Below are 144,179 nucleotides of genomic sequence, written 5' to 3'. Positions count from 1 at the left end.
TCGTCCCCGGTAATAAAGTATCTCAATTTGTTAATTAAAATTGTCCAAAACATATGGATTTTAAAGAGGGATGTAATTAAGTGCTCGTTTGAAAGTAAATAAGGGCATTTCTTTGTAATTTTACGATAAAAAATGTAAGCAGTTTTCGTTAGCAGCTACTACACTTTTCTTTGACCTAGGAAGTACAACAGTGCCAAATAGCATCCACAAAAAAAACGAACAAGATCAAGCATTTTATCAGGTGAGCGTGGCTGTGTATGTGCGTGCTGCTACATATCCTACTTGTAGACCTGTACTATGTACAAGTGTGAGTGTATTAGTAAAGCTATCAGCGTTTCTTGTAGGAACATGCCATAGTTCAATTATGTACAGGAAGTCTCATCTCATCAGCTGATTTTATTTATGTCATTGCATGGTCGAAGGGATTGTCAAAAGGAGATGGCAAACTCAAAATGAAACCAACACATTGGCAACATTTTACTTACACATACAAAAACTGCTAAGTTTTATGTTTCCATTCCATACAATTCGCACCAACACCAATACACAGATTTTGACAATTTGAACAGACATATTTTGTTGCTTTACAGATGAGCCAACCTGTATATAGTTGAACCATGGAACATGCGGACATGCGTGAGCGAACAAAGGAACATACATAAATTTGAGTATCAATGTCCCTACAAGACGGAGGTAACTAGTTCACCCACACATTCAAAGCTTTTTTCGCTCTCCACTAACACATCGACGTTTCATGCTGTCATCGAAATGACAGTTCATTAATTATTCCGGGAAACTTTGAAACGGAGCAAAAATAGCATTGTTTACAACGAAAAATATCTTGTCATTCTTCGTGTGACATTTGCAGACAGCGGACTGATTTTTTAAATACGGATATAGTGTGAAAACTGTTGCCGACGCCATCTTATAAAGGAAAAATTTTTCTAAATTAAGATAAGTTTCAGACTTTTTTGATTTTTTGTTGTCTTTTGTGTGTCCAGAAGTGGATTATAAATGTGTATGCATTTAATTGTCAATTTTTACTGTTCCTTGTTATTAATATCTATCTTGGTGAGTAAAAATTAATTGATTTAATTTTGTAATTCAAACTGGAGGACGCTTCGGCGTCGGATGATGTTGGTGTAGGAGATGTGGAGGGTGGAGATCCTGGTGGTGGTGAGGTTAGGATTTTGGGTGAGGGAAATGAACTTATGGATGTTAGGGCTACTGCTGGATCTCGGTTTGACGATTTCAATTTAATGGAGGAGTTGTTATGTAGTCCTTCTAGGAATGAGGTTGGTAGTAGAAAGATGAAAAGGAAAAAAATTAAGGCTGAAGTTAGAAGAAATGTTAAAAGGGCTGCAAAAAGTAGTAATATGCCTGCTCTTCAAGGCATGCTGGTACGGAAGGGTATGTTTCTATGGAATAAAAATGATGAAAACAACACTAATTGTTTTTCTGGTGGTCAGGGTGTTTCAACACACATAACCTCAAATCCATTTTCTGATGATAAAATGAAGTCTATGGAAAATCGTAGCGTAAATATAAATCGTGAAAGTTTTTTGGCTAAGGAAGGTAAAAAGCATATTGAAAATGAATTAATGAACATAACCTCAAAAGAAAAAATGGAAAATGGAGTATTGAATAATGATGGTGATAGTGGTGAAAATTGTTTGAATGTTGCCTTGAATTCAAATGGTGGAAATACGTAAACGTGAGGTAAGTTACTTTCCCTTAAATTATAATGGTTTGCCTGCTGTTTTGATTGATACTGCTAAGTCAAGTCTTTTTAAAAATATTAATGTAAAAATTGACTTTATTTTTGGAATAAAATTAAGACTTTTGATATTGGTGGGGTAAAGGAGGTTATTGTTACGGGAAGAACGCTTGACAAAATTGTTTTTGAAAATGTAGAAATGGCCAATGCTTGTTTAGATAACAAGGGTTTGCGGGAGGATAATATAATGGCATTTATCTCTAAGTCCTTTTTGCAGACATGTGGTGTTGTAAGAAATATTCCGGAGGAGTTAACTGATGAGGAAATTTTCAAAAATATTGGTTCAGATATTAATCTAATTGGTGTTTCAAGGATTAACAGAAGAGATAGGGATGATAAAGCTAAATTTTTGCCAACAGAAACAATTAAGATTTTCTTTGAAGGGTGTAAACTTCCTTCTGAAATTACAATTTTCTATACTAATTTCAAAGTTCTACATTACTTTCCCCAGCAAAGCAATGTTTTAACTGTGGTAGACTTGGCCATACTAAGTTAAGTTTTAGGGCTAAAATTCGTTGCATATTATGTGGAATTGAGGGTAAGTGTGCTGAGAAATGTACAAATCCCAAGTGTATTCTCTGTGGTGATGGGAATCATGTATCTATCAACAGGAATTTATGTCGTAGGTGGCAAAAAGAGAAGGAGGTAATTGAGGTCATGACTATTAAAAAAATTAGTAAGAAAGAGGCTTTTAATACATATGCTCAATTAAACAATTCAAATAGGTTTCAGTTGTTAGAGGACTTTGATGCTAATTTTCCAGAGTTACCGAGTTCTGAACGAAAGGTTCTGAATAATGATAATGAAATTAATAACAGATTGGTGAAGAAAAAGTATAGTAAAGTGGCTAAAATGCCTGTGCAAGTTGGGAAAGCGATTGAGGTCAAGAAAAGTTTTCCAAAAAGTTCGTTTGTTCCTTGTTATGAAAGGGCTGGTTGGACTAAGGTTTCAGATATAGATATGATAATAAATGCTTTATGTGAAAGATTCCAATTTAAAAGAGATGATCCTCTTATTTCGGTTATTGCTAATTTAAAATACAATGAGGGAGTTGAGTCACTGAAGAATAGAATGGAAAGGTTTAAAAATAATCATAATGGTAAGAGTCCTTCAATATAATTGTCAAAGTTTCAAAAAGAATAAATCAAATATTGATATGTTTTTAAATCAAAATAATGTAGTTTTGCAGGAGATTTTCTCCCATGATGAAAATGTAGTTGGACACAAATTAACTAATTTTAAATTAATTAAAAAACTAGACCGGATGGTTATGGTGGTGTTGCGATTGCTTTTAAGAAAAATTTTAAGTTTTGTAGAGTTAAATATAATACTGATTGTGATATCATTATTGCAAAAACAACAAATCTTACTTCTAACTTGATGATTTGTTGCGTTTATCTTCAGCTTAATATCCCTAGTGCAGTTTTTGATTCTGAAATATCAAAATTGATTGCCTGTTTAATTTCTACATATCTAAGCTGCCTTCACCACCGGAAGGAGTCACAATCGTTTCCTACGCCGATGACTGCACAATAATGGCCACAGGCCCAGGCCCAAAGATCGATGAGCTATGCAATAAAATAAACGGCTATCTTCCTGATCTCTCCAGTTTTTTCGCCTCGCGAAACCTGGCATTGTCACCGACTAAATCTTCCGCGACCTTGTTTACAACATGGACGCCCCAAATGTCGACCATATTGAACATCCACGTCGATGGCACTACGCTACCGACTGTCCTACACCCCAAAATCTTGGGTGTGACGTTTGATCAGGATCTACATTTTGGTGCGCACGCAACCGCAATTGTTCCAAGAATTCAGAGCCGTAATAAAATCCTCAAATCCCTTGCTGGCAGTACCTGGGGAAAAGATAAAGAAACGCTCTTGACCACATACAAAGCAATTAGCCAGCCGATTACGTGCTACGCGTCACCCATATGGTCGCCAAGCCTAAAAACCACCCATTGGAAGAAACTACAGGCCTGCCAAAATACTGCTCTCAGAATCGCCACGGGCTGTCTTCTTATGTCCCCAGAACACCATCTGCATAATGAGGCGAGAATACTCCCCATCAGGGAGAGAAATGAGATGCTGACCAAACAGTTTCTGTTGAATACCCAGAAACCTGGGCATCCCAACAGACATCTGATTGACGAACCAGCACCGCCTAGGGGCCTAAGGAGTCATCTCCGTAAGCATTTTGAGGAAATACGGCACCTGAGAACCCAGCCGTATGAAGCGGAAAAACACAAGCAGGTCCTTGGTGAACTCCATAGACAGGCGTCGGACCTTTATGTCGGGAATTGCCCGGTGAATCCAGTTCTTGAAGAAAAATATCCAGAACTCGCAGAGGAGGAACGCATACTCCCCAGGGAAACGCGTGTCACTCTTGCTCAACTTCGTTCTGGATACTGTAACAGGTTAAACTCTTACCTATCCAGAATCAACCCCGACATACAAAATGTATGCCCTGCTTGCAACGTGTCCCCACATGACACCAACCATCTTTTTAATTGTAATGTGGAACCAACGCCTCTAACACCCCTTTCCTTATGGTCCACCCCTGTTGAAACGGCAAGTTTCCTTGGACTCCCGTTACAGGATATTGATGACAATTTGTGATCGGTCGCGGCTATTAGGTGGGGCGAGCATTGCTACAACAACAACAACATTGCCTTTTTAAACTCCCAATCTAATGTCTTATAGAAAGCATAAATCCACAACGGTATGTCTTAATGAATGCCTTCAGGTTATTGGTATTGAAAAAAATAACAAAAAAAAAGGTTTTTGTATGCAGCTTAGATTTATCGAATGCATATAACTGTGTAGATATAGTGAAGTTGATCGAAATACTTAATAACTGTGGTGTTGATCGTAAAGTTTTTAGCTGGATATATAATTTTCTTCACAGAAGAACATTAATATTAGGAAAAAATCAAATAGACATTGAAAATGGTTTGCCACAGGGTAGTATTTTATCGCGTATTCTTTCTAATTTATATACTGCAAAATTACATCTTCTAAGTGATGATAGTACTCATATTTTTCAATTTGCAGATGATTTTCTTATTGTCTCGGTTGGTAGGTCTCAAGATAGGGCTTTTGAAAATTTGCAGGCAAAGGTTTTAGATTTTCAACAATCTTGTAATCAGTTGTGTTTAGATATTAATGTTACTAAGACAAAGTTTATGTATATGGCTAAAAGTAACAGAAATTCCTTTGCATTAAGGGTTGGAGAGAGTCAAATTGAACAAGTAGGTCAAATTAAATTTCTTGGCAGAGTTTTAATTTCGAGTGGTTCTTTAAATGATCAAGTTATTAAGTTTAAGAGAGAGATAGTACAGGCAAATAATCTTGTTAAACGTTTAACTTCTATAAAAGCTGGTCTTTCTCCTAAAGTTGCTATAAATATTTATAGGGCCTTTGTTAGATCAAAACTAGAGTATGGATGTACTACATGGGCAAATGCTCCAAGTGCTTACAATCTAAGGTTGTCTATAGATGTTAGTGATACCTTGAGAAGGTGCATAGGTGTGCCACCAAGTGCGCCGGTTCATAGTAGATTTGTGATTGCAGGTGAGCTGCCACCCTTATTTAGATCTAAATGGTCAACTGGTAAAGAGTTGGTTCAGCAGTGGATGAAAAATTCTGATCTAAGGGAATTGGTTGCTAATGGACCACAAATTAATACCAGTTACAGCATAACTTATTATAAGTTGAAAAATATTTTTGATAGAATTATTACCACTGTAGGTTTCAATAAACATCCTAATTTTGTTTTTAAAAAACATATGCCCCTATTACCGTTTACAACTCAACTCTGGTTGGGTTGAAATTTCGCAATTTGGTATTACAGATTACAACTCAACCTGTCAAAAAAAATGTTAGTTGAGTTGTCTCGTCTAACAACTTTTTGTGGCATTACCGTTTACAACGTTGTGTTAGTGTAGTTGTCAAACGCGTCAAAATCTTACAACTGATTACTAGCAGTTGTCTCATACAATTTTGCAGTTGTTTTGAAAAAATGCAACGTTTTAGAAGACGGTTCATCACCTAATTTTTAACAAAAATTTTCAAAGTTGGTATCAAAAGACGCGTTTCTACCTCCGATTTAAGAATCCGAAAACAAAAATTAAAAATTTAATTTCTATCATATCATTTCGGTTCAAATTTTCATGTGGATGTATTGTGCCAGATTTTTTGTACACACTAATGCAGAAAGGCATTGGACCTACCCAGGGTTATTTTTACAAATCGCGGCCAAAGGCCGCCAACACAGGAAGATCTTCGGTGTAAAAAAACCGTGGATCGGGCCTCATATTTCGGACCCTCGGACCATTTTGTGGGTTTTTGTAAATATTTTGCGACAGAAATAAAATTTTTAATTTCCGCTTTCGAATCCTAAAAACGGAGGCAAAAGTCTAGTTGAGGGGTCGACTGCTAATACGCTATCAAAAATTACGAGAGAGGTGTCCAAAGACGCGTATTGACCTCGAGAAGAATAATCCGAAGGCGGAAAAGAAACATATTAGCAGTATTAGTAGTCAACCCCTCAACTAGACTTACCAAAACGGAGATCGAAACGCGTCTTTTGATCCACCTTTGATGAGAGTTAGATGGTGCACGGGCTCATAACACGTTACAAAAAAAAAAAAACAAAAAATTTAAAACCGGTAGTTAAACATTTTTTAATCAAACAATAATCAACAATTTTGTGCACATTTATAGAAAAAACAACGTTTAAACGAAGGATTACATTGAATATATTCCGAAGTTGGACGAGGCTGGCCGCAATTGGGATGCAGCCAAAATAGGTGAAATTATGCGAACGTGAGTTCCATTGTTAGTAATCACTACTCCTGGGCATCCTGTTTTAGAGTAAAATACAATGTTTGGGTTTTAATCCACTTCGCTGAAATATGCTTCTCAATAATATCTAAAACCATTCCAACACCAAAATCATTTCCACAGCATTTTTGATAGCAGCCATCAGCAAGGAATCTGAATGTGACGCATAATTTTATAATAGGGGTTCAGCCTTCCCTCGAAAGCGTTTGTGGAATTGGTCCTTAATTTTGTTTAGTAATGAGTAAAATGTGAAGCTCATCATTTGTCACTTAAACATTTTCTTACTTGGTGCTTGGTAGTTCCAAGGGATTGGAATGATCACGCGAATGTTTTCTGCATTCGCGACATGTTAATCACCAACATTTTCGCCATTATAAAATAGATTTCATATCATATAATATCTCGTAATAACAAAATTACTTTTGCAAATGCTTAAATTTTTGCCACAAATTGATCAGCTGTTCATTTATCTGTCAAATCAACACTTTCTTAGGTTGGCAACACCAATTCAAGTTCAACTGAAATAAGTTGTAATTCGTAATACCAAACAGGAGTTGAGTTGTCTGAAGGTTGAGTTGTTTTAATTACAACCCAACTAAAGCCCGAGTCATTGGTGCCATATGTCGTATCGCTGTATCCGTATCCTTAACGTAATCAGCTGTTTATCGTTACGACGGTAAACCAAAACCCAATTGGTTGGCTACGATACGGTTACGACCTTAGCGGCACCAATAATCGATTCCATTGATTCTAATAAGGTTGGTCGAATCAGTTGTTAAAAGGTTACCGATACGGTTACCGATAAAGCGACATTGGTGCTTCCATCTTAAGTTGAGTTTAATAGGGGCAATAGTCTTGTTGGGTCAAAAAAAAATTATTCGAATGTCCAGGTAAAGATGATGTATAATGAAATGAAAAACACGTTGATTGGGAATGGTTTTTATATATTTTCTACGGATGCTTCTTGCTCTAGTGACTGTGTTGGGTGTGGTGTATATGATTTACAGAACAATGTGCCTTTTTTGTATAAATTAAATGAACAATTTTCATCTATTACTGGGGAGCTTATAGCGATTAAGCAGGCTATAAAATTGATTGCTAGGCAGAAGAGAGAAAAAGCTATTGTTTTTTCTGATAGCTTATCAGCGTTGGAGGTGTTAGATAAGGTGTATACTGACAATTTTATTGTAGCTGAAATTCATAACCTACTGTATCAGTTGCGTGAAAATTTAGTTACAGTTCATTTTATTTGGGTATCAGGTCATATGGGCATTGAATTTAAAGAGGAAGCTGATATTGCTGCTAAAACTGCTGTGTTAGCGGGTCAGAATTTGGTTATTGGGCTTACTCCATATGAAGCGCTTTTGAGGATTAATGATGAAATTTGGAATGATTGGAATAGTGATTTCAGAAATTTAAGTCTTTCTGTAGGTAATCGTTTTGCCGAGGTTTTTAATGATGTTATCAAAATTCCGTGGTATAGAGACAAAAAGATTAATTTTAGTAGGATTGAGATTAAGCTTATTAATAGATTAATGATGGGTCATACTTATTGTAATTATTACCTTAGTAAGTTCAACACCAGGGTCTCCAGTCACTGTCTTTCCTGCAATTTTCCAGAAACGGCAGATCATATAATTTTGATTGTTGTTTGTTTCAATCAAATCGAATTAACTATAATATTTTTAATAAATTTAACAGTCTCACTGAGTTATTGAGATCAAGGAATATAGGTTATTATAAAGAGTTAATAGACTTTCTTAAAACTATTAACAAGTTTGAACATTTATGATAATAACTTTTGTATAAATGCATATACATGTTGTTGTTGTTGTAGCGATTAGGTTACTCCCCGAAGGCTTTGGGGAGTGTTATCGATGTGATGGTCCTTTGTCGGATACAGATCCGATACGCTCCGGTAACACAGCACCATTAAGGTGCTGGCCCGACGATCTCGGGAACGATTTATATGGCCACATTGAACCTTCAGGCCATCCCTCTCTCCCCACCACCAAGTTCCATGAGGAGCTTGGGGTCGCCAGAGCCTCGTCTGTTAGTGAAACGGGATTCGCCGCTCGAAGGTGAGGTTGACAATTGGGTTGGAGAAGCTATATGTTGCGCTACACAACTCCTTGAATCCCATATACATCTTATTGTTGTTTAAAAAAAAAAAAAATGTTTGAAATCTTGATAGTTTGTTAAACCTCATCTTGAGGAATGGCTAGGTGACAGTTGGATGCACTGTATACTTTGCCAGTATGGCATTTGCGGTGTTCAATGTCATGAAATGACATTAGCTTGCTGTCATTTGGCGGAATCGCAAACTGAGGGATGATCACACACACATATTTATGGATTGGAGATAAGAAACATCTAATTTGGATTACACGAAGTGAATTAATTGAAAGAAAACCTGGGAATTTTCAAATATATATTAATAATTTTGTGACTGGCGTGGTGCCAAAGGAAAAAACCAAAAAAATTAACTTTATATAAATAACAAAATTGAAAGATAACCTGGCAGTATAAGGGCTCTGCAAAGCACCTTGCCAACCGACGCTTGCGTATGCGGTGTCAATTAAAACCAAAAAGTTGTGACATGTGACGGAAATTAAAAATTTTGTTGCAGAGAACACCTTTTTGCGTTGGCGGCCTTCGCCCAAAATAATATTAAGTTAATTTTAGTTGTGACATGTGACGGAAATTAAAAATTTTGTTGCAGAGACCATCTTTTTGCGTTGGCGGCCTTCGCCCACAATAATATTAAGGGTAACGTTTTACAAGACGGTGCACCACCTAATTTAAAAATATCAAGTAATAATAAGGTAATAGTCTAGTTGAGGGGTCGACTGCTAATACGCTACAAAAAAAATCGAGAGTGGTGTCAAACGACGCGTCTTGCCATCAGTATTAACAATCCGAAGGCTGAAAATAAAAAATTTAACGCGTTCAAAAGATATTAACGAAAAACAGAAAAGAGACCCGCGGGTCCCTCCGAAACCGGGGGTGGGATCCATAGTATTTTTGCGCAGAACACCTTTTTGCGTTGGCGGCCTTCGGCCGCGCTTATTAAAAATAACCCTGGGCTACGCCATGCCAAGTCCGGGTGTGTGGTATGGGTCGTGCACAATTTTTTTTTGTGGCTACAACACAACAACAACCACATTAAATCGCCAAATTCAACTGCAAATATCTCCGGACAGAGATACAATTTTTCTTTTCCGCCTTCGGATTATTGTTCTCGAGATTAATACACGTCGTTTGATATATCACTCGAAAATCTCGGCCCAACTTTAGGGTGGGTACCGTAAACTGCACTACTACCTTTACTTTCTGATTTTCACTCATACGTATGTGCATTTTTAAATAATAAAAAAAAATATCTTATTCTAATAGATAGCATCCCCGCCGGGTTGTGATGCAGCTCAGAATATGCCAAAATCAGAGGAAATCTACAATTAAATGCAGATTCACGTGTCATTTGCCAAGGATACAAGGTACTTTACAACCAACATGCTTTGGAATATGGTACCAAACTGGTTCTATGTATTTCCCTAAAAAAGGGGGGAACTACGCATCTTGGTTTGCCAGTATTTGCTTCGGTAATTTATATTGATTTGTATTGATTAAAAATTGCAATAGTAAATAATGTAATGTGAATTAAAATTGAATAGGTAGCCAGAGCAAAAAAGGCAACTGATCGGCATGCAACTGTTATTTATGTGGCGCCACCGGGAGCTGCTGCTGCTATCCTAGAAGCATTAGAAGCAGAAATGTCTGATTGTTTACATCACCAAAGGTGTGCCATAACATGCTATGGTTCGCGTTAAGCACGCTCTCTTAAGGCAAAAAAATCGCGCCTAGTCAGGCCCGATTGTCCAGGAATCATCGCACCAGAAATGGTAAGTAAATTGGCTACCATATTAAATAATTTGTCATGCTTTTGTTGATAATCAACTGAAGAATGCAAATACGACAGAGTTCGAAGTTCATGTGAAAACCAATTAATTTTTTTAATTAGCGTTTGGAGAGAAAAATACATATGTATGTATGCATAGAAGGGGAGGAATTAATTAATTATTATCAGTAGATTTACAAGATTTTTGTCATTTTCCCAGCGTCGCAGTTCTCATTATATTGCGTTAACAGAGGACATCAACACCTTACTACCCACAGCCAGTTAAAATTTTAGTAAATTTTGCTCTTTTCATCACTGTTTCAAAACGTGGAAAGTTATATATCGAGCATTCCATGGAGAATGGTACATTTTATCAGACTTTCGCATTGCGGTCATTATTAATATTCAATCCCTAGAAGGTTTAATGTAGTCATGTCAATAGTTCCCGAGATGGTGGGGCTAGTACCACAATGGTGCTTGTTACCGGAACGTGGATAGATAGATAATTTATTGAGGATTGCACAGTGATTTGCACATCTCCTTCACAGCACCTCATCCTAGCCGACTTCCTTGATGAACCCCAGCAGTGTTCTTGGCTTGAGGGATTAAATGTGGGAATGCTCTGGCCATGGTGAGCCCATAAACTTAGCCCTACGTCTTGAAAATGCGCCGCAATCTAGAAGGATATGGTCCACCGTCTGCTGATCCATCACAAAATTGGTATGTGTTGTTCGATATTATACCCAGATTTTGCATGTGACTGTTCAGTCTACAGTGTCTTGTAAGAATAGCCGTTAGCATTCTTAGGTTATCTTTTTGAGAAGCCTATTAATGCCCTATATCTAGTTGTGCTGTAACCCCCTAACAGTAACTTAGATTGACTCAGGCCTGGCATATTGCGCCAGTGTTCTCTCTTTTCCCTCCCTTCTACTATTAGGGGCATTTATTGAGTGAGCCAACTGCCAGGAACGGCTCGGGATCGATGGGTCATGCAGTTGCTGCCTCTCTTTCCGGGTTGTTTGCCTGCTGTTGTTGTTATAGCAGTGCTTCGTCCCATCCAATAGGTGCGACCGATCACAAATTGTCATCAATGTCTTCTAACGGGAGTCCAAGGAAACTTTTCGTTTCAACAGGGTTGGACCATAATGAGAGGAGTGTTAGAGGCGTTGGTTCCACAATACAGTTAAAGAGATGGTTGGTGTCATGTGGGGACACATTACAAGCAGGACAATGTTTTGTATGTAGGGGATGATTCTGGATAGGTAAGAGTTTAACCTGTTACGTTATCCAGCTCGAAGTTGAGCTAGAGTGACTACTCTCGTTTCCTTAGGGAGAGTGCGTTCCTCCTCTGCTAGTTTTGTTCTTTGAGTACAGGAATCACCGGCATAGAGGTCCGACGCCTGTTTGTGGAGTTCACTGAAGACATGTTTGTGTTTTTTAGCTTAATACGGCTGTGTTCTCAGGTGCCGTATTTCCTCATAATGTAATGAGGCCGTGAGCAACAAGAGCTACAAAAGATTTATAAAAGTTACGAGGACGCTGGATTTTGGAATCTAGCCCAGAGCAACCTGTCCGATGAACCATCCCTTGCACGTGAAACACTGACAAGAGTATTTATTTTTTAAATTTAATTTATTTATTATTACGGCTGTTTAGGCCTAAAACTTAAACTACTAAGTACAATTCATTGTTATAATCACTTATTTCTATCGAAAATGCTGTTGGAATGCCATGTGATTCCGATCAGCATATTTACTAGCGTGACAAAGGGACGAGTCTGGGAGCCACTCATTTAAGGATGGTTGGAAAGGACGCGCTTCCAATCCTCCAGTGCTCCCAGCTTAAGGCAACAAAATTTGGAACTTATATTTTTCAATTATATGCGTATTTTAAGCTGTCGGAACGTATTAGTCTCAGATCAACACAGCTAAACATGTCTTTGGATGTTGGAAATTGAAAATAACGTGTATCCAATCACCCCTCAACTTTGTTTAGTAAAGACGCTGTCGGAATGCATGAAGATTCCGATTAGCACAGCTCAACATATAATGGGAGGTTGAAAAGGACGTGTTTCCAATCCCCCCTGCTCCAACTTTTGTTTGGCCTTATTTTCGTTATTTTTGTTACACATTATATAATTTTATTGTTATATTAATGCTGTCGGAATGCGAGTGATTCCGATCAGCAACAGTAAATATCAGCTGGAAATACCGAATTCCAGCGAAATTAGTTGTTGGAACTGTCTTGAGTTACAGGTGGCGACCGATTTTATTTTCCTTAGGGCCGGATGCATTGTATTTTGCTGCTTCCAATATTACCATTCCCTTTTCGCGCTCCAGTATCGGATATATCATGTAAAAAATAAGAGGAGAAAAACTTTATCTTATTGGAAGGGTTTTACAATGCTCCAATAAACTTTTTTTAAAAGTATTGAAGTTATTACTACTTTTTATGTGATTAGGAAGTTCATTGAAATATTTCAGGCCCTTATATATATGACCGTCCTAAAAAGATTCTTTTCCGGCAAACGCAGTAAACTCATTTCTCAGAACCGGGGTGAGGAGAAGGGCCCGGATTGGGGTCGATACCTTCCCGGAAGAGGAGAGTATGGCGCAGACCCGCTGCAAGGATCTGCTGGGAGGATGACAATTTGTGGGAGGGACGCAATAAATTAAACACTGAGTCCGCCTGCTCATTACCCTCTACTCCCCTGTGGCCTAGGACCCAGTACTACGTTGTGTGCTCCTAATTGATTTAGCTTTTCTACGCACTGAAGGACCAGTGCTGACTTTATCGCGAACGCCGCAAATGCCTTTAGTGGGGCCTGACTGAGTATGGCAATTGTTTCATTGGAGTATCAGCGCTGAAGGTTCAGCTTAGCGCACTAACTTATGGCGAATACTTCCGCTTGAAAATGCTCCGATGTGCTTTTAGAGTTACTGATATTTTGGTTCTGGGTCCGAAAACTCTGGCTTCAATCCCCTCTGGCGTCTTCGAGCCATCTATGTACCATACGATCTTGAGCAGACTAGTAATACATTGCACCCGCCCATACATATACAGCCATACCAAGAGACTGAGCAGCCCATTACATTTTGGCACAACCGGAGCACTGCTGGACATCCAATCTATATGAAAGCTATGCATTCAAAAGTGTTTGTACCAGTGGCTGGTGCACACCGAACTGGACCAATGTATGCTATATTGATGCCTGCACAAATACCAAGCTATGTTTATGTGAATAATGTTACTGCTTATGTCCATTTGCACGGTTGAGCACATACAGTACCTACGTTTATACAAGGTGGAACACCACACTATCTACATGGCGATGTAGCCACCGATCTCGTTGTTGTAAGAGATTAATTAAAATATGTTATTCATAAACACTGATTCTTATATTTTCATTATCATTAAACTGTAGACTGTAGACTCATGATGGGTATTCTTACTGGGCACTGCCTTCTGGCGTCACATGCCTTTAAATTAGGCTTGGTCAGTGATAGCAGATGTAGGAAGTGCGGGTTGGAGGAGGAAGCGATCGATTACGTTCTGTGCTCGTGCCCTGCGCTTGCCAGGCTAAGACTCCAGCTGACAGCTGTCAGATCTAGAAGCAGCAAGTGGCTTAAGTTCTAGGAAGCTTCTGGTATTTGTCGAGAGGACGGAGTTATTTTATAACATGTCCTGGTTGTTGATAGGGTTTTTAGCTTGGTCGTTAAAACAAACTTCTGGTAACACTACGGACTCATTCAGTCTATGTGAGGTCGTCATGAACCCGCCAGTTCAACCTAACCTATATTTTGTTTTGGTTTTTACCGGCGGCCACCGTGGTGTGATGGTAGCGTGTTCCGCCTATCACACCGTATGCCCTGGGTTCAACTCCCGGGCAAAGCAACATCAAAATTTTAGAAATAAGATTTTTCAATTAGAAGAAAATTTTTCTAAGCGGGGTCGCCCCTCGGCAGTGTCTGGCAAGTGCTCCGATTGTATTTCTGCCATGAAAAGCTCTCAGTGAAAACTCACCTGCCTTGCAGATGCCGTTCGGAGTCGGCATAAAACATGTAAGTCCCGTCCGGCCAATTTGTAGGGAAAAATCAAGAGGAGCACGACGCAAATTGGAAGAGAAGCTCGGCCTTAGATCTCTTCGGAGGTTATCGCGCCTTACATTTTTTTTTTTTTTACTTTAGAATCAACCGTTTAAGTAAGCGATGTCAGCTAACTAAGCGCCTTCAAATGTAGATCCATAAGGTACATGGGGTCGCCAGAGCCCCGGCTGTTAAAGAAACATGATTCGCCACGGGTAGGTGAGGTTCACAATTGGGTTGGAGAAGCTAATATTGCGCTGGCAACCCATTGAACGGGTTCCGCTACACAACCCCCCGAACCAATTTGGTATTTTAATCGCCTCTTACGCAGGCATGCCTACCCCGGGTATACTCTAAGCCCCCTAACCCGCTGGAGCCATGAGAAGCGTTAGTGACCTTGGGTGTCCCAAGGAAAGTTCCGTCGTGTCTTGTGTTGTTGGGTGAGCGGCCAGGCAGCAGCGTGCAACAAATGCACTGTTGATCACCCTGTGCCGTTCCGCCATGAGTAACAGCACGCATGAACATACATCATAAACTTTCCTATTGTCAAAAATACGACTGGTCATCAGCGCGCAATTTTACTAACGATTTGAGAGCAGACGCGAGCGCACGTAAAACACAAGTGTAAAACGACAAGTGTAAACGACAAGTGTAAACGACAACGTTTCTGACAACATTTTCCATTAAACCGACAAGTTATTTTACAATCAATTCAACCAATTTATGATACAATTTATATAACCAACGACAATTTAACCAACAATCAATTTATGTAACATTTAATCGGCAATTCAACCAACATTTTGTGAAATAAAACGACCATATTGTGCGATCACATTTTACAATACAAACCGACGATATTTGGAGACGATATGTGAATAACATTTTTAAACATTCTACAATTAAACATTGCACCAAATTGAAGTCAATACAATATTCGCAACCAAGAGGACACCAAGTTACATCATCGATCAGAGGTTCCACATACAATTACAATCTGCGCTATAAATCACATTGTCTAGATGAAAAGCAATCAAATATAATTGTAACAAGTAATTCATTTATTAAATACTTTATTAAAATACATCGTATATTTATTCCATTGTTCGGACGGCCAAATCGTAAGTCACAAATAAGTTTAATCAGTCTTTAACATGCACCATTCAGGAGGATACCCTTGCTGAGCCCAGAAAATCTGGGAAAGTTGGATGTACTGGTCGGATGCAGCAAACGAGTATATTCTGTAATAGCATATGATCAACTTGGAGATAACCAAACGTTTATTTTCCTGTCCAACAGGGAACTGGTTCTAGACCCTGCTGCTAAAGAAGGATATTCGTAGTCACATCAATTCGTTCCCGGGTTACTCGGAGAAATCAGTGTTAGCAGTACTTTGCACTTTTCATACTGCACGTCCATACAAGTACTTCGGATAATGAATTAAACAGTTGTTTTTTTTTTTGTTGTTATTGAATTAAACAGTCATCTGCATTTGTTTGTTTTTGTAGCACGTCTAATTTTCTTCGTAACATCAATCAATTATCCCTTGTTATAATGTTGTGTTCTCTATGAATGCAACAGCGAAGTATCTTCGGGTACCCCTGATTCTAGTTATCTGAAATCTCGTTGAGTCCCTTGTGCCTTTGGCCTCTCAGAAAAGAGCTAATTGTGGAGCCCTATTTATAGAATACTTTTCGGGTTAAATATATTAAAAACTTTAATCTATCCTTACTGATATTGGTTTCTTTCTCATCCTAGGTAATTTGATTTTGACGATGTGCGCATAGCAATATTCCAGCTGTAGCTGAAGGAAGAACATAAATTTGCTCAAATTATAAAAAAAAACTGCGACAACTATCCCCCCGCCTTTTTAGTACCACAGATAAGGCGCTAACAAGCATACTATGGGAAAGGGTGAAGACCAAAGGATCAATATCACCTGTAAATCGACTTTAATAGCACGAATTGGGGCTTCCGGTATTATCCCTACAAAACTCATATGGCTCTGCAAACTGATGTTGAACAACACCACCAGCGCAGGAATAATTGGGCATCATCACTGAGCTTCGAAAGTTTCAGAAAGGGCACAGCTATTATTAGACGTTATTGTACTTAATTAGCTTGTACATATCAATATACACATATGTAAAGTTCACTAGAGTAATAAGGGAATAATTTAAATTATAAAAAAACATTGTATATATGAATTATTTATAACTAAATATTATCTGAACATAAAGGACGCGTTTCATTCATGGAAAAAGCGATTTGACAGAAGGTAACCGATACGGGTAACCGATAGGCCAGTGTTGCGGCCGGGGTAGGCTTGAAATTAACAGGCTTTTGAACTTGTATTATTGAGCTAATATGCTCTGAATATGCTCTGAATATGCTCTGTTTTATTTCCTAAATAATTATAATGTTACAACATATGTATAAAATACAAGTACTGAAAATAAACTTACGTTTTGGTTTTTCGCCTCCCGTCTAGCTCGCCGCTCAAATTCGTTTTAATCGGTTGCAATGAAAATGCAAAACTATGACAAATGCGAAGGGAGTTGCCAGATGGGCCAAATTTATAAGTTTGTTTCCATTAGTACAAAGTGTAGAGAACAGGGTAATACAAATATGAAAACAGGTAATACTAACATAAAGAACAGAATAATGCAAACATAAGTAACGACTAAACTACTTTAACGATTCTCGCCAACATCCCGACCACCGTGAATCTGGTCAGATTCACCAACCTCTAGCCCGCTGGTCGCCGGAATAACCCAACTGTGGTCTGCACCTCCGCTGCTCGGACTTGGTTGTCCTTCCCTGGGAACACGCGAACTATTCTTCCCAACGGCCACTTGGAGCGATGTATATTACTGTCGCACAACAGGACCAAATCTCCTGGTCGCAATGGCTCGACCGGTTGGTACCACTTAGTGCGTCGACACAGATCTGGCAGATATTCCTGAACCCATATTTTCCAGAAGCGATGCTGTGCTTGTTGCACCTTCCTCCATTGCTTCCTAGACACCGTGTGATCTTCTTCTCGCGGATGAGGGGTCTGTTCTGAGTTGGCAGTACCTATAGGAAAATGGTTAGGTGTTAAAGGTTCGTCGGTGGGTGTTTCTAATGGAATGTGCGTTAACGGTCGGCTATTCACAAGGTTTTCCGCTTCGCACATAAGACTGTATAAACTTTGCTCGGGTAGACTCTCATTGTGTAGAGCATGCCCCATGGCCCGCTTGACGCTGCGCACAAGTCGCTCCCAGCATCCACCTACATGCGGATTCAACGGGCAATTAAACACCCACTCGATGCCCTCAGTTGCTAGTGCGTCGGCTAACCTCCCATTCGCGAAGTCCGAACGTTGCCGCTGTATTTCTTTATTAGCGCCGGTGAAGTTAGTAGCGTTATCCGACCGTATGCGAACCGGGGTGCCTCGCCTGCACATGAAGTTGCGAATGCATAGTAAACAAGTATCGGTACTGAGGTCCTTGGCAATCTCCAAATGTATGGCACGCGTCGTCAGGCAGGTAAACAAGGCTATCCAACGCTTCTCCTTCCGTCGACCTATGGTTACGAGGAACGGTCCCATGTAATCTAACCCGACATAGGAAAATGGCCTCAAAAACGGCGTTAGCCTATCCTCTGGCAGCTGGCCCATTATCGGTGGTCGCGGTTGCGCACGATCCTTCTTACAACTTTGGCATTCCTTAGCGGTGCGTAGAACGGCTGCTCGAATATGGGGTACCCAAAACTTTCGGCGGATTTCGGCTATTATAGTTCCTTCATTCTGGTGCTTCGCTTTAAAATGATAGTACATGACGATTATATTTGTGACGTGGTGCTCCTTCGGAAGGATGATTGGCCTGCGACTCTGGAGCGGTATTACTTCAGCGGCATCAATGCGACCCTTTATACGCATGACTCCTTTCTCATCGATGTAAGGTGTCAGCTTCCACAAATTGCTATTTCGCCGCAGTTGTTTCCCTAACACGCAGAGCCTCATACTCTTCAGGATACGCGTCCATCTGTACCGCTCGACAAAATAAGTGCTCCGATGCTTCCAGCTCCGCTACGGTTAAATACCCGTACTCCCTTAGTATTCTGTGCTTCTTCCGAGCGTTGTTGCAAAACCGCAACATCCACGCTATAACTCTTTTCATACGAATGAAACAAGAGAATCTTTTAAACGTATCGCCTCCATAACTGAAGTGAAATAGGAGCTTAGTGCGAAGTTCTTCGCTGGTTTGCGTCTGGGCCACGACTGCCGGCCACTCTGATTCGTCCTTATACAGGAAGTTTGGTCCTGTCGCCCAGAATGATTCACGTTTCCCGCTTGGTAGGCGCGTTGCAAAATCGGCTGGGTTGTCGATACTGGGCAACCATCTCCAGTCTGTTGCTATACTGCCTGCCAGCACTTCGTTCACTCGGTGTGCCACATATGGCTTATACCGGCGGTGATCCGAGGTTATCCACGCCAACGTTGTCTTAGAATCGCTCCACATGATTGTTTTTACAGGTGTAAGGTCATGGTTTTGAAGTACTGCTGTACGAAGTCGCGTGGCTAAAACGGCCGCTTGCAGCTCCAGACGTGGCACCGTTGTCAACTTTAAAGGGGCACATTTTGCTTTGCCCATCACGAACGCCAAACGTATTATACCACACCCGCTGCTGATTCTCCAATACGCCACTGCTCCATAAGCTGATTCGCTGGCATCGGCAAACACATGTAGTTCTACCGACGATTTAAAGAAGTTTCCATCATAACATCGCGGCATTCGTAAGGTTTCGATGTCCTTTAGCATGTTCAGCCACTTTCTCCACATCGCGAAAGCTTCATCCGGTATACCATCATCCCATCCGACCTTCTCTTGCCACACTTTCTGCAAAATCAATTTAGCCACTATCGAGTATTCTGCTGCCAAGCCAAATGGATCGAAAACTGACATGGTTATCCGCAATGCTTCTCGCTTAGTGGGCCTTGTTGCGCCTGTCATTAACCTACCATCGATTTTGTTGAATGATAAGGCGAATTTTAGCTCATCCTTCACGTTATCCCAAACCATGCCAAGCACTCTCTGGAACTGTCCATCGGCAGATCTATCGAGATTCACCATGGTCAGTGCATTTCCTCCGCTATTAAAAACATCTGATACTTGCTTGCAATGGTGCCTGAACTCCTGTCTCTCTTTAAATACGCAAAAATGCTTCCAAATAGTTTATTCAAAATCAACTAACAATTTCTCTACAAAATACAGTATATCTAACTGTGAACTTCAATGTGTTGACGAGATTAAAGACCTGGGTGTCGTTTTTGACAAAAGGTTTTCCTTCATTAATCACATTAACTACGTAACGTCGAAAGCATATTCTATGCTCGGATTTGTACGGCGCAATGCTTCAAAATTCTCAGACCCCTATACCTTTAAGCTGCTCTACACGTCATACGTTAGATCTCACATTGAATATGCTGTATTCATTTGGAGACCAAGCAACCAAACGGCCATTTGTAGAATTGAGAGAATTCAAAAAATTTTCCTTAAATATGCCCTTCGCCCGTTAAACTTTTCGGAGCCGATTCCTTCCTACTCTGCACGTCTTTTACTTTTAAGCCTCAAGTCTTTGGAAAATCGTAGATCTATACTGTGCTTGTCATTCATGTATAATGTTATTAATGGCTACATTGATTGCCCTTATTTGCTGGAAAGGATTCGATTTAATGTTCCCCAAAGATCTCTCAGAAATTCCTTTCCATTTTATTACGATTATTTCAGAACGAATTACGCTGGTAATGCTCCCATTACGCGTGCTATTCGGGAGCTTAACTCAATAAGTAATTCCGTTGCTCTTGATTTTTCTATACAAAGAGCTGAATTTATGAATATTTTGAAGTCTGCTTTCTAAGTAAACCGATTACTTTTAGGCATAAGTATTTTTTAAATTTTCCTTGTATCATAGTCTGTAAGGATTAAAATTCATAGACTTAAACAAATAAATAAATAAATAAAATAAATAAATTAGACACGAAACGTTTCAGCTCAAAACCACCCTGTTTGTGTACCCAGACTACTTCCTTGGTCACGCGCACAGCTCTTCTTCAGTGGTAAAACAATGCACATAATCGTCAACATAATGATTATGGATAATCGCAACTGCTGCTTCAGGGAATACTGTCTGGAACTCTCTGGCGTTTTTGTTCTTCACGAACTGCGCGGAGCATGGTGAGAATGTCATCACCGTCATAACGTAATCCTCCAATGGCGCTTCAGGTTCGATCCTCCATAGAAATCGTTGCGCCTCTTGGTCTTCGCGCCGTATCTCCACCTGATGAAACATCTCTACGACATCTGCGCAAACCCCAACTAATCTCTGCCTGAATTTCATTAATATGGTCTCTAGCGGCTGACCCAAGTCCGGCCCGCTTAGCAGAACTGAATTAAGTGAAACGCCATTAACTTCTGCTGCAGCGTCAAATACCACTCGTAGCTTTTCCGGCTTGTTAACGTTGCGCACTCCGAAATGTGGCAAGTACCACGTCCTTTTACCACGCTGCTGTGCTTCCGCTTCGTTCAGACGCCTTACGTAACCTTTTCGAATGTATTCACCCATGATATGCGTATACTGCTCTCGGAGGCCAGAGTCTTTAGACAACTTTCGCTCCAGTGCCATTAATCTCCTTTCTGCCATGCCTCTACTATCAGGGAGTTCCACCTGATCGTTCTTCCACAGGAGTCCCGTTTCGTATCGTTGCCCCTTTCGAACTGTCGTTGTGTTAAGTAAATGTTTGGCTTTCTCATCCGCTGCGCTCTCACATGCGCATGTGCACCACTGGCTTCCATCGCATCGTTCACTATGAAATTTTCAACCAATTGCTCGAGCTTCGACTCACCGCTCTTATGCACAAACAGGGAATGGTTACTTCCAGACGGTTGATGCACATGACTTGGTCCGTAAAGTACCCATCCAAGCTTTGTCAACACAACCGTTGGTCCCCGCCTTCCGTCAGCTATTACACGTTTCGCCACGCCCAAGTGCGCATTATCTAGACCGATTAATAATTCTGGTATCGCCGCGTCGTACTCGGCGATTGGCAGCTGCTTAGAGAACCGATGCTTCCACTGTAGTTCTGACTTGTTCAGCGTTTGCTTTGGCAACTGCAAGTCTTCGACGACCTTAACGTTTTTCATACAAAATCTCCTCGCGTTTGCATCGAGCCCTGATATTTGAATATTCCTATTAAAAACCGTTTGAGTTACAGCATTGTTTCCGAACCATTGTAATGTCAACTTCTCTTTATTACCTATCAGAGCAAGCTGATTTGCTAATCTCCTATTCATTAACGACACTGCCGAACCCTCGTCAATAAAGGCATAACAAACTACCTCCCGCCCATTCGCATACAATTTGACGGGTAGAATTTTGAACAAAATATTTAAGTTTTCTTGTCTTGCGACCGCGTTAGTAAAAACTGGTTGCCTTGTTGTGTCTTGACTCTGAACTGCACCAGGGATTCGTTGTTCATCTGCATGCAGCAGCACGTGCACTTTCTTCGCGCAGTTTGGTGCAGAACATTGGTGCTCTTTTCCACACTTGTTGCTTCTGTGCCCACGCCTTAGACAACTAAAACACAACCTTCTCTTTCGCACAACCTTCCATCTCGATTCGACGTCCATTGTCTTAAACTGACTGCATTCTTCTATGTGATGTGCCTCTGTACACAATTCGCAGCTGACCGCTTGCTTCCCGTTTGTACCAACGTGAAAGAATTCCATCCGCCCTTCATTACTACTTTGGACCGGTCGCGTTTCCTGGGATGAATTGAGGCAGGTGATGTTCACCACGCGCGCCAGCTCCTGTATCCACTCACTGAAATGGCAGATTGTCGCTCTGGGTGTAATGTTTATGGCATGGCGAGCCCACTCTAATCTTCGCGATGTTGGCAGCTTAAACAGCAACTCTTCCATAAGGATAGGATTGGCTAGGTGGTGTTCACAACCAGCAGCTTGGAGAAACGTCGTTAAATTTTGCACCTTTGTAGCAAACGGCACCAGCATGTCCAAACGATTTTCCGGTATTGGCGCACAACTTCGAACGCGCGCAATCTGACTCTTGACTAGTTGCTCTGGTCTACCAAAACGCTCAGCTAACACATCGATAACTCTTGGTACATTGTTGCTATGAATGAGCAGACATTCAACTACTTCGCGCGCCTTTCCTTTAATGGCCTTCTGAAGTCTTATCATATTTTGCCGCTCATTATACCCGTACTCCTGAGTCGTCATAATGAACGATTCGCGAAACATTGGCCAGTCCTCAGGTTTTCCGTCAAATTCTGGCAAATCATATAATTTCTTGACGGCACCTTGACCGGAGGAACTACTCAAAACGCGATTCAAGCTGGCCAACGTTTCTGCAATCGACTCATTTTCCCTTACTATGTCATTTCCCCCAGTTGGTGAGTTGCCTTCACCCAAACGCAAACCAGTCGCCGCATTATTTGACATACTCGCAAGCTGCGCCACTGTGTTTTGTAATTCAGCCATTTGCTTTACCATGGCGCTAATTTGTAACTCAAGTGGTGATTGTTGTTGTTGTTCAATTACATTTTGTTCTTGAACAGTGGTATTTAGATCGTCACTACCACCATCGTCATCTACATGACCGCTATTTGACCCTGAACGCGTTAGTGGCATGTTATACCGATACCCTTGCGCTTTGTTGTTGCAAATAAAATTTTCCGACCACCGTTATCCCTAACCGCACCGACTTACCCACTAACTACGCTAACCAAATTCGGGTACTCACCCCTTCTTCTCCAATGTTTCACAATGTCCTTGTCCAGCTATTGGCTGTGTTCTTGCATGCTGCACGTTCAAATTACTGAAAACTCCAAATTTGTCCCATTTGGTTATGTATATATAAAATTGTCGGTGGCCAATGAAAAAATTGGCACATGGAAACGTTGTCAAATATAATAAAATGGCGCACGAAAAAGTATGCAAATGAATTTAGGTTCAGCAAAACGAAATAAAAGATGTTGCGGCCGGGGTAGACTTGAAATTAACAGGCTTTTGAACTTGTATTATTGAGCTAATATGCTCTGAATATGCTCTGTTTTATTTCCTAAATAATTATAATGTTACAACATATGTATAAAATACAAGTACTGAAAATAAACTTACGTTTTGGTTTTTCGCCTCCCGTCTAGCTCGCCGCTCAAATTCGTTTTAATCGGTTGCAATGAAAATGCAAAACTTTGACAAAGGCGAAGGGAGTTGCCAGATGGGCCAAATTTATAAGTTTGTTTCCATTAGTACAAAGTGTAGAGAACAGGGTAATACAAATATGAAAACAGGTAATACTAACATAAAGAACAGAATAATGCAAACATAAGTAACGACTAAACTACTTTAACGATTCTCGCCAACAGCCAGTTACCCGTGTTGTTGTTGTTGCATATGTTTTGGTTAGCGATAACGAAAACATAACTGATGAAGTAACTTAAAAATGTAAATAACATCGAGCGAGAAGGAATGTCGAAAACACAATAGGTAAGAGCGAGAAAGCGAGTCACACGTACACTATTTTGAGAGAGCACATGCTCATTGACATTATTTTGACAATTTGAACAGACATATTTTGTTGCTTTACAGATGAGCCAACCTGTATATAGTTGAACCATCTCCTTTTGACAATCCCTTCGACCATGCAATGACATAAATAAAATCAGCTGATGAGATGAGCCAACCTGTACATAATTGAACTATGGCGCATGCGTTACCTTTTTATAAGCTTTTATTTAGTTTCGCTTTTGTTGTCTGTAATGGAATCTTGCAAGTTAAATTTGATACACTTCCCGGTGTCCGATTGAGCTGAAATTTTGCACACATGTATAACTCCGATGACAATGCAATATTACTTTGTTAGAATTCGATAAATTAATCGATAACACAGTTATCGGTAAAGATTTGTATTTACTTTGGCATAACAGCCTAAGTCCCATACAAACCCGCCGGTACCTATCCGTGGATTGTGATATTTGGACGTGGTGAATCACGCGTGTCACGCTTGCGAAAAGCCGAGACACAACCCTCTGTTGTATTTCTGTGTATAACCAACAAGGCTGTTTAACTCTGTAATCTTTTCTGTAATTTATTTTGCTTTTGGAAAAATTACGTATTTGAAAAAAACTGGCAGAAAAATATTGGCATAACAGCTTAAGTTAAATCAAGAATGGAAGAACTTGGAAAATTTGAGCAGATGTGGCAATTACGCGTGCCCGTTGAACGAAATATTGACAATCTATTGATAATCGCTAGGAAATTAGCGACATTCCATCAACTTAGCAGCACTTTAGCAATACTACTGTTATTATTTGGCCGCTCAAACACACCCATATTAATTGTGCATTAAATTTAAAATATACAACTCAAAAGCTGAACTACCAGCGCTACCGCCATCAGCTCTTTGTCATCATTGCCAGTAGCGCCAATAACACCAAACTCGTGCCTGACACACAAAAGTCGTTTCTCTCAATAGCGCAAGTGAAATGTACTACGCACTCACTACTAAGTAACGTCAAATATTCGATTGGAGTAATTTCGTCAATGAGCTACCATTGAGCTGGCACCGCATTGGCGCTGGCGCCATGCAACTTACATCACTAAAATTGCACGAATGTCCAGGCTCATGACTTTGTTAATCCAGATGGTGAAAACGATGACTCAAAGGAATGCAACCTTGCAAACAACAGCCGTCATTTTCAAAGTGTAAAAATTCTGTGATACAACGAACGCTAACGCCGTTAAAGCCTTCCGCGAGTTACAACCAGATTGACTGAATTTTTGTATGTGTGCGTGTCGGGTATTTGACGCTTGCCCCGCGACTATCAAATAAAAAGCCATCAATCAACATTTGCATTGAGAAACCGTAGCGTTCGGACGTGAATATTCCGTCATCGGATGATGAATTTATTTACTTGCAACTACAGCAGTTTTATTAAATAATAAAAAAATTTATAAAAATTTTATTAAATAATAATAAAAGCTTTACATTCCATAAAGCTGCTAAACATTGATAATTTTCAATAAATTTTAATATGAATTGCTGTTCTTCCGCGCACTTGTTCATTTTGAATGTCGACACAAACTAAATACAACACTGCGTTTTGTCAATAACACCCCGCGACTATCAAATAAGCTGGCGTCAAATGAAAAAATCAAAAATTTTTGATTTTCATCAACGTGTAGCCGACAACAAATACGTGTGTCACGAAGCCACCCGACTGCACTAACACACACAAAATTCAGTCAATCTGGTTGTAAATCGCGGAAGGCTTTTAGGCTGTTATCGGTAAGTGTTGCATACTTTTCTGCGCACTTGATTTTGTTTTACAGATTTTTGGCGATGGAATTTTAGCGAAGCGAAAGTAGAATTTTATTTTAAAACTGATTTAACCCACAGATGAGAGATCTGCAATAAGTAGTTGTAAACTGAACGCGCCATAGGCAAAGTTAAGTTATTTAACACTGTTTGACATAATTTTATATGTGCTCTCTGTCAAAAATGCTTCAACTAACTTAGTCACATTTTATTTCGATTATGAATATGCCCCAATATATTCGGATTATGATATAATAAAATTAAAGAAAAAAATAAAATTAAAGAAAAAAAACTTTTTTAAAAATAAGCTCTTATTATTGGCTAATAAAATTAACTAAAAAGTAAGTTGATGCATTAAAAGAAATGGATAGAATGAGAAACGTTACAAATAACTAAGTAAAGATTACGTAACTAATTTAAACAATATTTTACCCTACTAAAAATTTAAAAAAATTCCTATTTAACTTAAATTTAAGAAAAAGGCTTTTCTAAGAACAAGCTTCTATTACTTGTTAATAAAACGAACTAAAAAGTAAAAAATAAAATTAAAGAAAAAAAAAACTTTTTTAAAAATAAGCTTTTATTATTGGTTAATAAAATTAACTAAAAAGTAAACAATAAATTGACTCTAAAGAAATATAACACTTTATAAGTTCATTGTAAGCTTTAACGATAATTAGGCTTTTTCGTCTGCGACAAAAGAATTCTATATTGTACATAATTATATATTTTTAACATTAAAACTTTACGCCTAAATTATTAAACCTTACAGTTTATATCACAGTCCTAATTGTTCTAATAAAAGCGTGTTACATTGCGATAGCAAGAAAAGGAGATCCTAAATGTTCTTAATTATACCATCAAAATTCAACACGTTTTTTATTAGAACAATTAGAACTGTGATATAAACTGTAAGGTTTAATAATTTAGGTGTAAAGTTTTAATGTTAAAAATATATATTTATGTACAATATAGAATTCTTTTGTCGCAGACGAAAAAGCCTAATTATCGTTAAAGCTTACAATGAACTTATAAAGTGTTATATTTCTTTAGAGTCAATTTATTGTTTACTTTTTAGTTAATTTTATTAACCAATAATAAAAGCTTATTTTTAAAAAAGTTTTTTTTTCTTTAATTTTATTCACGACAGCAATGTAAAAGTCATTAAGACGATAATTGGTGAACAAGTTATTGGTGACGATTAAGTAATCGATTAGGTAACGGGTACCTGTCTTGTAGGGGTTTACTTCATCGCAGGATCAGCATTGCCAATTACAAGTGTGAGTGTACTAGTAAAACTATCAGCGTTTCTTGTAGGGATGTAGGAGTTCAATTAACACAATTATATTTTTTCTTCGTTTTAAAATGTTTTCCCGGAATAATTAATAAATTTTCATTAAAGATGACACCTGGTTCACATTGGTTTTCCACACAAATCACAACAGAAGATTGCGCATTCACGAGTTCAAAATTGCTTCGTTTTGCGCATATACGACACACTTGACTGCTTGATCAAAATGAATGAAAGAAAGAGAGAAAAAAACAAGAGCAGAAAAATTACGTAAAAATTGCCCATAAAAACAGCTGATCTTTTGTTTACATGCGCAATGCGCAATCTTGCGAGTGTGATTTGTGGGTGTTGCATGTGCATGTTAAATATTGTAACGAATTTACTGTAACTCCGCTTATTTTCAACTTGCTTCTTACGTTCGTATCGCTAAATTGTCGAATAAATAATTCAAATATTTAATAATGCAAAACGGTCTTTATTAGACTACTTTGAATAACACTTATACTTCACAACTGGTATCGTGTTTAAATCAAACTCCAGTCAGACTACTCCGCTTTTGCCGCTTTTATACTCTTTTCTGCATCGTTGGGATATTCCAGATGTTTCTCCCAGTAATGTTCTACTTGTTTACCCTAGTAATTGAGCTACATATATGTATACCTATTTGTAGTTTATAGACTCTCCCATAGGCATATGCGTGTATACATGTGAGTAATCCCAACAAACACTGAAAACAAAAATCTCAAATGTTTGAGAAAAACATTGATTCTCAGTTTGATATTCAACATTATTTATCATTTGAAACAACATATTTTCTCGACTTTTTCTCAAACATCGATCTTCAACTTGAGAATAATTTGAGACATACTTGACAATTTTTTTTCTCTCAACTGTTTGAGAAAACATTAATTCTCAGTTTGATATTCAACATTATTAATCATTCGAAACTAAATATTCTCCCAACTTTTTCTCAAACGTTGTTTTTCAAATTGAGAATGGTTTTAGATATGCTTTCATTTCATTCCATTCCTGAAATGTCAACATAGCAAAGATATCGAAATCTATCGAATCGGTGGATATTCGTCGATCTCTAATTTGCATAGTTTAGCTGGAAATGTAAACAAGCTATTTTATTGAGTGAAGTTGGACATAAAGTGAAAAAATAAGCAAGTATATATACATTTTGATAATATTAAGGGCAGCGATTTAGTTTAGCACCCCCCGAGTTCGGGGTTAAACTTGGTATCAAATGAAAGAGGGAGTTTTCGCGATCACAAATATATATAACTTAAAGTGCGCAGACTTATAGTTTACGAGTTATTTGATGTTAAAGTTTGCAAATTTAGCAAATTTCTATAGCACTTTCAGTTACAATTTACACATCTTTCAAAACCTTTATGCACATAAATATCTATATAAATTGGCAACGATACACTTAAATTTCATTTTAGTATATTTCACATATAATTCTTGCATTGTTTTTACTTTATTTAAATGTTTTTATTAAATAAATCGCGCTTTTGTAGCAACATTCACATTTATGTATGTATATATTTTATCGATGACATTACAAAGCTGTGCTGCCACATCAACAAAGAAAAAACAAATATAAATATTAACGTGCCACCTTTCAGTTAATAAAGAAAAAGGAAAATATATATTTTTACTACTATGCGGAAGGACATCACCGTGGCGGTAGCCACGGTTATACCACGCACCCGGACTTGGGATGGCGTAGCCCAGGGTTATTTTAAATAAGCGCGGCAGAAGGCCGCCTACGCGAAAAGGTGTTCTACGCAGAATTACTGTGCATGGCGCAGCCGGTGTTGGATCGGATAACATAACAATAAACATAAGAGTTATAAGGTTATATGCGGAAGGACATCACCGTGGCGGTAGCCACGGTTATACCACGCACCCGGACTTGGCATGGCGTAGCCCAGGGTTATTTTAAATAAGCGCGGCCGAAGGCCGCCTACGCGGAAAGGTGTTCTACGCAGAATTACTGTGCATGGCGCAGCCGGTGTTGGATCGGATAACATAACAATAAACATAAGAGTTATAAGGTAATATGCGGAAGGACATCACCGTGGCGGTAGCCACGGTTATACCACACACCCGGACTTGGCATGGCGTAGCCCAGGGTTATTTTAAATAAGCGCGGCCGACGGCCGCCTACGCGGAAAGGTGTTCTACGCAGAATTACTGTGCATGGCGCAGCCGGTGTTGGATCGGCTAACATAACAATAAACATAAGAGTTATAAGGTAATATGCGGAAGGACATCACCGTGGCGGTAGCCACGGTTATACCACACACCCGGACTTGGCATGGCGTAGCCCAGGGTTATTTTAAATAAGCGCGGCCGAAGGCCGCCTACGCGGAAAGGTGTTCTACGCAGAACTACTGTGCATGGCGCAGCCGGTGTTGGATCGGCTAACATAACAATAAACATAAGAGTTATAAGGTAATATGCGGAAGGACATCACCGTGGCGGTAGCCACGGTTATACCACACACCCGGACTTGGTATGGCGTAGCCCAGGGTTATTTTAAATAAGCGCGGCCGAAGGCCGCCTATGCGGAAAGGTGTTCTACGCAGAATTACTGTGCTTGGCGCAGCCGTTGTTGGATCGGCTAACATAACAATAAACATAAGAGTTATAAGGTAATATCAGCTCGTTCACGAATGCAAAAAAGAGCTTTTTCAAATTTTTGGTAAATAAAGACTAGAAAAGTTAAAGATATATATACATCAGATGAAATATATTTTTATAAGTTATTTTTCGATTCTGCACTTGTTCCGTTTTTTAGATGTGGCAGCACAGTTTTGTAATGTCATCAATAAAATATATATATACATAAATGTGAATGTTGCTACAAAAGCGCGATTGATTTAATAAAAACTTTTATATTAAGTAAAAACAATGCAAGAATTATATGTGAAATATACTAAAATGAAATTTGAGTGTATCGTTGCCAATTTATATAGATATTTATGTGCATAAAGGTTTTGAAAGATGTGTAAATTGTAACTGAAAGTGCTATAGAAATTTGCTAAATTTGCAAACTTTAACATCAAATAACTCGTAAACTGTAAGTCTGCGCACTTAAAGTTATATATATTTGTGATCGGGAGAACTCCCTCTTTCATTTGATACCAAGTTTAACCCCGAACTCGGGGGGTGCTATTCTAAAATTTTCCCATATTAAGTGATATTTTACTACATTATGCATAAATCTAAACGAGTTAAAAGTGAAGTGAGGCAAATAATAAATTTGCTTACCGAAAGTGGCACAACAGTAGCACCGGGAATAATAGAAAGTTCAGGAGTAGGCGCCACCTTAGGCGAAGGCGCTTCTATTTCCAATAGTGTTATTTATGATCGAAGTGATTCAGAAAGTGTGGATTGCGACTATTCGGAATCTGACATTGATGCAGAAAGTGAAATGGGAAGTGTTATTCGAGAAGAGCTTGCTGTATGGGCCGTCCATTTTAATATTTCCACTGATGCAACTAATGGTTTGTTAAGAATACTTCGGAAATATATTACTGGCATTCCTAAAGATGGCAGGACATTAAAATGTACTCCGAAGGTACCGCCAGTGGAAAAAATGGGGTCAGGAGGATATTTCCACTACGGTGTTGAAGATTCCCTTACAGATTTTTTAATGAGAAAATCGTTCATATCTTCTGAAATCCACCTCAACATAAATATTGACGGTCTTCCACTAGCAAAAAGTTCCAATTTGCAGGCATGGCCCATTTTAATAAACGTGAATGGCGACCCGGTTGTTATGGTCGTAGGTGCTTATTGCGGAAATAGCAAGCCACTGTGCCCAAATATATACTTGCAACGTTTTGTAGATGAAATGTTGCACTTAATGAAACAAGGTTTAGGTTTCAATGGCAGGCATTATTCAATTCAATGTCGCTCTTTTGTTTGTGATGCTCCAGCAAGATCGTATATATTGGGTGTTAAGGGACATACGGGTTATTTTTGTTGCGTAAAGTGTACGCAGAAAGGGGATAGTAAAGGCCATAGAATAATTTTTCACCATGAATTGAATAGTAGTAGTAGAACAGACTCATATTTCCGCCTAAGGTCTGATATAAATCATCACAGAATAATAGAACAAACCGCCATTGAGAAATTGCCAATTGATGTTGTAAAATCCTTCCCATATGACTACATGCATGTGGTATGCCTTGGTGTGATGAAAACTTTGCTTGTAGGTTGGGTTAAACAAAGAAATGAGCCGTATTCATTAAAATCTGCACAGATTGATGCATTAAATTCTAAAATATTATTTTTGAGTAATAAGGTACCTAGAGAGTTCGCTCGACGTCCACGTACCTTAAAGGAAATTGAAAGATTTAAGGCCACAGAATTGAGGCAATTTCTATTATATACTGGATTTTTTTTACTTGCCGATATCTTAGACGCCGAACGGTACCACCATTTCTTGTTACTTAGTTTGGGTATTCGAATTTTACTTGATAAAAAATCATGTTCGGAAAATAATGAATGTGCGAAAATTCTTTTAAATGAATTCGTTAAAAATGTCTCTAGGCTTTATGATGATTCTTTTTTAACATTTAATTTTCATTGCCTTACTCATTTACACAGTGATGCATTAAACTTTGGCGATTTAGAATCGGTAAGCGCATTTAAATTTGAAAACTTTTTGTCTAAATTAAAACGAAAATGTAGAAAAAAAACCATATTGCTGCACAGATTTATAATCGTTTAGTAGAAGAAAGCTTGTTCTGTAATGAAAGTGTCACGGAAAAAATTGAAAAGGAAAAATTACGAAATGGGCCAGTAAACTCAATTAATACAAATTTATTTTATTTATCCATAAAAAATCCTGACAACTTTTATAGCGCAAACAAAAAAATATTCAAGATAATAAGTATTATTTATGAAAATTTTGTTCCAAAGGTAATATCTTTGGAGGTCAAAAATTTAAATGATCTTTTTATTACACCAATAAAGTCATCAAACTTTAATATTTATTGTTGCGCCACTTTAGACTTTTCCAGTGATCGATTTGAGCATTCTGTAGATGAAATATCAAAAAAAGTAATTTTATTTCATAACTTTGAAAATACCGAATTCGTATTTTTACCACTTCTTCACTCATAGATGGATTTTAACAGAACATTTTTGTCTACTGGAAATAACCAAGTTACCAAACAAGGTAAGGTTTTTGACTATTCATTGTTTGTTTGAAATTGTTTATACTAATAGCCTATTACCGTTCATTTTTCAGATTTGGATAATTTGAATAGGAAAATAGACCAATGGAGAACAAATTTATCAAAGGGTAATATTTGTTTATTTATTTATTAAAATTTTTTGAATTAGTGTGCGAATGTTCAACTTGAATACCTTTTATATTTTTAGTCAGGTTTTTCATAACATTTTCGAGTATGCAATTTTTAGTATAACTTTAGTATACAAAATTTAAATTTTGTCCTGACTTTGTATGGAAAAAATGGAATACTCGAAAATATTGTTAAAAATTTGATTGAACAGTTAAAAAAATTTTGTAATGAAGAATACTGTCCTTACTCAAAATCAGCCAAACCGTGTATATATAATGATAATCCTCCTTGAAAGTACTTTAGTTGGTATACGACTTAAAATACCTTTCATTTGATACCCCTAATGGCATATCTTGCTTATTACTTATATAAAAAAATCACATTGGTGGCAACAGCCCAGTAGACAATCTTGAAACGAGGCGTAGTTTCCATATATATAATTATTTCATTCAAGGTTCGATTCGAGCTCAAGGCCAGAACAATAATTTTTTTCTAATGATAATTATTGTTATTTTTTAATTTTTCTAAATTTGAAAAATTGTATTTTGTTTTTGGAATAGTAAGTAGAAAATTTTTCAGACAACCTGCCATAGCTGCGCAAATATTTTTCTAATATTCATACATATCTATAAATTCAATAATTTCAGAAAATCAATCAACACAAAAGTTGTTAAAGAGGGTATTGGAAGAAGTTAAATTAGGCGCAAGTTCTGCAACTGTAAAAAGGAAGAAGATTTTACCGCAAAAACCTTTTTCAGAAGTGCATGCATTTTCCGAATTTGAAGCAAAAATTCAAAGCTCTGAGAATAAATATAACGATTTGGTGAATATCCTAACAATTTAGCTATTCAATTAAAATGCAGCCATTTTATACATGTTTATTTTTTCCAAGTGGCCGAACTGCAGACCATCATCTGTGCAAGTACAACTAAATTCATAAAAATGGCTTGGCGCAAAATAATAACTGACAATGTTGCGCAATCGTATTCCTGGCAAGGAACTAAAACGAAGACACCAGCTAGGGCGCTAAGTGTAACAGGAGCACTGAAACGTAATTACGCGTATGATCATATGTTGTGGCTTTAGTTATTTTGTTTATTATATTTAGAAGCCTTTTGTCTCAAATTTCCTAATGTGGCCAACGACAGTGATTTTAAACGAGCGACAATCAACTTCTTCCAATACGCTAGTACTAGGCTAAATAAAAAGGTTGAATACGAAAAACAGAAGAATACCAGCTTGCAATTGATTATAATCTATATATAATAATTTTTAGATGCATTTTATTTATTTACTTATTTATTATTTAATGTTTCCTTTTTCTTAAAAACGCAGGATATTTCTGTTGTATTTTTGAACTACAAAAATTTTATTTGAATTTTTGTATTAAATTCTTTTCACTTCTTCAACTAAATTGAAAGAACATTTTTATGTGTAACCCGTAGGAGTTTTTCTAGCTATATGCATTTTTTGTAACCTTTTATGTAAATTTTTTTTTTATTTATAATAGGCCTGTTCATTTACAAAAAAATTGTTACTGGAATTTACTAATTGTTGATGTTTTGTATGAGCAATGACAGAAATTCCTAACTTCCAGTAATAATTTTTTTGTAGATGAACACATCTAATATGTTAGGCTTGTATCTATGTCACTAATGGGAACTTTTGTACCTCATTTGCACTTTTCTTTGCAACCTTAAATTTTTGTGCCTAAGTTTTTTGTTTACCTATATGTGTACTTAATCAACATGAAATAATATTTTAATGTATTCACCATGTATATATAACTAGTTGGAGTTTCTCTACATCCTATGCTGTTTTGTAACATTGAACTTAATGCTTAGTTTTTTGATTTTCATGAAATAATAATTTTTTTATAATATAATTTTAATTTTTTTATTCATTTATCTATCAACATTAAACAATATAAAATGTATACATATTTGTTACAGAATATTTTAATAAAATAGAAAGATGGTTGAAAAACTGGTATGTAACTAATTTTTTGCTTTGATATACTTTTTTGAATTAACTGAATAAAGAAAATTTAAAAAATTTGTCAAACTCATAAAAAAGAACTCTTATTATTAAAACTGGGTATTTCTTTTACAGCGTAGGTAACACTGAATAAACAATTAAATTAGAGTAATTGGATTCCATTTCGTTCCGCTTTATTTTCGTTTGAGAAAAAGTTGAGAATCCAAAAATTCTCAATTTGAAAATAAAGAAAAATCCCATATTAAAAATGAGCCTTTTAGCTTGAGAACGCTATCAACGGTTATTTTAAATGCATTTGAAAACTAACGTTTGAAATTTGAGAAATGGACTGATTCTCAAATGTATCTCAAACTGAGATTTGACAAAAATGTTTATTGGGATAATTTGACTGTTGACTAACTATGTACATCTGTGTGTGAATCCGAAAGCGGAAAATAACTTTTTTTACCCGTTTAAAAGTTATGCGCGAAAAACTGGTTCGTCTTGTACATATGTTCCCGCACATTTACAATATTTTAAGCGCACAAATCACATCCTTTTTTGTTTTTCGATAGATTAATAAAATTTGATATTCACGAATTAGTGAAAAAAAAATTTCTAATTTCTCTAATTAATATGCAATTAGGTAATAAAAATACAGAAAATACACTCTAATCTGATTCGTTGTTGAGGAAAAACACCTGATGGTGAAGAGTGCTGCCAGATGAGCAATACTAGAAATTAACTGAACAAGAAATTACCCTTGCTTTTCTCAAGTCAGAATAATGGAAGGTGATAAAAGAGATAAACAATTACGCTTTATGTATTTTGTTTTTGTAATTGTCTGAACGGTTAGCAGTTCAAAGCTTAACTAAACATGTACAGTAATTCTGCGTAGAACACCCTTAGCCGATCCAACACCGGCCGCGCCATGCACAGTAATTCTGCGTAGAACACATTTCTGTATAGGCGGCCTTCGGCCGCGATTATAAAAAATAACCCTGGGCTACGCCATGCCAAGTCCGGGTGTGTGGTATAACCGTGGCTGCCGCCACGGTGATGTCCTTCTACGCAGAAGAGTGTACTACGCAGTTATACCACGCACCCGGACTTGGTATGGCGTAGCCCAGGGTTATTTTTTATAAGCGCTCACTTTTATTCACTTTCACTTTAACTTTAACTTTATTTTTAACTTTAACTTTAACTTCAACTTTAACTTTAACCTTAACTTTAACTTTCACTTTAACTTTATTTTTAACTTTAACTTTCGCTTTAACTTTAACTTTATGATCCGGGGTGGGCGTGAGCTTAGCACCTGCTAACAAGCCAACCTAATATAAATGCACGCAAGTCATTCTCTGTCAAAAATGTCTCATGCACATACAACTTGTATGAGAGCAACTCAAATTGAATTTGCTGCGCGAAAACTCAACTCGATTTCCAATTTTTGTTCTGCGTGACGTTTAGATTTGACGTTTGCACACATGCTTTACATTGTCGCAACGCATGCTTATTTGGGTTAGGGCAAAAAACGCCGGTTGTTTGCGTGCGTTAAAAAACGCAGTGCGGTTTTATTAGGTTGGCTTATAAGCGACCATATATGTATACGATAAGCGATAGCACAATGGCTACTTCGTGAAAATCATCGACAGCCCTTTTAGTTTGATTTCGATGGTTGTACGGTGAGGAAGTGTCGCACGCGCGCTTAAAACAGAGTACCAAAGAGTGCGTGTGACACGTGTCCACCGTTCAAGTATTGAAATCAAACTAAATAAATAATTGATTTTGCTTTCGTGCTCGCTAGGCGTTCGTGTTTACTAACACATTCTCAATTTGGTAACCGTGTAAATGTAGTGGTGCCCACCGCTGTTTATGATAGAGATCCAATTTTATGTATTTGGCCTGTTGCTAACACCGAACCTTAACGAACCTTTTCGAACCTTTTCGAGCCTTTTGGGATCTTTTTTGACAAATATCCGTTACGGTATTTTTTTTTGATTTAGTCGCCAATTGCAACAACGACCGACGGGTTTTCCCCGAATAACTTTTAAACGAGATAAAAAATGTAGTTTCTGCTTTCGGATTCTGAATCTTGACGCAAGTACGCGTATTTTGATACCGCTATCGACATGTGCGACCCGAATTTTAAGTGCAGGACTGTAGTTGAAATTTTACTAAATTTGTAAATTAAAAAGCTTATCTAATCTCATATATCTAATCTAATATCTAATCTAATATATATTATAAATGGGAAAGTTTGGATGTGAAGATGTTTGGATGTTTGGATGTTTGGATGTTTGGATGTTTGTCCAGACGTTTGTCTTTGTGACTCAATCACGCAAGAACGGCTGGACCGATGTGGATGAAATTTTGCACACATATAGCCAATAGTCTAGAAGGATCTACTAACTATATATTTTTGAAAAGGGGCGTGGTCCCCGCCCCCTAGGAACAGTTATAATTTAATTATTATATTTTTTCGTCTTTGCGACTGAATCACGCCAGAATGGCTACACGGATTTTGATGAAATTTGGGACACAGACAGTAGTCTACTAGCGAAATTTTTTTCGAACATGGAAAGAGGGGTGGGGGTCCCACGACCCCTTCGAGAAATTATTTTTCAATAATTTTTACACATTATAACTTTACGTATACTGGCCTTCACCAATATCACAGACTCAAGGGGTCAAATAAGTCGAGGGCTTACAAAGTAAGCAGTGACACCCTCCGCCCGCCCACCCCCCCTTTATAACCCCCTCTGGTGTAAAATCTATAAATTGTTATAACTCAATATAAATTTTCTCCTAAATCAATAGTTTTTGGTATCTGGTACATACAGAACGAGATCTAAACAATTTTGGAGGAACGATCAGTGGTCCTCTCCTCTACTCCCGCCATCCGCCCTCCATCAATTGTTTTTATTAGCACGCTTTTATTAGCTTTACCTGTATGTTTCTATGTAACTTTTTATTCGCTCCAATGCGCCTGCTGCCTTATTAACATGGTTTTATAATTAGCTTCACCTTATTTGTAATCCCGTAAGGGTCATATCGAGACCCTCCGGGATCATTTCTGGATGGTTTTCGGGATCGGTCCGGGATTACGCCGGGGTAATTTCGGGACTTTTTCGGGACTATTTCGGGATCATTTTGGGACCCTTCCGGGATCATTTCTGTATAGTTTTCGGGATCCGTCCGGGATCCCGTCGGGGTTATTTTGGGACATTTTCGGGACTATTCCGGAATCATTTCGGGACTATTTCGCGATCATTTGGGGACCCTTCCGGCATCATTTCTGGATGGTTTTCGGGATCCGTCCGGGATCCCGTCGGGGTACTTTCGGGATCATTTGCGTACCTTCGAGAGATAAATTCTTGATGGTTTCCGGGATCATTACGGGACTTTTTCGGGGTCAGTTTGGGTCCTTTCCGTAATCATTCCTGGATGGTTTTAGGGATCCGTCCGGGATCCCGTCGGCGTCATTTTGGGACTTTTGCGGGATCATTTGGGGTCTCTTCCGGCATCATTTCTGGATGTTTTACGGGATCCGTCCGGGATCCCGTCGGCGTCATTTTGGGATCATTTGCGGTCTCTTCCGGCATCATTTCTGGATGGTTTACGGGATCCGTCCGGGATCCTGTCGGGGTCATTTTGGGACTTTTGCGGGATCATTTGGGGTCTCTTCCGGCATCATTTCTGGATGGTTTATGGGATCCGTCCGGGATCCCGTCGGCGTCATTTTGGGACTTTTGCGGGATCATTTGGGGTCTCTTCCGGCATCATTTCTGGATGGTTTACGGGATCCGTCCGGGATCCTGTCGGGGTCATTTTGGGTCTTTTGCGGGATCATTTGGGGTCTCTTCGGGCATCATTTCTGGATGGTTTACGGGCTCCGTCCGGGACCCTGTCGGGGTAATTTTGGGACTTTAGCGGGATCATTTGGGGTCTCCTCCGGCATCATTTCTGGATGGTTTACGGGATCTGTCCGGGATCCTGTCGGGGTCATTTTGGGACTTTTGCGGGATCATTTGGGGTCTCTTCCAGCATCATTTCTGGATGATTTTCGGGATCCGTCCGGGATCCTGTCGGGGTCATTTTGAGACTTTTGCGGGATCATTTGGGGTCTCCTCCGGCATCATTTCTGGATGGTTTACGGGATCCGTTCAGGATCCTGTCGGGGTCATTTTGGGATTTTTGCGGGATCATTTGGGGTCTCTTCCGGCATCATTTCTGGATGGTTTACGGGATCCGTCCGGGATCCTGTCGGGGTCATTTTGGGACTTTTGCGGGATCATTTGGGGTCTCTTCCGGCATCATTTCTGGATGGTTTACGGGATCCGTCCGGGACCCTGTCGGGGTCATTTTGGGACTTTAGCGGGACCATTTGGGGTCTCCTCCGGCATCATTTCTGGATGGTTTACGGGATCCGTCCGGGATCCTGTCGGGGTCATTTTGGGACTTTTGCGGGATCATTTGGGGTCTCTCCCAGCATCATTTCTGGATGGTTTTCGGGATCCGTCCGGGATCCTGTCGGGGTCATTTTGGGACTTTTGCGGGATCATTTGGGGTCTCTTCCGACATCATTTCTGGATGGCTTACGGGATCCGTCCGGGATCCTGTCGGGGTCATTTTGGGACTTTTGCGGGATCATTTGGGGTCTCTTCCGGCATCATTTCTGGATGGTTTACGGGATCCGTCCGGGACCCTGTCGGGGTCATTTTGGGTCTTTAGCGGGATCATTTGGGGTTTCCTCCGGCATCATTTCTGGATGGTTTTCGGGATCTGTCCGGGATCCCGTCGATGTCATTTCGGGACTATTTCGGCATCATTTGGGGTACCTTCCGGTATCAATTCTAGATGGTTTTCGGGATCCGTCCGGGATCCCGTCGGAGTCATTTCGGAATTTTTTCTCGACTAATACAGGATCATTTGGGGACCTTATCGGCATCATTTCTGGATGGTTTTCGGAATCCGTCCGCGATCCCGTCAGGGTCATTTCGGGACTATTTCGGTATAATTTGGGGTACCTGCCGGCATCATTTCTGGATGGTTTTCGGTATCCGTCCGGGATCCCGTCGGTGTCATTTCGGGACCATTTGGGGTCCATTCCGGCATCATTTCTGGATGGTTTTCGGGATCCGTCTGGGATCCTATCGGGGTCATTTTGGGACTTTTGCGGGATCATTTGGGGTCTCTTCCGGCATCATTTCTGGATGGTTTTCGGGATCCGTCCGGGATCCTGTGGGGTCATTTTGGGACTTTTGCGGGATCATTTGGGGTCTCTTCCGGCATCATTTCTGGATGGTTTACAGGATCCGTCCGGGATCCTGTCGGGGTCATTTTGAGACTTTTGCGGGATCATTTGGGGTCTCTTCCGGCATCATTTCTGTATGGTTTTCGGGATCCGTCCGGGATCCTGTCGGGGTCATTTTGGGACTTTTGCGGGTTCATTTGGGGTCTCTTCCGGCATCATTTCTGGATGGTTTACGGGATCCGTCCGGGATCCTGTCGGGGTCATTTTGGGCCTTTTGCGGGATCATTTGGGTTCTCTTCCGGCATCATTTCTGTATGGTTTACGGGATCCGTCCGGGATCCTGTCGGGGTCATTTTGGGACTTTTGCGGGATAATTTGGGGTCTCTCCCGGTATCATTTCTGTATGGTTTTCGGGATCCGTCCGGGATCCTGTCGGGGTCATTTTGGGACTTTTGCGGGATCATTTGGGGTCTCTTCCGGCATCATTTCTGGATGGTTTACGAGATCCGTCCGGGATCCTGTCGGGGTCATTTTGGGACTTTTGCGAGATCTTTTGGGGTCTCTTCCGGCATCATTTCTGGATGGTTTACGGGATCCGTCCGGGACCCTGTCGGGGTCATTTTGGGACCTTTGCGGGATCATTTGGGGTCTCTTCCGGCATCATTTCTAGATGATTTTCGGGATCCATACGGGATCCCGTCGGAGTCATTTCGGAACTTTTTCTCGACTAATACAGGATCATTGGGGACCCTTTCGGCATCATTTCTGGATAGTTTTAGGGATCCGTTCGGGATCCCAACGGGGTCATATCGGGACCATTTGGGGTACCTACCGGCATCATTTCTGGATGGTTTACGGGATCCGTCCGGGACCCTGTCGGGGTCATTTTGGGACTTTAGTGGGATCATTTGGGGTCTCCTCCGGCATCATTTCTGGATGGTTTTCGGGATCCGTCCGGGATCCTGTCGGGGTCATTTTGGGACCTTTGCGGGATCATTTGGGGTCTCTTCCGGCATCATTTCTAGATGATTTTCGGGATCCATACGGGATCCCGTCGGAGTCATTTCGGAACTTTTTCTCGACTAATACAGGATCATTGGGGACCCTTTCGGCATCATTTCTGGATAGTTTTAGGGATCCGTTCGGGATCCCAACGGGGTCATATCGGGACCATTTGGGGTACCTACCGGCATCATTTCTGGATGGTTTACGGGATCCGTCCGGGACCCTGTCGGGGTCATTTTGGGACTTTAGTGGGATCATTTGGGGTCTCCTCCGGCATCATTTCTGGATGGTTTCCGGATCCGTCCGGGATTCCGTCGGCGTAATTTCAGGACTATTAGGGGGTTATTTGGGGACCTTTCCGGCATCATTTCTGGATAGTTTTAGGGATCCGTGCGGGATCCCGACGGGGTCATATCGGGACCATTTGGGGTACCTACCGGCATCATTTCTGGATGGTTTACGGGATCCGTCCAGGATCCTGTCGGGGTCATTTTGGGATTTTTGCGGGATCATTTGGGGTCTCTTCCGGCATCATTTCTGGATGGTTTACGGGATCCGTCCGGGATCCTGTCGGGGTCATTTTGGGACTTTTGCGGGATCATTTGGGGTCTCTTCCGGCATCATTTCTGGATGGTTTACGGGATCCGTCCGGGACCCTGTCGGGGTCATTTTGGGACTTTAGCGGGACCATTTGGGGTCTCCTCCGGCATCATTTCTGGATGGTTTACGGGATCCGTCCGGGATCCTGTCGGGGTCATTTTGGGACTTTTGCGGGATCATTTGGGGTCTCTCCCGGCATCATTTCTGGATGGTTTTCGGGATCCGTCCGGGATCCTGTCGGGGTCATTTTGGGACTTTTGCGGGATCATTTGGGGTCTCTTCCGACATCATTTCTGGATGGTTTACGGGATCCGTCCGGGATCCTGTCGGGGTCATTTTGGGACTTTTGCGGGATCATTTGGGGTCTCTTCCGGCATCATTTCTGGATGGTTTACGGGATCCGTCCGGGACCCTGTCGGGGTCATTTTGGGTCTTTAGCGGGATCATTTGGGGTTTCCTCCGGCATCATATCTGGATGGTTTTCGGGATCTGTCCGGGATCCCGTCGATGTCATTTCGGGACTATTTCGGCATCATTTGGGGTACCTTCCGGTATCAATTCTAGATGGTTTTCGGGATCCGTCCGGGATCCCGTCGGAGTCATTTCGGAATTTTTTCTCGACTAATACAGGATCATTTGGGGACCTTATCGGCATCATTTCTGGATGGTTTTCGGAATCCGTCCGCGATCCCGTCAGGGTCATTTCGGGACTATTTCGGTATAATTTGGGGGTACCTGCCGGCATCATTTCTGGATGGTTTTCGGTATCCGTCCGGGATCCCGTCGGTGTCATTTCGGTACCATTTGGGGTCCATTCCGGCATCATTTCTGGATGGTTTTCGGGATCCGTCTGGGATCCTATCGGGGTCATTTTGGGACTTTTGCGGGATCATTTGGGGTCTCTTCCGGCATCATTTCTGGATGGTTTTCGGGATCCGTCCGGGATCCTGTGGGGTCATTTTGGGACTTTTGCGGCATCATTTGGGGTCTCTTCCGGCTTCATTTCTGGATGGTTTACAGGATCATCCGGGATCCTGTCGGGGTCATTTTGAGACTTTTGCGGGATCATTTGGGGTCTCTTCTGGCATCATTTCTGTATGGTTTTCGGGATCCGTCCGGGATCCTGTCGGGGTCATTTTGGGACTTTTGCGGGTTCATTTGGGGTCTCTTCCGGCATCATTTCTGGATGGTTTACGGGATCCGTCCGGGATCCTGTCGGGGTCATTTTGGGCCTTTTTGCGGGATCATTGGGGTTCTCTTCCGGCATCATTTCTGGATGGTTTACGGGATCCGTCCGGGATCCTGTCGGGGTCATTTTGAGACTTTTGCGGGATCATTTGGGGTCTCTTCCGGCATCATTTCTGTATGGTTTTCGGGATCCGTCCGGGATCCTGTCGGGGTCATTTTGGGACTTTTGCGGGATAATTTGGGGTCTCTCCCGGCATCATTTCTGTATGGTTTTCGGATCCGTCCGGGATCCTGTCGGGGTCATTTTGGGACTTTTGCGGGATCATTTGGGGTCTCTTCCGGCATCATTTCTGGATGGTTTACGAGATCCGTCCGGGATCCTGTCGGGGTCATTTTGGGACTTTTGCGAGATCATTTGGGGTCTCTTCCGGCATCATTTCTGGATAGTTTACGGGATCCGTCCGGACGCTGTCGGGGTCATTTTGGGACTTTAGCGGGATCATTTGGGGTCTCCTCCGGCATCATTTCTGGATGGTTTTCGGGATCCGTCCGGGATCCTGTCGGGGTCATTTTGGGACCTTTGCGGGATCATTTGGGGGTCTCTTCCGGCATCATTTCTAGATGGTTTTCGGGATCCATCCGGGATCCCGTTGGAGTCATTTCGGAACTTTTTCTCGACTAATACAGGATCATTGGGGGACCCTTTCGGCATCATTTCTGGATAGTTTTAGGGATCCGTTCGGGATCCCAACGGGGTCATATCGGGACCATTTGGCGGTACCTACCGGCATCATTTCTGGATGGTTTCCGGGATCCGTCGGAATCCCGTCAGGATCATTTCGGAACTATAAGGGGATCATTTCATTTTTCATCTTTCTTTAAGGGGATCATTTCACCTTCCAGCATCATTTCTGTATACTTTTGGGGATCCGTCCGGGATCCCGACGGGGTCATTTCTGGCCTATTTCGGGATCATTTTGGGGTACCAACCGGCATCATTTCTGGATGGTCCGGGATCCGTCCGGGATCCCATCGGGGGAATTTCGGGAATTTTTCGGGATCATTTGGGGTCCCTTCCGGCATCATTTCTGGATCGTTTTCGGGATCCGTCCGAGATCCCGTCGGGTTTATTTTTTTACTTTTTCGGGAAAATGTCAGGGAGTTTCGAGACTGTTCTTGGATCATTTGGGGATCCTTCAGGGATAATTTCTGGATGGTTTTCGGATCCCGTCGGGGTAATTTCGGAACTTTTTCACGACTATTTTCGGATCAGTTGCCCCTTAAAGATCATTTCCTGGGTGGTTTTCGGGATCCGTCCGGGATCCCCGGTCAGGGTTATTTCGCGCCTTTTCGGGGACTATTTCGGGATCATTTTGGGACCCTTCGGGATAATTTCTCTATGATTTTCGGGATCTGTTCGGGATCCCTTCGTAGTTTTTTCGCAACTTTATCTGGGATAAATTGCGGACCCTTTAGAGATCAATTCTGGATGGTTTTCGGTATCGGTCTGGGATCCCCTCAAGGTCATTTCGGGACTTTTTCGGGACTATTTCGGAATCATTTTTGGGACCCCTCCGGCATAATTTCTGGGTGATTTTCGGGATCTGTCCCGGGATCCCGACGGAGTTTTTTCCGGACTTTTTCCGGACTATTTCTGAATTATTTGGGGACGTTTCAGAGCTCAGTTCTGAGTGATTTTCGGGATCTGTCCGGGATCCCGTCAGAGTTATTTCGGGGTAATTTTGGGACCCTTCCAGGATAATTTCTTCATGATTTTCGAGATGGGTCTGAGTTTTTCGTGACTTTCGGGACTATTTCGGGATCATTTGCGGAACCTTCAGAGATCAATTCTGGATGGTTTGTGGACTTTTCCGGGATCATTTGGGGATCCCTCCAGAGTCATTTCTGGATGGTTTTCGGGATCCCGTCAGGGTCATTTCGGGCCTTTTTCGTGACTACTATTTCGGAATCATTTTGGGACTCCTCCGGGATAATTTCTGGGCGATTTTCGGGATTTGTCCGGGATCCCGTCAGAGTTTTTTCGGGACTTTTTCGGACTATATCGGGATCATTTGCGGACCGTTCAGGAATCAAATCTGGATGGTTTTCGGGATCCGTCCGGAATCCCGTCAGGGTCATTTCGGGACTTTTCGTGACTACTTCGGATTATTTTGGGACCCTTCCGGCATCATTTCTGGGATTAGTTTTCGAGATTTGTCCAGGATCCCGTCGGCATCATTTCGTGACTATTTGGTGTCATTTAGGGACACTTCCGGGATCATTTTAGGTCTCTTCGAAACCGGTAATTCAGCACACATGGCCGTGGATTTACGGCAAATTATTCGTAATTAAAATTCGGTATGTTTTATCTTTAATATATCACAGCTTTTTCGTTCTATTTTTAAATGAATCCTGTAACGAACTATTACAACTATAATTAAAATTTATGTAATATTTTAACCAACTAAATACCCGAAAAAGCAACACTGCTTTCATTTAAAAACTTCTTTTTGGTTTTAGCTAATTGTAGTTTCACTCCTTTGTTCTATGAGTAGTAATTCTTTCACCCCTGTCATATCAATTAATTTAACTTAGAAACAAAATGTATTTTTTTTAATTCGAAAAAGTGTATTGTACTATTCATGTAAGCGTGCCCATCAGCTCAGTTAGTTCTTTTTTTTACTGTATTAAAAAATAAATACATTGACAGAAAACATTTTTAAACAGACATCTTGATAAGCAGGCTAACGTGAATAGCACATATATTTTATTTTCTCCTTGCGGACGGGGCCGCGGGTAAAGGCTAGTATATTATAAATGGGAAAGTTTGGATGTGAAGATGTTTGGATGTTTGGATGTTTGGATGTTTGGATGTTTGGATGTTTGGATGTTTGGATGTTTGTCCAGACGTTTTGTCTTTGTGACTCAATCACGCAAGAACGGCTGGACCGATGTGGATGAAATTTTGCACACATATAGCCAATAGTCTAGAAGGATCTACTAACTATATATTTTTGAAAAGGGGCGTGGTCCCCGCCCCCTAGGAACAGTTATAATTTAATTATTATATTTTTTCGTCTTTGCGACTGAATCACGCCAGAATGGCTACACGGATTTTGATGAAATTTGGGACACAGACAGTAGTCTACTAGCGAAATTTTTTTCGAACATGGAAAGAGGGGTGGGGGTCCCACGACCCCTTCGAGAAATTATTTCTCAATAATTTTTACACATTATAACTTTACGTATACTGGCCTTCACCAATATCACAGACTCAAGGGGTCAAATAAGTCGAGGGCTTACAAAGTAAGCAGTGACACCCTCCGCCCGCCCACCCCCCCCTTTATAACCCCCTCTGGTGTAAAATCAATAAATTGTTATAACTCAATATAAATTTTCTCCTAAATCAATAGTTTTTGGTATCTGGTACATACAGAACGAGATCTAAACAATTTTGGAGGAACGATCAGTGGTCCTCTCCTCTACTCCCGCCATCCGCCCTCCATCAATTGTTTTTATTAGCACGCTTTTATTAGCTTTACCTGTATGTTTCTATGTAACTTTTTTATTCGCTCCAATGCGCCTGCTGCCTTATTAACATGGTTTTATAATTAGCTTCACCTTATTTGTAATCCCGTAAGGGTCATATCGAGACCCTCCGGGATCATTTCTGGATGGTTTTCGGGATCGGTCCGGATTACGCGGGGGTAATTTCGGGACTTTTTCGGGGACTATTTCGGGATCATTTTGGGACCCTTCCGGGATCATTTCTGTATAGTTTTCGGGATCCGTCCGGGATCCCGTCGGGGTTATTTTGGGACATTTTCGGGACTATTCCGAATCATTTCGGGACTATTTCGCGATCATTTGGGGACCCTTCCGGCATCATTTCTGGATGGTTTCGGGATCCGTCCGGGATCCCGTCGGGGTACTTTCGGGATCATTTGCGTACCTTCGAGAGATAAATTCTTGATGGTTTCCGGGATCATTACGGGACTTTTTCGGGGTCAGTTTGGGTCCTTTCCGTAATCATTCCTGGATGGTTTTAGGGATCCGTCCGGGATCCCGTCGGCGTCATTTGGGACTTTTGCGGGATCATTTGGGGTCTCTTCCGGCATCATTTCTGGATGTTTTACGGGATCCGTCCCGGGATCCCGTCGGCGTCATTTTGGGACTTTTGCGGGATCATTTGCGGTCTCTTCCGGCATCATTTCTGGATGGTTTACGGGATCCGTCCGGGATCCTGTCGGGGTCATTTTGGGACTTTTGCGGGATCATTTGGGGTCTCTTCCGGCATCATTTCTGGATGGTTTATGGGATCCGTCCGGGATCCCGTCGGCGTCATTTTGGGACTTTTGCGGGATCATTTGGGGTCTCTTCCGGCATCATTTCTGGATGGTTTACGGGATATCCTGTCGGGGTCATTTTGGGTCTTTTGCGGGATCATTTGGGGTCTCTTCCGGCATCATTTCTGGATGGTTTACGGGCTCCGTCCGGGACCCTGTCGGGGTAATTTTGGGACTTTAGCGGGATCATTTGGGGTCTCCTCCGGCATCATTTCTGGATGGTTTACGGGATCTGTCCGGGATCCTGTCGGGGTCATTTTGGGACTTTTGCGGGATCATTTGGGGTCTCTTCCAGCATCATTTCTGGATGATTTTCGGGATCCGTCCGGGATCCTGTCGGGGTCATTTTGAGACTTTTGCGGGATCATTTGGGGTCTCCTCCGGCATCATTTCTGGATGGTTTACGGGATCCGTTCAGGATCCTGTGGGGGTCATTTTGGGATTTTTGCGGGATCACTTGGGGTCTCTTCCGGCATCATTTCTGGATGGTTTACGGGATCCGTCCGGGATCCTGTCGGGGTCATTTTGGACTTTTGCGGGATCATTTGGGGTCTCTTCCGGCATCATTTCTGAATGGTTTACGGGATCCGTCCGGGACCCTGTCGGGGTCATTTTGGGACTTTAGTGGGATCATTTGGGGTCTCCTCCGGCATCATTTCTGGATGGTTTCCGGATCCGTCCGGGATTCCGTCGGCGTAATTTCAGGACTATTAGGGGGTTATTTGGGGACCTTTCCGGCATCATTTCTGGATAGTTTTAGGGATCCGTGCGGGATCCCGACGGGGTCATATCGGGACCATTTGGGGTACCTACCGGCATCATTTCTGGATGGTTTACGGGATCCGTCCAGGATCCTGTCGGGGTCATTTTGGGATTTTTGCGGGATCATTTGGGGTCTCTTCCGGCATCATTTCTGGATGGTTTACGGGATCCGTCCGGGATCCTGTCGGGGTCATTTTGGGACTTTTGCGGGATCATTTGGGGTCTCTTCCGGCATCATTTCTGGATGGTTTACGGGATCCGTCCGGGACCCTGTCGGGGTCATTTTGGGACTTTAGCGGGACCATTTGGGGTCTCCTCCGGCATCATTTCTGGATGGTTTACGGGATCCGTCCGGGATCCTGTCGGGGTCATTTTGGGACTTTTGCGGGATCATTTGGGGTCTCTCCCGGCATCATTTCTGGATGGTTTTCGGGATCCGTCCGGGATCCTGTCGGGATCATTTTGGGACTTTTGCGGGATCATTTGGGGTCTCTTCCGACATCATTTCTGGATGGTTTACGGGATCCGTCCGGGATCCTGTCGGGGTCATTTTGGGACTTTTGCGGGATCATTTGGGGTCTCTTCCGGCATCATTTCTGAATGGTTTACGGGATCCGTCCGGGACCCTGTCGGGGTCATTTTGGGTCTTTAGCGGGATCATTTGGGGTTTCCTCCGGCATCATTTCTGGATGGTTTTCGGGATCTGTCCGGGATCCCGTCGATGTCATTTCGGGACTATTTCGGCATCATTTGGGGTACCTTCCGGTATCAATTCTAGATGGTTTTCGGGATCCGTCCGGGATCCCGTCGGAGTCATTTCGGAATTTTTTCTCGACTAATACAGGATCATTTGGGGACCTTATCGGCATCATTTCTGGATGGTTTTCGGAATCCGTCCGCGATCCCGTCAGGGTCATTTCGGGACTATTTCGGTATAATTTGGGGTACCTGCCGGCATCATTTCTGGATGGTTTTCGGTATCCGTCCGGGATCCCGTCCGTGTCATTTCGGGACCATTTGGGGTCCATTCCGGCATCATTTCTGGATGGTTTTCGGGATCCGTCTGGGATCCTATCGGGGTCATTTTGGGACTTTTGCGGGATCATTTGGGGTCTCTTCCGGCATCATTTCTGGATGGTTTTCGGGATCCGTCCGGAATCCTGTGGGGTCATTTTGGGACTTTTGCGGCATCATTTGGGGTCTCTTCCGCCTTCATTTCTGGATGGTTTACAGGATCCGTCCGGGATCCTGTCGGGGTCATTTTGAGACTTTTGCGGGATCATTTGGGGTCTCTTCTGGCATCATTTCTGTATGGTTTTCGGGATCCGTCCGGGATCCTGTCGGGGTCATTTTGGGACTTTTGCGGGTTCATTTGGGGTCTCTTCCGGCATCATTTCTGGATGGTTTACGGGATCCGTCCGGGATCCTGTCGGGGTCATTTTGGGCCTTTTGCGGGATCATTTGGGTTCTCTTCCGGCATCATTTCTGGATGGTTTACGGGATCCGTCCGGGATCCTGTCGGGGTCATTTTGAGACTTTTGCGGGATCATTTGGGGTCTCTTCCGGCATCATTTCTGTATGGTTTTCGGGATCCGTCCGGGATCCTGTCGGGGTCATTTTGGGACTTTTGCGGGATAATTTGGGGTCTCTCCCGGCATCATTTCTGTATGGTTTTCGGGATCCGTCCGGGATCCTGTCGGGGTCATTTTGGGACTTTTGCGGGATCATTTGGGGTCTCTTCCGGCATCATTTCTGGATGGTTTACGAGATCCGTCCGGGATCCTGTCGGGGTCATTTTGGGACTTTTCCGAGATCATTTGGGGTCTCTTCCGGCATCATTTCTGGATAGTTTACGGGATCCGTCCGGGACGCTGTCGGGGTCATTTTGGGACTTTAGCGGGATCATTTGGGGTCTCCTCCGGCATCATTTCTGGATGGTTTTCGGGATCCGTCCGGGATCCTGTCGGGGTCATTTTGGGACCTTTGCGGGATCATTTGGGGTCTCTTCCGGCATCATTTCTAGATGGTTTTCGGGATCCATCCGGGATCCCGTTGGAGTCATTTCGGAACTTTTTCTCGACTAATACAGGATCATTGGGGACCCTTTCGGCATCATTTCTGGATAGTTTTAGGGATCCGTTCGGGATCCCAACGGGGTCATATCGGGACCATTTGGGGTACCTACCGGCATCATTTCTGGATGGTTTCCGGGATCCGTCGGGAATCCCGTCAGGATCATTTCGGAACTATAAGGGGATCATTTCATTTTTCATCTTTCTTTAAGGGGATCATTTCACCTTCCAGCATCATTTCTGTATACTTTTGGGGATCCGTCCGGGATCCCGACGGGGTCATTTCTGGCCTATTTCGGGATCATTTTGGGGTACCAACCGGCATCATTTCTGGATGGTCCGGGATCCGTCCGGGATCCCATCGGGGGAATTTCGGGAATTTTTCGGGATCATTTGGGGTCCCTTCCGGCATCATTTCTGGATCGTTTTCGGGATCCGTCCGAGATCCCGTCGGGTTTATTTTTTTACTTTTTCGGGAAAATGTCAGGGAGTTTCGAGACTGTTCTTGGATCATTTGGGGATCCTTCAGGGATAATTTCTGGATGGTTTTCGCGATCCCGTCGGGGTAATTTCGGAACTTTTTCACGACTATTTCGGGATCAGTTGCCCTTAAATATCATTTCTGGGTGGTTTTCGGGATCCGTCCGGGATCCCGTCAGGGTTATTTCGCGCCTTTTCGGGACTATTTCGGGATCATTTTGGGACCCTTCCGGGATAATTTCTCTATGATTTTCGGGATCTGTTCGGGATCCCTTCGTAGTTTTTTCGCAACTTTATCTGGGATAAATTGCGGACCCTTTAGAGATCAATTCTGGATGGTTTTCGGTATCGGTCTGGGATCCCCTCAAGGTCATTTCGGGACTTTTTCGGGACTATTTCGGAATCATTTTGGGACCCCTCCGGCATAATTTCTGGGTGATTTTCGGGATCTGTCCGGGATCCCGACGGAGTTTTTTCGGGACTTTTTCCGGACTATTTCTGAATTATTTGGGGACGTTTCAGAGCTCAGTTCTGAGTGATTTTCGGGATCTGTCCGGGATCCCGTCAGAGTTATTTCGGGGTAATTTTGGGACCCTTCCAGGATAATTTCTTCATGATTTTCGAGATGGGTCTGAGTTTTTCGTGACTTTCGGGACTATTTCGGGATCATTTGCGGAACCTTCAGAGATCAATTCTGGATGGTTTGTGGACTTTTCCGGGATCATTTGGGGATCCCTCCAGAGTCATTTCTGGATGGTTTTCGGGATCCCGTCAGGGTCATTTCGGGCCTTTTTCGTGACTACTATTTCGGAATCATTTTGGGACTCCTCCGGGATAATTTCTGGGCGATTTTCGGGATTTGTCCGGGATCCCGTCAGAGTTTTTTCGGGACTTTTTCGGACTATATCGGGATCATTTGCGGACCGTTCAGGAATCAAATCTGGATGGTTTTCGGGATCCGTCCGGAATCCCGTCAGGGTCATTTCGGGACTTTTCGTGACTACTTCGGGATTATTTTGGGACCCTTCCGGCATCATTTCTGGATAGTTTTCGAGATTTGTCCAGGATCCCGTCGGCATCATTTCGTGACTATTTGGTGTCATTTAGGGACACTTCCGGGATCATTTTAGGTCTCTTCGAAACCGGTAATTCAGCACACATGGCCGTGGATTTACGGCAAATTATTCGTAATTAAAATTCGGTATGTTTTATCTTTAATATATCACAGCTTTTTCGTTCTATTTTTAAATGAATCCTGTAACGAACTATTACAACTATAATTAAAATTTATGTAATATTTTAACCAACTAAATACCCGAAAAAGCAACACTGCTTTCATTTAAAAACTTCTTTTTGGTTTTAGCTAATTGTAGTTTCACTCCTTTGTTCTATGAGTAGTAATTCTTTCACCCCTGTCATATCAATTAATTTAACTTAGAAACAAAATGTATTTTTTTTAATTCGAAAAAAGTGTATTGTACTATTCATGTAAGCGTGCCCATCAGCTCAGTTAGTTCTTTTTTTTACTGTATTAAAAAATAAAATACATTGACAGAAAAAATTTTTAAACAGACATCTTGATAAGCAGGCTAACGTGAATAGCACATATATTTTATTTTCTCCTTGCGGACGGGGCCGCGGGTAAAGGCTAGTATATATTATAAATGGCAAAGTTTGGATGTTTAGATGTTTGGATGTTTGGATGTTTGGATGTTTGTCCAGACGTTTGTCTTTGTGACTCAATCACGCAAGAACGGCTGGACCGATTTGGATGAAATTTTGCACACATATAGCCAATAGTCTAGAAGGATCTACTAGCTATATATTTTTCAAAAGGGGCGTGGACTCCGCCCCCTAGGAACAGTTATAATTTAATTATTATATTTTTTCGTCTTTGCGACTAAATCACGCCAGAATGGCTACACGGATTTTGATGAAATTTGGGACACAGACAGTAGTCTACTAGCGAAATTTTGTTCGAACATGGAAAGAGGGGTGGGGTCCCACGACCCCTTCGAGAAATTATTTTTCAAAAATTTTTACACATTATAACTTTACGTATACTGCCCTTCACCAATATCACAGACTCAAGGGGTCAAATAAGTCGAGGGCTTACAAAGTAAGCAGTGACACCCTCCGCTCGCCCCCTTTATCCCCCCTCTGGTGTAAAATCTATAAATTGTTATAACTCAATATAAATTTTCTCCTATATCAATAGTTTTTGATATCTGGTACATACAGAACGAGATCTAGACAATTTTGGAGGAACGATCAGTGGTCCTCTCCTCTACTCCCGCCATCCGCCCTCCATCAATTGTTTTTATTAGCACGCTTTTATTAGCTTTACCTGTATGTTTCTATGTAACTTTTTATTCGCTCCAATGCGCCTGCTGCCTTATTAACATGGTTTTATAATTAGCTTCACCTTATTTGTAATCCCGTAAGGGTCATATCCAGACCCTTCCGGGATGATTTCTGTATGGTTTTCGGGATCGGTCCGGGATTACGCCGGGGTCATTTGGGGACTTTTTCGGGATCATTTGGGGGCTCTTCCGGCATCATTTCTGGATGGTTTTCGGGATCCGTCCGGGATCTCGTCGGGGTCATTTGGGGACTTTTTCGGGATCATTTGGGGGCTCTTCCGGCATCATTTCTGGATGGTTTTCGGGATCCGTCCAGGATCTCGTCGGGTCATTTGGGGACTTTTTCGGGATCATTTGGGGGCTCTTCCGGCATCATTTCTGGATGGTTTTCGGGATCCGTCCGGGATCTCGCCGGGGTCATTTGGGGACTTTTTCGGGATCATTTGGGGGCTCTTCCGGCACCATTTCTGGATGGTTTTCGGGATCCGTCCGGGATCTCGTCGGGGTCATTTGGGGACTTTTTCGGGATCATTTGGGGGCTCTTCCGGCATCATTTCTGGATGGTTTTCGGGATCCGTACGGGATTCCGTCGGGGTCATTTCGGGACTTTTTCGCGACTAATACGGGATCATTTGGGAACCCTTTCGGCATTATTTCTGGATGGTTTTCGGGATACGTCCGGGATCCCGTCGGGGTCATTTGGGGACTTTTTCGGGATCATTTTGGGGCTCTTCCGGCATCATTTCTGGATGGTTTTCGGGATCCGTACGGGATTCCGTCGGGGTCATTTCGGGACTTTTTCGCGACTAATACGGGATCATTTGGGAACCCTTTCGGCATCATTTCTGGATGGTTTTCGGGATACGTCCGGGATCCCGTCGGGGTCATTTCGGGAATTTTTCGCGACTAATACGGGATCATTTGGGAACCCTTTCGGCATCATTTCTGAATGGTTTTCGGGATCCGTCCGGGATCCCATCAGGGTAATTACGGGACTATTAGGGGATCATTTGGGAACCTTTCCGGCATCATTTCTGGATAATTTTCGGGATCCGTCCGGGATGCCGACGAGGTCATTTCGGGACTATTTCGGGGCTAATACGGGATCATTTGAGGATCCTCTAAGGGTCGTTTCGTGACTTTTTCTGTTTTATTTCGGGATCATTTGGGGACCCTTCCGGCATAATTTCTTGATGGTTTGCCGGATGTTGTTGTTGTTGTTGTTGTTGAAGAGATTTACAAGGTTTGCCGGATCCATCAGGGTCATTTCGGGACCATTTTGGGATCATTTGGGGACCCTTCCGAGATCATTTCTGGATCCGTCCGGGATGCCGTGGGAGCCATTTCGGGATTTTTTGTTACTTTTCCGGGATAGTTTTTAGATCCTTCCGAAATCATTTCTGTATGGTTTTCGCGATCCGTCGTTGATTCCCTCGGAGCCATTTCGGAACTTTTTCTGGAGTATGTCGGGGTCATTTGGGGACCTTTTCGGGATCATTTGGGGGCTCTTCCGGCATCATTTCTGTATTGTTTTCGGGATCCTTCCGGGATCCCGTCGGGGTCATTTCGGGACTTTTTCTCGACTAATACGGGATCATTTGGGGACCCTTTCGACATCATTTCTGGATAGTTTTCGGTATCCGTCCGGGATCCGGACGGGGTCATTTCGGGACTATTTCGGGATCATTTGGGGTACCTACCGGCATAATTTCTGGATGGTTTTCGGTATCCGTCCGGGATCTCGTCGGGGTCATTTGGGGACCTTTTCGGGACATTTGGGGCTCTTCCGGTATCATTTCTGGATGGCTTTCGGGATCCGTCCAGGATGCCGTCGGGGTAATTTGGGGACTTTTTCGGGATCATTTTGGGGCTCTTCCGCCATCATTTCTGGATGGTTTTCGGGATCCGTCCGGGATCCCGTCGGGGTCATTTCGGGACTTTTTCGCGACTAATACGGGATCAATTGGGAACCCTTTCGGCATCATTTCTGGATGGTTTTCGGGATCCGTCCGGGATCCCGTCGGGGTCATTTCGGGACTTTTTCGCGACTAATACGGAATCATTTGGGAACCCTTTCGGCATCATTTCTGGATGGTTTTCGAGATCCTTTCGGGATCCCGTCAGGGCCATTTTGGGACTTTTTCGGGATCATTTAAGGATGGCTTTCAGGATTCGTCCGGGAACCCGTCAGGGTAATTTCTGGACTTTTCCGAGACTATTTCGGGATCATTTTGGGACCTTTCCGGCATCATTTCTGGATAATTTTCGGGATCCGTCCGGGATGCCGACGAGGTCATTTCGGGACTATTTCGGGATCATTTGGGATACCTACCGGCATCATTTCTGGATGGTTTTTGGGATACGTCCGGGATCCCGTCATGGTCATTTCGGGACTTTTTCTCAACAAATACGGGATCATTTGCGGACCCTTTCGGCATAATTTCTGGATAGTTGTCGGGATCCCGTCACGGTCATTTCGGGACTATTAGGGGATCATTTGAGGACCTTTCCGGCATCATTTCTGGATTGTTTTCGGAATCCTTTCGGGATCCCGTCAGGGTCATTTTGGGACTTTTTCGGGATCATTTAAGGATGGCTTTCAGGATTCGTCCGGGAACCCGTCAGGGTAATTTCTGGACTTTTCCGAGACTATTTCGGGATCATTTTGGGACCTTCCCAAGATCATTTCTGGATGGATTTCGGGATCGGTCCGGGATGCCGTCAGGGTCATTTTGGGACTATTAGGTGATCATTTGAGGACCTTTCCGGAATCACTTCTGGATGGTTTTCGGTATCCGTTCAGGATCCCGTCGGAATCATTGCGGGACTTTTTCGGAATCATTTGGGGTCCCTCCCAAGATCATTTCTGGATGGATTTCGGGATCTGTTCGGGGTCCCGTCAGGGTTTTTTAGGGATTCGTTCGAGATCCCGTCAGGGTCATTTCGGGACTTCTTCGGGAGTATATCGCGATCATTTCTGGATGGTTTACGAGGTCCGTCCCGGATCCCTTAAGGGTCATTTCGGGACTATTGTGTGATTATTTGAGGACCTTTCCGGCATCACTTCTGTATGATTTTCGGTATCCGTTCGGGATCCCGTCGGAATCATTGCGGGACATTTTCGGAATCATTTGGGATCCCTTCCGGCATTATTTCTGTATGGTTTTCGGGATTTGTCCGGAATCCCGTCGGGATTATTTCGGGACCTTTTCGGGGCTAATACGGGATCAGTTGGGGATCCTCTAGGGGTCGTTTCGTGACTTTTTTTTTGTTACTTTTCCGGGATAGTTTTTGGACCCTTCCGGGATCATTTCTGGATCTGTGCGGGATCCCATCTGGGTCATTTCCGGACTATTTCGGGATTATTTTGGGATCCTTCCGGAATCATTTCTGTATGGTTTTCGCGATCCGTCGTTGATTCCCTCGGAGCCATTTCGGAACTTTTTCTGGGGTATGCCGGGGTCATTTGGAGAACGGCAGATCGAGCGATTTGGGTGTCAACCGCCAAGACAAAGTAGTCACCTTCCAGCTTTTGATGCAAGCAAAGCATAAGAAGAAGAATTGCACATTTGCTTTGGCGAAGGATGCTTTCACTCTTTGCAATGAAACTATTTTTCCCACTCGTTGGTACTTTTCTAACACGTTTCACAGTTAAAAATTTCAATTTACCAAATGAATAGGATACAAAATGAGTTAGTAAGTATTTTTCTTCTATAGTGAGAATGTTTCTAACAGAGCTTCCCGAAATTGTGAATAGCACATATATTTTATTTTCTCCTTGCGGACGGGGCCGCGGGTAAAGGCTAGTATATTATAAATGGCAAAGTTTGGATGTTTGTATGTTTGGACGTTTGTCTTTGTGACTCAATCACGCAAGAACGGCTGGGCCGATTTGGATTAAATTTTACACACATATAGCCAATAGTCTAGAAGGATCTACTAGCTATATATTTTTCAAAAGGAGCGTGGTCCCCGCCCCCTAGAAACAGTTATAATTTAATTATTATATTTTTTCGTCTTTGCGACTGAATCACGCCAGAATGGCTACACGGATTTTGATGAAATTTGGGACACAGACAATAGTCTACTAGCGACATTTTTTTCGAACATGGAAAGAGGGGTGGGAGTCCCACGACCCCTTCGAGCAATTACTTTTTAATAATTTTTACACATTATAACTTTACGTATACTGGCCTTCACCAATATTACAGACTCAAGGGGTCAAATAAGTCGAGGGCTTACAAAGTAAGCAGTGACACCCCCCCTCCCCTTTATCTACACTTCTGGTGTAAAATCTATAAATTGTTATAACTCAATATAAATTTTCTCCTAAATCAATAGTTTTTGGTATCTGGCACATACAGATCGAGATCTAGACAATTTTGGAGGAACGATCAGTGGTCCTCTCCTTCTACTCCCGCCATCCGCCCTCCTTCAATTGTTTTTATGTAGCGGCAGCCTGCGGGTCAATGCAACATTGCAAAAGTCCGAACACCGCCGTATCTGTGTGTTAACAGCAACGGAGTTACGCTTATGAGTGTTAGTAACGTGATTTGGATGTATGAATATGTATCTGTTAGTGTGGGTGAAATTAGTATCGTGAAAGTTTATGTCTGTTGTTTCCCGCCAAAATAGGATGGTATGTATTGGTGTCTTTCGTTCTTGAGTGAAAGTGGTGAGAAAGAAACGCTTTCGATCTATGGGGTACGATCGCCAAACGATGACAGGGCATGTCTCAAATGTAAAGTACATTCAAGTGAGTGCGGAAGCTGCTAAAGTCGTGGTAAATGCAAAGTTAGTCTTTTGTGAAAAAAAAAAATAAGTTTCGGTTTACGGTTGTTGCTAACCGCATTATTGGCCCGTTAAGCACCGGCACATAGGAAAAAAACAACTCGGTGTCCTGGATCCTATTCAGGTGAGTCAGTGAAATCCCCGGCCCCAGTCCCTGGTGCGTGTGGACTATTCCTGAACATAAATAAAATTGTTAAAAATGTAAATTAAATAAAATAAAATTAAATACCGAAAATTCATAAAATTGAATGAATAAATAAATATAAGTAAATACAAAGATAATGTGAAGTAATAAAGTTAAATAAAATAATGAAAGTTAAAAGTAAAATTAAATTAAAAATACATTAACTAAAATTATAAAATAAAATAAAATAAAACTAATTAAAATAAAATAACATACATAAATACATAAAGTCCAACATTTGAGTAAAATCTAATACCTAGATAACATTAAATATACAGATGAAATTAAGTAAAATAAATAAAATCAAATGAATAAATAAAATGACATAAATAGGTATAATGGAATAATTAAATAAAAGCAAATAAATAAATAAAATAACCCAACTCAATGAAAGTCAATAAATATAATAGGTCCACATGCACCCTAATGTATCTTTCTCGTCCGCCATGACCCTAGTCCCTAATATTCTTCCCTCTGCACATTTAGATTGCTGCGCAAAGATTTGTAGTTGCCACCATCACGAGCCACAAACACTAAAATAAGGAGGGGTAGTATTAAAATTAAAGAAACTTGTCATACCAGGCACCAATACAGTCCTAAATACACAAAATCAAAAGTTGAGCAAAGGAGTGCGGACACCTTTACCCGTTTATGTAGAAAGCGTTGAAAAGAAACGGTCCGTAAGGAATACCGGTCGCCGAAGGAACCAGAGTACAATACATAGAACTGCAGCTTTCTAGGAAACCGCCAGACATACCGCAAAGGCCTCAAAAACGCCACTACATAAATTTGCACACTGCATATACTCAAATATTTTGGGGTAGCAAACCAACGAGGAGTAAAGGGGAAGCATAATCTTCGGTGCTAGGCTCCACGTACAAAGTCAGCCAGAGTACCTCTGAACGCTCCTGCCACAGCAACCATCACATATCATCATACCTAAATAGTCACCAGAACTAGCCCAGAAGAACGAGAAGATATAGAAGAAAGGAGTCATCGCTACTGCTTACAATCTTTACCTTTCATTTGAATTAAATATTTTTAGACATTTGTTTTTCCTTGCTTCGATAGTTAAATTTTCTTTGCCCTTTTTTTGTTTGCATCTCAATAATCCGAGTTTTTTTTGTTTCTTCGTAGTACTCTTTAATTTTCTTAGTTCATAAGTTAGTTATTTTCTTACTCGTTTTAAATGTCGATCTGCCCTAACATTAATTTTAGACTAAGTCATCCCCTTTTCATTAACTTAGTTTCTCCTTTTCCTTAGTTATTTTCAATCCCTCATATTTTTCCAATTATTTTTTTTTTGCTTTTTTTGTGCTTAGCTCCTTTTTCTTTCTATAATCTTCCCAAACTCGATTTTCGTGATTTTGCTTTTTGTTCGGATTTTTTTACCATAGTTATTTTTGTGTTTTCTTCAGTTTCATTTAACAAAATTTTTTTTATTCAATAGATTTGTTTTTATGAAAATTGGGAAAGACAATTTTTTTGTAAACACTTCTTGTTATCTTACCTCAAAGTAAGTTTTTTTTTGTCTCTTTATTTCGCACCCGATCCCCTTTCTTTTTACTTAATAGAAATTGTTTTTGTTTCCTAAATTCGGGTTGTTTCGTTTTAAAGATTAAATTTTATTTTAGCCGTATTCCTGTCTAGCCTTTAGTATTCCCCTTTCCACCTCCCTTTACATTTCATCTTTTCCCTTGATCACCTCCCCCCTTTCCGTTGCATCACGCTTCGTTTTCTTCACCAGCAAAAGGTTAAACACTTTTAGCTTCATCTTCTTATTTCGCGTTTTTCTTGTTTTTATTTCCATTTCTTTTTGGTGAACTTAAATTATTAGTCTTCAATTTATTGGCCCCATTGATTTCTTTATTTTTTTGTTGCCGCAAGACAGTCATTTTTTCTTATAATTTAGGGCACATTACTTTCCTTTGATTCGGACGGCACCCGCGCATCCGAATAACTTCCAACCTAGTTTTGGTTAGCTCTCCCACCTTCTAGTGGGCATTGGAACAACTTCCAGCATTTAGATATGCATATGTATGTGCGTTGTTTTTTTTTTTTGTTTTCAGCAACCCTCTCTCCGCGACGCAGGCGCCTCTGTCACAGGAAAGATCGGTGAGTACTAGATGATAAGGTATATTTACCAAAACAAAAATTGCTTGCCTACGTATATAAACATTGAAATTATTGGAAGCTGAGTGCGGTAAAGAAGCTATCGGCGCACGAGGGTCGTCCGATATACCACGGTTTTATCACTTGTCATAAATTTTTTTTGCTTTTTTTATTATTTTTAATCGAGTAAATTTTACTTTTGCATTTTAGTTTATAAATTGTTTATATTGCATTGCGCTTTAGTCCTTTTTTTTCATCTTTGCACATTTTTTTTATTTGTCGTTTTAGTTTTCTTTCCTTCATTTATTCCCCATTGGTTTTATTTTTATTTTGCATCAAAATTTCGTAGTCCACTTTAATTATTTTTTGATTTCATTGAATTCCTTTTGTTGAATTTTTGATATCATTGCTTTATTTGGGTTCCTATTAGTTTAGTTATTTAAGAGATTTTATCAAACTTTAGAGCGGTAAGATTTGTTGAAGTTATACCTACCTGAAGGTAGATTAACTTTTTGAATTCGTATATTTAAGTTTAGGTGTTTAAGTTAGATTAGATTTTTGATTTTTTTCTTTCCCCCTTCATCACGTTTTTTTTCTTTTTCATTTTTTTTATATAATATTATTGTCTAAAATAAATTAAGCTTGAGAAGTTTTATAACGAAACCCTCCTCACCTTGTTTACTTATCTTTTTGGTTTTTTTATGGGGTGAGAGATTAAAGCCATGCCCGGCTAGTTAAGCAACAGATTGGTGTGGGTGTTGCACTGGTACATTAGAGGGGGGGGGGGGGGGGGGGGATGTGGGGCGACTAGGACAGACAGAACCGGATAGGAACATGGGACGATAACGGACAACAGACAAATGTCAGGCTAAGGGGGCGTTGCTAAAGTTCCGGAGTCAGTGCAACGCCCAAGGCTGTGTCAAGGTTTCACGCAGAAGGGGAGGGATGACTCCACCTGACACGGACAGACCTTTTCTTCCAGCTTTCCTTTCGCAGATTTCAGGCATGAACCCCTCTTTTTGTTTGTATAATTGTAGGTAAGGCGAGTGAGCAAAAACTCACCCCTCCCGACGAGCTAGCAGGGGCTTGCCAGCATGCCAAATGCCACCGCCGCCTTACCCCAATAGTCAGTTATGCAAAAATGGCGCCCAACGATATAGCCCAATTTTTAATTTCAATTTTTTTTTTTTTGGTTTTTCTCTCAATTTCAGTTTCATCTTTATTTTGTTTTTTTTTTGCATCCCTTAAATCTTTTTTGTCCAAAATAAAATTTGTTTTTCTCTTCATAACTTTTCCTTTCTTTCCTATGCCTTTTTTTTTCATAACTCTTTTCTTAACGATATCGTTTGTTTGCCTTTATAACTTTAGCAGTCCAGCACTGCGTGCACGTGAGGTTTGCAGTCAGCCTACACGAAGGCGATTGGAAGCAGTGTGGCAATCAAGCTTGAGGCCTGGGCTTGTAGGCTTGTAGTGCTACACTGAATACACGGACGTATATTGACAAATAGATGTTGTAGCGTGTAGGCGACTGTTTAAGCTACCGTGAACGCAGTCCAGCACTGCGTGCACGTGAGGTTTGCAGTCAGCCTACACGAAGGCGATTGGAAGCAGTGTGGCAATCAAGCTTGAGGCCTGGGCTTGTAGGCTTGTAGTGCTACACTGAATACACGGGCGTATTGGGGTGACTTAGTTGACTAGGACTTAGACTAGTGACAAACGGACCACTCACTCACATTCACTAGGACCTCACTGAGGTGTAACACCAACACACACCAATAACATTTATAATTATTTCTATAAACAAAAATTGAAGCAACAACAAAAAAATACCTGAAAAACAAAAGCGTATACAGATATATTATAATTAACTCTATGTATCTACCACCACGTGTATTTTAATAACACACGTATATTCCTGTTTTTTTTTTTGGTTGAAAAGATACATATATCCTTTTTATTCCTTTTTGCTAAATTTAACTTTTATTGGCTATATTGGATCTTCTTCTTCATTTTTTCCCAATTGTTACTTTTTTTCTAAACTACATTCTGAGGTCAATGTTCCTTAAATTTAAGTTTAACTTACATAACAGATGAAGTTTAACACGTGCTGCATTGAGTTTACAATATTTTGTTTGTTTTTTTTTTTCTACTTATTAAATTTTCCTTTATAATTCCTTCTTTTTTTGGTGATACTTGGAATTTGTTTTTCTTCTTATTTTTTTTTTTTTTTTTTTAAATGGTTCTGGGTTTTGACCTTTATAATTTTTTTTGTTTAATAACATATATATATCTTTTTTTGTCGCCTTGTATTGGATTTTAGCTTAGGCTTGGAATTAAGTCGAATTTAGGTTTGTATTTAAGCTTTTTTTTTTGTTTTTTTTTTTACCCACTTTTTCATTAAGTATCATTCTTTTTGGAATTTCGGTTACTTATATTTTTTTTTATTTTTACTAGTTTTTGGACATAGTTCATAAGTTTTGAACATTTAAAATTTCTGAATTTTTGATTAACCCGTTCGTGAGCTAGGTTTAAAATTCATATATATAAAGTTTTTTCCTTGCTTAAATTCCTATATGAAGTTTTTTTTTCTTTCTTACTCATCATATTATTACTTTTTTGAATTTTCGTTTAAATTGCTTTACTATTTAGGAACATTTGGATTGGTGGAATTTTTTGATTCCAAATAGGTTTCCTATTATATTGTTTTTATTACTTTTCAATCCCTTTTCTATTATTACCTACGTTTTAAGATTGTTCTCTGTTGAATTTCTAAAATTTTCCTATATTTTTTTTACAACTACTACAACTACTATCTCCGGTGCCGTGACCTATAATAGTTTTTTTCCCCTCTTGTACATTTTTTTTTATAGTATATTTTTTCATTTTGGTTATAAATCATTTCAGTTTTGAATTCGTTTTGAAATTTTTGTATAGTTTTTTTTTTCCTGCCCTTGGCCGATCCTTCGATTTTTTTGGTTTATTTGTTTTGGGTTTCTAGCTGGAGACCTTGGTTCCTTTACTTGTGGCCCTTAACTCTTATACCCACTTTCAGTGCCTGCATCGTTTGGCGAGTCAGACCTCGTAATAGTGGAGAAAGTACCTTGTATGGAAGAGGGGGACGCACAGGAAGAAGTTGTTGGTGGACTGGGGTTGAACACGGATCGAATAGTGACTCGAAGTATCACCAGGGCGTTGCGGAACGAGGTCATCGGATCCATTTTTACCCAAATCGATACGGGCATACCTCATTCCGAGTGCTTACCAACGGACCTAATTAACAGGTGCGCTTCGCAGGTTTTTAGGTCATCGGGGGAAGAGATAGTCCAATCAGTCCGTCCGTCTAGTTTTAGAGTAACCGAAACGTTTTCATTTTCTGGGGGCAAGGTAGTTTTTCAAGGAAAATCGACGAACTTTTCAATATGTCCGACACGGAGCAGGAGGGAGCAGCTGGTGGAGTAGTTGGCGGATCAGGACCCGGGGCTATCCCTAGACGCAAGGAGCCATCAAAGGACCAGGGTGCTGATGTGACGGAACAGCGGCAAGGCAGACCAACTTCAACGGCCATCAACATAAACCAGCTGAGCCATATGATGGCAATGATGGCGCAACAAAATGAGGTGATGGTGCAGTATATGGACGAGGTCCGCAATATCCGCGACAACATTGCAAACCTCAGTAACCGAGTTGCTGTGATGGAAACCTCGGCGCAAGGGATAGGTAGCCGGCCTGGTCAGTCATCGACTCCAGAGAGGAACGGTAGGGATGAAGCAGCCAACCAGCGTGTCGATTCAAATGCTACGTTGGGGGGTTCAGGTTCATCGAAGAACACCCAGGACCCACCGAAATGGAAGAAGTTGGACCTGGACAAGTGGCACGTGAAGTTTGACGGTACGAGTAAAGGAATAACGGTGGAGAGCTTTCTGTTTAGAATTGAGAAGCTGCGACAGCAACATAATATTTCACACTTCCAGCTCTTCACCGACTTCCACTGTCTCGTAATGGGCTATGCCTTGAAGTGGTACTGGCAGGTCTTAGAGGACCACTCGGATGAACCCGAGTTTGGGTACTCCGAGCTAAGGGCCGAGCTGCTAGCCCACTTCAAGACAGCGGAGTCCGATTATGAGATAATCCGCGAGATAATGGAACGCAAACAACAGCCACTGGAAGGGTTCGACGACTTCTACGGTGAGGTCCATAATTTGACGTTCCGGCTCCGGAAAAGTATCCCAGAGAAGGAGCTGGTAGGGATAATTAGGGGGAACCTGAAGCCCTACTTGGCAAATTTAACGTTTGCGTCGAAAATCGACACGCTGGCTGAGTTAAAGGCTGAGTGTAGGCGAGCGGAACGGCTCATAAAAGAAAATAAAAGTAGGGCCAAAGCCGTTAGTGAGTTAGTGTATCCCGAAGCGGCACCTGCGGATGAGGAAGTAAAGCAGGCTCCCGTAGACGCAATCACAAACAATAATTTCCAGCGTAGAACGCCATTCCAGCAACAAACGACTACAACAATCCAAGGAAATTCGGCACAGCCGAAGGCAACGTTTAGCCCTAATCCCACCACCAATGCTTTTTGTGCGTCCCCTTACCATTTAATGTTGTGTTATGCGTGTGGTAAGCCCGTCGACTTGTTTGTAAAGAATCCGTCCGAGCTAAAGAAAGAACACCATTGTAAGTCCCCGTTCCATAATATGATCTGTTTTGCGTGTGGTAAGGATACGTCTTTTTGTGTATTTAAGAAGGGAAACTCCCAACTGGCGGAGATTGCCGGGAGCTCTCGCCAGGAGACAGACTACCCGGAGCCCAACCCAGCGTCAAAATTTTAAAGAGGGAAAGCGGGGTGAAGGATAGTGAAACTGCAGCAGAAGGGAAGAAAGCCGAGCCAAAAGGTCTACACCAGAGGAAAATAGACTATGAGGAAGCTAGGCATCGTATTTTTTTTTGAAGAAATTTCTATAAAGAAGAGGAGTTACGATAAAATTAAGAAAATGCGCGAAAAGCGGAAAATGATGAAAAGAATCCACCATAAGATTGTGTCAACTATCGTAACCCTCAAAGGAGATAATCGCTTCTTTGCGAAAACTAAGATTGGAGGCAAGGATGTCCTAGCTTTGTTAGATTCGGGGGCTGGCGCGAATTGTCTAGGAAAAATTTTGAAAATTTGATAGAAGGCAGAGAGGATAGCATCATTAAGTTAGTTAATCAAAATATTCGTACAGCAAACGGCGGTGAAACCCCGGTAGTAGGTGCTATCACTCTGTCTGTCTTATGGGAAGGAGAAGTTAAGAATTTGGAATTCCTAATCGTGCCAGGCCTCCAACAGGAAGTTTATTTAGGGGTGGACTTTTGGCAGGCTTTCGACCTGGATGTTGTTAGTCGAGGAAAGATGGTGCTTTCAACCCGCACTGTCGTTGCGGAATTGGTATCCGCTGAGGGCGATTTGTCGTTTGATGCCGTGCAACATGTCCTCACGAAAGAGCAAAGTATTGCCTTAGAAGGGGTCAAGGCGCATTTGCCATCCTTTGCCGTATTGAGGTTGGGAAAAACCAACTTGGAGGAACACGTGATCGAGGTCTCGGATGAGAATCTCCCCGTAAAACAGAGGCACTATCCGATATCACCAGCCATACAAAAACTTGTTTTTGCAGAGCTAGACCGCATGCTGGGTCTAGGGGTGATTGAGGAGAGTAATAGCAGTTGGAGCTCTCCCGTATCGCTGGTGATAAAGGGTGAAAAGAAGCGTCTCTGTCTCGATGTGAAGAAGGTGAGTGAGCGAACTATAAAGGACGCTTATCCCCTTCCAAACATTGGTGGGATTCTCAGCCGACTCCAAAATACCAGATTCATTTCGGCCATCGACCTAAAAGATGCCTTTTGGCAAATACCATTGGAGAAGAAGTCCCGAGAGAAGACTGCATTTACAGTACCAGGGCGTCCCCTTTACCAGTACACAGTCATGCCGTTTGGACTGTATAATGCAGCACAAAGAATGTGTAGACTAATGGACAAGGTTATACCCGCTTCTTTACGTGATTGTGTTTTTGTGTATTTAGACGATTTGTTAGTTTGTTCTGTAGATTTTTCGTCTCATTTAGGTTTGTTGGAAAAGGTCTCTAAGTATTTACGAGAAGCCAACCTTACCATAAATGTCGAGAAAAGCAAGTTTTGTTTCAGGGAAGTTAGGTGCCTAGGTTATGTAGTGGGCGATGGATGCATCCGTACCGATGCGAACAAGGTTGCTGCTGTGAGGGATTTCCCCGAACCGAAAACACCAAAGCAGCTCCTATGGTTTCTAGGGATGTCAGGCTGGTACCGTCGTTTTATCCAAGACTACGCGACCATTGCAGCGCCACTGCACGACTGTCTCACTAAAGATAAAATCAAGAAATTTACGATGACAGACGAAGCGAGGAAGTCGTTCGATCGGCTAAAGCAGAGCCTTATTTCTGCTCCCGTACTGGTACATCCTGATTTTGACAGACGTTTTTACATCCAGTGCGATGCTTCTACAGACGGAGTGGGCGGGGTACTCTTTCAGTTAGACGACGAGAACAACGAACGACCCATAGCTTACATTTCCGCCAAACTAAACAAAGCGCAGCGTAATTATAGTATCACCGAGTTTGAGTGCTACGCTGCGTGTGAAAAGATTTAGGCCATACGTCGAAGGTTTACCCTTCACTATCATAACCGACCACGCGAGTCTTAAATGGTTGATGAACCAAAAGGACCTGCCAGGAAGACTCGCGCGGTGGAGTTTAAAACTTCAGGCATATGACTTTCAAATCGAGCACAGAAAAGGAGCACTCAATGTTGTACCCGATACGCTATCGCGAGCGCACATGGAGGAAATGCAGCTATCAGACAGACTAATAGACGTTGACTTGGACTCGGACTACTTTAGAACTGAAGAGTATGACGAACTTAGAAAAAATGTGACAGAAAACCAGGACAAACTTCCAGAACTATGCGTATCGGACGGTTACGTATATAAACGGACTCAGTTTTACCGGGGAGACGATCTTCAGCAGGACCAAGCCTGGAAACTCTGGGTACCGTCGGAGTTGCGCGCAGGGTTGGTGGAAGCCTCCCACAGCTCACCTTCTGCCGGACACGGGGCATCCACAAAACATTAGCCCGAATACGCGAAAAGTACTATTGGCCTGGTATGGTAACCGATGTACAAACCTTCCTAAAAGAGTGTGAAGTATGCAAGGGAAATAAAACTCAAAACGTTTTTCATAAACCGCCCATGGGAAAGCAACACGTAACCGAAAGACCGTCCCAACCTTTGTTTATCGACTTTATGGGTCCATACCCACGTACTAGTGATGGTAATGTTTATGTGTTTGTGTGTCTTGACCATTTTTCCAAGTTTGTCTTTTTAAAACCGATGCGTAAAGCCACGTCTATAGATGTTTGTAGATTCTTAGAAAAAGAAGTATTTCACATTTTTGGGGTTCCGGAGTACATTCACTCCGATAACGGAAAACAATTTGTCTCCGACATGTTTAGCAAATTTTTAGAAAAGTATGGAGCGAAACACATTCGAACCGCTTTTTATTCCCCTCAAGGGAATGCAGCGGAGAGGGTTAACCGCTCTGTGCTCCAAATAGTGCGGTCCTTCATTAAGGATAATCAAAAGAACTGGGATAGGTGTATCAGCGATGCGGCTTTTGCCCTTCGCAGTGCGGTACACACGTCGGTTGACTGCTCCCCATACTACGCCACGTTTGGCATGCCCATGATGCAACATGGGGCATCATACGAAATATGCCGCAAATTGGGTACAGTTAAAGACGTGGATTTAGAGATAAATGCTAGAGCTGATAGGCTACAAAATATTAGGGACTCTATAATGAAAGAGCTGAAGCTAGCACATGAGCGAAGTCAGAAAGTTTATAACACCCGATCCAGAGATGTGAAATTCCAAACCGGACAAGTGGTATACCGCCGAAATTTCAAGCAGAGTTCGAAGATTGAAAACTACAAGGCTAAACTTGCCCCAAAGCAAGTTAAGTGTGTAGTCCTGAAAGCTATTGGAAATTCAATGTACGAACTCGGCGATACCAGTGGCAAGAGAATCGGCGTATACCACGCTAAAGACATTTTTGTTGCTTAAATCTGTGTTGCATGTAGTTTGTTATATGCTGCATGTGGTTTGTGTAGAAGTGTTGCATTTTTTATGTTGTCAAGTCTTGACGGTGCATAAACATGTTGACAATTATTTATACCCCTTAGTTTCACCCCTGTAATTATATTTGTATTTATATATTTTTTGTATTATATTTTTATTTATTAATCATTTAATTATCTTTTTGTAATTATTTATTATTTTATTTGCCCATCTATTGACTAATTCATTTACGTATTTATTTATTGACACCCTTTTTATTAACCTGCAAAAATGTGATATAGATATAGATTCTCACCTGTGATGTAGGCTTAGATACATACCTGTGATATAGCTTTAAGTTTAACCTGCATGCTATTCTAGGCCTTTAGATAGTAAACTGTGATATAGATTTTAGTAGACATCAGACAAAATAATTCTGAGTACTGTCCATAAAATAAATGAGCGTTAGCTTAACGAAATATTGAATAGGTAAGGAGATAGCCCGGCTTTGGGTCGTGGGTCGAAGCCACACGTTGGGCACACCAAACTAAGATAGTACAGACTGCGCTTTGAATCTTTTTACGGACACGCTCCATGTTGCATGCAACATCGGCGGCATCCGAGCCTGTAGCGGCAGCCTGCGGGTCAATGCAACATTGCAAAAGTCCGAACACCGCCGTATCTGTGTGTTAACAGCAACGGAGTTACCCTTATGAGTGTTAGTAACGTGATTTGGATGTATGAATATGTATCTGTTAGTGTGGGTGAAATTAGTATCGTGAAAGTTTATGTCTGTTGTTTCCCGCCAAAATAGGATGGTATGTATTGGTGTCTTTCGTTCTTGAGTGAAAGTGGTGAGAAAGAAATGCTTTCGATCTATGGGGTACGATCGCCAAACGATGACAGGGCATGTCCCAAATGTAAAATACATTCAAGTGAGTGCGGAAGCTACTAAAGTCGTGGTAAATGCAAAGTTAGTCTTTTGTGAAAAAAAAAAATAAGTTTCGGTTTACGGTTGTTGCTAACCGCGTTATTGGCCCGTTAAGCACCGGCACATAGGAAAAAGACAACTCGGTGTCCTGGATCCTATTCAGGTGAGTCAGTGAAATCCCCAGCCCCAGTCCCTGGTGCGTGTGGACTATTCCTGAACATAAATAAAATTGTTAAAAATGTAAATTAAATTAAATAAAATTAAATACCGAAAATTCATAAAATTGAATAAATAAATATAAGTAAATACAAAGATAATGTGAAGTAATAAAGTTAAATAAAATAATGAAAGTTAAAAGTAAAATTAAATTAAAAATACATTAACTAAAATTATAAAATAAAATAAAATAAAACTAATTAAAATAAAATAACATACATAAATACATAAAGTCCAACATTTGAGTAAAATCTAATACATAGATAACATTAAATATACAGATGAAATTAAGTAAAATAAATAAAATCAAATGAATAAATAAAATGACATAAATAGGTATAATGGAATAATTAAATAAAAGCAAATAAATAAATAAAATAACCCAACTCGATGAAAGTCAATAAATATAATAAGTCCACATGCACCCTAATGTATCTTTCTCGTCCGCCATGACCCTAGTCCCTAATATTCTTCCCTCTGCACATTTAGATTGCTGCGCAAAGATTTGAAGTTGCCACCATCACGAGCCACAAACACTAAAATAAGGCGGGGTAGTATTAAAATTAAAGGAACTTGCCATACCAGGCACCAATACAGTCCTAAATACACAAAATCAAAAGTTGAGCAAAGGAGTGCGGACACCTTTACCCGTTTATGTAGAAAGCGTTGAAAAGAAACGGTCCGTAAGGAATACCGGTCGTCGAAGGAACCAGAGTACAGTGCACAGAACTGCAGCTTTCTAGGAAACCGCCAGACATACCGCAAAGGCCTCAAAAACGCCACTACATAAATTTGCACACTGCATATACTCAAATATTTTGGGGTAGCAAACTAACGAGGAGTAATGGGGTAATCTTCGGTGCTAGGCTCCACGTACAAAGTCAGCCAGAGTGCCTCTGAACGCTCCTGCCACAGCAACCATCACATATCATCATACCTAAATAGTCACCAGAACTAGCCCAGAAGAACGAGAAGATATAGAAGAAAGGAGTATCGCTGCTGCTTACAATCTTTACCTTTCATTTGAATTAAATAATTTTAGCCATTTGTTTTTCCTTGCTTCGATAGTTAAATTTTCTTTGCCCTTTTTTTGTTTGCATCTCAATAATCCGAGTTTTTTTGTTTCTTCGTAGTACTCTTTAATTTTCTTAGTTCATAAGTTAGTTATTTTCTTACTCGTTTTAAATTTCGATCTGCCCTAACATTAATTTTAGACTAAGTCATCGCCCTTTTCATTAACTTAGTTTCTCCTTTTCCTTAGTTATTTTCAATCCCTCATATTTTTCCAATTATTTTTTTTTTGCTTTTTTTGTGCTTAGCTCCTTTTTCTTTCTATAATCTTCCCAAACTCGATTTTCGTGCTTTTCCTTTTTGTTCGGATTTTTTTACCATAGTTATTTTTGTGTTTTCTTCAGTTTCATTTAACTAAATTTTTTTTATTCAATAGATTTGTTTTTATGAAAATTGGGAAAAACAATTTTTTTTGTAAACACTTCTTGTTATCTTACCTCAAAGTAAGTTTTTTTTTTTGTCTCTTTATTTCGCACCCCATTCCCTTTCTTTTTACTTAATAGAAATTTTTTTTGTTTCCTAAATTCGGGTTGTTTCGTTTTAAAGATTAAATTTTATTTTAGCCGTATTCCTGTCTAGCCTTTTGTATTCCCCTTTCCACCTCCCGTTACATTTCATCTTTTCCCTTGATCACCTCCCCCCCTTCCTGTTGCATCACACTTCGTTTTCTTCACCATCAAAAGGTTAAACACTTTTAGCTTCATCTTCTTATTTCGCGTTTTTCTTGTTTTTATTTCCATTTCTTTTTGGTGAACTTAAATTATTAGTCTTCACTTTATTGGCCCCATTGATTTCTTTATTTTTTTGTTGCCGCAAGACAGTCATTTTTTCTTATAATTTAGGGCACATTATTTTCCTTTGATTCGGATGGCACCCGCGCATCCGAATAACTTCCAACCTAGTTTTGGTTAGCTCTCCCACCTTCTAGTGGGCATTGGAACAACTTCCAGCATTTAGATGTGCATATGTATGCGCGTTGTTTTTTTTTTTTTTTTTTTTTTCAGCAACCCTCTCTCCGCGACGCAGGCGCCTCTGTCACAGGAAAGATCGGTGAGTACTAGATGATAAGGTATATTTACCAAACCAAAATTGCTTGCCTACGTATGTATATAAACATTGAAAGTATTGGAAGCTGAGTGCGGTAGAGAAGCTATCGGCGCACGAGGGTCATCCGATATACCACGGTTTTATCACTTGTCATAAATTTTTTTTGCTTTTTTTATTATTTTTAATCGAGTAAATTTTACTTTTGCATTTTAGTTTATAAATTGATTTTATATTGCATTGCGCTTTAGTCCTTTTTTTCATCTTTGCACATTTTTTTTATTTGTCGTTTTAGTTTTCTTTCCTTCATTTATTCCCCATTGTTTTTATTTTTATTTTGCATCAAAATTTCGCAGTCCACTTTAATTATTTTTTGATTTCATTGAATTCCTTTTGTTGAATTTTTGATATCATTGCTTTATTTGGGTTCCTATTAGTTTAGTTATTTAAGAGATTTTATCAAACTTTAGAGCGGTAAGATTTGTTGAAGTTATACCTACCTTAAGGTAGATTACCTTTTTGAATTCGTATATTTAAGTTTAGGTGTTTAAGTTAGATTAGACCTTGATTTTTTTCTTTCCTCCTTCATCACGTTTTTTTTCTTTTTCATTTTTTTATAAGCTTGAGAAATTTTTTAACGAAACCCTCCTCACCTTGTTTACTTATCTTTTTGGTTTTTTTTATGGGGTGAGAGATTAAAGCCATGTCCGGCTAGTTAAGCAACAGATTGGTGTGGGTGTAGCACTGGTACATTAGTGTGGGGGGGGGGGGGGGGGGGGGGGGTGTGTGAATGTGGGGCGACTAGGACAGACAGAACCGGATAGGAACATGGGACGATAACGGACAACAGACAAATGTCAGGCTAAGGGGGCGTTGCTAAAGTTCCGGAGTCAGTGCAACGCCCAAGGCTGCGTCAAGGTTTCACGCAGAAGGGGAGGGATGACTCCACCTGTCACGGACAGACCTTTTCTTCCAGCTTTCCTTTCGTAGATTTCAGGCATGAACCCCTCTTTTTGTTTGTATAACTGTAGGTAAGGCGAGTGAGCAAAAACTCACCCCTCCCGACGAGCTAGCAGGGGCTTGCCAGCATGCCAAATGCCACCGCCGCCTTACCCCAATAGTCAGTTATGCAACATTTATTAGCACGCTTTTATTAGCTTTACCTGTATGTTTCTTTGTAACTCTTCATTCGCCTCAACGCGCTTGCTGCCTTATTAACATGGTTTTATAATTAGCTTCAAGTTATTTGTACTCCCGTTAGGGTCATATCGAGACTCTTCCGCGATCATTTCTGGATGGTTTTCGGGATCCGTCCGGGATCCCGCCGGTGTCATTTCGGGACTTTTTCGGGACTACTTCGGGATCATTTTGGGACCCTTCCGGGATCATTTCTGTATATTTTTCGGGATCCGTCTGGGATTCCGTCGGGGTTATTTTGGGATATTTTCGGGACTATTTCGGGATAATTTCGGGACTATTTCGCGATCATTTGGGGACGCTTCCGGCATCATATCTGGATGGGTTTCGGAATCCGTCCGGCATCCCGTCGGGGTAATTTCGGGATCATTTGCGTACTATTGAGAGATAAAATCTTTATGGTTTCCGGGATAATTACGGGACTTTTTCGGGGTCATTTTGGGTCCCTTCCGGCATCATTTCTGAATGATTTTCAGGATCCGTCCGGGATCCCGTTGGGGCCATTTCGGGGCTATTTTGGGATCATTTGGGGAATCTTCCGGCATCATTTCTTGATGGTTTTCGAGATCCGTCCGGAATGCCGTTAGGGTCATTTCGTGACTATTAGGGGATCATTTGAGGACCCTTCCCGCATCATCTCTGGATAGCTTGCGGGATCCGTCCGGGATCCGCATGGGGTAATTTCGGGACTATTTCGGGATCATTAGGGGGACCTACCGGCATCATTTCTGGATGGTTTTGGTATCCTTCCGGGATCCCGTCGGGGTTGTTTCGGGACTTTTTCGGGATCATTTCAGGTCCCTTCCGGCATCATTTCTGGATGGTTTAGGGATCCGTCCGGGATCCCGTCAGGGCCATTTCGGACCTATTAGGGGATCAATTGAGGACCTTTCATCCATCATTTCTGGATAGTTTTCGGTATCCCGACGGGGTAATTTAGGGACTATTTCGAGATCATTTGGGGTACCTAACGGAATCATTTCTGAATGGTTTTCGGGATCCGTCCGGAATGCCGTTAGGGTAATTTCGGGACTATTAGGGGATCATTTCAGGACCCTTCCGGCATCATCTCTGGATAGCTTTCGGGATCCGTCCGGGATCCGGATGGGGTCATTTCGGGACTATTTCGGGATCATTAGGGGGACCTACCGGCATCATTTCTGGATGGTTTTCGGTATCCTTCCGGGATCCCGTCGGGGTTGTTTCGGAATTTTTTCGGGATCATTTCAGGTCCCTTCCGGCATCATTTCTGGATGGTTTTAGGGATCCGTCATGGATCCCTTCGGGGTCATTTCTGGACTTTTTCGGGATAATTTGGGGTCCCTTCCGGCATCATTTCTGGATGGTTTTCTGGATCCGTCCGGGATCCCGTGGGGGTAATTTCAAAACTTTTTCGGGGTCATTTGGGGTACCTTCCGCCATCATTTCTAGATGGTTTACGGGATCCTTCCGGGATCCCGTCGGGGAATTTCGGGACTTTTTCGCAACTAATACGGGATCATTTGGGGACCCCCTCGCCATCATTTCTAGATGGTTTTCGGGATTCCGGGAGCCTTTCAGGGTCATTCCGGGACTATTTGGGGATCATTTGAGAACCTTTCCGGCATCATTTCTAGAGAGTTTCCGTGATCCGTCGGGATCCCGTCAGGGTCATGTTGGGACTATTAGGGGATCATTTGGGGGTCTTTCTGACATAATTTCTGGATGGTTTTAGGGATCCGTCCGTGATCCCGTCGTGGTCATTTCGGGACCTTTTTGGGATCCTTTGGGGTCCCTTCGGGCCTCATTTCTGGGTGGTTTTCGGGATCCGTCCGGGATCCCGTCGGGATCATTTCAGGATATTTTCGGGATCATTTTGGGTCCCATCTAGCATCATTTCTGGATGGTTTTCGGGATCCTGGAAGGCCGTCAGGGTGATTCTGGGACTATTAGGGACCCTTTCCATTCTGGATTGTTTCCGGGATCCGTCGGGGATCCCGTCAGGGTAATTTCGGGACCATTAGGGTATCATTTCGGGACCTTCCCTACATAATTTCTGGATGGTTTTAGGGATCCGTCCGGGATCCTGTCGGGTTCATTTCGGGACTTTTTTGGGATCATCTGAGGTCCCTTCCGGCCTCATTTCTGGGTGGTTTCTGGGATCCGTCCGGGATCCCGTCGGGATCATTTCAGAATATTTTCGGCATCATTTTGGGTCCCTTCCGGCATCATTTCTGGGAGGTTTTCGGCATTCGACCGGGATCGCGTCGGGGTCATTTCGGGACTTTTTCTCGACTAATACGGGATCAGTAGGGCACCCTTTCGGTATCATTTCTGGATGATTTTGGGGATCCGTCCGGGATCCCGTCAATGTCATTTCGGGACTATTAGGGGATTATTTGGTGTACCTTCCGGCATCATTCTGCCTCCTTTCCATTCTGGATTGTTCCCGGGATCCGTCGGGGATCCCGTCAGGGTCATTTCGGGACTATTAGGGGATATTTTGAGGACCTTTCCGGCATCATTTCTGGATGGTTTTCGGGATCCGTCCGGGATCCTGTCGAGGTCATTTCAGGGATCATTTGGGGTACCTTCCGGTATAATTCCTAGATGGTTTTGGGGATCCGTCCGGGTTCCGTTCGGGGTTATTTCCGGACTTTTTCGCGACTAATACGGGATCTTTTGGGGACCCTTTTGGCATCATTTCTGGATGCTTTTCGAGATCCGTCCGAGATTCCGTCAGCGTCATTTCGAGACTATTAGGTGATCATTTGAGGACCTTTCCGGCATCATTTCTGGATGGTTTTCGGTATCCGTTCAGGATCCCATCGGGGTCATTTCAGGACTTTTTCGGGATCATTTGGGGTTCATTTCGGCATCATTGCTGGATGGTTTTCGGGATTCGCCCGAGATCCCGTCGGGGTCACTCCAGGACTATTAGAGGATCATTTGGGGTACCTTCCGGCATCATTTCTGGATAGCGGTCTGGATCCGTCCCGGATCCCGTAGGGGTCATTTCGGGATCTTTGGGGTACCTTCCGGCATTATTTCTAGATGGTTTTCGGGATCCCGTCGGGGTCATTTCGGGACTATTTCGAGATCATTTGGGGTACCTTCCTGCATAATTTCTAGATGGTTTTGGGGATTCGTGCGAGATCCCGTCGGGGTCATTTCGGAACTTTTTCCCGACTAATACAGGATCATTTGGGGACCCTTTCGGCATCATTTCTGGATGGTTTCTGCGAACCGTCCGGCATTCCGTTAGGGTCATTTCGGGACTATTGGGGGGATCATTTGAGGACCTTTCCGGTATCATTTCTGGATAGTTTTCGGTATCTGTACAGGAACCCATCGAGGTAATTTCGGGACTTTTTCGGGCCTATTTCGGGATCATTTGGGGTACCTACCGGCATCATTTCTGGTTGGTTTTCGGGATCCGGCCGGGATCCCGTTGGGTTCATTTCGGGACTATTAGGGGATTATTTGGGGACATTTCCGACATCATTTCTGGATGGTTTTCGGTATCCGTTCAGTATCCCATCGGGGTCATTTCAGGACTTTTTCGGGATCATTTGGCGTCCATTTCAGGACTTTTTCGGGATCATTTGGGGTCCATTTCGGCATCATTTCTGGATGGTTTTCGGTATACGACCGGGATCCCGTTGGGTTCATTTCGGGACTATTAGGGGATTATTTGGGGACATTTCCGACATCATTTCTGGATAGCTGTCCGGATCCGTCCGGGATCCCGTCGGGGTTATTTCGGGACTATTTTGGGATCTGTTGGGGTACCTTCCGGCATCATTTCTAGATGGTATCCGTTCGGCATCCCGTCTGGGTTTTTTCGGGACTTTTTTGGGACTAATACGGGATGATTTAGGGACCGTTCCGGCATCACTTCAGGATGGATTTCGGGATCTGTACGGGAACCCATTAGCGTAATTTCGGGACTTTTTCGGGACTATTTCGGGATCATTTGTATACCCTTTAGGGGTCATTTCATGACTTTTTCTGTATTATTTCGGGATCATTTGGGGACTCTTCCGGCATCAATTCTTGATGGCTTGCCGGATCCATCAGGGTCATTTCGGGACAATTTTGGGATCATTTGGGGAAGCTTCCGAGGTCATTTCTGGATTCGTCCGGGATGCCATAGGAGTAATTTCGAGATTTTTTTGTTACTTTTTCGGGATAGTTTTGGACCCTTCCGGGATCAATTCTGGATCCCATCGGGGTCATTTCCGGACTATTTTGGGACCCTTCCGGAATCATTTCTGTTTGTGGTTTTCGCGATACGTCGTGGATCCCCTCGGGGTCATTTCGGAACTTTTTCTGGACTATGTCGGGATAATTTAGGAACGCTTCCTGGATATTTTCTGGATGGTGTTTGGGATCCGTCCGGGAGCCCGTCAGGGTCATTTCGGAGCTTTTTGGGGAGTATTTCGGGATCATTTTTGTACCATTCAGTGATCATTTCTGTTTAGTTCTCTGGAAAAGTCTAGAATCGTGTCGTTGTCATTTCGGGGTTTTTTGGTCTATTCCGGTAACTTTTTGAGACTCTTCCTGGGCATTTCTGGATGGGTTTAGGGATCCGTCCGCGATAGCGTCGGGTTCATTTCGTGGCTTTTTATAGATAATTTATGAATCATTTGGGGATCCTATCAGGTTATCAGCTCATTTAGTCCTTTTTTTACTCAATTACAAATATAGAATGCATTAGACGGAAACAAATTTTTAAACAGATAACTTGATAAGTAGGCTAACGTGAATAGCCCATATGTTTTTTTCTCCTTGCGGACGGGGCCGCGGGTAAAGGCTAGTATTTCATAAACTAAGAGTTTCCTAGAGTTGCGGATGATAATTTTGTGATTTTTAGGACCCCCTCTACCCCTAACAATCAGCAAAAGTTTGAAAATCGTGGCACCTTATATAAAAGCCAACCCCCACAAACAATATTAATTAAAACAGAACTATATTTTTCAATGCATTACATTTCTAGGACTGGCCTACGTCTTCCACAGATCAAAATTTGGAGACATTGTGTTGCACACAAACCTCTTTGGCCAGCATTATGTTGTTAATTGAAATAAACTTCAATGTATATATTGTGCAGTTTAAGCTGCAGACATTGGTGCTTTATCGGTAACCTTATAACCGCCCTACAAGACAGGTACCCGTTACCTAATAGATTACTTAATCGTTACCAATAACTTGGTCACCAATTATCGTCTTAATGACTTTTACATTGCTGTCGTGAAAAAGGTAACACATGCGCTCTCTCAAAATAGTGTACGTGTGACTCGCTTTCTCGCTCTTACCTATTGGGACCCTTCCGGAATCATTTCTGTTTGTGGTTTTCGCGATACGTCGTGGATCCCCTCGGGGTCATTTCGGAACTTTTTCTGGACTATGTCGGGATAATTTAGGAACGCTTCCTGGATATTTTCTGGATGGTGTTTGGGATCCGTCCGGGAGCCCGTCAGGGTCATTTCGGAGCTTTTTGGGGAGTATTTCGGGATCATTTTTGTACCATTCAGTGATCATTTCTGTTTAGTTCTCTGGAAAAGTCTAGAATCGTGTCGTTGTCATTTCGGGGTTTTTTGGTCTATTCCGGTAACTTTTTGAGACTCTTCCTGGGCATTTCTGGATGGGTTTAGGGATCCGTCCGCGATAGCGTCGGGTTCATTTCGTGGCTTTTTATAGATAATTTATGAATCATTTGGGGATCCTATCAGGTTATCAGCTCATTTAGTCCTTTTTTTACTCAATTACAAATATAGAATGCATTAGACGGAAACAAATTTTTAAACAGATAACTTGATAAGTAGGCTAACGTGAATAGCCCATATGTTTTTTTCTCCTTGCGGACGGGGCCGCGGGTAAAGGCTAGTATTTCATAAACTAAGAGTTTCCTAGAGTTGCGGATGATAATTTTGTGATTTTTAGGACCCCCTCTACCCCTAACAATCAGCAAAAGTTTGAAAATCGTGGCACCTTATATAAAAGCCAACCCCCACAAACAATATTAATTAAAACAGAACTATATTTTTCAATGCATTACATTTCTAGGACTGGCCTACGTCTTCCACAGATCAAAATTTGGAGACATTGTGTTGCACACAAACCTCTTTGGCCAGCATTATGTTGTTAATTGAAATAAACTTCAATGTATATATTGTGCAGTTTAAGCTGCAGACATTGGTGCTTTATCGGTAACCTTATAACCGCCCTACAAGACAGGTACCCGTTACCTAATAGATTACTTAATCGTTACCAATAACTTGGTCACCAATTATCGTCTTAATGACTTTTACATTGCTGTCGTGAAAAAGGTAACACATGCGCTCTCTCAAAATAGTGTACGTGTGACTCGCTTTCTCGCTCTTACCTATTGTGTTTTCGACATTCCTTCTCGCTCGATGTTATATACATTTTTAAGTTACTTCATTAGGTATGTTTTCGTTATCGCTAACCAAAACATATGCAACAACAACAACAACACGGGTAACTGGCCTATCGGTTACCCGTACCGGTTACCTTCTGACAAATCGCTTTTTCCATGAATGAAACGCGTCCTTTATGTTCAGATAATATTTAATTATAAATAATTCATATATACAATGTTTTCTTTACAATTTAAATTATTCCCTTATTACTCTAGTGAACTTTACATATGTGAATTTTTATATTTATAAACTATATAAATACATTAACGTCTATTCATAGTCGTGCCCTTTCCGAAACCTTGTTTTGAAGTTCTTATTTTTCCTGCGCTGGTAGTGTTGCTCATCAGTTTGTAGAGTCATATTAGTTTGGTATGTATAGTAAGATCAGACGTAGCGAAATTAGGAAGCATGTCAGGAGTATCACCAGAATCCAAAGAAGCATGGTGATTCATTTTGTCACCTCCGTTTTCTTCCATATCCGGATTCATTCCATACTAGTCATTATAAATAGCTTGTAGATGCCACATAGGTGTAACCATACCCCCAAGATCTTTCCGTTCAAATCTTGTGGTGTACAATGAGCAAACTTTTCATAAACATGTACACGTAAACTTGTACTTTTTCTAAATTGTTCACCACATTCTAAACATAGAAAAGATGTTCTTTCATCCACTGATTTCTCATGTTCCTGTATTAAGTGTTTGCGTAAATACCATTGTGATTACAATATGGACAAACAGTCAATTCTAAACTTTTCGTTGTTACATCAATTGTTTCAGCGTGTTGTACACGTAAATGAGAATTCATACTTGAATGTATTTTCGTCTTCCAATTGCATAATTTACATTTTAAATAATGACTATTGGGCATATGAGAAATCACATGGTCCAATAATTTGTTGAAGCTTGGTGAAGCTGCTTGAATATCACAAAATTTACATTGTAAATGTTCTGGTTTCTCTACACGATGCATAAAGTTTAGATGCTTTTTCCAACAATGTGCTAAATTTAATTGAAATACATACATTGTGCATTGTCTCATGATAAATTTTCCATAAATATACTAAATCTCTTTATGTAGGCTCTTTTCTTAACATCTAATTCTGGTCGTACCGGATATGACAGTTTTGCTTCAGGTTATAATCCACACTCATACTATTTTCAGATTCTGTTTCATAATTTTCATCATTTTCAACATTGGACTTTGCATCAACATCATTATCATCATCGTCATTTTTTGATAACTCTGTTGTAAGCTTCATATTTATCAAAGGTTCATCTTCCTTAGTATTAGAATTAGAAACATCGTCATCTTCGGTTAAGTTTTTATCAAGTTTAGCTTTTTTCCTAGGTTTAAATTCTTCACTATCCGTACTAGAATTAATACCATCATCAACATTTTTCGTGGTCGATTGTTGTTGTTGTTGCTGGCTGATGATGTGGTGTTAACGTTTGTTGTACAATTTATTCGGGTGATTGCATATATTGTTGGTGTTATGGTGTTGGAAAACCTTCCGATATTGAAAGTCCTTCATTAGTGTAATCCCCACGTAGTGAACGACTCCTGTGACCGCGTCCGCGGTAACTATTACATCTGAAGGCGCTTAAGTTACAGGCATAGCTGACATCGCTTATATAACAGGTTGACTCTAAAGTAAAAACCAAAACAAAATATTAGAATCCGTGTTTATGAATAACATATTTAAAATAAGATCTTACAACAACGTGATCGGTGGCTACATCCCCGTAAAAGTAGTGTGGTGTTCCTCCTTGTATAAACGTAGGTACTGGATGTGCCCAACCGTGCAGTTTTCTTCTAATTTGAGCAAATGTATGTTCTTACAGCCACAGCTGGAATATTTGGGATATTTCTATCCTCACATCGTCAAAATCAAATTACCTAGAATGAAAAAGAAACTCATATCAGTAAGAATAGATTAAAAGTTTTTAATATAAGCCGAAAAGTGTTCCATAAATAGGGCTCCACACATAGCTCTTTTCTGAGAGGCAAAAGGCACAAGAGAAATTTCAGATAACTAGAATCAGGACCTGGTAAAGTAACTTCAAATGAACCTCCACCATGCCTATGCATCTTCCGTTGGCAGGGGTACCCAAAGATACTTTGCTGTTGCATTCATAGAGAACATAAAATTATAACAAGGGACAATTGATTTATGTTACGAAGTAAATTAATTAGACGTGCTACAATAATAAATAAATACAGATGACTGTTTAATCTATTATGCGAAGTTCTTGAATGGATGTTCAAATTGAAAAGGACAAATTAATGCTAAAATTGCTGTCCCCGACTAACCCGGGAACGAATTGATATGACTACGCCTATCCTTCTTTAGCAGCACCGCCGTGGACACAGAGCAGTTCTGTTTTGGACAGGAAAATAAACGTTCGGTTGTCTCCAAGTTGATCATATGATACAGAATATACTCGTTTGCTACATCTTATTTTCCCCTGAAAGGTGCATTTGTTGCACCCTGCTGTCTGGCCGCTCACCCAACAACACCAGGCACGACGGAACTTGTCTTTTTTTATTGGACGTTGTGGTAGCGCACTACCCTCAAGTGGCCCAATGAAACCAGGTTAATCCAGTTCATGTGTCCGCACCCCGTGGGACCGCCGTTAGGCATAACGTTACGAGGGGGGAAAGGCGATTTAGTCGCCACTACTTCGTATGCGCATTTCTCTGCGCTCCCTTTCGGCATGCATCAATTTCGTCATTACTATAAAGGCCATCTCAGGGATGCACCTTAACGTTAAGCTAATCGTTTATCAAAAAATTTCCACCGTTTCCGTTGAAACACTTCGAAATATTATCGATAAAGAAATTATCAAGATAAATTGTATCTCGTTTTTATCCGAAACGAAAAGCTTTCGTTAACGTTAAAAACGTTAACAAAAACGTGATACTTTATGTTTGAATTGTGCTGGCAATGCTATAGCCATGGTGAAGCCGTAAGGTGGTAACAACGAGCGCACATACACACACAAACTCCATATAATTTGTTTGTGTAATTCGTTGGTGGTAATGTCAAAAACACTCTGAGAAATGTTCGTACTGTCAAAATTCATGAGAAAAGTTGCAATCAGCTTGGCTATTGCTTTCACCTTTAATGACTCCGCCATCAATCAGCTTTGCCAGCATAGTTTGAAATTAATAATGAACATAAACGATTTGATTCCGTTTTGATATGGCAGAAAACGAAACGAAATCATTTCGTTAATTTGACGTTTTTAACGTTAATAAACGAAACGAAATGACTTTGTTTCGTTTATTAACGTTAATTATCGTAACGAAATGATATCGGTTCGTTGGTTAAGCATGCCTGGGCCATCTTGCTCACAGCAATCCAACAATCTATTTGTCCGTAAATTCGTGGAACTAAATTCCTAATGGAAGGTTCCTCTCCAAAAACTCTGTTTACAGACAGTCTTTCGCCGTGAAAACGAGGGCAGTGAAACATGGTGCTCTACCCCACGCTTATGTAGATATGCCTTGAAGCCACCGTGCCCGCTCAATATCTGTGTGAGATGGTAATTTAGTTCGCCTTGTTTTTGCTTGTACCATTACGCTATATTCCGGACTAGCATGAAGGTCCAGCGCTCTTTTCTCGAATCTTCCCACCGTTCTTGCCACCTAACTATTGTTCGTGACCTTGCGCTTTTCTTAGCATCTTCAGATGGTCGGCTGAATCCAATGCCATACAGATCGGCCATTTCACCTGAGAGTAGATCTACTGGGATTTTCCTGGATAAAACATGGATCGCGTCGTGGGAACAGCACATGCTATTCGTATAGCAGTAATGCGGTAGGCTGCTAGTATAACTTTTTGGTGGACCATTTTAGATCTGTGCCATACTGGTGCTGCATATAATATTATAGAGCTGGTTACGTTGGATAATAGCTGACGGGTAGCTTCGCTTGGGCCGCCGATGTTGGGCATTATTCGCGTTAGGGTTCCACTAACTCTAGAAACTTTCTCACCCACCGCGCTCTGAAGTGCTCCCTAAAAGTTAGTTTTGAGTCAATGATTACTTCCTAGATATTTCAAGGAGGGCTTTGAATTTATTTGATAATCTCCTATGGTTAGGACCAACTCATTCACAGTCCGCTTTGAGCTCATCAGAACCACTTCTGTCTTATTGCTAGCCATCTCCAGCCCCGTGTTCAACCATTCGTTTATTCTTCCCACGGCGTCATTACATAATGCTTGGAGCAGATCAAGTTTCTTGGCCACTGCTACTACGACAATATCATCTGCATAGCCGACAATTTCCGTGCCTCCGGGAAGGTCGATTTGTAGCACCCCGCCATACATCGCATTCCAAAGAGTTGGACCTAGAACAGATCCCTGAGGGACACCGCCCGTGGTGTTGTGCTTTCTTAGTCCCTCATCTGTATCAAAAGGGAGTACTTTTTCGCTTAGATAGCTACAAATTATTCGGAGCAGGTACGGAACTTGTCTTGGGACACCCAAAGTGCACTCACGCTTCTAATGGGTCCAGTGGGTTAGCGGCTTCCTAGAACTTAAGCCACTTGCTGCTTCTAGATCTGACAGCTGGCAGCTGGAGTCTTAGCCCGGCAAGTGCAGGGCATGGGCACAGAACGTAATCGATCGTTTCCTCCTCCAACCCGCACTTCCTACATCTGCTATCACTGAACAAGCCTAATTTAAAGGCATGTGACGCCAGAAGGCAGTGTCCAGTAAGAATACCCGTCATGAGTCTAGTCTACAGTTTAATGATAATGAAAATATAAGAATCAGTGTTTATGAATAACATATTTTAATTAATCTCTTACAACAACCTGATCGGTGGCTACATCGCCATGTAGGTAGTGTGGTGTTCCACCTTGTATAAACGTAGGTACTGTATGTGCTCAACCGTGCAAATTGACATTAGCAGTACCATTATTTACATAAACATAGCTTGGTATTTGTGCAGGCCTCAATATAGCATACATTGGTCCAGTTCGGTGTGCACCAGCCCCTGGTACAAACACTTTTGAATGCATAGCTTTCATATAGGATGGATGTCCAGCAGTGCTCCGGTTGTGCCAATATGTATTGGGCTGCTTGGTCTCTTGGTACGTCTGTATAGGTATAGGCGGGTGCAATGTATTACTAGTCTGCTCAAGATCGTATGGTACATAGGTGGCTCGAAGACGCCAGAGGGGATTGGGGCCAGAGTTTTCGGACCCAGATCCCAATTATCAGTACCTCCAAAAGCACATCCGAGCATTTTCCAAGCGGAAGTATTCGCCATAAGTTAGTGCGCTAAGCTGAACCTTCAGCGCTGATACCCCAATGAAACAATTGCCATACTCAGTCAGACAGTCAGTCCCCACTAAAGGCATTTGCGGCGTTCGAAATAAAGTCAGCACTGGTCCTTCAGTGCGTAGAAAAGCTGACTCAATAGGAGCACACAACGTAGTACTGTTGCCCTGGGTCCTAGGCCACAGGGGAGTGGAGGGTAATGAGCAGGCGGACTCTCCCCCAGCGGGTAAGGAGGTCAGAATATACCCGCGGTAGGTATGCCTGTCGTAAAAGGCGACTAAAATACCAGTTTCAAGGGGTATTTAGCGCAACCCTTCAGGTTGCCAGCGCAATATATAGCTTCTCCAAACCCAATTGTCAACCTAACTTATCCGCGGCGAATCCTGTTTCACTATCAGACGAGGCTCTGGCGACCCCAAGTTCCTCAAGGAACTTGGGGGTGGGAGGGAGGCGATGGCCTGAAGGTTTAATGTGGCCACATAAATCGTTCCCGAGATGGTCGGGCTAGCACCTCAATGGTGCTGTGGTACCGGAGCGTACCGGATCTGTATCCGGCAAAGGACGATCACATCGATAACACTCCCCAAAGCCTTCGGGGAGCAACCTTATCGCTACAACAACAACAACAACAGCAGGCGGACTCAATGTTTAATTTGTTGCGTCTCTCCCACAAATTGTCAACCTCCCAGCAGATCCTTGCAGCGGGTCTGCGCCATACTCTCCCCTTCCGGGAAGGTATCGACCCCAATCCGGGTCCTTCTCCTGACCACAGTACTGAGAAATGGGTTTGCTGCGTTTGCCGGAAAAGAATCTTTTTAGGGCCTGAAATATTTCAATGAACTTCCTAATCACATAAAAAGTAGTAATAACTTCAATACTTTTAAAAAAAGTTAATTGGAGCATTGTAAAACCCTTCCAATAAGATAAAGTTTTTTTTCTTTTATTTTTTTACATGATATACCGATACTGGAGCGCGAAAAGGGAATGGTAATATTGGTAGCAGCAAAATGCAATGCACCCGGCTCTAAGGAAAAGAAAATCAGTCGCCACCTGTATTTTCAGCCTATATTTACTGTTGCTGATCGGAATCACTCGCATTCCGACAGCATTAATATAACAATAAAATTTTATGATGTGTAACCAAAATAGGGTCAAACAAAAGTTGGAGCAGGGGGGATTGGAAACACGTCCTTTTCAACCTCCCATTATATTTTGAGCTGTGCTGATCGGAATCTTCATGCATTCCGACAGCGTCTTTACTAAACAAAGTGGAAGGGTGATTGGGTACACGTTATTTTCAATTTCGAACATCCAAAGACAGGTTTAGCTGCGTTGATCGGAGACCAATACATTCTGACAGCTTAAAATACAAATATGTTTAAAAAATATAAGTTCCAAATTTTGTTGCCTTAAGCTGGGAGCACTGGAGGATTGGAAACGCGCCCTTTCCAACCATCCTTAAATGAGTGGCTCCCAGACTCGTCCCTTTGTCACGCTAGTAAATATGCTGATCGGAATCACATGGCATTCCAACAGCATATTCAATAGAAATAAGTGATATAATAATGAATTGTACTTAGTAGTTTAAGTTTTAGGCCTAAACAGCCGTAATAATAAATAAATTAAATTAAATTAAATTAATTATTTTTTACATGATATATCCGAGACTGGAGCGCGAAAAGGAAATGGTAATATTGGAAGCAGCAAAATACAATGCATCCGGCCCTATGGAAAAGAAAATCGGTCGCCACCTGTAACTCCAAACAGTTCCAAAAACTAATTTCGCTGGAATTCGGTATTTTCAGCCGATATTTACTGTTGCTGATCGGAATCACTCGCATTACATTATGAGGAAATACAACACCTGAGAACACAGCCGTATGAAGCTAAAAAACAAAAGCATGTCTTCAGTGAACTCCACAAACAGGCGTCGGACCTCTATGCCGGTGATTCCTGTACTCAAAGAACAAAACTAGCAGAGGAGGAACGGACTCTCCCTAGGGAAACGCGAGTAGTCACTCTCAACTTCGATCTGGATACCGTAACAGGTTAAACTCTTACCTATCCAGAATCAAACCCGACATACAAAACATTGTCCTGCTTGTAATGTGTCCCCACATGACACCAACCATCTCTTTAACTGTATTGTGGAACAAACGCCTCTAACACTCCTCTCATTATGGTCCACCCCTGTTGAAACAGAAAGTTTCTTTGGACTCCCGTTAGAGGACATTGATGACAATTTGTGATCGGTCGCAGGCGGACAACACGGAAAGAGAGGCAGCAACTGCATGACCCATCGATCCCGAGCCGTTCCTGCCAGTTGGCCCACAGGGGCATTTATTAGCAGAAGGGATGGAAAAAAAAGAACATTGGCGCAATATGCCAGGCCTGAGTCAATCTAACTTACTGGTAGGGGGTTACAGCACAACTCGATATAGGGCATTAATAGGCCTCTCAAAAAGATAACCTAAGAACCCTAACGGCTATTCTTACTAGACACTGTAGACTGAACAGTCACATGCAAAAGCTGGATATAGTTTATGGGCTCACCATGGCCAGAGCATTCCCACATTTAATCCCTCAAGCCAAGAACACTGCTGGGGTTCATCAAGGAAGTCGGCTAGGATGAGGTGCTGTGAAGGAGATGTGCAAGTCACTGTGCAATCCTCAATAAATTATCTATCTATCTACGTTCCGGTCTTTAGTTCTTAGTCTGATTAATTGTAAAATTTTTAGACTAATAAATAAATAAACAAGCACCATTGTGGTACTAGCCCCACCATCTCGGGAACTATTGATATGACTACATTAAACCTTCTAGGGATTGAATATTAATAATGACCATGGAATGCTCGATATATAACTTTCCACGTTTTGAAACAGTGATGAAAAGAGCAAAATTTACTAAAATTTTAACTGGCTGTGGGTAGTAAGGTGTTGATGTCCTCTCTTCACCCAATGTAATGACAACTGCGATGCAGGGAAAATGACAAAAATCTTGCAAATCTACTGATAATAACTATTTAATTCCTCCCCTTCTATGCATACAAGTATGTATATATGTATTTTTCTCTCCAAACGCTAATTAAAAAAATTAATTGGTTTTCACATGAACTTCGAACTCTGTCGTATTTGCATTCTTCAGTTGATTATCAACAAAAGCATGACAAATTATCACTAAAAAATTCATACATGTTGCTTATATATTTAATATGGTAGCCAATTTACTTACCCTTTCTGGCGCGATGATTCCTGGACAATCGGGCCTGACTAGACGCGATTTTTTTTCCCCTTAAGAGAGCGTGCTTAACGCGAACCATATCATGTTATGACACACCTTTGGAATTGCAAAAATCAAATACATTTCTGCTTCTAGGATAGCAGCAGCAGCTCCCGGTGGCGGCACATAAATAACAGTTGCATACCGATCAGTTGCCTTTTTTGCTCCGGGTACCTATTCAATTTTAATTCACATTACATTATCTACTATCGCAATTTTTAATCAATACAGATCAATATAAATTACCGAAGCAAATACTGGCCAACCAAGATGCGTAGTTCCACCCTTTTTTAGGGAAATACATCCAACCAGTTTGGTCCGTATTCCAAAGCATTTTGCTTGTAAAGTACCTTGTATCCTTGGCAAATGACACGTGGATCGCCATTTAATTGATTTTGGCGTATTTTGAGCTGATTCGCAACCCGGCGGAGATGCTATCTATTAGAATAATATAACATTTTTTTTATTATTTAAAAATGCACATACGTATGAATGAAAATCAGAAAGTAAATAATGTTGTTGTTGTTGTAGCGATAAGGACACTCCCCGTTATCGACTTTGTTGGTCCTTTGCCGGGTGCAGATCGGGTACGTTCCGGGAACCATTAAGGTACTAGGCCGACCATATCGGGAGCGATTTAGTATGACATGAAACCTTGTAGGCCATCCCGCCGATTCTATACAACTTAATATGGTAACGATTTAAAAGACGGTGCACCACCTAATTTTTATCAAAAATTATCCAACGTGGAATCAAAAGACGCGCCTCGAGCTCCGTTTTTATTATTATTTGATATTTTTAAATTAGGTGGTGCACCGTCTTTGTCAGGGGTGGGTGTTCCCCGCGTTGGGCTGACAGGACGGTTTCTTCCCCGCAAAAGCTGATGGACCGCTCGTAGGTGTGCCCACACAGTACAAATCTTGTATTCAAAAAATTAATTTCACATAGTAAATGGGTATAGCAAAACGAATACCAGCAGTCACTTTGCTTGAAGTAACACCAATCGCTTCACCATCTAAATGAACGAGTGGCCCTCCAGAGCTAGCCAAATGTGATGGCATCATCGGTTTGTATATAACGTATATCTCGAATTTTTTCAAATCCAATTCGGGGGAAGCATGCTGTGTTGAACTGACTATATCAGCCGTGACTGTATTACTTAAAGCCAGTGAGCCGCCTAACGCCACAACCCATTAATAAGTAGTTCCAGCGCTTCCTGTCTTGAGCGTGGTGTCAAATAGTTGAGATAAGCGAATATGCCACACATTGCTGCTAAAGGTAACTTTAAAAATTATTAATTTTCGTACGTACTTAGCCTGTTTTATAATCGTTACCACACTTATGTATCTTGTATAAACAAGTTTGGACTGCCACGTACACTAAAAGGCGTATTCACTTTCTCCTGTTAAGATATTGTCGTCAACGTCAGCATATATCGTTCTGCACTCGCAGTTTGTGATAACTAGATTTGCTCCCTTTGAGTCACTACCGCGCTGGAACTATTTGCAAATAATGTTGATGTTTATTTGCTGTAACTGCGCTTTTTCATTTCAGTAGTTTTTCTTTTTTTGTTTAAACAAAGTTGCTGCTACTACTTTTTGCTAATTTTGCTTATTTGTTTTGTTTTTGGTTTATTTTGATCTGCGTTTTCTTTTATGGTGAGCTGTCACAAATGTCAAAACTCGAGTGACATCAAAACGAACAGGACTCAACGAAAGGTAGAGCTTTTGGTAGAAGGTTGCCGTATGCCAATTCTTATATCGTAAGGCCGTGATTACAGCAACAATAAATATGCTAGGTCATAATCCACAGGCGATTAGCGGATAGAGTGTAATAACGATTAACGTTATACGAATAGGAACAGATAAAAGGGCTGAACATAGGGGCAGAGCATATTAGTATCAAAGTGATTGTCACCGCATAAGACCGCGCTAAAGTGGTGGAAAGTATTTTAATTGTGTAGTCTGTGACTCTGTGACGTGAGTTTTACCACACACAGTTAGTAATTGTCTGTATTGATATTCTTTTGTACTTTATTATATACTTTGTAAATTGTCGATATCCGTTATTCGTTTATAAAAAGACAAAGAGACTTTGCCGCTAAGGCCAGTTACATTTTAATACCACATTTTGTCGTGTCATTTTTTAAGCCGTGAACAACAATCGTGAGATTTCTTTGCCTTCCAAGAAATTTTGTGTCTGTAAAATTCGTGTAGAGTAAAATGTGTTCATTTCCGCGTCAAATTGTTTGTTTTCCGCCATTTGCTCGTACAATTTAAAGGGCCAATATTTCTTAATATGCTAACTAGAGCACGAAGTAGAACTGGCAGCGAAGAAGTGGAGAATCTACGGGAGCGTGCATGTTCCGATTCCAGCAGTATGGGAAATGCATCAAATCAACCACCTATTGTGCCAGTAACTACGTCATCACTTGCCACGCCGCCAATATCGCGGATAACATTTGCCAATAATATATCATCATGGCCGCCAGCAGCTACAGTTGCTACAGAAGGCAACATGTCACCAACTAACGCCCAGAGATTGCCACTTCCACCATCAACATCAGCAGCGCTTGTACAAAGAGAAACAGCGCAAGTATCGACGTCAGCAGCCGTGCCATCGGCTACAGAAGCGCAATGGCGTGCTCAGTCAGGTCTAGATGGTTTATCAGCTAGCGGATCATATGCTTCTTCTGCACCACATTTTTTATTACAACAGCCGCAAGTATCAGCACATGCTTTGCCAGAAGCATCATTGCACGCCACTGCAAATGCGTTGAACTAGCCAGTATTTATGTCACAGCAGCCGCATGGTTATATGCGGGTACAGCCAACACCGCCTGCGCCATATAATATTGAGTCAGGAGTTTTGCACAGAGCAAAGTTGTACCCACTGCCGGAGTTTGACGGCAATCCCGAGGATTGGCCGCTGTTTTACTCCAGTTTCGCCGACACAACACGCGAGTTCAACTATAGTGATCGCCAAAATTTAATGCGCCTACAAAAGGCGTTAAAAGGTGATGCGAAGCGGGCAGTCACATCACTGCTTATCTTCCCAGAAAATGTGCCAAACATATTAGAAGAGCTGAGATTTAACTTCGGTCGGCCAGAACTGCTGATTCGTGCGCAGTTACGTAAGGTACAATCATTTCCAAATATAACAGAGGACCGTATGGAACAGGTGCTGGACCTCTCCAATCAGGTACGCAATATAACTGCATTCTTTAAGTCAGCAAGGTGTGAGCAGCACTTAGTAAATCCGACGTTGCTTGAGCATCTTATTTCAAAGCTCCCAGCCTCGAAACAGTTCGAGTGGAGTAAACACGCATCTACGGTGACACCATTTGCCACAGTGGAAACATTTGCCGAATGGGTCGGTAACCTAGCCAAAATAATAGCTATTATGCCAAAAGTTGCTGATAAGGCAACACATTCAACATCATTTAGAGCTCCTCGTCGATCGGATCAGAGACCGGTCATAGCAAGTCGCTTTCTACACAGTAGTCAGGGTAATATAAATCAACAATGGATGTGCATTGCATGCAATCAGTCACACTCATTGGAGGACTGTCCCCAATTTAAAACACGTAACATAGAAAATCGATGGGCCCTAGTCAAACGTCAACGTCTTTGTTTTGCATGCCTGCAAGGAGGACACAATTTGCAAAGCTGTCAAAAGAAAAAGCGGTGTAATATACAAGAATGTCAACGTGTACATCATCGCTTACTGCACGCGTCATCGAATACGCATACGGTCACATCAGCTACCACAAATAATGCGGAAGTCGTCCTCAGTTGCCAAGGTGAGTGTCGTTCCATTCTATTTAAAGTTATACCCGTCACATTATTTGGGCCGAAGGGTCACATGGAGACACACGCCATGTTCGACGAAGACTCTTCTATTTCTTTGCTAGAAGAAGACGTCGCTAATCAGCTGGGTTTGAATGGTCAATCATCATCACTAACACTACAATGGTATGGCGAGAACACAGCAACAGAGAAATCTCGCATAGTGTCGTTGGAGGTACAGGGTAATCAAGGTGGCGCACCATTTCCACTGAAGAACGCTCCCACAGTCAAAAGCTTGAATCTGCCTAGTCAATCGTTTCAAAACTATCGCCATTTTGGTAACTTACCAGTCGCCAGCTACAACAACGTAAAGCCGACGTTGCTCTTGGGTTTAGACAACAGCTTTCTCGGTATTGCCACCGAAACAGTTACGAACGGGCCGAGCCAATTAATTGCCGCCAAGACAAAATTAGGATGGCTGGCTTACGGGCCAACTGATAAGATGGATTCGACTAGTCCACGGGTACTTATGATCAGAGACCCGCCTCTGTCGAAAAAGATATGCAACATGGTCGAAGAATATTTTACATTAGAAAACTTGGGAGTGAAAGCAGCTGTTATCGAGGGAGAAGACGATATGCGTGCAAAAGCTATTTTGAAATCGACAGCAATTAAGATCGGCGACAGGTACGAGATTGGTTTGTTGTGGAAGCAAGACGACATTGTATTTCCACCTAGCTACGATATGGCGAAGAGACGGTAGCTTAGTATTGAGAACAAAATGAAGAGAAGCACAGTTTTTGCTGAGAGTTACACCAAAGGCATGGCGCGCTACATAGAGAAGGGCTATGCCAGAGAGCTATCTGCAGCTGAAGTCAACAACCAAAGTGGGAAGGTATGGTATCTCCCACATTTCGGTGTAATGAGCCCTCATAAACCCGGTAAGCTGCGCATAGTCTTCGACGCAGCCGCAATGGTCACCAACACATCGCTCAACCCAGAACTGCTTAAGGGTCCGGAGCAAGCACAATCGCTCTTTGCTATTTTACATCGGTTTCGCCAAGGGTCGGTGGCAGTTGCGGGTGATATTGAAGAGATGTTCTCCCAGGTAAAAATCAAACCAGATGATCAGCACGCACAGAGGTTCCTGTGGAGAAACGACAGCAACTCTGATATACGGGTCTACGTAATGACCTCTATGATTTTTGGAGCAGCCTGCTCTCCCTGTTGCGCTGAATATGTTAAAAATAAAAACGCGCTACAATTTTCGTCAACAATGCCAAGGGGAGCAGATGCGGTAGTAAGAAGCATGTACGTTGATGACTTGGTCATTAGCTTTCACTCGGAGAAGGAAGCCGAAATCATTACAAATGAAGCAATCGACATAAATGCAGCTGGTGGGTTCAATTTAAGAAACTTTGCCTCCAACAACAAAAGACTCCAAAGTCTTCTAAACGGTGACAATAAGCCAAATGCGATCGTTAATATGGAGAAGCAATCAAGCGTTGACAAAATATTGGGAATGCACTGGAACTCGGAAAAAGATAAGTTTGAATTTCATTTTCAATTTTTCAAAATTTCTCCCGATATCTTACAGTGTAAGCGTCCACCCACCAAACGAGAGTTACTAGCCATAGTGATGTCGATTTATGATCCCTTCGGGTTTCTCACATGTATAACAATTGCAGGAAAGTTACTGATACAAGCCTTGTGGAAGCGGAAGATCCAATGGGACGAGCATCTACCTAATGATCTCGGAAGGGTATGGTCGACATGGTGGTCCATGTTCCAAAATATCAAAACACTGTCAATACCGCGCTGCTATGGAAATGTATTGCCAATCGCTGACGAAATCGAGGTCCATATATTCGTTGATGCAAGTTCAACAGCATATGCAGCTGTAGCCTATCTGCGAATGCGTAAAGGTCATCAAATTCACATCGCATTCATCTGTGCCAAATCTCGATGCGCACCTGTAAAAGGAATGACGATTCCTCGCCTGGAGCTCCAAGCAGCTGTGTTAGGATGCCGCCTAAAAACATTCATTCAGCAGAGCCATGATTTCCAGATTCATCGCTTTGCGTTCTGGTCCGACTCACAAACGGTGGTTATGTGGATACGCTCAAGGGAGCGAAAGTATAAACCCTTCGTCGAGCACCGTATCGCCGAAATTTTGACATCAACAGATAGTGACATGTGGCGATGGTTACCCTCAGAAGCCAACGTAGCCGTTATGTCAAACAGGTGACTTAATCAAATACACTAAAATTCTTGTTTTTTAAAGATAGTCAGAATTGTCGCTTGGATACTACGCTTTGTGGGTAATAGCCGCAGTAAGAGTCATTTACGAGGAGAGCTAACAGCTGCCGAAGTCACTGAAGCAGAAAAGTATATTTGTCGCCAAATACAACAAGAATGTTTTCGAGCTGAAGTTGCAACATTGAAAGCCAAGCAACAACTTCCGAAGAGTAGTTGTCTCCACAAACTTACGCCTTTCATCGATGAAGACAACATTATCAGAGTACATGGACGCATCGATTCAGCCTTTTGTCTACCATTGTCAGCCAGACAGCCGATAATATTGCCACAAAACCACTATGTCACGCGCCTGATCATGCAACAATTCCACGCAAGAAGACATCATCAAAATGATCTTTTAGTTATCAACGAAATGCGTTAGAAATATTGGGTGCCATCTGCCAAAAGGTTACTGAGGTCGATCAAACTAGCTTGTCCAATCTGCATCCGCTGGACTGCCAAACCCGTTGTGCCGCTAATGGGACAACTACCATCAGATCGCTTGACGCCCTTTGTTCGTCCGTTTTCATATGCGGGCGTTGATCTCTGCGGACCATTTCTGGTTACGATTGGTCGCAGAACAGAGAAGCGTTGGGTGGTATTATTTACATGCATGACGACAAGAGCCATTCATCTCGAGGTAGCCGAAGATCTCTCCACCGACGCCTTCATCATTTGCTTAAGGAACTTCGTCAATCGACGCGGAGTCCCAGTGCAAATCAGAAGCGACAATGGCACAAATTTTGTTGGTGCCCAGCGTGAGTTGAAGTCCGAAGACCGACTGTTTGATTTCGGGCGCATCGAGCAAGAAATTACGAAGCAGAATATTGAATGGCGTTTCAACTGCCCCGCCAATCCCAGCGCAGGTGGCTGCTGGGAACGATTGATACAGTGTGTTAAGAAGCTATTGCACCGCGTACTAAAGGAAGATGCGCCTCGAATCGAAACCTTCCGAAGTGTCCTGATAGAGGCAGAGAACATTGTTAACAGTCGCCCGCTGACAGATATCCCAGTTAGTCCAGAGGAAATGGAGCCACTTACTCCTAATCATTTCCTGGTCGGATGCATGAACTCCACGCAGACACCCAGCCTGGATGAAGCCCACATCTGTCCGCGAAAGCAATGGAAGATTGCGCAAAATCTAAAAGATAGAATTTGGAAGCGGTGGATGGTGGAATACCTGCCACAACTGTTGTGTCGACCCAAATGGAGGGAGGAATCCGCTCCTCTAAAGCTAGACCAGCTGGTGATTGTCTGCGATCCTGCGCTGCCAAGAAGCCACTGGCAGATGGGTAAGGTGGTGGAAGTATTTCCAGGTAAGGATGGTCGAATTCGAAGCGCGGCCATAAAGACATCTCACGGAATCCTGCGTCGTCCAGCCAGCAAGCTAGCCGCTTTAAAGTATCGTGAATCCACCGAAGATTCACTGGTCGGTGGGATGTTGGAATAAGCCACCAACGAAAGACATTGGGGCAAAAATACAAAATCTCACACACACACGTTCCACACGTCATACACCAAAAGAGCATCTACGCCGACAAGTCTGTCAACACATTTGGCCCTAAATCGACGGCAGCACTGGCATGCACTTACCACACACACTTGTCAAATAAATATAGATACTTTGTATTAGTAATTGTCTGTATTGATATTCTTTTGTACTTATTATATACTTTGTAATTTGTCGATATCCGTTATTCGTTTATAAAAAGACAAAGAGACTTTGCCGCTAAGGCCAGTTACATTTTAATACCACATTTTGTCGTGTCATTTTTTAAGCCGTGGACAACAATATGTAATATATGTAATATATGTACATGTGGGCGCACGTATGCACATATCTGTCTGTAGGAATGAAATAAAATAGTCCGAAAGCGTAATTATAATATTTTGTGTCGTAGGGAGTACAGATACGTGGGATTCTAACCTACATACGAGTAAATGGAAGTGGCTGATCTTTGATTTCTATATATTGATAGCTACGGCGAAGTGTAAGTCCGAAAATCGCATATTTTTTTTTTGTTATTAGATTCTGATAAAAAAAAAAAAAATCGTTATAGTGTGTCCCGGATCTTTTCAGCGCGGGAGGTATAGATGGCACAACTCGCCGTAAGTCTTAATTTCTAAGCTATTGTCGTACATATATGTATAGATAACCTTATACCGAGGCGTTAATTTTAAACGGCGGTAAAAAGCACATTTCCAATATTTTTATACATATATATTTTCACACGAAGTACGGAAATGTGATTTTGAATACATATAAAGTCGCCCAGTTACCCGGAAAAAACCCGTTGTGAACACCGTTATTTTTTTGAACATATGCCTTTTTGCGACGTAGCCTGAACACCGCTACCAAACAAACATAGATCTGGTTTCATCCGCCGCCCTCAGGACGTATACCCAAGGATTACGACTTTAATTAACTTTTTTGTAGTGAGGTTTAATTTGTTTCTTTAAGCTGTTATTTTGTTGGTGTAAATTTTTTTTGTGAGATTAACATATGCGCACACGCGAACCATCCTTTAAGTGCATATAATCCAAGTTTAAACATTTAAAGTTTTTTTTGATAGCAAGTAAAAATAATTTTATCTTAGAGCACCCTATTGTACTCCATAGAGTAGAAGCAAAAGCTTCTGACAAAGCTTTATATTTGTACCGCCAGGTCGTGGGACATACAAAATTTATATTTTCATAACTTGTTGCGTGTGAGCATGATGATAATGCAGTCACAGTAGACTGGTTCAATTTTAATTTATTTTTTCTGTTTGATTGCATATGACTGATCCTTTTTGGTATATGGAATTTCATGTCAGGTCAAATTTGTATACATGTTTTGATTCTTTTGTGTGGCTTCTGTACAAAGCGAGTCTGCCCAAAGCAATTATTTGAATGTTCGCATATATTTTTATGAGATGCATATACATATAAATACTTAGATACATACATACATACATTGGTAGGGATATAATTGCCTTATAGAGCTCTAGTAGGTAGGATCCCCTAACCGTATTGAGATTTTTTTAATGCACTATTGGTTTATACATATAGGCTAGGCGGCAGGGCGGTTTGTCTAATTCCGTTAATATATAAAATCATTCATATGTAAAAGACGTTAGTGTGTAAGATGTTTTATTGTATTAATTTTTATTATTTGAATATATTTTGATATTATTAGTTCCGACATGATAAGATAAATACCTTTTTTTGGGCGGGTGTGAGGATGGCAGGATGAAGAGGTAAGTGGAGGTGATGGCACTAGGGTGACCGCAGAGTAGGTTGCGTGATGCGAGCGGTCCAAGGCAGGGCGGGCTTCTTGGGGTTTGAAGGTGTGTGGGTATAAACGAACGAAGAAGATATATGAGTATGTGTCCGTCCGGCTCTTTGGGATAGGGTTAAGAACAACTACCCATTGTTACACTGAGCTAGTGAAGGGTGCCCCAAAGAGCCAAATGTAGGTGTACGTGACAATAATTATATGGCGCCCAAACTAAAACGAAAACTTCGCTAGTGTACTGCTGAGTATCACTTAGCTTTTTAGAAATAAAATCAGGGCTGAAAGGGTTAAATTGGCGCCCATGAACAAAGCAATAATAATCCTAAGCAGTATGCCTTAGGTATATAAACACATTTTTTAAAATTATTACTCCTTGCTTTTCAAACAAATTTTATTTAAACCTTTTTATCCAAATCGTTCATTGCAATGGGGTGGATGGAAGCTGTCATCCTGTCGAGTAAGGTGACTTGCTTAAGCGTTTTTTTTTTTTAATTTCAATTGCCCTAGTGCGTCGGGGTCAACTCATCTGTCCCCCCTACAATAGTCAATCGGTGACATAGGTATCTACCGGCACATTTACCTATTTGCACCGCCATAACACCATACATATTTAGATTTCAAATTTTTTTATCATAGTTGGATGATTTGATTCTGCAGTTTAGTCTTTGTGTATGGAGACCGAAATTGGAAATTAAATTTGTGATGCTTCATACATAAGTACATACAAAGTTGTTTAGTGACCACAACCATGCGGTAACATGCAGAGGATGTGATGCCTAAAGTTTTTTTTTGATAAATAGCCACACACTACATAACCCAGGAACGTTAATCTATGCTCCAAACCCTCCGATTGGAAAACCTTTTCGGGTGTCATGCTATCCAAACTCCCGCAAATTAGCACATCATTATAGATTTGAATTTATGATAAAGATTAGTCCTACTTATATTTGAGTTTTTCTTTGAAAATATTTGAGAACAAGGCGTGCAGTTTAGCACATATAGACGGCCATAGATATTCTAGTTTTTTATACAAATGTTATCTAAAATATAGGGGTCCATAGTCAGTAAATTTTCTATTATTCTGTTTTGGGATACACGGCAAATAATTTCTTTTATATGAGCAATACACCACCTGCACATAATACTCGAGCCAAAACAAAGATTGCAGCCATGGCATCTAATGACCCAAACGCGAACGCCGCGGTTGAAGAGGATGCCTCATTCATAGATTTGTCAGATCGTTTTGGAGGGGCGAAGAGTAGTGGGGATAAAACGAGAGAGAAAAGGGAAAAAGAGGAAACCAGCAGCGCGACACCTATGACAGGCAGTATAACCGAGACGATGCCCACGCAGAATACCGGAGCATAGGTAACTCAATCCGTGCTCGTACGGCCACCCGTATTATCTTTCCCGCGCCCGCCACCTTTCCATAATTTTTCGAATCATGCCACAGCCCAGCGACCTAAAACCCAGCACATACGTGACGAAGTAGCACCTATGATTAAAGAAATGATGGGGGAAGCGAAAGAGGCCCTTTTAGGGGAAATGAAAACCAACATGCAGGAGATAATGAATAGTTTGCGAAACTCAAACGGTGGGATGGGAGCTGTTGGGGGGGGGGGGGGGGGAATAGAGCGCGTGTTCCATACAAGCGAAGGATACACAACATTAGCAGTGAGTCCATGGAGTCGAGGCGGTCGATTCCTCGAAATGGAATTGCCGATGAAAATGTCAATAGCAATGGCAATAGAAATAATAGAGATACCCTTAACCATGTAAGGCCTGCGGTGGGTCCCTTGCCGGCGTTCACAGCGCAAATACATCATCGTCAGATCCAAGCAGCACAACCAGCTAGGCATAATTCGTTCTCGGAAAGCGTCCCAATCGAAAATCAAGTTAGAACGGCAGTTAGTAGATCTGAAGTTAACATAGAAAAGTGGGGAATTAGTTTTCAAGGATTCCGGGATTCCATGACTATTGAGGATTTTCTATTTAGATTGGAATATTTAAAGGAAAAATATGGGTGTTCATGGGGCGATATTTTGCGTGATTTCCATCGTCTGCTGGGTGGCGAAGCACGAGAATGGTATTGGTTGTACATTCGTACGAACCGAAACGTAGACTGACCAACTTTGCAATTTGCGTTACAGCGACAATTCGCCTCCCAGCTCACAGATTTTGAACTAATGAGGGAAATCAATGAAAGGAAACAGAAGCCCGGAGAAACAATTGACGAATATTTTCATGCTATAGGGGTACTTCGTTCTCGGCTAAGGAACCAAATACCCGAATACGAAATGGTACGTCTGGTCAAGGGGAATTTACGGGAATCGTTGGCGAAATGGTTTACCCCATCGCGGTGTACTCCGTTGAGCAGTTGCGGATGGAATGCAAGGAGGTGGAGAGGTGTTTCCCCCGTCGCGAACGTATGCCGCAAGGCGGATACGTGCCCCGATCTTATCAGGTAAACGAGGTTACACCAACACAGAGTGATGATCAGGAAGCTGACAGAGATGAGGGTCAAGTCTCTGTGGAGGAAGTCCGATACCAGCGCGTTACGAAACACGCTCCAGCGCGCGACCAGACCAGCCGTAAAATAGTATGTTGGAATTGTGGAATTGAGGGTCATTTGTTCACTGAGTGCATGTTCCTACAGCGACGTATATTTTGCTTTAAATGCGGAAAGTCTGATGTTATAACACCTAAATGTCCCGTATGTAATGGGACGGGAAACGCGAAACGGAACGCGAAGACGACGGGGGTGTCGCGCTCCACACAATCCCCGCAAGAATAGATAAGTCAACCAACACACCCACAGATTTTGAAGATGCCATAGGTGAAAATGAACAGGTCGCAGAAAACTTTAAAATTAATAAAAACCCTGATAGACAGAAAAATGGAAACAACAAAAATACCCTTAATCGTCCAGTTACGCTTTCGCTTGAGGAGCGTTGGCGAAGGTATCGAGAAGCTCGCCAACGAATTTTTGCCGACAGCGTGTTGCTGGGTCGGCGGATGGTATCGCGCAGGATACAAAAGGCCAGAGAACGGTTTCAACGAAGAAAGCTTGTGCGTCGGGAAGTTGTGGCCACGGTTAAGAGAGCAGAGCGAAATGACCCACGAGTATACGCTGATATAGAGGTAAAGGGGATGAAATTGCGCGGATTGTTGGATACGGGGGCATCGGTGAGTATTCTAGGACGGGGATGTCGCGAGCTAGTCAGCAATGTAGGGGTACCTATTGAAAGGTTTATCTCAAGTGTCACGACGGCGGGAGGTGGCGCACATACGGTACTGGGAAAGCTGACCGTACCTGTAAGATACAATAATTTAGAAAATAACATTACATTCTATCTGTGTCCATACCTTGAGCAAAATATATATCTGGGGATTGACTTTTGGCGTGTATTTCAGTTAGCTCCGAGCATCATAGGGGTCGATGAGATTGATTTTTCGCGATTAGAACAACAGATGGTGACAGTGGAGGATAGACACGAGCGTCGCATATTGCATGACTTAACCGCTGAACAACAAAAACGGTTGCAAGTAGTCAAAGATTGTTTTAAGACGTTTGAACAGGATGGACTTGGTCGCACGCCGCTCGAAAAACATTCCATCAAGTTAGTTGACGAAGCCGTGCCTGTGAAAGATCGTCACTATCCATTGTCGCCGGCCATGCAATCCATTGTATATGCTGAAATAGACAAAATGTTAGAACTAGGAGTAATCGAAGAAAGCGAAAGTCCCTGGAGTAACAGAACTACTGTTGTTCGAAAACCTGGAAAAACCGATTTTGTTTGGACGCGCGGAAGTTGAATGCCCTGACCGTTAAAGACGCCTACCCGTTACAGAACATAGAGGGCATAATCAGTCGCATCGATGATACGCATTACATCAGCAGCGTAGACCTAAAGTTCGCCTTTTGGCAAATAGAATTAGAGGATAAATGCAAACCCTACACTGCTTTCACCGTCCCGGGACGGCCCCTGTACCAATTTGTAGTTATGCCATTCGGCTTATGCAATGCGGCGCAGCGGTTGTGCCGATTGATGGACCGCGTCATACCGCAGATGTTAAAGTCAAACGTTTTTATATATCTGGATGATTTGCTCATCATTGCTCCCGATTTCGACGCACATTTGAAAACTTTGGAAGAAGTGGCTGGTTGTCTAAAAGGAGCAGGGTTAACTATCGGATTAGAAAAGTCAATGTTTTGTTTCAAAGAATTGCCATACTTAGGTTATATTGTAGGCGGAGGTATGTTAAAGACGGATCCTGAAAAGGTGAAGGCTATCCTAAATATCCCCTTACCGAAAACAGTGAAACAAGTAATAAAATAGTAAAATTATAAAACTAATTGGTTTTTAATTTAAAAATTCGTTCATCAAGTTTTACAATTAATTCGAAACTGAAAATTTATATCAAATATTTCAAAGCTTGCTTATTTTTCTTTGCCAAGAGCTCTAGATCAATTTACAGTAGATCAGTTTACAGTTGATTTGTTTACAGTCGGCCTTTCCTGATTATTGATACGACCTCGTATCAGTTTACATCTTCTCCTTCGGATTCATCTTCTGCACAACATATATCATCGATTTCTGTTGGTTCACAGTAACGCTTTAATTTATCTGAAGCATAAACAGATTTATATGGTCGCTGTTTACGTCTACTTCCCGGCAAATCTTGGATTACATATCGGTCCCGATCGAGCACTTTTCCAATTTCAAAGGGGCCTTTATAACGTGGTTCAAGCTTTCGTGAAAAACCTGTACATGGCGGTGCGTTCTCTGCTAGAACTAAATCACCTTCTTTATATACATGTGGTATTCGATGATGGCTGTCAAATCGTTGTTTTGCTTTTAAACGTTTTTCATTGATTCGCATAGCAGCCTCTTTTCGAATTTGTTCTATATCACAATTTATTTGATTATCATCATTGAGAGCAAGAATAAGCTTATTTTTCAAAATATCTCGGGGTGTAAAATTGAAAAGTAATTCGTGTGGCGTTTTGTTAGTAGTTCCGTTTCGCATGGTATTGATAGACCATTGAATTTTGCTTAATTCATTATCCCATTTATCGTCTGCAGTCGTAGATGGTAAAAGCATTGACAGAACCGTTCGATTTGTACGCTCTGCATGAGCATTCGCACGAGGAGTTTGCACTGCATTTAAAATATGCTTAATAACATTTTCCTGACAATACTGTTGGAATTGTTTGGATGTGAACGCTGGTCCGCGATCAGTTACAATTCGTTCTGGTATTCCAACATAACTGCTGATTTCTTTCAACAGCTCAACAACATGCTTCGTTACGGTACCCTTTACTGCTCTGAGAATCGTGAATTTGGTAAACGAATCAACTACAACGAGAACATAATCATTACGCTTAGATGACTTCGGAAACGGACCTAAATGATCTAAATGAATCGTTTTAAACGGTATTGGTTCCATATCACTGAAATGATATTGACCTTCTTTCATACCACCCATTTTTTTGTTGTACGCGCATTCAATGCAGGTTGCTATATACTTTTTAATATAATTTCGCATTCTTGAAAACCAAAAGTTCCTTCGAAGCTTCTCGTAAATTTTTTCAACGCCCAGATGACCAGATTTCACATGACAGTCATGAACTATCTGCCATTTTAACGATTTTGGCACAACCCAAAGACGTTGATTATTTACCATGCGATACAACCGTCCATTTGCGAGACAATAATCAACTTTAATTTGCTTATCGTTTTCGTGAACTTTTTTAACAATTTCTTTAATGTTGTCATCTTGAAGTTGCATACTAAAAACCCAGTCGTCTTCTTCAATCTCCACCTTATCTATTTTTAGTGAAGCAGTTTCGATGTCATTAGGCGGTTCATCTGGGTTTCGACTGATTGCATCAACATGTAACATACGCTGTCCTGATCGATGTTCTACTTCTATTTCAAAATCTTGTATACGTAACCACCATCGAGCGATTCGAGGAATTAATTCCTTTTTTTGCATGGCAGTTTTTATTGCACTACAATCAGTAACAACTTTGACGTTTTTGCCAGACACATAGTAACGAAATCTTTCAAGACTTTCAACCACAGCTACCGTTTCCAACTCATAACTATGGTATTTGCGTTCTTCTGTTGTTGTAGATCGAGAATAATAAGCAACAGCCTTCCAATCGTCTACTTCTCTCTGTAAAAGTACTCCCGCCAAACCTATTGAACTTGCATCGGTGTGAATTTGATGTTCTGCATTTGTTCGATATGCAGCTACTACTGGTTTATTAACCAAAGCAGATTTCAATTTATTGAATGAATCTATTTGCGCTTCTTTCCACTCGAAAATTTGATCTTTACGTAATAGCATTCGTAAAGGTTCGGAAATAACAGCGTAACATGGTACAAATTTTCGAAAATAGCCTGATAAGCCTAAAAACTGTCGAACTTCAGTTAAATTTCGTGGCTCAGGAAAATTTTGAACAGCAGCTGTCTTTACACTTCCTGGACAGATTCCATTTGGTGTCAACTCATGACCAAGGAACTGTATCGATTCTTTTAAAAATTCACATTTTTTTGGATTAAGTGTTACATTCAAATTACGAAGTATTTGAAAAATTCGCTCAAGTTTCTCAAACATTTCAACAACTGAATTACTTCCGATGAGTATGTCATCCATATAATGCAACATATCACCCTTTTGCGTTTGTTCTTGAATTCGTGCCATTAAACGTTGAAAGACGGTTGGCGCATTCTTTAACCCAAATGGCATTCGCTTGAATTCATACAGACCTTCTGTCGTAATAAAAGCTGTATATTTCCGACTATTGGATTCGATTGGAATTTGATAGTACCCGCTATTTAAATCGAGTACGGAGAAATATTTATACTGCATGGCTTCATGCAGTCGTTCCTCTATATTTGGCATTGGATATACTTCTTTTTTTGTATGTTGATTTAATCGCCTGTAATCCACGCACATACGATCAGTTCCATCTTTTTTCTTTACCATTATTACAGGGCTAGCAAATTCAGACTGAGATTCACAAATAATATCATTATCTAACAAATCTTTTATCATATTCGAAACCAAAGTTTTTTTTGGTTCGGGAACTCTATATGGACGTTGACAGATGGGCTCGCCACAATCGACCTCAATTTTCATTTCAATGAGACTAGTTTTACCAATTTCACTTAAATTTTCAGCAAAAACATCTCGATACTCTGCTAAAAGCTTCGTTAGTTGCAATTTTCTGTTATCGTACGTTGTGTTATTTTCCGATTTTATTTTATAAATTTTAGAATTGTGATTAAAATTCAACTTACCGTTATTAATAGTTACAATAAAGTCATTTATGAAAATTTCGTGCCCTAAAAGCACATCAGTTGACAAAAAATCATCTTGAACAACATACATGTCAATTTGCAAATTTACTGTATCAACTTGCATACTAACGTTAATTTTATTTTTAGAAATTTTCGTACCACCACATATACCTTTCATTCTCATTATACAGGGCATAATTTTACAACTTATTTTTTTGGCTATCGACTCACGTACCATGTGACAATCACTGCCACTATCAATAAATGCAATTAATCGTTCACCATTAATGTATATTTCTTTTTCAAACATTTTACTAGTTTCGCATGCTCTCACATTCACGTTTTTACCACAATTTACAGGATCATTTCGCGGATGCACTCTTTGACAGTCTTTGCATCGTGGACGATTTTGAGGTTTGGAGCAATTACTAGACAAATGCCCCTTTTCGGAACAATTATAACAAGTTAACTTTTCACTGGATTTTTCAAATTTTTCATTAGGAGCTGTTTTTGTTTCTGTTTTTTTCGATGTATTGTCATATGTATTCCGCGACGTTGTAGGCAAATTTTTTAAATATTCGTCAAGAGTTTCACGCATCTCTTTCATTGTATTAAATTTCAAAACAGCGATTGCAGATTGTAAATCACGATATTCTAAACCTTCACGAGTATATTTTATAATTGCTGATTCACTTAATCCGTACCGTTTACCCGTTGCGCTCATACGAAAACAATATTCAATAACTTTTTCACCTTGTTTTCGTGTCGTACTACTCATAATATAGTTTATATCAGCCTCGTCCATCTTCGTACCGAATTCTTCAATTAATGCATTTGAAAAATCACGCCACGTTGCAAACAAACTTTGTTGACCTTCTAACCATAAACGTGCTACACCCTTCATTCGACTATACACAGCCAACAGTACGCACTTTTCTTCCCAAACATACGCATTCATAGCACTATTTACACGCTCAATAAATTGTTCGGCAGTTAACGCAAGATAATTAGTAGGATCAAAATCAGGAATAGTTTCTGCGATTTCTTTCACTGAATACCTATTATGAACACTTGTCATACTAGACATCTCATTCACATTTCCAACCACTGGAATGCTAATCACCGACCTTGGCTGAGACACAGATGTCGCATTCATTTGCGTCAGAGCATTTACCACACCCGATAACATTTCTTTTAATTCATTAATTTGTTCTTGAAGAGAACCATTTTGACTCTGTGTCGTTTCGAGTTCTTCGTCTACTATATTTTGACTACACATTTCAATCTCATCCGATCTTAACACTTCCGACAATCGCAATATTAATTCGGCTTTCGTACCGGTAGTGTTCAAGTTCTTTTCACTAAGAAAATCTTTCAACTGTTGCACCGTTAACGATGCAATTTTAACCAACATTTTCTCTTTTATTATCATATATTTAACATTGATTAATTTTCGTTAACAACTATACAACCAACGTATGATCATATAAATTGCCCGTTCTCACTCTTTACGTTAGAATGATACCATTTTTGAGTTTCACAAAATCGCAATATTTATAGCTGATGTCCCAGAGATACGAGGTTCGGATGCAAATTAGGTATGCATATTGCACAGAGGCAAATTTCACAAAATTAAATTGCAAATCGATTAAAAACACATTTATTTTCGTTTATGTTTATTTCACGACGCGAATTCGTCTCACTTCGGAACTAATAAAATAGTAAAATTATAAAACTAATTGGTTTTTAATTTAAAAATTCGTTCATCAAGTTTTACAATTAATTCGAAACTGAAAATTTATATCAAATATTTCAAAGCTTGCTTATTTTTCTTTGCCAAGAGCTCTAGATCAATTTACAGTAGATCAGTTTACAGTTGATTTGTTTACACAAGTTAGAAGTTTTCTGGGAACAGCTGGGTGGTACCGCCGATTTATAAAGGATTTTGCAACGCTGGCTGCACCGCTGACCGATACCTTAAAAAATCTAACACGTTCCAAATGACATCGCAAGCCATAGAGGCTTTTAATAGTTTGAAAAAACCGCTAACGAGCGCACCTGTACTAAAGCACCCGGATTTTACAAAGCGTTTTTGGGTCCAATGTGACGCCTCTGACTATGGCGTTGGCGCGATGCTGTATCAAAAGACGGATGATAATGCTGAAAACCCCATCGCGTACTTCTCTCAGAAGTTAAACGAGTGTCAACGGAAATATAGCACAACCGAAAAGGAATGTCTCGCGGCGGTGATGGCAGTGCAAAGATTTCGACCGTAAATTGAACTTATGCCATTTACCGTAGTGACGGATCATGCCAGTTTAAAGTGGCTCATGTCACTTAAAGATCTGAGCGGAAGGTTAGCGAGGTGGTCCCTGCATATGCAGGCATTTAATTTCAAAATCGAACATCGAAAAGGGTCGGAAAACATAGTTGCTGACACTCTATCTCGCTGTATAGAAGATATATCACAATCGTTAATAGCAGGCATGGATACGATAGAATTCGAATCTGAGGAATACTTAGGGCTAATAGGCACGATTGAGAAAAATGCTGAGCGATTCCCCGATCTAAAAGTAGAGGACGGTTTTATTTTTAAGAAAATGCTTGTGAGGGATATCGAGTTGGAAGAAAGCCAGTGGAAGCTATGGGTTCCGGCGGCATTAACATCGACGCTAATTGAAAACGCGCATTGTGCTGAAAGAGCCGCACATGGAGGAATGACCAAAACCTTGCATCGTTTGAGGCGCATGTTTTATTGGCCTAACATGGTCGTACAAGTCCGGAATTTTGTCCGTGACTGCCATGTCTGCAAGGAAAGTAAGCCTTGTAATGTAACTTTGAAGCCGGGTATAGGGTCAGAGGTTATCACGGAACGACCTTTCCAAAAGATTTATGTAGATTTTTTAGGAAAGTACCCCAGATCTAAGAGTGGGAATACGTATATTTTTATAGTTGTGGATCATTTCTCTAAATTTACCTTTTGAAAGGCAATGCGTGAAGCAATTCCTGACCGTCGTGAAATTCCTGACCGAAGAAATCTTCTACAAGTTCGGGGTACCGGAAACAATACATTCTGACAATGGGAAGCAGTTCACGTCAAAGCAATTTACCCAAATGGTAGAGACGTATTGCATCAAACATCTAAAAACCGCCTTTTATTCGCCTCAGTCTAATGCATTCTGCCACGGGTGTATCGCCCTACTTTGCCCTATTTGGAATGCACATGTTCACCAGTGGTGCCGATTATGCTTTGGCCCGAAAACTTAGTTCGCTTGATGACCACGAATTGCTATCGCTGAACAATGCTGATCGGTTTCGGATAATGCGAGATAAAATTAAGGATAACTTACATGAGGCATATAAAACAAATGCGACACGGTAAAATAAAAGGATTCGCGAACTGCGCTTCGTACCCGGGCAGGAAGTATACAAACGGAATTTTGTGCTAAGCGACTTCAAAAATAATATTAACGCGAAATTTTGTAAAAAATTTACGAAATGCAGGATAACTAAAGCACTTGGGAAGAACATGTACCTGTTAGAAACACTTTCTGGACATAGTTTAGGCGCCTGGCACGCCAAAGACTTAAAACAATAGGGTCCTTTCCATTTTGATGTATCTCCAGCGATGAGGGTCAAGTCGTCCGGAGATCAGCTAAAAGTGCATCGTCGTGTTAGCTAACCTGCGAAACAAGAGAAAGTAACCACAAAGTAAAGTCCTTTTATGGAAACGTCGTAACTGTTTCGACACGTATCAAAGCCGTTTAAGTTCTTTATAAGACAACTTCGGGAACTTTAATTTAGCTGTTTTTCTTTTGATAACCATGTAGAGTAGCTCTTACAAATATTTACTGTTGTCTCTAATAGACAAATCTTAAGCGTTTTTCAAACTAAAATTTATGAAATATTAAGCTACATTTTGAATAAGACCGTTTTTGTGTTGGACTTAATCATGTTTGAAAGACAAAAATCATATGGACATCATATGGAATCAGTTGATTTAAAAACGTATCCACTTTTTTTTTTTTTAGCAAAAACTAGCCTTATTTGACTTTTTAATTTCGCAAATTTCTATAATACGTTGTAGCAGAGTTCAATCCAGGTTAATATATTTCACTTGAATGGGTCTAAGCAATTTTTGATTTACATTCACAATAGGACTCAATCGAATTTGAAAGAGAATCGCGATAAGTAAACCCATTTTGGTGACTTATAGACATTAATTGGGTGCATTTTGTGTATAAACTAGGGACTGAAGCAACTTTGATACGTGTCGACTCAATTTTATACTTCCCGTAAATCTCCATTGGCCATACCGATGTCGTCATCATTCTGCCTGCTACTTCAAATGCCCGGCATAGCTCCGGAAGCAGGAGACTGTGTCAGGGGTGGGTGTTCCCCGCGTTGGGCTGACAGGACGGTTTCTTCCCCGCAAAAGCTGATGGACGGCTCGTAGGTGTGCCCACACAGTACAAATCTTGTATTCAAAAAATTAATTTCACATAGTAAATGGGTATAGCAAAACGAATACCAGCAGTCACTTTGCTTGAAGTAACACCAATCGCTTCACCATCTAAATGAACGAGTGGCCCTCCAGAGCTAGCCAAATGTGATGGCATCATCGGTTTGTATATACCGTATATCTCGATTTTTTTCAAATCCAATTCGGGGGAACATGCTGTGTTGAACTGACTATATCAGCCGTGACTGTATTACTTAAAGCCAATGAGCCGCCTAACGCCACAACCCATTAATAAGTAGTTCCAGCGCTTCCTGTCTTGAGCGTGGTGTCAAATAGTTGAGATAAGCGAATATGCCACACATTGCTGCTAAAGGTAACTTTACAAATTATTAATTTTGGTACGTGCTTAGCCTGTTTTATAATCGTTACCACACTTATGTATCTTGTATAAACAAGTTTGGACTGCCACGTACACTTAAAGGCGTATTCACTTTCTCCTGTTAAGATATTGTCGTCAACGTCAGCATATATCGTTCTGCACTCGCAGTTCATTGCTAGTGGGCAGTTTGTGATAACTAGATTTGCTCCCTTTGAGTCACTACCGCGCTGGAACTATTTGCAAATAATGTTGATGTTTATTTGCTGTAACTGCGCTTTATCATTTCAGTAGTTTTTCTTTTTTTGTTTAAACAAAGTTGCTGCTATTACTTTTTGCTAATTTTGCTTATTTGTTTTGTTTTTGGTTTATTTTGATCTGCGTTTTCTTTTATGGTGAGCTGTCACAAATGTCAAAACTCGAGTGACATCAAAACGAACAGGACTCAACGAAAGGTAGAGCTTTTGGTAGAAAGTTGCCGTATGCCAATTCTTATATCGTAAGGCCGTGATTACAGCAACAATAAATATGCTAGGTCATAATCCACAGGCGATTAGCGGATAGAGTGTAATAACGATTAACGTTATACGAATAGGAAGAGATAAAAGGGCTGAACATAGGGGCAGAGCATATTAAAGCCAAATTAAACTTCCTTAACCCAAACGCCATAGTCGTAACCATACCCATATCCATAACCATCTCAATGTGATCGATTAATGGTGCCTTAACCTAAAAATCGTGAAAATTTCATAAAAATGATGAAAACGCAAAAAATTACAAACATATTCCACAAAAAATAAGTATCTTAGTCATAACGTATCCAAAACAATGAAGAAAATCTAAAAAAAGTTATTAAATTCACCAACTCAAATATTTTTAGGTTATGGATATGGCGAGAAACCAAAAACCAATTGATTGGCTATGGCGTTAGCGTTATGGTATGGCACCATTAATCGATTACATTCCTTTCCATAAGGTAGGTTCGATCAGCTGATTTATCTGGTTATGGCTTTATGGTTATAAGTCACCATTAATTCGCCCTTTAATATCAAAGTGATTGTCACCGCATAAGACCGCGCTAAAGTGGTGGAAAGTATTTTAATTGTGTAGTTTGTGACTCTGTGACGTGAGTTTTAAATTTTTTTTCACACAGTGATGATTAAAATTATTAAAAATAAATAATAAAAAATGTTAGCCTGCAATAGAACGGTGGTGATACCGTGGGAGCAGAAGTTTGCCGAAGGAAGGTGAGCAAGGATTTTCTAGGTGATAGTTAGACATACGTGCGAATGTATGTACATATATACGTATATAGGACCATAGGGGTAAATGTATTGATAATGTTAAAATTTTAATATTCGCGTTTTGGAAAAAAAGAATTTTGTTTATATTTTTTGATCAGACTGCAATGTAGTTGGTAATATTGAGTTTCCTCTTTAAATCATGGTGTTTGACGATATAACCCTTAGTAAATAAAAGTGATTTTTTCGAATTAAATATAAAATATATGTAATATATGTACATGTGGGCGCACGTATGCACATATCTGTCTGTAGGAATGAAATAAAGTAGTCCGAAAGCGTAATTATAATATTTTGTGTCGTAGGGAGTACATATACGTGGGATTCTAACCTACATACGAGTAAATGGAAGTGGCTGATCTTTGATCTCTATATATTGATAGCTACGGCGAAGTGTAAGTCCGAAAATCGCACTTTTTTTTTTGTTATAAGATTCTGATAAAAAAAAAATCGTTATAGTGTGTCCCGGATCTTTTCAGCGCGGGAGGTATAGATGGCACAACTCGCCGTAAGTCTTAATTTCTAAGCTATTGTCGTACATATATGTATAGATAACGTTATACTGAGGCGTAAATTTTAAACGGCGGTAAAAAGCACATTTCCAATATTTTTATACATATACATATTCACACGAAGTACGGAAATGTGATTTTCAATACATATACAGTCGCCCAGTTACCCGGAAAAAACCCGTTGTGAACACCGTTATTTTTTTTTGAACATATGCCTTTTTGCGACGTAGCCTGAACACCGCTACCAAACAAACATAGATCTGGTTTCATCCGCCGCCCTCAGGACGTATACCCAAGGATTACAACTTTAATTAACTTTTTTGTAGTGAGGTTTAATTTGTTTCTTTAAGCTGTTATTTTGTTGGTGTACATTTTTTTTGTGAGATTAACATATGCGCACACGCGAACCATCCTTTAAGTGCATATAATCGAAGTTTAAACATTTAAAGTTTTTTTTGATAGCAAGTAAAAATAATTTTATCTTAGAGCACCCTATTGTACTCCATAGAGTAGAAGCAAAAGCTTCTGACAAAGCTTTATATTTGTACCGCCAGGTCGTGGGACATACAAAATTTATATTTTCATAACTTGTTGCGTGTGAGCATGATGATAATGCAGTCATAGTAGGCTGGTTCAATTTTAATTTTTTTTTTTGGTTTGATTGCATATGACTGATCCTTTTTGGTATATGGAATTTCATGTCAGGTCAAATTTGTATACATGTTTTGATTCTTTTGTGTGGCTTCTGTACAAAGCGAGTCTGCCCAAAGCAATTATTTGAATGTTCGTATATATTTTTATGAGATGCATATACATATAAATACTTAGATACATACATACATACATTGGTAGGGATATAATTGCCTTATAGAGCTCTAGTAGGTAGATCTCATTCATATGTAAAAGACGTTAGTGTGTAAGATGTTTTATTGTATTAATTTTTATTATCTAATCTAATCTAATATATATTATAAACGGGAAAGTTTGGATGTTAAGATGTTTGGATGTTTGGATGTTTGTCCAGACGTTTGTCTTTGTGACTCAATAACGCAAGAACGGCTGGACCGATTTGGATGAAATTTTGCACACATATAGCCAATAGTCTAGAAGGATCTACTAGCTATATATTTTTCAAAAGGGGCGTGGTCCCCGCCCCCCAGGAACAGTTATAATTTTATTATTATATTTTTTCGTCTTTGCGACTGAATCACGCCAGAATGGCTACAAGGATTTTGATGAAATTTGGGACACAGACAATAGTCTACTAGCGAAATTTTTTTCGAACATGGAAAGAGGGGTGGGGGTCCCACGACCCCTTCTAGAAATTATCTTTCATAATTTTTACACATTATAACTTTACGTATACTGGCCTTCACCAATATCACAGACTCAAGGTGTCAAATAAGACGAGGGCTTACAAAGTAAGCAGTGACACCCTCCGCCCGCCCCCCTTTATCTCCCCCTCTGGTGTAAAATCCATAAATTGTTATAACTCAATCTAAATTTTCTCCTAAATCAATAGTTTTTGGTATCTGGTACATACAGAACGAGATCTAGACAATTTTGGAGGAACGATCAGTGGTCCTCTCCTCTACTTCCGCCATCCGCCCTCCATCAATTGTTTTTATTAGCACGCTTTTATTAGCTTTACCTGTATGTTTCTATCTAACTTTTTATTCGCTCCAATGCGCCTGCTGCCTTATTAACATGGTTTTATAATTAGCTTCACCTTATTTGTAATCCCGTAAGGGTCATATGGAGACCCTTCCGGGATCATTTCTGGATGGTTTTCGGGATCGGTCCGGGATTACGCCGGGGTAATTTCGGGAATTTTTCGGGACTATTTCGGGATCATTTTGGGACCCTTCCGGGATCATTTCTGTATAGTTTACGGGATCCGTCCGGGATCCCGCCGGGGTTATTTTGGAACATTTTCGGGACTATTCCGGAATCATTTCGGGACTATTTCGCGATCATTTGGGGACCCTTCCGGCATCATTTCTGGATGGTTTTCGGGATCCGTGCGGGATCTCGTCGGGGTCATATGGGGACTTTCGGGATCATTTGGGGGCTCTTCCGGCATCATTTCTGGATGGTTTTCGGGATCCGTCCGGGATATCGTCGGGGTCATTTGGGGACTTTTTCGGGATCATTTGGGGGCTCTTCCGGCATCATTTCTGGATGGTTTTCGGGATCCGTCCGGGATCTCGTCGGGGTCATTTGGGGACTTTTTCGGGATCATTTTGGGGCTCATCCGGCATCATTTCTGGATGGTTTTCGGGATCCGTCCGGGATCCCGTCGGGGTCATTTCGGGACTTTTTCGCGACTAATACGGGATCATTTGGGAACCCTTTCGGCATCATTTCTGGATGGTTTTCGGGATCCGTCCGGGATCCCGTCGGGGTCATTTCGGGACTTTTTCGCGACTAATACGGGATCATTTGGGAACCCTTTCGGCATCATTTCTGGATGGTTTTCGGGATCCGTCCGGGATCCCATTAGGGTAATTTCGGGACTATTAGGGGATCATTTGGGAACCTTTCGGGCATCATTTCTGGATAATTTTCGGGATCCGTCCGGGATGCCGACGAGGTCATTCCGGGACTATTTCGGGATCATTTGGGATACCTACCGGCATCATTTCTGGATGGTTTTTGGGATTCATCCGGGATCCCGTCTTGGTCCTTTCGGGACTTTTTTTTCGACTAATACGGGATCATTTGCGGACCCTTTCGGCATCATTTCTGGATAGTTGTCGGGATCCCGTCACGGCCATTTCGGGACTATTAGGGGATCATTTGAGGACCTTTCCGGCATCATTTCTGTATTGTTTTCGGAATCCTTTCGGGATCCCGTCAGGGTCATTTTGAGACTTTTTCGGGGCTAATACGGGATCATTTGGGGATCCTCTAGGGGTCGTTTCGTGACTTTTTCTGTTTTATTTCGGGATCATTTGGGGACCCTTCCGGCATAATTTCTTGATGGTTTGCCGGATCCATCAGGGTCATTTCGGGACCATTTTGGGATCATTTGAGGACCCTTTCGAGATCATTTCTGGATCCGTCCGGGATGCCGTAGGAGCCATTTCGGGATTTTTTGTTACTTTTCCGGGATCATTTCTGGATCTGTGCGGGATCCCATCTGGGTCATTTCCGGACTATTTCGGGATCATTTGGGGGCTCTTCCGGCATCATTTCTGGATGGTTTTCGCGATCCGTCGTTGATTCCCTCGGAGCCACTTCGGAACCTTTTCTGGAGTATGTCGGGGTCATTTGGGGACTTTTTCGGGATCATTTGGGGCTCTTCCGGCATCATTTCTGGATGGTTTTCGGGATCCGTGCGGGATCTCGTCGGGGTCTTTTGGGGACTTTTTCGGGATCATTTGGGGCTCTTCCGGCATCATTTCTGGATGGTTTTCGGGATCCGTGCGGAATCACGTCGGGGTCATTTGGGGACTTTTTCGGGATCATTTGGGGGCTCTTCCGGCATCATTTCTGGATGGTTTTCGGGATCCCATCAGGGTAATTTCGGGACTATTAGGGGATCATTTGTGGACCTTTCCGGCATCATTTCTGGATAATTTTCGGTATCTGTCCGGGATGCCGACGAGGTCATTTCGGGATTATTTCGGGATCATTTGGGATACCTACCGGCATCATTTCTGGATGGTTTTTGGGATTCGTCCGGGATCCCGTCGGGGTCATTTCGGGACTTTTTCTCGACTAATACGGGATCATTTGCGGACCCTCCGGCATAATTTCTGGATAGTTGTCGGGATCCGTTCGGGATCCCGTCACGGTCATTTCGGAACTATTAGGGGATCATTTGAGGACCTTTCCGGCATCATTTCTGGATTGTTTTTGGAATCCTTTCGGGATCCCGTCAGGGTAATTTCGGGGCTTTTTCGGTATCATTTAAGGATGGCTTTCAGGATTCGTCCGGGAACCCGTCAGGGTCATTTTGGGACCTTCCCAAGATCATTTCTGGATGGATTTCGGGATTTGTCCGGGATGCCCTCAGGGTCATTTTGGGACTATTAGTTGAGCATTTGAGGACCGTTCCGGCATCACTTCTGGATGGTTTTCGGTATCCGTTCAGATTCCCGTCGGAATAATTGCGGGACTTTTTCGGGATCATTGGGGTCCCTTCCGACATCATTTCTGGATGGTTTTTGGGATTCGTCCGGCATCCCTTCGCGGTCATTTCGGGACTTTTTCTCGACTAATACGGGATCATTTGCGGGCCCTTTCGGTATCATTTCTGGATAGTTGTCGGGATCCGTTCGGGATCCCGTCAGGGTCTTTTCGGAACTATTGGGAGATCATTTGAGGACCTTTCCGGCATCATTTCTGGTTAGTTTTCGGGATCCTTTCCGGGTCCCATCAGGGTCATTTCGGGACTTTCGGCATCATTTAAGATTGGTTTTAAGGATTCGTCCGGGATCCGTCAGGGTAATTTCTGGACTTTTCCCAGACTATTTCGGGATAATTTTGGGACCCTCCCAAGATCATTTCTGGATGGATTTCGGGATCTTTCCGGGATGCCGTCAGGGTCATTTTGGGACTATTAGGTGATCATTTGAGGGCCTTTTCGGCATCACTTCTGGATGGTTTTCGGTATCCGCTCAGGATCCCGTCGGAATTATTGCGGGACTTTTTCGGGATCATTTGGTGTCCCTTCCGGCATCATTTCTGGATGGTTTTTGGGATTCGTCCGGCATCCCGTCGGGTTCATTTCGGGACTTTTTCTCGACTAATACGAGATCATTTGAGGGCCCTTTCGGCATCATTTCTAGATAGTTGTCGGGATCCGTTCGGGATCCCGTCAGGGTCTTTTCGGAACTATTAGGTGATCATTTGAGGACATTTCCGGCATCATTTCTGGATAGTTTTCGGGATCCTTTCGGGGTCCAGTCAGTGTCATTTCGGGAATTTTTCGGGATCATTTAGAGATGGCTTTCAGGATTCGTCCGGGAACCCGTCAGGGTAATTTCTGAACTTTTCCGAGACTATTTCGGGATAATTTTGGGACCTTCCCAAGATCATTTCTGGATGGATTTTGATGGATTTTGGGATCAGTCCGGGATGCCGTCAGGGTCATTTTGCTATTAGGTGATCATTTGAGGACCTTTCCGGCATCACTTCTGGATGGTTTTCGGGATTTGTCCGGGATCCCGTCGGGGTTATTTCGGGACCTTTTCGGGGCTAATACGGGATCATTTGGGGATCCTCTAGGGGTCGTTTCGTGACTTTTTCTGTATTATTTCGGGATCATTTTGGGACCCTTTCGGCATAATTTCTTGATGGTTTGCCGGATCCATCAGGGTCATTTCGAGACCATTTTGGGATCATTTGGGGACCCTTCCGAGATCATTTCTGGATCCTTCCGGGATGCCGTAGGAGCCATTTCGGTATTTTTTGTTACTTTTCCGGGATAGTTTTTGCACCCTTCCGGGATCATTTCTGGATCTGTGCGGGATCCCATCTGGGTCAATTCCGGACTCTCTCGGGATCATTTTGGAATCCTTCCGGAATCATTTCTGTATGGTTTTCGCGATCCATCGTGGATCCCCTCGGAGCCATTTCGGAACTTTTTCTGGAGTTAGTCGGGATAATTTAGGGACCCTTCCTGGATATTTTCTGGATGGTTTTTCATTTCGGAACCTTTTCGGGATCATTTTGGAACACCTTCAGGGATCATTTCTGTGTGGTTCTCTGGATACGTCTAGAATCGTGTCGCTCTCATTTCGGGTTTTTTTGGGACTATTCGGGGAACTTTTGGAGACCCTTTCGGGGCATTTCTGGATGGTTTTCGGGATCCGTCCGCGATAGCGTTGGCGTCATTTCGTAGCTTTTTCTGGATAATTTCGGGATCATTTGAGATCCTATCAGGTTATCAGCTCATTTAGTTCTTTTTTTTACTCAATTACAAAAATAAAATGCATTAGACAGAGAACTAAATTTTAAACAGATAATAAGCAGGCTAACGCGAATAGCCCATATATTTAAAATTTTCCTTGCGGACGGGGCCGCGGGTAAAGGCTAGTATATATTATAAATGGCAAAGTTTGGATGTTTGGATGTTTGTCCAGACGTTTGTCTTTGTGACTCAATCACGCATGAACGGCTGGACCGATTTGGATGAAATTTTGCACACATATAGCCAATAGTCTAGAAGGATCTACTAGCTATATATTTTTCAAAAGGGTCGTGGTATCCGCCCCCTAGGAACAGTTATAATTTAATTATTATATTTTTTCGTCTTTGCGACTGAATCACGCCAGAATGGCTACACGGATTTTGATGAAATTTGGGACACAGACAGTAGTCTACTAGCGAAATTTTTTTCGAACGTGGAAAGAGGGGGGGGGGGGTCCCACGACCCCTTCGAGCAATTATTTTTTAATAATTTTTACACATTATAACTTTACGTATACTGGCCTTCACCAATATCACAGACTCAAGGGGTCAAATAAGTCGAGGGCTTACAAAGTAAGCAGTGACACCCTCCGCCCGCCCCTTTATCTCCCCCTCTGGTGTAAAATCTATAAATTGTTATAACTCAATATAAATTTTCTCCTAAATCAATAGTTTTTGGTATGTGGTACATACAGATCGAGATCTAGACAATTTTGGAGGAACGATCAGTTCCTCTCCTCTACTCCCGCCATCCACCCTCCATCAATTGTTTTTATTAGCACGCTTTTATTAGCTTTACCTGTATGTTTCTATGTAACTTTTTATTCGCTCCAATGCGCCTGCTACCTTATTAACATCGTTTTATAATTAGCTTCACCTTGTTTGTAATCCCGTAAGGGTCATATGGAGACCCTTCCGGGAGCATTTCTGGATGGTTTTCGGTATCTGTCCGGGATCCCGTCGGGGTCATTTCGGAACTTTTTCGGGATCATTTGGGGGCTCTTCCGGCATCATTTCTGGATGGTTTTCGGGATCCGTCCGGGATCCCGTCGGGGTACTTTCGGGATCATTTGCGTACCTTCGAGAGATAAATTCTTGATGGTTGCCGGGATCATTACGGGACTTTTTCGGGGTTATTTTGGGGCCCTTTAGGCATCATTTCTGGATGGTCTTCGGGATTCGTCCGGCATCCCGTCGGGGTCATTTCGGGACTTTTTCGCGACTAACACGGGATCATTTGGGGATCCTTTCGGCATCATTTCTGGATGCTTTTCGGGATCCGTCCGAGATCTCGTCGGGGTAATTTGGGGACTTTTTCGGGATCCTTTGGGGGCTCTTCCGGCATCATTTTTGGATGGTTTTCGGGATCCGTCCGGGATCTCGTCGGGGTCATTTTGGGGACTTTTTCGGGATCATTTGGGGGCTCTTCCGGCATCATTTCTGGATGGTTTTCGGGATCCATCCGGGATCCAGTCGGGGTCATTTCGGGACTTTTTCGCGACTAATACGGGCTCATTTGGGAACCCTTTCGGCATCTTTTCTGCATGGTTTTCGGGATCCGTCCGGGATTACGCCGGGGTAATTTCGGGACTTTTTCGGGATCATTTCTGTATAGTTTTCGGGATCCCGTCAGGTTTATTTTGGGACATTTTCGGTACTATTCCGGAATCATTTCGGGACTATTTCGCGATCATTTGGGGACCCTTCCGGCATCATTTCTGGATGGTTTTCGGGATCCGTCCGGGATCCCGTCGGGGTACTTTCGGGATCATTTGCGTACCTTCCAGAGATAAATTCTTGATGGTTTCCGGGATCATTACGGGACTTTTTCGGGGTTATTTTGGATCCCTTTAGGTATCATTTCTGGATGGTCCTCGGGATTCGTCCGGCATCCGGTCGGGGTCATTTCGGGACTTTTTCGCGACAAATACGGGATCATTCGGCATCATTTCTGGATGGTTTTCGGGATCCGTCCGGGATCTCGTCGGGGTCATTTGGGGGCTCTTCCGGCATCATTTCTGGATAGTTTTCGGGATCCGTCCGGGATCTCGTCGTGGTCATTTCAGGACTTTTTCGGGATCATTTGGGGGCTCTTCCGGCATCATTTCTGGATGGTTTTCGGGATCCGTCCGGGATCTCGTCGGTGTCATTTGGGGACTTTTTCGGGATCATTTGGGGGCTATTCCGGCATCATTTCTGGATGGGTTTCGGTATCCGTCCGGGATCTCGTCGGGGTCATTTGGGGACTTTTTCGGGATCATTTTGGGGCTCTTCCGCCATCATTTCTGGATGGTTTTCGGGATCCGTCCGGGATCCCGTCGGGGTCATTTCGGGACTTTTTCGCGACTAATACGGGATCAATTGGGAACCCTTTAGGCTTCATTTCTGGATGGTTTTCGGGATCCGTCCGGGATCCCGTCGGGGTCATTTCGGGACTTTTCGCGACTAATACGGAATCATTTGGGAACCCTTTCGGCATCATTTCTGGATGGTTTTCGGGATCCTTTCGGGATCCCGTCAGGGTCATTTTGGGACTTTTTCGGGATCATTTAAGGATGGCTTTCAGGATTCGTCCGGGAACCCGTCAGGGTAATTTCTGGACTTTTCCGAGACTATTTCGGGATCATTTTGGGACCTTTCCGGCATCATTTCTGGATAATTTTCGGGATCCGTCCGGGATGCCGACGAGGTCATTTCGGGACTATTTCGGGATCATTTGGGATACCTACCGGCATCATTTCTGGATGGTTTTTGGGATTCGTCCGGGATCCCGTCATGGTCATTTCGGGACTTTTTCTCAACTAATACGGGATCATTTGCGGACCCTTTCGGCATCATTTCTGGATAGTTGTCGGGATCCCGTCACGGTCATTTCGGGACTATTAGGGGATCATTTGAGGACCTTTCCGGCATCATTTCTGGATTGTTTGCGGAATCCTTTCGGGATCCCGTCAGGGTCATTTTGGGACTTTTTCGGGATCATTTAAGGATGGCTTTCAGGATTCGTCCGGGAACCCGTCAGGGTAATTTCTGGACTTTTCCGAGACTATTTCGGGATCATTTTGGGACCTTCCCAAGATCATTTCTGGATGGATTTCGGGATCGGTCCGGGATGCCGTCAGGGTCATTTTGGGACTATTAGGTGATCATTTGAGGACCTTTCCGGCATAACTTCTGGATGGTTTTCGGTATCCGTTCAGGATCCCGTCGGAATCATTGCGGGACTTTTCCGAATCATTTGGGGTCCCTCCCAAGATAATTTCTGGATGGATTTCGGGATCTGTTCGGGGTCCCGTCAGGGTTTTTTAGGGATTCGTTCGAGATCCCGTCAGGGTCATTTCGGGACTTCTTCGGGAGTATATCGCGATCATTTCTGGATGGTTTACGAGGTCCGTCCCGGATCCCTTAAGGGTCATTTCGGGACTATTGGGTGATTATTTGAGGACCTTTCCGGCATCACTTCTGTATGATTTTCGGTATCCGTTCGGGATCCCGTCGGAATCATTGCGGGACTTTTTCGGAATCATTTGGGATCCCTTCCGGCATTATTTCTGGATGGTTTTCGGGATTTGTCCGGGATCCCGTCGGGGTTATTTTCGGGGCTAATACGGGATCAGTTGGGGATCCTCTAGGGGTCGTTTCGTGACTTTTTTTTTGTTACTTTTCCGGGATAGTTTTTGGACCCTTCCGGGATCATTTCTGGATCTGTGCGGGATCCCATCTGGGTCATTTCCGGACTATTTCGGGATTATTTTGGGATCCTTCCGGAATCATTTCTGTATGGTTTTCGCGATCCGTCGTTGATTCCCTCGGAGCCATTTCGGAACTTTTTCTGGGGTATGTCGGGGTCATTTGGAGAACGGCAGATCGATCGATTTGGGTGTCAACCGCCAAGACAAAGTAGTCACCTTCCAGCTTTTGATGCAAGCAAAGCATAAGAAGAAGAATTGCACATTTGCTTTGGCGAAGGATGTTTCACTCTTTGCAATGAAACTATTTTTCCCACTCGTTGGTACTTTTCTAACACGTTTCACAGTTAAAAATTTCAATCTACCAAATGAATAGGATACAAGATGAGTTAGTAAGTATTTTTCTTCTATAGTGAGAATGTTTCTAACAGAGCTTCCCGAAATTTGTGAATAGCACATATATTTTATTTTCTCCTTGCGGACGGGGCCGCGGGTAAAGGCTAGTTTAAATATATTTTGATATTATTAGTTCCGACATGATGAGATAAATACCTTTTTTTGGGCGGGGTGTGAGGATGGCAGGATGAAGAGGTAAGTGGAGGTGGGTGGAGCATGGCACTATGGTGACCGCAGAGTAGGTTGCGTGATGCGAGCGGTCCAAGGCAGGGCGGGCTTCTTGGGGTTTGAAGGTGTGTGGGTAAAAACGAACGAAGAGGAGATATGAGTATGTGTCCGTCCGGCTCTTTGGGATAGGGTTAAGAACCACTACCCATTGTTACACTGAGCTAGTCAAGGGTGCCCCAAAGAGCCAAAAGTAGGTGTACGTGACATCTTGTAAAACGTTACGCTTAATATTATTTTGGGCGAAGGCCGCCAACGCAAAAAGATGGTCTCTGCAGCAAAATTTTTAATTTCCGTCACATGTCACAACTAAAATTAACTTAATGTTATTTTGGGCGAAGGCCGCCAACGCAAAAAGTTGTTCTCTGCAAGAAAATTTTTAATTTCCGTTACATGTCACAACTAAAAGCACAAGATATTTTTCGTTGTAAACAAAGATATTTTTTCTGCGTTTCAATGTTTTCCGGAATAATTAATGAACTGTCATTTCGATGACAGCATGAAACGTCGATGTGTTAGTGGAGAGCGAAAAAAGCTTTGAATGTGTGGGTGAACTGGTTAACTCCGTCCTTACAAGACTGCAGTTCACCCACACATTCAAAGCTTTTTTCGCCCTCCACTAACACATCGACGTTTCATGCTGTCATCGAAATGACAGTTCATTAATTATTCCGGAAAACATTGAAACGCAAAAAAATATATTCACTTCGTTTTGTAAGGTCTTCGCGTCAAGTTCGATTTTCCCCACAACTCAACCGTGTGTTATTAAAGGACTATATTCATGCGGTTGAGAACAAAATGGCGGATAGTGTGGGAAACGAAATGGCAAAAATTTAAAATTGTTAAAAATACTAAATAATTGAATCAGAAAGTATAAGTGAAAGCATTTGAAAAATTGGAATTTATAACCTGGCGTGGGCCACATAATACCAAATCGATTTACAAATAATTTAATGTTGGAAAAATGGCGTGGTGCCAATAAAAAACCTAACCTTAAATTTTAACATACATAAACTAACGGAATATCTGGCGTGACGCCATAAAAATTAAATGTTTTATACACGAACGGGACTCAAATATACATTTAATAATAATTTTGCGGCTGGCGTGGTGCCAAGGAAAAAAAACCAAAAAATTAACTGTTATACAAATAACGAAATTGAAAGATAACCTGGCAGTATAAGGGCTCTTTAAAGCACCTTGCCAACCGACGCTTGCGTATGCGGTGTCAATTAAAACCAAAAAAATATATATTTATTTACAACGAAAAATATCTAGTGCTTTTAGTTGTGACATGTGACGGAAATTACAAATTTTGTTGCAGAGAACACCTTTTTCCGTTGGCGGCCTTCGCCCAAAATAATATTAAGGGTAACGTTTTACAAGACGGTGCACCACCTAATTTAAAAATATCAAATAATAATAAAAACGGAGCTTGAGGCGCGTCTTTTGATTCCTCGTTTGATAATTTTTGATAAAAATTAGGTCGCGCACCGTCTTTTAAATCGTTACCATATTAAGTTGTATAGAATCGACGGGATGGCCTACAAGGTTTCATGCCAACTAAATCGCTCCGAATATGGTGGGGCTAGTACCATAATGGTTCCCGGAACGTACCCGATCTGCTCCCGCCAAGGGCCAACAAAGTCGATAACGGGGAGTGTCCTTATCGCTACAACAACAACATAATTTGCTTTCTGATTTTCATTCATACGTATGTGCATTTTTAAATAATAAAAAAAAAATGTTATATTATTCTAATAGATAGCATCTCCGCCGGGTTGCGATTCAGCTCAGAATATGCCAAAATCAGAGGAAATCTACAATTAAATGCAGATTCACGTGTCATTTGCCAAGGATACAAAGTACTTTACAAGCAACATGCTTTGAAATACGGTACCAAACTGGTTGGATGTATTTCCCTAAAAAAGGGTAGAACTACGCATCTTGGTTTGCCAGTATTTGCTTCGGTAATTTATATTGATTTGTAGTGATTAAAAATTGCAATAGTAGATAATGTAATGAGAATTAAAATTGAATAGGTAGCCGGAGCAAAAAAGGCAACTGATCGGCATGCAACTGTTATTTATGTGGCGCCACCGGGAGCTGCTGCTGCTATCCTAGAAGCATTAGAAGCAGAAATGTCTTTGATTTTTTGCATCACCAAAGGTGTGCCATAACATGATATGGTTCGCGTTAAGCACGCTCTCTTAAGGAAAAAAATCGCGTCTAGTCAGTCCCGATTGTCCAGGAATCATCGCACCAGAAAGGGTAAGTAAATTGGCTACCATATTAAATATATAAGCAACATGTATGAATTTTTTTAGTGATAATTTGTCATGCTTTTGTTGATAATCAACTGAAGAATGCAAATACGACAGAGTTCGAAGTTTATGTGAAAACCAATTAATTTTTTTAATTAGCGTTTGGAGAGAAAAATACATATGTATGTATGCATAGAACTGCATAGAAGGGGAGGAAAAATTAATTATTATCAGTAGATTTGCAAGATTTTTGTCATTTTCCCTGCATCGCTGTTGTCATTACATTGCGTTAAGAGAGGACATCAACACCTTACTACCCACAGTCAGTTAAAATTTTTGTAAATTTTGCCCTTTTCATCACTGTTTCAAAACGTGGAAAGTTATATATCGAACATTCCATGGAGAATGGTACATGTTAGCAGACTTTCGCATTGCCGGCATTATTAATATTCAATCCCTAGAAGGTTTAATGTAGTCATATCACTAGTTCCCGAGATGGTGGGGCTAGTCCCACAATGGTGCTTGTTACCGGAACGTAGATAGATAGATGATTTATTGAGTATTGCACAGTGACTTGCACATCTCCTTCACAGCACCTCATCCTAGCCGACTTCCTTGATGAACCCCAGCAGTGTTCTTTGCTTGAGGGATTAAATGTGGGAATGCTCTGGCCATGGTGAGCCCATAAACTTAGCCCTACGTCGTGAAATTGCGCCGCACTCTAGAAGGATATGGTCCACCGTCTGCTGATCCATCACAAAATCGGTATGTGTTGTTCGATATTATACCCAGCTTTTGCATGTGACTGTTCAGTCTACAGTGTCTTGTAAGAATAGCCGTTAGGGTTCTTAGGTTATCTTTTTGAGAGGCCTACTAATGCCCTATATCGAGTTGTGCTGTAACCCCCTAACAGTAACTTAGATTGACTCAGGCCTGGCATATTGCGCCAGTGTTCTCTTTTTCCCTCCCTTCTACTAATAGGGGCAATTATTGAGTGAGCCAACTGCCAGGAACGGCTCGGGATCGATGGGTCTGCAGTTGCTTCCTCTGTTGTTGTTGTTGTTGTAGCGATAAGGTTGCTACCCGAAGGCTTTGGGGAGTGTTATCGATGTGATGGTCCTTTGCTGGATACAAATCCGGTACGCTCCGGTACCATAGCACCATTAAGGTGCTAGCCCGACCATCTCGGGAACGATTTATGTGGCCACATTAAACCTTCAGGCCATTCCCTCCCTCCCTACCCCCAAGTTCCATGAGGAGCTTGGGGTCGCCAGAGCCTCGTCTGTTAGTGAAACAGGATTCGCCGCGGATAGGTGAGGTTGACAATTGGGTTTGGAGAAGCTATATATTGCGCTGGCAACCTGAAGGGTTGCCCTACACAGCCCCTTGAATATGGTATTTTAGTCGCCTCTTACGACAGGCATACCTACCGCGGGTATATTCTGATCCCCTAACCCGTTGTTTTCGAGTTGTCCGCCTGCTGTTGTTGTTGTAGCAGTGCTTCGTCCCATCCAATAGATGCGACCGATCACAAATTGTCATCAATGTCTTCTAACAGGAGTCCAAGGAAACTTTCTGTTTCAACAGGGGTGGACCATAATGAGAGGAGTGTTAGAGGCGTTGGTTCCACAATACAGTCAAAGAGATGGTTGGTGTCATGTGGGGACACATTTCCAGCAGGACAATGTTTTGTATGTAGGGGTTGATTCTGGATAGGTAAGAGTTTAACCTGTTACGTTATCCAGCTCGAAGTTGAGCTAGAGTGACTACTCTCGTTTCCCTATGGAGTGTGTGTTCCTCCTCTGCTAGTTTTGTTCTTTGAGTACAGGAATCACCGGCATAGAGGTCCGACGCCTGTTTGTGGAGTTCACTGAAGACATGCTTGTGTTTTTTAGCTTCATACGGCTGTGTTCTCAGGTGCCGTATTTCCTCATTATGTAATGAGGCCGTGAACAACAAGAGCCACAAAAGATTTATAAAAGTTACGAGGACGCTGGATTTTGGAATCTAGCCCAGAGCAACCTGTCCGGTGCAACCATCCCTTGCACGTGAAACACTGACAAGAGTATTTATTTATTATTACGGCTGTTTAGGCCTAAAACTTAAACTAATCACTTATTTCTATTGAATATGCTGTTGGAATGCCATGTGATTCCGATCAGCATAATTACTAGCGTGACAAAGGGACGAGTCTGGGAGCCACTCATTTAAGGAAGGTTGGAAAGGACGCGTTTCCAATCCTCCAGTGCTCCCAGCTTAAGGCAACAAAATTTGGAACTTATATTTTTCAATTATATTTGTATTTTAAGCTGTCGGAATATATTAGTCTCACAACAACACAGCTAAACAAGTCTTTGGATGTTGGAAATTGAAAATAACGTGTATCCAATCACCCCTCAACTTTGTTTAGTAAAGACGCTGTCGGAATGCATGAAGATTCCGATTAGCACAGCTCAACATATAATAGGAGGTTGAAAAGGACGTGTTTCCAATCCCCCCTGCTCCAAGTTTTGTTTGGCCTTATTTTCATTATTTTTGTTACACATTATATAATTTTATTGTTATATTAATGCTGTCGGAATGCGAGTGATTCCGATCAGCAACAGTAAATATCGGCTGGAAATACCGAATTCCAGCGAAATTGTATTTTGCTGCTTCCAATACTAGCATTCCCTTTTCGCGTTCCAGTATCGGATATATCATGTAAAAAATAAGAGGAGAAAAACTTTGCTCCAATAAATTTTTTTTTAAAGTATTGAAGTTATTACTACTTTTTATGTGATTAGGAAGTTCATTGAAATATTTCAGGCTTTTATATATATGACCGTCCTAAAAAGATTCGCAGCAAACTCATTTCTCAGGACCGGGGTCAGGAGAAGGGCCCGGATTGGAGTCGATACCTTCCCGGAAGAGGAGAGTATGGCGCAGACCCGCTGCAAGGATTTTCTGGGAGGATGACAATTTGTGGGAGGGACGCAACAAATTAAACACTGAGTCCGCCTGCTCATTGCCCTCTACTCCCCTGTGGCCTAGGACCCAGGGCAACAATACTACGTTGTGTGCTCCTAATTGATTTATCTTTTCTACGCCGCAAATGCCTTTAGTGGTGCCTGACTGCCTGACTGAGTATGGCAATTGTTTCATTGGGGTATCAGCGCTGAAGGTTCAGCTTAGCGCACTAACTTATGGCGAATACTTCCGCTTGAAAATGCTCGGATGTGCTTTTAGAGCTACTGATATTTTGGCTCTGGGTCCCCTCTGGCGTCTTCGAGCCATCTATGTACCATACGATCCTGAGCAGACTAGTAATACATTGCACCCGCCCATACCTATACAGCCGTTCCAAGAGACGGAGCAGCCCATTACATTTTGGCACAACCGGAGCACTGCTGGACATCCAATCTATATGAAAGCTATGCATTCAAAAGTGTTTGTACCAGTGGCTGGTGCACACCGAACTGGACCAATGTATGCTATATTGATGCCTGCACAAATACCAAGCTATGTATATGTGAATAATGTTACTGATAAATTCCATTTGCACGGTTGAGCACATACAGTGCCTACGTTTATACAAGGTGGAACACCACACTACCTACATGGCGATGTAGCCACCGATCAGGTTGTTGTAAGAGATTAATTAAAATATGTTATTCATAAACACTGATTCTTATATTTTCATTATCATTAAACTGTAAACTTGACTCAGACGGGTATTGTTACTGAACACTGCCTTCTGGCGTCACATGCCTTAAAATTAGGCTTGGTCAGTGATAGCAGATGTAGGAAGTGCGGGTTGGAGGAGGAAACGATCGATTACGTTCTGTGCTCGTGCCCTGCGCTTGCCGGGCTAAGACTCCAGCTGACAGCTGTCAGATCTAGAAGCAGCAAGTGACTTAAGTTCTAGGAAGCCGCTAACCCGCTGGAGCCATGAGAAGCGTGAGTGCACTTTGGGTGTCCCAAGACAAGTTCCGTACCTGCTCCGAATAATTTGTAGCTATCTAAGCGACAAAGTACTCCCTTTTCATACATATGAGGGACTAAGAAAGCACAACACCACGGGCGGTGTCCCTCAGGGATCTGTTCTAGGTCCAACTCTTTGGAATGCGATGTATGGCGGGGTGCTACAAATCGACCTACCCGGATGCACGGAAATTGTCGGCTATGCAGATGATATTGTCGTAGTAGCAGTGGCCAAGAAACTTGATCTGCTCCAGGTATTATGTAATGACGCCGTGGGAAGAATAAAGGAATGGTTGACGAACACGGGGCTGGAGATGGCTAGCAATAAGACAGAAGTGGTTCTGATGAGCTCAAAGCGGACTGTGGATGAGTTGGTCCTAACCATAGGAGATTATCAAATAAATTCAAAGCCCTCCTTGAAATATCTAGGAGTAATCATTAACTCAAAACTAACTTTTAGGGAGCACTTCAGGGCGGTGCGGGACAAAGTTTCTAGAGTTAGTGGAACCCTAACGCGAATAATGCCCAACATCTGCAGCTCAAGCGAAGCTACCCTTCAGCTACTATCCAACGTAACCAGTATTATATGCAGCACCAGTATGGCACAGATCTAAAATGGTCCACCAAAAAGATATACTAGCAGCCTACCGCATTACTGCTATACGAATAGCATGTGCTGTTCCGACGACGCGATCCATGTTTTATCCAGGAAAATCCCAGTAGATCTACTCTCAGGTGAAATGGCCGATCTGTATGGCATTGGATTCAGCCGACCATCTGAAGATGCTAAGAAAAGCGCAAGGTCACGAACAATAGTTAGGTGGCAAGAACGGTGGGAAGATTCGAGAAAAGAGCGCTGGACCTTCATGCTAGTCCGGAATATAGCGGAATGGTACGAGCGAAAACAAACTAAATTACCATCTCACACAGATATTGTCCGGGCACGGTGGCTTCAAGGAATATCTACATAAGCGTGGGATAGAGGAGGATCCTTTCTGTCCAAGCTGTCCGTCCGAATTGGAAAGCGCAGAACATGTAATATTTCACTGCCCTCGTTTTCACGGCGAAAGACTGTCTGTAAACAGAGTTTTTGGAGAGGAACTTTCCATTAGGAATTTAGTTCCACGAATTTGCGGACAAATAGATTGTTGGATTGCTTCGAGCAAGATGGCCTTTATAGTAATGACGAAATTGATGATGCATGCCGAAAGGGAGTGCAGAGAAATGCGCATACGAAGTAGTGGCGCCTAAATCGCCTTCCCCCCCCCCCCCCTCGTGACGTTATGCCTAACGGCGGTCCAACGGGGTGCGGACACGTGAACAGGATTAGCCTGGTTTCATTGGGCCACTTGAGGGTAGTGCGCTACCACAACGTCCAATAAAAAAAGACAAGTTCCGTCGTGCCTGGTGTTGTTGGGTGAGCGGCCAGACAGCAGGGTGCAAAAAAATGCACCTTTCAGGGGAAAATAAGATGTAGCAAACGAGTATATTCTGTATCATATGATCAACTTGGAGACAACCGAACGTTTATTTTCCTGTCCAAAACAGAACTGTTCTGTGTCCACGGCGGTGCTGCTAAAGAAGGATAGGCGTAGTCATATCAATTCGTTCCCGGATTAGTCGGGGAAAGCAATTTTAGAATTAATTTGTCCTTTTCAATTTGAACATCCATTCAAGAACTTCGCATAATAGATTAAACAGTCATCTGTATTTATTTGTTATTGTAGCACGTCTAATTAATTTACTTCGTAACATCAATCAATTGTCCCTTGTTACAATTTTATGTTCTCTATGAATGCAACAGCAAAGTATCTTTGGGTACCCCTGCCAACGGAAGATGCATAGGCATGGTGGAGGTTCATTTGAAGTTACTTTACCAGGTCCTGATTCTAGTTATCTGAAATTTCTCTTGTGCCTTTGGAAAAGAGCTATGTGTGGAGCCCTATTTATGGAACACTTTTCGGCTTATATTAAAAACTTTTAATCTATTCTTACTGATATGAGTTTCTTTTTCATTCTAGGTAATTTGATTTTGACGATGTGAGGATAGAAATATCCCAAATATTCCAGCTGTGGCTGTAAGAACATATATTTGCTCAAATTAGAAGAAAACTGCACGGTTGAGCACATCCAGTACCTACGTTTATACAAGGAGGAACACCACACTACTTTCACGGGGATGTAGCCACCGATCACGTGGTTGTAAGATCTTATTTTAAATATGTTATTCATAAACACTGATTCTAATATTTTGTTTTGGTTTTTACTTTAGAGTCAACCTGTTATATAAGCGATGTCAGCTATGCCTGTAACTTAAGCGCCTTCAGATGTAATAGTTACCACGGACGCGGTCACAGGAGTAGTTCACTACGTGGGGATTACACAAATCAAGGACTTTCAATATCAGAAGGTTTTCCAGTACCATAACAACACCAACAATATGTGCAATCACCCGAATAAATTGTACAACAAACGTTAACACCACATCATCAGCCAGCAACAACAACAACAATCGCAACAAGTTGAAACTTCTAAACAATTAATGACTAGTGAACCACCAACATATCCGCAATATGCGCAAACATCAACACCAACATATGTCGCCTTTTTTGCAACACGGTGAAGATGGCCAAGGCCATTCTGATTCTAATACTGATAAAGGCGATCCATTGGCAAATTTAAAAACTCAAACATACCACGAAAAATGTTGATGATGGTATTAGTTCTAACACGGATAGTAAAGAATTTAAACCTAGGAAAAAAGCTAAACTTGATAAAAACTTAACAGAAGATGACAATGTTTCTAATTCTAATACTAAGGAAGATGAACCTTTGATAAATATGAAGCTTAAAACAGAGTTATCAAAAAATGACGATGATGATAATGATGTTGATGCAAAGTCCAATGTTGAAAATGATGAAAATTATGAAACAGAATCTGAAAATAGTATGAGTGTGGATTATAACCTGAAGCAAACGTGTCATATCCGGTACGACCAGAATTAGATGTTAAGAAAAGAGCCTACATAAAGAGGCTCAGTATATTTATGGAAAATTTATCATGAGACAATGCCCAATGTATGTATTTCAATTAAATTCAGCACATTGTTGGAAAAAGCATCTAAACTTTATGCATCGTGTAGAGAAACCAGAACATTTACAATTTAAACATAACGACCGTGGTGCAAAATGTAAATTTTGTGATGTTCAAGCAGCTACACCAAGCTTCAACAAATTATTGGACCATGAGATTTCTCATATGCCTAATAGTCATTATTTAAAATGTAAATTATGCGATTGGAAGACGAAAATACATTCAAGTATGAATTTTCTTACGTGTACAACACGCTGAAACAATTGATGTAATAACGAAAAGTTTAGAATTGACTGTTTATCCATATTGTAATCACAATGGTATTTACGCAAACACTTAATACAGGAACATGAGAAATCAGTGGATGAAAGAACATCTTTTCTATGTTTAGAATGTGGTGAACAATTTAGAACAAATACAAGTTTACGTGTACATGTTTATGAAAAGTTTGCTCATTGTACACCACAAGATTTAAACGGAAAGATCTTGAGGATATGCTTACACCTATGTGGCATCTAGAAGCTATTTATAATGACCAGTATGGAATGAATCCGGATATGGAAGAAAACGGAAGTGACGAAATGAATCACCATGCTTCTTTGGATTTTGGTGATACTCCTGACATGCTTCCTAATTTCGCTACGTCTGATGTTACTATACCTACCAAACTAATATGACTCTGCAAACTGATGAGCAACACTACCAGCGCAGGAAAAATAAGAACTTCAAAACAAGGTTTCGGAAAGGGCACGACTATGAATAGACGTTAATGTATTTATATAGTTTATAAATATAAAAATTCACATATATAAAGTTCACCAGAGTAATAAGGGAATAATTTAAATTGTAAAAAAACATTGTATATATGAATAATTTATAATTAAATATTATCTGAACATAAAGGACGCGTTTCATTCATGGAAAAAGCGATTTGACAGAAGGTAACCGATACGGGTAACCGATACGCCAGTTACCTGTGTTGTTGTTGTTGCATATGTTTTGGTTAGCGATAACGAAAACATAACTGATGAAGTAACTTAAAAATGTAAATAACATCGAGCGAGAAGGAATGTCGAAAACACAATAGGTAAGAGCGAGAAAGCGAGCATTGTACAGGTTTACAAGTATGATATGTATGAGAGGGAAACAATTTCTTTCCCTTTCTAACACACGGCAGTTTGACACTTCGGTCAGTGTCAAACTAGCGTGGAACCCAGTGGAACCTGCGTGGAACATGAGTTTTGACACTGAGCGAAGTGTCAAAATTACCGGGGTTGCTTCGTCGAAAGCGACACAGGGAAGCAAAAAAGGGATCGGAATATCAGATATGGGTTGCTGTGATGGTAAATTTTTTTGAACGAATTTAGTAGGAAATTTTAAGTGCACCCATATGGGTCCTACAGAAAATTATACAAAAGTCTTGAATTGGGCTATCTGAGGACACGTAGTTATTCCAGTATTAAGAATACAAACACGGGTGCTAAGTTTTTCTACCCGCTCAAAAGTTCTCCTCGAAAACCAGTTTGAAACCGAGCTCGACTGCAATAACCCGTCCAAAAAAGCGGAAAGAAAAATGAATAGACCCATTTTGTCCTGTTGTCAATAGTCCGAAGAGAAAAAGTATTCGAATTATTGGAAGCGAGGCCAAAACGCATCTATTAATACCTCCCCCGACGGTTTTCGTCGTGTTTTAGCAATCGTCCCCGGTAATAAAGTATCACAATTTGTTAATTAAAATTGTCCAAAATATATGGTTATTAAAGAGAGATGTAATTAAGAGCTCGTTTGAAAGTAAATAAGTATATTTCTTTGTAATATAAGAAAAAAAAATTTTAAGCAGTTTTCGATAGCAGCTACTAACTTTTTTTGGTCCTAAGAAGTACAACAGTGCCAAATAGCATCCACAAAAAAAACGAACAAGAACAAGCATTTTATCAGGTGAGCGTGGCTGTGTATGTGCGTGCTGCTACATATCCTACTTGTAGACCTGTACAATGAAAGCGAGTCACACGTACACTATTTTGAGAGAGCGCATGCGTTGCCTTTTTCACGACCGCAATGTAAAAGTCATTAAGACGATAATTGGTGACCAAGTTATTGGTAACGATTAGGTAATCGATTAGGTAACGGGTACCTGTCTTGTAGGGGTCTTATAGGGCGCTGATTCGACCAACCTTAAGCTGGAGACATTGGTGCTTTAGCGGTAACCGTATCGGTAGCCTTTTAACAGCTGATTCGACCAAACTTATGAGAATCAATGCAATCGATTATTGGTGCCGCTAAGGTCGTAACCGTATCGTAGCCAACCAATTGGGTTTTGGTTTACCGTCGTAACGATAAACAGCTGATTACGTTAGGGATACGGATACAGCGATACGACATACGGCACCAATGAATCCAGCTTTATGGGAATCAATGCAATCGATTATTGGTGCCGCTAAGTAGTGTTGGGAACTATCGAATGAAAACTATCGAGTTATTCGATAGTTCAATAATTTTCATTCATTCGATAGTCATTTGAAATTCGTTCATTACTATTTTTTCGAATTACTAGTTTTAGGTATGAATGATTCGTTCACTACTATTTTTTCGAGTTACTAGTTATAGGTATGAATGATTCGTTCATTACTATTTTTTTGAATTACTAGTTTTAGGTATGAATGATTCGTTCTCTACTATTTTTTCGAGTTACTAGTTTTAGGTATGAATGATTCGTTCATTACTATTTTTTCGAATTACTAGTTTTAGGCATGAATGATTCGTTCACTACTATATTTTCGAATTACTAGTTTTATGTATGAATGATTCGTTCATTACTATTTTATCGAACTACTAGTTTTTGGTATGAATGATTCGCTCATTACTATTTCTTCGAATCATTCGTTCTATTTAAATTTTTGCTGTGCATATATCAGTGTTAAAAAGATATTAAAATAAATTTAGCATACGTCAACCTAATCGACAAACGTTTTAAGCGTGGTAATTGTTAAATATTTTTAACTGAGGAAGTGATTTTAACGATTTAATTTGTGTAGATATTTATAATGCGGCCTGGATTGAAGAGATCTTCTGTTTGGGAGTTTTTTACCAAAAATGGCAATGAAGTTAAATGCCATATATGCAAAAAAAATTTTAAATTTTCTGGCAACACATCAAATTTAAATGACCATCTACGCCGTAAGCATCCGTCTTCCTCAGAACATAGGAATCTAACTTCAGGAGAAATAGCGCCAGTAATTTCAGAAGAGGAACGTAGTTCCACTTCTCTTTCGTCAACTACTGCAGGGAGTGCAGCGCGCAGTTCGTTAACAGTACCTACCGAAGACATTTCCAATAGTGGATGTTTGAGAAGGACTGTTCAAACAAAATTATTTGTTACCAGCACACGTTCTGAGCTCTCAGAGCAAGAAAAAAATAATATTGATGAATCTCTTTTAAAGATGATTACAAAAGACTTGCAGCCGCTGTCCATCGTTGACAATGTAGGATTTGTAGAATATACAAAAAAGCTTCAGCCATTATATTCCTTGCCAAACAGAAAAGTTTTATCAAATACAATGCTACCTTTTAAATACAATGAAGTAAGAAAGAAACTGCATGACTTGCTCAACATTGTAACACATATTTCAGTTACAACTGATATGTGGACTTCTGATAGTCAAAAATCTTTTTTGTCAGTTACTAGTCATTTCGTTCGGGATAACAAAATGATTTCTGCAGTTTTATCAACAAAGGAAATCTTAGGAAATCATACCTCCCAAAATATAGCTACAGAATTGAAGTTAATATTTGATGAGTGGTCCGTTTTTGACAAAATAGTTACTGTAGTATGTGATAACGGGGCTAATATTAAAAAGGATATAATTGAAATGCTACAGAAGCACCACCACCCATGTGTAGCGCATACATTAAATTTATGTGTAATTGATGCCATCAAAGCTGTTCCACAAGTTACTGTGCTCATAAACAAGTGTCGTGCCATAGTCACTTACTTTAACCATAGTTCTCAAGCGACGGAAAAATTAAAAAATATGCAAAAGCAAATGGGCGTTACTGAACTGAGGTTAAAACAAGATGTCCCTACCCGGTGGAATTCCACCCTTATAATGATGGAGCGCATATGCTTGGTAAAAGAACCACTCTCTGCCATAATAACTTCTTTACCAAATGCTCCTGATTTCCTCAATTCATCAGAATGGGAAACATTGTTGGACTACACTAATCTTTTCAAGCCCGTAGAGGCCATGACATCCGAATTGTCAGGAGAAAATTATCCCACGATGTCACTGGTAGTGCCCCTAATCAGAGGCTTCAATACGCAGTACGAAATCGCAAAATGAAAACTGTAGAGGGAGAAAGTTTGAAGAGCAGATTGTTAGAGGTAGTTTGGAGACGATTAGGGCAGTTGGAGTCTAACAAAATGTTCGCCAAATCAACATTCCTAGATCCTTGGTTTAAAAAAATTGCGTTCGGTAACGAAATTAATGCAAATAATACAACAAAATGGCTAGTGGAAGAAGTAACTTCCCTAATACGGCAACAAAACACAAGTGTTTCTACCAACACCCCAAGAGAAGTATCGGTCGATAAAAGCGAAGTATCTCCCTGGGACCTTCTCGATGAAAAAGTTGCTGAAGCAAAAACAATTTGTCAAAACGCGCCCAATGTCAATGCAAATATTCAGTTGGAGCAATATCTAAGGCAAAATTTTGTTGATCGCTCAAATAATCCCCTAGACTATTGGAATCGTAGCCAGCCAACATTTCCGGAACTATATATGCTTTCGAAAAAATATTTATGTATACCCGCAACATCGGTTCCGTCAGAACGAGTTTTCTCGAGATAAACTAGATATGATAATATTTTTGAACAGCAATTTAAACATTGAAGGTATTTTTCATGTCAACTCAATGTACATACTTGTATTATTTACTTTACAATAAATTTTTTTAGGGGTTTAATAACACAATCAGTTGCCATCTCTGCGGCGAAAATTTAATATAGACCCTCATGCACTATCCGATTTTGGCTAGAACAACCATAGCGACTTTTAGTATTTAAGTGCTTGAAATATTTGTTTTATGTTTCTTTTATAAGTAAAATTTAATGTGCAATTTTTATATTAATTAAACATGACCTGAATTTTGAAAAAAAAAAAACAGTAGCTTATGTATAAGTTAAGGCAATCAATAATGCCTCTGAAACAGATTTGAATAATACAGATAAAAATCCATTTTAAGTAACCTTATTTCCTGTTGTTGTTGTTGTTGTTGTAGAGGCATAAAATCTCCCCACAGATTTGGGGAGCCCAAAAAACTGTGGGTTGCGAACCAAGGTCATTTGCATATCATTCATGCGCTTTGCATAACATGTAACAAAGGCATTTAAATTGAATATTTTCATTATTTACTTGAAGCACAATTTACACCATTTTAGTCATATTTAACGTTTTTGTTACGTTCCAATGTAGCGTGATCCAGATACGGATAGAAATTTAACATACAAATGCAACAACAAATTGATCCATATGGTTCACATTGTTGTCGTATTTGCATGTTAAATCTCTAGCCGTATCTGGATCTCGTTTCATTGGAACACGACGTTTTTTGTCTTATATAGGTTTGTTCTTTAGCTACCCCGAAGGGTAACTAAAACAATCCAGAAATTGTTCTTTTGGCTTCTGGCAAGCTAAAGAACAAATTAAATGAATGAATGAATGAATGAAGATATTCGTTCGATAGTTAAAATCATTCAGTAACTAACTATCGATAGTTGAATTCATTCGATAGTTCCCAACACTACCGCTAAGGTCGTAACCGTATCGTAGCCGCCCAATTGGTTTTTAACTGGAGACATTGGTGCTTTATCGGTAACCGTATCGGTAACCTTTTAACAGCTGATTCGACCAACCTTATGAGAATCAATGCAATCGATTATTGGTGCCGCTAAAGCGCCAAATACACGACACGAACATGAAAATTTTGTTTTTAGTTTCAAAATTTTGTGCAAAAAAACACAACTAAAATTAACTTTCTTGTGAAAACAGTGAACCACCAGAGACCGAAATAATTTTCCCGTGTTATTTGCATTGTTTTTCTTATTAAAAATGTTAATGTAAGAATAAAATTTAAAACACAAATAAAAACATGTGAAGCTCACTAATTTTGGGGGAATTGTGGTCTCGCTTTCTCGTGGTGGAAATTGTTTTTGTATTTTGAAGTTCCGATAAAGTTTCGTCAGTTTTTGTAGCTTGCATTCCAAGACAAAATAAACTAGTGTCATATATGTATAAGCTCAACTATTCACAAACATCTGTCACAAGTAGTATTTGATAACCGATCGGGATATTTCCACCACCAAAACAAGATCGTTTTTCCTGATAATTACCATCGTTGTAAAAGTTTAAAAGTAAGATATGTTTATTCACAGCTGTGCTCACCTGATCATAATGCTTGTTCTATCTCCTTTTTTGTGGAGACTATTCGACAGCGTTGTACTACTTTGGTACAAAATATTGTAGTGCCTGCTGTGTAGTAGTGTGTCGAGTAGCTGCAGTAATGTTTTTCGCGGATAGGTTTTGAAAGGATGGAAAAACTGTACTTCCGTGTTTGGATTCTTAATAGCCGTGTTTTTTACACGCGTATACATTTACGTTTGCGCGTGAAAAAACGCTTATCCTCGCTTAAATTATGCTTAGGAGACCCATCTAGCGGCAGTGGTTAAACAACTAGCTACAGCATAGGGTGTACCGAAAGGCGGAGACACAACCCTCTGATGGCCATAGTGTATAACATATAGTTGAATCAGTTGCAATGAATTGTGGACACGCACCATTTTAAGAGGTGATACATAGAATTAGTGTGGAGGTGAAGCATAGACACATATTTCAGTTACATCTGAGTATATTGCGTATTGAAATTTTGTAGTACAAATTTTATGCGCAGCAATTTCAGAGGTGTCTTTTAAGTTTGACGCTTAGCACCCTACAAGAATACTGACTATCATGTGACTATCATCTGATTGTCAGCAATGTCAAGCTAACGATCAGCGCCTCATACAAACTTTCTATCACAAACTTAAGGGGACTTGCGCAAATGTGATGCAAACAACTGTGTACGTGTGAGTTTTTGTCTCCTTCTTATACACCAACATGGCCTACTGATTAAGTATATAGCCGTACTGCTCACTCTCATTCATTTTCCTGGATCAGTGCTGACACTCTAACTATCAAAATGTGTCATAAATGATAGTTTACTGTAGATATCAGGTTTGACTGTTATACTATCATAAATGACCATTGTTATATTCCGCCAAAAATGAAACAATGCTGTTTGCTTTTTATTTAATTTATTTCTTTACGTTTTTAATTTTGTACGTGATAAAAGCATACGTGTTTCTTATTTTTTTAAAATAAATAGTTTTATAAGAATTCGAATTCAGAATGTTCAATTTAAATTCAGAAAATAACAAAACAACAGAAGAACGCTTTCCTCATGCGGAAACACATTTAAAAATGAATCACCACTAACCACTATTATTTTTCGCGTATAAATTTTTTGACTGCGTCCCACACATTCCGACAGCTTTTGGTATTTTTTAATATTATTTTCGATTTTTTTTTCTTTTAGCATGGAGCTTTGAAATGCTCTCTTTTTCATTTTTTAAACTTATTTTTTTATATGGTTTTCGTCGGTTGAAAATGGCGGAATTTAAAAAATAACAAAACAACCGTGATAATCATTTGATTGCCATATGACAGTCAGTAGTGACAACATGATTAAATCGGATAAACTGTTCTCGCATACATAAAATTCCGTTGAGAATTATGTATCTGTCTCACATGCATAATGGTATCTGCTGTATGTTCTATTGTTCTGTACCAGGTGTCCGAAGCTTTCCCAGTTTGAGTCATTTTCCATGATTATAGACTGTCGTTGGGTACATGCGGACATGCGTGAGCGAACAAAGGAACGTACATAAATTTGAGTATCAATGTTTACGTCATCGCAGGATCAGCATTGTCAATTACAAGTGTGAGTGTATTAGTAAAACTATCAGCGTTTCTTGTAGGGCAGTTCATATAAAGTTTAATCGTAAACGTCTATAGAATTAAAAAAAAAAACACAGTTAATGTTGATATAACTACGCGTCTTTGGATATCCCACTCCTCGACTTTTATAAAGTTTTTATTAGGTCAAATATAATACACCACATATTTCATACTATAGTTGTCCAAACAAAATTTACCATCACAGGAAACCATATTTGAAATTTTAATCCTCTGTCCGCTAATAAATACAGCCCTGCATCGATCCCGATGGCAGCACTCCCGGTTAGAGTTGAGTCGTGTCGTTCCATGGTTCAATTATGTACAGGTTGGCTCATCTCATCAGCTGATTTTATTTATGTCATTGCATGGTCGAAGGGATTGTCAAAAGGAGATGGCAAACTCAAAATGAAACCAACACATTGGCAACATTTTACTTACACATACAAAAACTGCTAAGTTTTATGTTTCCATTCCATACCATTCGCACCAACACCAATACACAGATTTTGACAATTTGAACAGACATATTTTGTTGCTTTACAGATGAGCCAACCTGTATGTAGTTGAACCATGTGTCATTCTGAACTTGTTCAATTGACCGGGTCTCTCAACTGAATAAGTGAACTAGATCTTCGATTTCGGTTCTATTTGTTCATTTGTTCTTTTAGTTCATTCTATCTAATGTTATTCTTTCTCTCTTCTCGTTCGCGAACATTGTAAGTTCATACATACATACGCAGAAATTCACAGTGAGCACGAATGTCGATGATGCAACTTACACCCAGGCGAATCCATACCAGGTGGTGGCAAAGCGAATTCAACCAATTCGCCGTGCAGAAGAATGTCAAGTCAAAAGAAAATTTTCATAGATTTCGATTAACTGGCATTTTGTTGTACAATGCTTTGTATGGAAAATTATCAAGAAGAAGCAATCAGCTGTTGGGATAACACCACCTCTACTGAATTCGCCTCGACTTACACTAAAGATATGTGTGGTCATCTTTGTGTGTGGCACTGCTACAACTATATATGTATGGACTATTTATGAAAACTATGTTTTGTAAGAATTTAATTATTACATTTATTAAACTTGAAAAGTTCATATTTACAGTTTGTGTCTGTACTCTTTCAATTTCCGGGATCTTCCGAAATTTGTAACTTTTTTGAAGTTAATTATATATATATATATTAACTTATTTATTCATAACACATTTAAATATACCTACACAAAGCATTGCTTCATACACACCCCCATCTATACTTGTTGGCTTTTTTCGCGGGTGCGAGCAGCAGTGAACAAATTTGCTTGAAGAAAAAAAAAAAAGAACAGATGAACAAAAAGAACAACTTGTTCGTTCATCAGGAAAAGAACGAAAGATTCGAATCTCTGAAATTAACGAAAAATCACAACTCAAGGCGAATTCAGTAGAGGTGGTGTTATCCCAACAGCTGATTGCTTCTTCTTGATAATTTTCCATACAAAGCCTTGTACAACAATATGTCAGTTAATCGAAATCAATGAAAATTTTCTTTTGACTTGGCATTCTTCTGCACGGCGAATTGGCTGAATTCGCTTTGCCACCACCTGGTATGGATTCGCCTTGGCACAACTCTACTCCCGGTAGTTTTGATACTTCGTTCAGTGCCAAACGCTCGTTCCGCCACCATCCACACTGTTTTGACATTTCGGTCAGTAACAAACGGTAGTATGTTAGAAAAAGAAGGGACATATTTTATTTGTAAAACTTTACAATGATTAGGGTTGCTACAGGCTAGGCACACCCGCAAATATAAGAGTGCAGTTATATTGCTGTTCAAATGTTTTTGTTTCCAATAATGGACTGTACCAAAATTTAAATTTTTCCTTGTCACACTTATACTGCTACAACCACAAAAATTTTTCATACTCAGTTGAGCAGAGCTCACAGAGTATATTAACTTTGATTGTATAACGGTTGGTTGTACAGGTATAAAGGAATCGAGATAGATATAGACTTCCATATATCAAAATCATCAGTATTGAAAAAAAAAAATCGATTGAGCCATGTCCGTCCGTCCGTTAACACGATAACTTGAGTAAATTTTGAGGTATCTTGATGAAATTTGGTATGCAGGTTCCTGGGCACTCATCTCAGATCGCTATTTAAAATGAACGATATCGGACTTTAACCACGCCCACTTTTTCGATATCGAAAATTTCGAAAAATCGAAAAAGTGCGAAATTCATTACCAAATACGGATAAAGCGATGAAACTTGGTAGGTGACCCTACAAGAAACGCTGATAGTTTTACTAATACACTCACACTTGTGACAATGCTGATCCTGCGATGACGTAAACATTGATACTTAAATTTATGTATGTTCCTTTGATCGCCCACGCATGTCCGCATGTTCCCAACGACAGCCTATAATCATGAAAAAGGACTCAAACTGGGAAAGCTACGGACACCTGGTACAGAACAAAAGAACATGCTGCAGATACCATTATGCATGTGAGACAGATACATAATTCTCAACGGAATTTTATGTATGCGAGAACAGTTTATCCGATTTAATCATGTTGTCACTACTGACTGTCATATGACAATGAAATGATTATCACGGTTGTTTTGTTATTTTTTCATTTTCAACCGACGAAAACCATATAAAAAATAAGTTTAAAAAATGAAAAAGAGAGCATTTCCAAGCTCCATGCTAAAAGAAAAAAATCGAAAATAATATTAAAAAATACCAAAAGCTGTCGGAATGTATGGGACGCACTCAAAAAATTGATACGCGAAAAATAATAGTGGTTAGTGGTGATTCATTTTTAAATGTGTTTCCGCATGTGGAAAGTGCTATTCTGTTGTTTTGTTATTTTCTGAATTTAAATTGAACATTCTGAAGTCGAATTCTTATAAAACTATTTATTTTAAACAAATAAGAAACGCGTATGCTTTTATCACGTACAAAATTGAAAACGTAATGAAATAAAGTAAATAAAAAGCAAAAAGCATTGTTTCATTTTTGGCGGAATATAACAACTGTCATTTATGATAGTATAACAGTCAAACCTGATATCTACAGTAAACTATCATTTATGACACTTTTTGATAGTTAGAGTGTCAGCACTGATCCAGGATTGAGAGTGAGCAGTACGGCTATATACTTAATCAGTAGGCGATGTTGGTGTATAAGAAGAAGACAAAAACTCACACGTACACAGTTGTTTACAACACATTTGCGCAAGTCCCCTTAAGTTTGTGACAGAAAGTTTGTATGAGGCGCTGATCGTTAGGTTGACATTGCTGACAATCAGAGGACAGTCATATGATAGTCAGTATTCTTGTAGGGGAGTTGAACTTAAGACGCAGAATAGAAAACTAGTAAAATTTTTGACAATGGGCAAATGGCACCGTCCACTTTTAAAAGAAGGTAATTTAGAACTTTTGCAAGCTGTAATTTGGCAGTCGTTGAAGATATCATGATGAAAACAATTATTTATTTTGCCGGCTTTAGGTCTATGTTAAATAAAACACATATGGTTTTGTTTATCTACAATATATTTCGGCTACACACCGGTAACCGTCTTCAGGGCAGACTGTTGAGAAACATAAAACATTTAAATTATAATTAAAATCACATTTTTAACAAATAATATATTTAAATTTTAACAAATAATAAAAATCAACATTAAAACAAAAATACTGATTACATACATTTTATTTACACGTCTGCACTGCGTGACGTGGAGTTGTGTACTGTCTGTTTGTCAGTAAATGTTTGTATAAGTGAGCGGAATGATGATCGGTGTCTGTTTTATAGTTTAATCGTCCATAATATTTATAATATGCAACATCTCGAGAGTGAAGCGCTTGCTGTATTGTTGCTCTTGTTGTAGAATCTTTGTGTTGTTGAAATCTGGCTCGTGCCGGCTGTTTTCACAGTGGGCCATAAGTGCTGTCTTGTGGTTGTTAGCTTATATAGTCGGATTTATGTTGTGATATCCTAGTTTTTAGTGTGGACTTTGTTGTTCCTACATATATACTTTGACAAGATTCGTCGTTATTACCATTGCATGGAATTTCATACACCACATTGCAGTTTTCTATTAACGGTACCGCTGATTTTGTTTGATTGAAAATTTTTTTTAAAGTATTCGTTGGTTTGTGTGCTATTTTTATTTTTTTTTTTTGTCATATCATTCCGATGCATTTAGCCGCTCTGATAATTTGGGTATATTTGATACCGACTTATAGATCATGGGTATCTTGGTATATTTTGACTGTTATTATTTTCATATTTCCTTAACAATGTTTTGATTATTTTAACTGGAAAGTCGTTATTCCTTAATAAATCCATTATTTCCTTTTCTATTTCTTTATGGTAAATTTCATCTGAAGTCTGGATCATCCTTCGTATACAGCCCGTTGCCGTATTCATTATCATCGACTTCGGGTGCTTGGAATTGAAGTTGATGATTCGTCCTGATGACATCGGCTTCTTATACTATTTTAATTTTAGTTGATTGCCATATCTATTTATTACAGAGTTCAAATATACCAATTTTTCATCATGTTCTTCTTCGATTGTGAATTTAATATGTCTATTAAAGGAGTTAAGCGCTTCGAGCGTGTTTTGAATATTATTTACGTTCACTATTGCGAATAAGTCATCGACATACTTTGTGACTAGTCGTGGTTTCTGGCCTAGTTTTCTTAATGAAGTTTCTAAAAGTTTTTCCGTGATTATGTCGGCTATCACTGGGGAAGATGGTGACCCCATCGGTAACCCTTTTATTTGTGTGAATATTGTATCTGTTAAAGACTGATTAAACTTATTTGTGACTTACGATTTGGCCGTCCGAACAATGGAATAAATATACGATGTATTTTAATAAAGTATTTAATAAATGAATTACTTGTTACAATTATATTTGATTGCTTTTCATTTAGACAATGTGATTTATAGCGCAGATTGTAATTGTATGTGGAACCTCTGATCGATGATGTAACTTAGTGTCCTCTTGGTTGCGAATATTGTATTGACTTCAATTTGGTGCAATGTTTAATTGTAGAATGTTTAAAAATGTTATTCACATATCGTCTCCAAATATCGTCGGTTTGTATTGTAAAATGTGATCGCACAATATGGTCGTTTTATATCACAAAATGTTGGTTGAATTGCCGATTAAATGTTACATGTATTGATTGTTGGTTTAATTGTCGTTGGTTACATAAATTGTATCATAAATTGGTTGAATTGATTGTAAAATAACTTGTCGGTTTAATGGAAAATGTTGTCAGAAACGTTGTCGTTTACACTTGTCGTTTTACACTTGTCGTTTTACACTTGTCGTTTTACACTTGTGTTTTACGTGCGCTCGCGTCTGCTCTCAAATCGTTAGTAAAATTGCGCGCTGATGACCAGTCGTATTTTTGACAATAGGAAAGTTTATGATGTATGTTCATGCGTGCTGTTACTCAAGGCGGAACGGCTCAGGGTGATCAACACCCCGCCCCCCGTGAATCCCCCTGGGATTCACCATTGATCATTAGTCTGGCAAAACGCGACGCTGGTCGTCGTAAAACTCCGTTGCTAGTTCGTACTTCTGCGACTCGCACTTGGCCATCTTTGGCTGGGAAGACCTTCGTAATGCGGCCTCGTTGCCATTGCCTACGGGGTAACGATGGATCGCAGGTCACCAACTTGTAGCGGGTTCGCCTTCTCTTGCCACTTAGGACGGCATATCAACTGCGGCAGATACTCTATCACCCACCGTTTCCATAAACGATCCTTAAGGTTCTGTGCTATTCTCCACTACTTTCGGAGGCATATCTTTTCGTCCACCGGGTGCGGTGTTTGGGTAGAATTCACACAGCCGAGCAAGAAGTGGTTTGGTGTGAGTGGTTCGTCGTTGTCGTGTGCTACGGGCAAATCTGTTAGTGGGCGCGAATT

At 40.9% G+C, this 144,179-nt stretch overlaps 3 protein-coding genes and 2 long non-coding RNA genes across 23 annotated transcripts; 2 read left to right on the top strand and 3 right to left on the bottom strand.

Moving 5' to 3' along the window:
- Window positions 1-21,267: 21,267 nt before the first annotated feature.
- Window positions 21,268-24,026, bottom strand: LOC137234017 (uncharacterized). Its single transcript, XM_067757664.1, has 2 exons — window positions 23,790-24,026; window positions 21,268-23,730 (listed from the first exon to the last, which is right to left on the bottom strand). Exon 2 carries the CDS (start codon window positions 23,298-23,300, stop codon window positions 21,276-21,278), a length of 2,025 nt encoding a protein of 674 aa, XP_067613765.1. The 5' UTR covers window positions 23,301-23,730; window positions 23,790-24,026; the 3' UTR covers window positions 21,268-21,275.
- Window positions 24,027-28,368: 4,342 nt separating this feature from the next.
- Window positions 28,369-34,612, top strand: LOC137251826 (uncharacterized). Of its 5 annotated transcripts, none has more exons than XR_010953367.1 (6): window positions 28,369-28,450; window positions 32,429-32,483; window positions 32,556-32,609; window positions 33,258-33,433; window positions 33,503-33,661; window positions 33,719-33,856. XR_010953367.1 is itself a non-coding variant. In XM_067786707.1 (6 exons), exons 2-6 carry the CDS (start codon window positions 32,429-32,431, stop codon window positions 33,874-33,876), a joined length of 588 nt encoding a protein of 195 aa, XP_067642808.1. In that variant the 5' UTR covers window positions 28,369-28,450; the 3' UTR covers window positions 33,877-34,611. The 5 variants fall into 5 exon arrangements, 4 of the variants coding, with proteins under 4 accessions (XP_067642808.1, XP_067642811.1, XP_067642809.1 ...); XM_067786707.1 differs by having other exon boundaries at window positions 33,517-33,661; window positions 33,719-34,611; XM_067786708.1 differs by having other exon boundaries at window positions 28,373-28,446; window positions 33,517-33,661; window positions 33,719-34,612.
- Window positions 34,613-78,858: 44,246 nt separating this feature from the next.
- LOC137252821 (uncharacterized) lies at window positions 78,859-89,070 on the bottom strand. Of its 3 annotated transcripts, none has more exons than XR_010953665.1 (5): window positions 88,649-89,070; window positions 87,561-88,586; window positions 87,267-87,488; window positions 80,460-80,640; window positions 78,859-80,389 (listed from the first exon to the last, which is right to left on the bottom strand). It is a non-coding gene; the product is annotated as an uncharacterized lncRNA (long non-coding RNA). The 3 variants fall into 3 exon arrangements; XR_010953664.1 differs by having other exon boundaries at window positions 87,561-88,583; XR_010953666.1 differs by having other exon boundaries at window positions 78,892-80,389; window positions 87,561-87,752; window positions 88,626-89,053.
- Window positions 88,794-131,093, top strand: LOC137252819 (uncharacterized). 12 transcript variants are annotated; one of them, XM_067788898.1, is made up of 7 exons: window positions 88,794-89,293; window positions 89,398-95,391; window positions 110,589-110,637; window positions 122,635-122,840; window positions 122,913-123,141; window positions 129,119-129,299; window positions 129,370-131,093. In XM_067788898.1, the coding sequence occupies exon 2, from the start codon at window positions 90,108-90,110 to the stop codon at window positions 91,863-91,865; it is 1,758 nt and encodes a 585-aa protein (XP_067644999.1). In that variant the 5' UTR covers window positions 88,794-89,293; window positions 89,398-90,107; the 3' UTR covers window positions 91,866-95,391; window positions 110,589-110,637; window positions 122,635-122,840; window positions 122,913-123,141; window positions 129,119-129,299; window positions 129,370-131,093. The 12 variants fall into 12 exon arrangements, with proteins under 12 accessions (XP_067644999.1, XP_067645000.1, XP_067645003.1 ...); XM_067788899.1 differs by having other exon boundaries at window positions 88,794-89,312; XM_067788902.1 differs by having other exon boundaries at window positions 88,794-95,243; window positions 95,311-95,391.
- LOC137252822 (uncharacterized) lies at window positions 98,358-109,232 on the bottom strand. 2 transcript variants are annotated; one of them, XR_010953667.1, is made up of 4 exons: window positions 108,882-109,232; window positions 107,526-108,819; window positions 100,044-100,371; window positions 98,358-99,990 (listed from the first exon to the last, which is right to left on the bottom strand). It is a non-coding gene; the product is annotated as an uncharacterized lncRNA (long non-coding RNA). The 2 variants fall into 2 exon arrangements; XR_010953668.1 differs by having other exon boundaries at window positions 107,526-108,816.
- Window positions 131,094-144,179: the final 13,086 nt, after the last annotated feature.

Source organism: Eurosta solidaginis, chromosome 5 (genome assembly GCF_040869045.1).
Source record: "Eurosta solidaginis isolate ZX-2024a chromosome 5, ASM4086904v1, whole genome shotgun sequence".
NCBI classification, from domain to species: Eukaryota; Metazoa; Arthropoda; class Insecta; order Diptera; family Tephritidae; genus Eurosta; species Eurosta solidaginis.
This window is presented reverse-complemented; position numbering and strand designations above follow the sequence as displayed.

Excerpts from the sequence above, each read along its gene's own strand:
- LOC137234017 (XM_067757664.1), bottom strand. The coding sequence starts at position 23,300 with ATGCCACTAACGCGTTCAGGGTCAAATAGCGGTCATGTAGATGACGAT.
- LOC137251826 (XM_067786708.1), top strand. The coding sequence starts at position 32,429 with ATGGATTTTAACAGAACATTTTTGTCTACTGGAAATAACCAAGTTACC. Across the intron at positions 32,610-33,257 it reads GAGAACAAATTTATCAAAGG|AAAATCAATCAACACAAAAG; the intron begins GTAATATTTGTT and ends CAATAATTTCAG. Across the intron at positions 33,662-33,718 it reads TGTAACAGGAGCACTGAAAC|AAGCCTTTTGTCTCAAATTT; the intron begins GTAATTACGCGT and ends TATTATATTTAG.
- LOC137252819 (XM_067788898.1), top strand. The coding sequence starts at position 90,108 with ATGTCACAGCAGCCGCATGGTTATATGCGGGTACAGCCAACACCGCCT.